The 141894-nt window shown below is 52.4% G+C and overlaps 1 protein-coding gene and 2 non-coding genes across 6 annotated transcripts; all 3 read left to right on the top strand.

Annotated features, from left to right (window-relative positions):
* The first annotated feature begins 913 nt into the window (after positions 1-913).
* TRNAH-GUG lies at positions 914-985 on the top strand. The gene has a single exon. It is a non-coding gene; the product is annotated as a tRNA-His (tRNA).
* Positions 986-24988: 24003 nt separating this feature from the next.
* On the top strand, positions 24989-25060 carry TRNAH-GUG. The gene has a single exon. It is a non-coding gene; the product is annotated as a tRNA-His (tRNA).
* Positions 25061-72904: 47844 nt separating this feature from the next.
* On the top strand, positions 72905-136053 carry SHF (Src homology 2 domain containing F). Of its 4 annotated transcripts, none has more exons than XR_006572625.1 (7): positions 72905-73291; positions 102890-103019; positions 111591-111809; positions 114803-114940; positions 124915-124988; positions 125712-125831; positions 134867-134988. XR_006572625.1 is itself a non-coding variant. In XM_044981160.1 (7 exons), the coding sequence occupies exons 1-7, from the start codon at positions 72968-72970 to the stop codon at positions 135051-135053; spliced, it is 1272 nt and encodes a 423-aa protein (XP_044837095.1). In that variant the 5' UTR covers positions 72911-72967; the 3' UTR covers positions 135054-136053. The 4 variants fall into 4 exon arrangements, 3 of the variants coding, with proteins under 3 accessions (XP_044837095.1, XP_044837096.1, XP_044837097.1); XM_044981160.1 differs by having other exon boundaries at positions 72911-73291; positions 124915-125068; positions 134867-136053; XM_044981161.1 differs by lacking the exon at positions 72905-73291 and adding an exon at positions 86692-86826 and having other exon boundaries at positions 124915-125068; positions 134867-136046.
* Positions 136054-141894: the final 5841 nt, after the last annotated feature.

Here is a 141894-nt window from a genome sequence, read left to right as displayed (position 1 = left end):
ACCAAAAAGTTTGCCCACCCCTGCACTAGACCCTACACTGCCCGAGAGCCAGGAGCAGACCCCAGCAATCTTCATGCCAAGGTTGTGAAACCGTCAGGGCTGCTCCTCGGGGGCGAGCATTGCCCTGCAGCTGCCTGTTGCAGAGCCCCAGCTGGCTGCGACCCCTGCGCGGGAAGGCGTCCCGCTCCCTCTGGGGCTGGGGCTGGGGCTGGACTAGCTGCTGCAGGGACGGTCTGTCCCGGGGAGGCCTGTGGGGAGAAGGGCAGCCGGGCACAGCTTTGCTTCACAGGGGCGGGCTCCGCTGTCTCGGCTCAGCGAGCGCCGGGCCCAGCAGCAGGCAGCCTAGGCCCCGGCTGGGTCTGCAGGAGGCGGCAGCACGCAGGGCAGACCTGGCTGGACGCGAGCGGGAACCTGCCCCAAGCCCAGCCGGGGGCTGGGGCGGGAATGGGGGTTTCTCCCCCGCGGGGGCCCCACTCGGCCTGGGGCGCTGCTCTCGGACACGCCGGCCGGGGCGCGCGGGGGGCGGATCCCGCCCCGCCCAGGGGCTCGGATCCCCGGCGCGCGGCCGAGGGGCTCCCTGGTCCCCGCGCGAGGGAGGCGGTGCCGGGCGGGACAGCGAAGGCCGCGGCCGAGAAAACCGGCCGCACCTGGGCGCGCGCGCCTGACTAGAGCGAACACGCGCCCACTGCTCACGCCTAACGACACTTCCGGCTCGCCCCTCCTCCCTTTCCCCAATCCGTTGGCTTGGCGCTCTGCGCCACCTAGAGCTCGTCCCCTTCCCATTGCGGGCCGCATGCGCAGTAGCTCTTCTAGAGACGAGTCTTAGACAAGGCAGTCACTCGAGTGGTGACGTCATCAAGCCCGCTCTGAAGAGGGCGGGCGCCAGGCGCCTGCCGCAGAGCCCCAGTAGCTCGCCGTGATCGTATAGTGGTTAGTACTCTGCGTTGTGGCCGCAGCAACCTCGGTTCGAATCCGAGTCACGGCATCGCTTCAATGGCGATAGCACGGCATGGGGGCTTTGCAAGCTTTTTACTGGGACACTGGAGCCCAGGCAGCACTCGCTTGTGTGCAGCAGCCTGGTACAAGGTTGAGGGGCACCCTGGCGCTGGGGAAGGAGGAACCCAGCCATGGCCAGCTGGTTGGGGGGCACCTGGTCACAGCCAGCACATTATGGGGGGCGGGGCGCTAAGGCACAGCCAGGCTGTTACCAGGGGAGGGGGAACCCAGGCACAGCCAGCCTTTTTCCTCAGGGGTCAGGTTTTATAGATGTGGTGGCTGCAGAGAGTGAAACCCAAAGACTAATTAGGAGGAGCTGGTCATGCTTTTAGGTGACTGGCTGGTATCCAGCCATCTCCTTAAAGGCTTTGGACCCACATTGCTTATCAAAAGAAATGTAACATAACTTTTATTAAAACACTTAAAAACAAAACCAAGAAAACATTTTGTGACCCCCAGACACCCCTGGGTGCCAATTGGCAGAGAGCACTGTGGATGCACAGGGATTAACAGTGATCCCCTGGATCAGATATCTGCATAACAGTTCACAGAAGGGGGACATGTGAGGTCACTACCGAGAGCCAGGCACCCACAGGTCATCATTCTGCGAAGTGTCTGTGCCAATAATATTTCAGGAGTTATGTGTATCCTCTTATTCTATTTAATGTTAATCATATTTCAGTGGGTTCGGCTCTGTCGGCTACAGTCTCAAGTTCAACTAGATTTAGAGTTCATAGGAACACATGAGAGCATAGGCAAGTAACACAATTACAAGAGCATCTATCTTTTAGTAATTTTATTAAAGTTACCAACAAAGCTATAAATGTCATAGCATATACAATTCCTATAGATATGTATAATGAACTTGTTATACCTACTCACATCCTCCTAGATAGTGTTAGAGTCTGTTGGCCCTCTCATGAATTGATCATCAATATGGGAGTGGTTCCTGCTGGAGTTTCCCATAGGAAGTTCAATTTTCCTGCTCTGGGCACCCCTTTTTATATTCAAGTATAAGAGGGGTAGCCATGTTAGTCTGTACCCACAAAAACAATGAGGAGTCCGGTGGCACCTTAAAGACTAACAGATTTATCTGGGCATAAGCTTTCGTGGGTAAAAAAACACTTCTTCAGATGCATGGACTGAAAATTACAGATATAAGCATAAATATACTTTACCCCCGAAAGCTTATGCCCAAATAAATCTGTTAGTCTTTAAGGTGCCATCAGACTCCTTTTTATACTGTGAGTCTGTCTATACTGTGAGGCTGGCTGTGCCTGGGTTCCCCCTTCCCAGTAACCTGTACATGAAAGTGTCAACCCTCTCTTTCCTATTGGTTTGTGTCCCCTGGAAACACAAGGGATCCCAAATTCTATAGGCTGGGTAGGTTTTGTCAACATTGACATACCACCTTTGTCTGCGGTTAAGGCATGTGTTAGAGACAATATTTGTTGTTACAGAATTTTATGATTTAACTTTAATCTTCCCAGCTATACTTTCGCAATATTACCGATTGGTATCTCTTTCCCATTATCTTTTGGGTTATCTCTGGGTCACTGACTTGCACCATCATTTCTTGTCTCCAAGGCCTAAAATAGCTTAGCTAGAGTCTTGCAGGCCTTGACCTACAGGTTTTTTCATTTCAGCTTGTCTACTACCTAGTTCCTCTATATATTGATCAATCTTATATTTTTATAATCCTACAAATCAACTCTAATTAACATACAGAAAATATATGTAATATAACATATTGATCATAACATCACATGATAAATGGATACTAAACTAAAATCATTGGCTACATATGTGTCTGTACTGGAAATGGTGTTCTTAAGGTCTGGGAGTTAACGCAGGTCACCAGGAGGTGACGTACCTCAGACATGTCCCTGTCAGGAGGTAACAGACCCTTATCTCTCTGGCTGGCCATGTGTGTATTGTCTGCCTCCCAATGGAAACCTGTTTGCATACTGAGTCAGATACCAGTCAAAAGATGGAGAAACCTACAAGAGAGAAAATCTACAGGAAAAAATCAGCAGGGGGGGATGTCCTGTTTATGAATAAAGACAAAGGATGGAACGCATGGGATCCTGCACTAAGGAGATAAGCTAACAGCATGTTTGTCTTATGAAAGGAAGGTCCCAGCCAGCCTGGCGGTTAAATGCTGCAAGAACTTTGGGGGAGCATTGCATAGCTTATTAATTAAGTCGAAGTTCTTCTGGAATGCATGTTATGATTCTATTTTATATGTAACCATTTCTTTCCAATGCTTCTACGTGCTATTACTTAAATCTTTGTTAAATAAACTTTTCCTTACTTTCACTATAAACCTATCCAAGTGCTATGTGAAGCAGGGCGGTGAGCTGAGGTGGAACTGGTAAGCTGGAGCAGTGACTCTGTGAATACTGTAAAAAGCAACAATGAGTCCTGTGGCACCTTAAAGACTAACAGATGTATTGGAGTGTTAGGTAAAAAAGCAAGTCCTTACTCACCTCTCCAGCACCCGAGTTCGTGCGGAGTTGGTATGGGGCTCACAAATCTGTCAGAGACCAGACAACACTTCGTTGATCAACGGGCTCACACTATCCTTAGCTTAAAAGCCTTCGGAGTAAGTGTGGCAAGTTTATTAGGGGTGAGCATCAATATTTATACACAGAAGTAAACAAAGTGATTAACAGATCATAATGGTCATGCATAATCAATCAAGATTCTACAGGATAAAACAGATTAAAATGTAAATTAGAAAAGACAAAGGGGGAGATGGCTACTTAAGGGGAGGGGGGTGTCATGAGTAGTTCGCAGGTCAGAGCTTTGATTAAAAGTTTCAGATAGAGACATCAAGTCTGGGTTAAGTTTAAACTCATAAAAAGTTCAGACTCAACATTCCTCCATTTGTAGCTTTGGGATAACTATTTACCAAAAGCTACACCCCATTTTAAGGAGCCAAGGGCCGCTTGGCAATTTCAGCCTGGGCCAACTCGAAGAGAGTAAGGCCTTTGGCTGAAGTAGGAAAAGAATAAACTGACCTACATGAGTTTATGAGGGAGGGGACACACTGAATACAGCAACACAGTATTATAAGGATTACTATGGCCCCAACAATACCCACCAAGAGTTTTTTAACCCACCCAAATCCAGGCAGCCAATTCCATAAGGCTCCCCACCAATCATAATGTGGCTGGCCAGAGGAGTAGTTCTTAGCCATTTCCCTTAGATGTTTGGTACGTTGAAAAGTGTCAGGGTAGGTGTCGTTTACAAAAACACAGCATTCTTCATTTATGAGGGCGCAAGTTCCTCCTTGGGCTGCTAACATTATGTCTAAAGCCATTCGGTTTTGCAAAGCTAACTGGTGCAGCTGGGACATTTCCCCGGCCTGATTCTCAAATAGAGTCGCAGTTTCATTGGTTAAAGATTCTAGTAGTCCCTGTAGACGGATGACACCACCCCTCAAGCTAATAAGACCAGCCCACCGCTGCCACGACAAACCATCACGGATATTAATATCTCTGAAGGTTTCACGGATGTTACGAACGTGGGGAAAATGGGGGGGGGTGAGGGAGATGCGAGAAGGCGGTGTGAGCCACGCTAAATAACATGACCCTGCCCAATCAGGGGAGAGAAAGTAATAAGCTTTGGGCCCGCACACCCAGTATGTTCCATACATTGCGTTTCGGGTATTCCATTTCTCAAAGTAGGAGGTAACCCACCACCCGTTGGACCACTGTTCCCCTGGTAACGCAGAGGGGTTGTTGTGCGAACCGCAGAGGCACAATTTGGTAGTGGTGTTTTCAAAGTGCAGTGTAGTACTGCTTGAGCAGTTGTAGAAGGCAATCGTATATCCCTTGACAATTAGTTGGACACCCTCGTGATCTGAGCAGGGCTTCTTAAAAGCTGACTCTGAAGGCTTGCCCACCCATGAAAAAGTTGTATCGGGGTGAGGGATCCACATATGGGATAAGTGGGATGCGCAAGGCTTGAAGCCAAGATTTTTACTAAAGGCGGTGCCATTAAAATACATGTTGCATTTACTTGTTCCCACAAAAGTTGACCCCTTTTCTTTAACAAAACACAGTGATCCTGTCTGATTGGTTACCCTGAGATATCTGTTAATTGGCACTCCTGTTTTGTCCCATGTAAGATTGTGTTGGACTGGATCTTTTACTCTAGCCGGTGGCATCCAAGTCATATTAGCAGTGGTCAGGGGAATGGGTGTGAAGGGGAGTCCCTGTTCTGCATTTACTGGAAATTGAGTACATACCCAGCAATTACTTCTATTTCCTAAAATACGAGTTTTAACCTCGTGGGAATATCTAATAAAAGCATTATCTTCATAAGCAGAAAATAAACTAAAAAGGCATGATAAAAAACATACAGTTGTCAGAATAAAAGGTCCTCTCATTTTTTTCGAGTCAGTTTAAGTCTGATGTCTGAAAGAGGTAAGCTGGTCCACTGGTCAGAGGCAGTGTCCTCAGTGGTGGCAAGAGCTGCTGGTCCGTCACTGTGGTCCACTACGGCTGGCTTGACGTGGGAGTGGTGGATCCAGGATTTGCGTCCTTCCAGGAACACTGCAGTCTGGGTTGTTAAAAGAACCTGGTGGGGTCCAGTAAACCTCGGCTGGAGGGTGTCGCCACGAACGAACTTTTTGGCCCAGACGAAGTCCCCTGGTTGGAACGGGTGGATCTGTTCTTCTAGTGGCACGGTCTGGGAAAACTGCGAGGCTTTCCAAAGGGTACGGAGGCGAGCCTGTAGGGAGAGAAACTGGCACGCGGTCATATGATCCCCTCCCAATAGTGAAACATCAGCACGTGGTAGCGCCCCGCCTTTGAAAGGGGGTGTCCATAGAGCAGTTCAAAGGGGGATAATCCCAATACACGGGTTGGGCGAGTACGAAGGTGAAACAGGACCAAGGGAAGTACCTGAGGCCACTTTAACCCTGTTTCCTGACAGTATTTAGCCAATGTAAGCTTAAGCTCCCTATTCATACGCTCAACTTTCCCGCTAGACTGGGGGTGGTAGGGGGTATGAAAGGAGTGTGAAATGCCCAGTCCTTGTTCTAAACGGCCAAGGACATTACCAGTAAAGTGGGGTCCGCGATCTGAGTCAAGCATGAGAGGGATGCCAAAACGGGGTACAATGTCTCTAAGGAGGATCTTCGCCACTGTGGCAGCAGTACAATTAGCAGTAGGAAAAGCTTCGACCCATGAAGTCAGAGGGCAAACCAAAACAAGGAGGTGCTTTTTCCCAAAAGCTTTTGGCATATCTGCAAAGTCAATTTGAAGATGTTGAAATGGAGCAGCAGGCGGAGGTCTTCCACCCTTAATTTTGTTAAGAGGCGGAGCAGGTCCATTACGCTGACATGTGCTGCATGCTTTCACTATTGACAGGCAGTAGGGTTGAATGCCTGGAGCATACCAAAAGCGAGCGATGGTGTCCACAAGGGCGTGCGTGCCGTAGTGACCCCCCTTATCATGGTGCCAGCGAACTGCCACGGGGTATGTGGAGCGAGGGAGGCAGGCTTGGCCATCCGGCATAAGCCAGGTCCCTTTGACCAGAGTGGCTCCGAGGCTCTCCCACGACTGTAGTTCAGCAGCAGGTACTGGTACAGGGTGCGGTGGAGTAAAGGAGGAGGTTACAATAGCCAACGTGGGCATGGCTAAGGGTAAGACGGCAGCCGCCTTGGCGGAGGCGTCAGCCAGGGCATTCCCATGGGTGACGGGGCTATCATCTTTAGTATGGGCCCGGCAGTGAACTACAGCCAGGACCGAGGGTTCTTGGAGGGCGTCCAAAAGCTTGTGGATGAGGGGGAGGTGCTGAATGGGTTTACCGGCAGCTGTCTGGAAACCTCGAAACTTCCAGAGGTGGATGTGACAATGCACAACTCCAAAAGCATACTTGCTATCAGTAAAAATGGTAACGGTCTTACCAGCGGCCAACTGGCAAGCTCGGGCCAGGGCATAGAGTTCGGCGGCTTGGGCTCCCCAGTTGCCTGGCAGTGAGGCGGCCTCTTGAATGTCCCATTCAGAGGTGACTGCATAACCGGTGAAACGCTTGCCATCAACATAGAAGGAGCTTCCGTCCGAGAAGAGGATGCAATCAGGGTTGTCCAGTGGCACGTCAAACAGGTTGTTCCTTATCTGTAAGATGCTATAAACTACTTCCACACAGTCGTGCTGATCCTGGAGGACTGGCAGGTCAGGAAGCAAGGTAGCTGGATTAAGGGGCCCACACCTTTCAAAAATTAGGTTAGTGTCTTCTAAGAGTTCGGCCTCTAGCTGTTGCTGACGATGGGCCGAAAAGACCTGGGTTGTGCCCCTACGCAGAAGGGCTGACAAGGCATGAGAGGTCCAAACCGTGGTAAAATGACCCAGGGTCAGGCACTTTGCCTTTGTGATCAGCAGGGCAGCTGCTGCCAGAGTCCGGGTGCAGGATGGGGTTCCCTGAGCGACAGGGTCGATCTGCTGGGAGTAAAAAGCAAGCGGGAAATGGTGGGGCCCGCTCAGTTGGGTAAGGACGCCACTAGCAATTCCGCCCCTCTCGTGGACAAAAAGGTGAAAGGGTTTGTTGTAATTGGGGGGGCGGAGAGACATGGAGGAGGCCACACTGTCCTTGAGTAACTGAAAGGCTTGGATCGTGTCTAGGGACCACTGCAAAGGGTCAGGAGCAAGGTTAGCAGTGAGTCGGTGGAGCGGTTTGCTCAACTCCCCGCAGGACGGCAACCAGGGGCGACAGAAGCCAATTAATCCTAAGAAACCTCAAAGTTGTTTCTTGGTGTTTGGCAGAGGGCAGTTTTGGATAGTCTTTATGCGGACTGGGTCCATTTGTCTCCCCTCTGGGGTTAACAGGAAGCCCAGATATCGGACCTTCTGTGAGACCCACTGAATCTTGTTAGGGTCTACCTTGTGGCCTCTGGTGTGTAGGTATAATAAAAGTGCCTTACCATCGATGCGGAGGGCGGCTTCTTCGCGGTTACCTAGTAGGATGTCATCTACGTATAGGACTAACGTGGATCCCTGCGGACTGGTGAAGCCTTCCAAGTCGTGGCGGAGGCATTGGCTGAAAATCGTGGGGCTGTCTCTGTAGCCTTGAGGAAGTCGTTGCCAGACATAACTTTGTCCCTCCCAGGTGAAACCAAAGAGATATTGAGAGTCTGGGTGCACAGGAATGCTGAAAAAGGCTGATTTTAAGTCAATAACAGTGAACCACTCAGCATCCCAGGGGATTTGGCTGATGATAGTAGCTGGATCAGGAACTACTGCATGAAGAGGGACCACATACTGATTAATAACCCGTAGATCCTGTACAAAGCGCCAACGAATAGGGTCTCCGTCCTTTTTAGGAGGCTTTTTGACAGGCAGTATAGGGGTGTTACAGGGAGTGCGCTGAGGGCGGACTAGCTTTTGTGCAATGAATCCCTCGATAATGGGGCGGATGCCCTCCCGGGCTTCCAGCGACAGGGGATATTGAGGGACTGACGGGGGGGCTAAGGAGGGCTTCACTTGAATCCTTACTGGCTCTGCCGAAAGGAGCAGGCCAACATCAGTGTCAGAAATTCCCCAGAGGGTTGAAGGCAAGTCAGTGAGGTCAGGGGAGAGAGAGGGGGGGGTTCCCAATTACCCTGAGTTGGGGCCGAATCTCCTAACACTGTCATCAATAATCCTACCCCTTCAGGAGTGCAGGTTAAAGTAGCCTCAAGCTTACAGAGTAAATCCCGGCCCATCAAAGGGATCGGACAAGCTGGGGAAAAAAGAAAACGGTGAGAAAAACATTTATCAGCATAAATAACATTTAGAGGCAAAGTGAGTCCCAGAGACTGTGGGTTGCCCTCCACCCCAGTTGCAGTTTTAACCTCAGAGGATAGCCAGGGAGAGGGGGCATGATTTAAAAGAGAGAAAGTAGCTCCAGTATCAATGAGGAAAGAGACAGGCAGTCCTTGGACTGAAAGGGTTAGACGAGGCTCTTTGCTGGGAGGGGAGAAAGTGAGGAAGGAGCCGGCTAAAGACATTAAGGAAATAAGACCATCATATTGTTTGCCTTCGCCCCCGGGGTACCGTCATTGAGAAGGCTGAGTTTGCTGCAGCTGCTGCTGTTGCCCGTAGTTGATCCAGGCCTGAGGAACGGGCTGGGCTGGTGGTGCAGGGGTGTATTCGTCCCTGGTGTAAGTATCTGCGGATGCGACCGGACCCTCTGGGCGTCCCCAGGGGCATTCACGTTTAAAGTGACCGGGCTGTCCGCACTGAAAACAATTCCCTGGTGGCTGGGGTTGCCAGGACCCTCTTCCCTGAGCACCCTGAAATCCCCTGCCACGGCTTCTGCCTCGAATACCACCGCGAAAAGCTAAAGCCATCAACTTATATTCTTCCTTTTTCTCTTTCTTTTTACTACTTTCCCTTTCTTTCTCCCATGCAAAATCAGCTACGTCCAACACTGAAGTGACTGACTCACCTCCCCAACCAGGGCGAAACTTTAAGAAATAATCCCTTACAGGGGGTACTGACTGATTCACAAAAAATGAAATAAGAGTAGGGTGGTCTGCTTCTCTCTCAGGATCCATCTGAGTGAACATTCGGGCCCCCTCCAATAGCCTCGACCAGAACTTTCTGGGTGGCTCATCAGATTCCTGCCGAATCTGCATGAACTTAGCCTGATTAGGCGAGCGGCGAGCCATTTCTTTGAGTCTCTCTAACAATCGCTCTCGATCTGTCCGCAGCTGAGTCAGCCTTTGCTGACTCCAGTCTAGGGGATTCCAGCCAGCGGCTTGATCCCGCCTATCCATCCAAGTGGTATTAACCGCATCGCTATCCCCCCATGTCCTTTCTGCCATCCACAATCTACTACGTTCCTCTCCGGTCAAAACTCTACTTAACAAATGATCTACATCCGTATAAGTAGGATTATGACTAGAAAACAATCTTTCTAAAAGTTCAGTGATCTTTCGGGGATTTTCCCCAAAGGACCCTGACAACCGTCCCCACTCTTTCAAGTCCCATTCTAGCCATCCTTTATATTCCACAATATTAGTATGTTGTAACTGGCCATTATTGTCCACAAAAGGTTGGTCGTGCACCTGTAAAGGCATTTCTCTACTCACAAAAAGTTTGGCAGAGGCAGCCTCTGGGCTATCCTCAGGGGAGGGGTATGCATCCTGCTGCATCTGCTTGATCTTTTGCCTAGTAATTACTCCTCCCGAGGTGTGCCCTTCCATTTCCTCCTTATCCCTCTGCAGAGATTCCGATCTGGAGTCCTGCAGATTCCCCTCTGCGCTCTGGAGAGAGTCCCCCTGCGGAGGAATAGGGGCAGGTGCAGTGGGGACCAACTGACGAGTCAAAACACGCCGTGGTTTATACTCTTCATCGAAATAACATGGAGGGGATTCACTCTCGGGAGAATACCTGACTGCCATAATTTTTAAAGATTTCCACAGCTCTGCTGCTGTGTCCCAACAAAACCAGTAACATAACTGTCCCGGATGGTCTTTTTCGATCTGGCTCCTTACTCCTCTAAAGGCAGCCTGTTCGAAAGAGCCATACGAAGGCCACCTCATCTCCGGGTCGGCCAATACCGCGGTATACCCAGTCCAAATCCTTACACACAGTGTGTACAACTTCCTCCTAGACATTCCTGTCTGTACTGGGAGTTTCCCTTCGTTCCATAACTTATTTACAATCCCCAGCGGACTCTCAAGAGGCACGCTAGTCCCTTGACCCATGGTGTCTGACAGGAGCCCTCCAACTGGCGTTTATCCTGCTGTCCAGTACACGACCCCTCAATATTGAATTGGCTGGGAGAAATCTCCCGTGGCGCCTGCCAATTCGTATATGAGTGGTCTGGCCACTGGACAGAGGCACCGCACCAGAAGGATATCCCGGACGAGCCCCCAAATTGTTAGGTAAAAAAGCAAGTCCTTACTCACCTCTCCAGCACCTGAGTTCGTGCGGAGTTGGTATGGGGCTCACAAATCTGTCAGAGACCAGACAACACTTCGTTGATCAACGGGCTCACACTATCCTTAGCTTAAAAGCCTTCGGAGTAAGTGTGGCAAGTTTATTAGGGGTGAGCATCAATATTTATACACAGAAGTAAACAAAGTGATTAACAGATCATAATGGTCATGCATAATCAATCAAGATTCTACAGGATAAAACAGGTTAAAATGTAAATTAGAAAAGACAAAGGGGGAGATGGCTACTTAAGGGGAGGGGGTGTCATGAGTAGTTCGCAGGTCAGAGCTTTGATTAAAAGTTTCAGATAGAGACATCAAGTCTGGGTTAAGTTTAAACTCATAAAAAGTTCAGACTCAACAGGAGCATAAGCTTTCGTGGGTGAATACCCACTTCGTCAGACGCATGTAATGGACATTTCCAGAGGCAAGTATAAATATGCAGGCAAGAATCAGTCTGGAGCTAATGAGGTTAGTTCAATCAGGGAGGGTGAGGCCCTCTTCTAGCAGTTGAGGTGTGAACACCAAGGGAGTATACTGTGAGTGTTCAGCGGACCAAAAGATGGACACTCCAGAGAGATGCTTGGGGGGGCTTGAGGATTGGGGTGTGCCTATTGCTAACTTCTAGAGAGAAAGAGCGAGGCCTAGAAGGGAGTGTTGCCCATGGCCAGAAGAGTTGGGGGGCTGACCGCCTGGCAGGCACTGGCAAGACTGCCTCATGCTAAAGCCAGGTGATAGCGAGGTGCCACATAATGGGGTACCCTAGGAAGTGTTACACATATCACCAAAGCTCTGCTACTATTAATTCAAACTAAGAATATTCATATCAAATCAAAGTCACACTATCATCATGTTAGTTAAATCATCAAATTAATATTACAAATAATTGATCCTTATCAATTATAAGAAAGAATCTAAGGTGGCTATCCACTTGGCTATAAATCCCAACTAAAGAATCTTACCAAAGTCAGGCAGATCTTTAGTGTGGTGCTGGTCAAATAGTTTAATACTGAAACCAAATTATCTAATGTCTAAACCACAACTTCAGAGCCAGTTACAGCTTCCTTTTTTAGATTTCAGTTCTAGCGTGGTGGTGTGAAGAGGTGTCACACCGGCCCTGAGAGAGTTGAATTTGGCCAGCTGGGACCAGTCAGTCAACTAAGCTGCAAACTGAGGAGACAGGTTGTGCAGAGCAGTAGTTCCCAACCAGGAGTCCGGGCCTGCTGGGGGGCTGCAAGTAGGTTTTGGGGGTCCACCAAGCAGGGCTGGCATTAGTCTTGCTAGGGCCCAGGGCAGAAAGACAAAGCTACAATGAATGGGGCTGAAGCCCAGGACCCCGAGCCCTGCCACCAGAGACTGAAGCAACTTAGCTTCACGAGGCCCCCTGTGGCATGGGGGCCCTGGGCAACTGCCCTGCTTGCTACTTCCTAGCGCCTGCCCTGGCTTTTATATGCAGAAGAACAGTTGTTGTGGCACAAGTGGGCTGTGGAGTTTCTATAGCATGTTGGAGGGCCTCAGAAAGAAAAAGGTTGAGATCCCCTGGCATAGAGGTTGCCAGTTAGGAGGCCTGTAGTTTCTCTCCCTGAGGTCAGGGAGAAGGAAGGGGGATAGGAACCCCTGAGAAAGGGTTTACCTAGTAAGCCTAAGAGAAGGGTCTGACTAGGAAGAATGGAGAATAAAAGCATGGAGAAGCACGGTAGGAAGTAGTCCACAGGGGCAAGAGCAGTAAGGTTGGTGTAGCTGCAGACCTTAGCTCAGGGATGGCCAAACTACGGCCCGTGGGCCGGAACCGGTCCATCAGGGCTTGGGATCCAGCCTGTGGGATTGCCACCCCCGTGGTGCTGCAGGCCCCATGCTGCTCCCGGAAGCGGCCTGCACTACATACCTGCAGCCCCTTGGGGAGCAGGGACAGAAGGCTCCCTCCGCGCGCTGCCCTCACCTGTGGGTACCTCCCCCAAAGCTCCCATTGCCTTGGCCCCGCTGCGTCCACCCCAGAGCCGCTCCAGGTAAGCGGCTCCGGGCCGGACCCACACCCCAACTCCTCCTGCACCCCGCGCCCCAACTCCCTGCCCTGAGCCCCCTCCTGCACTCTGCACCCCCTCCTGCACCCCAACATCCTTCCCTGAGCCCCCTCGTTCACCCCGCACCCCTCCTCTGCCCCAACTCTTTACCCTGAACCCCTTCCTGCACACCACACCCCCTCCCACACCCTGCATTCCCTCCGCATCCCAACCCCCTGCACCAGCCCTACATTCATGGCCCTGCATGCAATTTCCCCACCCAGATGTGGCTCTCGGACCCACGCCACCTTAGCTGCTTACTACAGGTATAGGCACTGACTCTATGGGTGCTCTGGGGCTGGAGCACCCACGGGGGAAAATTGGTGGGTGCTCTGCACCCACAGGCAGCCAAGCTTCCCGCCCACCACAGCTCACCTCCTCCCCTGAGCACGCCGAGTCCCCGCTTCTCCCTCTAGTTCCCAGCGCTTCCCACCGCGAAACAGCTGTTTCGCAGTGGCAAGTGCTGGGAGGGAGGGGAAACGCAGCGCGCTTGGGGAAGAGGTGGGGCCGGGGCGGGGTTTTGGGAAAAGAGTCCAATGGGGCAGGAAGGGGGCGGAGTTGTGGCAGGGACTTTGGGAAGGGGTTGGAATGAGGGCGGGGGTGTCGAGCACCCACATTGCTGGGAAAAGTTGGTGCCTATGACTACAGGGCCCTGGACTGGGACCCAGAGTAGATGACAGGCCTGGGTTTCCCAGCAGCCACTGCAGAGAGGTTTTGCTTTGGGGCAGTGAATAGGAAGAGAGCCTGAGTCTCTATGAGAATGACATAGGGTGGAGGGCATGAGACTACCTGATGCTACTTGAGGAGAGAGACTTCGAAAGACTCCCCAGGAAGGGGAATCACAGCATGACCTGGATGGAGGGCCGAGTCATGAAGCAGCCATACTGCGAAAGCAGGAGGAGAGCCAAGGGCGCCAATAAGGTAGGGTGCGGGGGCTGCTACCCCACCCTGAATTTCATAGAGGAGGTGTGCTCCCAGGTGGAGCTCTTAACTGCACAGGTGAGTTCTGCAGAGAGATGCTTCTCCCAGTTTCTGTCCCTGGGGCAGGGAGTCAGTGTTCTGTTTACAAACAGAGGCAGGGTGATTAAGATAAGAAAAGGCTGGTAATTAAATTAAGGGCCTGGAAGTCCTTAGATGAATCTGTAAAACAGGAATCCCTCTGCAGGGGGGCAGGGTTGAAAAGAGAATGCAGAAGAAATACAGCCAAGCCCTCTGGGCCAAGGTTACATTCAGAAAAGAGGAAGCTGTGAGGGGCATAAGTGAAAAGAAGGGGCTAAAACCCAGGGAAGAGCTAGCAGTGGTATAGAGAAGTGCCCACTCTACCTGGGGTACTTATGTGGCCCCATCCCTGTAGTATCTGAGCACCTCACTTCACAGCCCCTCAGTGAGATAGAGCAGTGCTGTTATCCCCATTGTACAGATGGGGCACTGAGGCACAGAGAGACTAACAACCAGATTTTCAAAGGTATTTGGGCACCTAGTAGGATTTTCAAAATAGCCTAGAAGGTTAGTTGCTTTGTAAACCCCACCAGATGCCTAGCTGCATCTTTGGGTGCCTAAAAACCTTTGAAACTCTGTCCCTAAGGCACTGACCTGAAATCATACAGGAATTCCAGGTGGGGTGGGGGACAGGAGGGGGAAAGAGAGTAGAACCCAGGTCTCTCAAGGCTAGATCCCTATCCACTGGACCAGCATTTCTCTCAGCTGCCTACTGTAAAAAAGAGGCCTCTGATGGATGGGAGCAAAACCAAGAAGGCCAGTTCTCTGAGACCCCAGCAATGGTCCCGGGTGATTGGGAAGGATGTCATGGCTGACAGTATGAAAAGCAGCACAGAGGTCAGGAAGGATGAAGAAAGAAAAAGAATGAGAGTCAGATGAGAGGAAAGCACTTAACCGCCGATGGGTGGCAGATTCTGCCCCAGGCTGACTTGTACAGCATGTCTGCTGTGCAATTCTAGATTTTAAATGAAAACCATTTTGTTTTGTCATTTTTTGTTCTGAGTTTGAGAAAAGAAAAGAACGAGAAAGTGTCGTATGAGTATCAGATGTGATTATATATCAAATTCTTAGGGTTTCAGCTGTATTCAGGCCAATTCCAGAACAAAGAACAGAAATTGCATCCACAGAGTCCATGAAGTTGACGATTATTGTCATGATTTGTATTATTCACTGGGCATGATCTGTGTGCTCAGCACTGTTCAGAATATGCCAGAAAATGGAGTCTCTGAGCCAATGCATATAAGATGTGTAACTCTGGCTCAGATGGGTCAGATATTGAAGTATGGAGTGTATAGTTATTGACCACAGTTGTTATCACATGTTCACTATGATGTTTATATCTCTGAGTGGAGGCATTGATGGCAATAGACGTTTTATTTGATTAAGGACTAAAAGATTTGACCCTCAAACTTTCTTTCAAGAGGAAGAGCTGTTCAGAGCACCTGTGCCTGTTTATTTTCCTTTCCTGCCTGCAATGGCCCTGATATACCTCAGAAGTCTCAATCTTTTCCCCAACTTTAAAACGTGGAATTTTCTTGGTGTTTGATTTAAAATATACTCCTGTGAAAACTGCAACTCAATCACTGTAGTGTTGTGTTTAAGACCCTTCTCAAAATTAACTAGCCTTTAAACAGAAGTGAAAGCAGTGTTGCCAACTCTTCTGATTTTGTCATGAGTCTCATAATTATTGTTTTCCTTAAAGCCCCAGCTCCTGAAGTCAAGTGATATGTGATGATTTCAGCCTTCATTCTTAAAGAAAAATGAAGTTTCTAGCTCTTGTGGCTGTGGAGAAAGCTTCAAAATGTCACCCCCGTGCATCTTAAAGGCTCAAAAAGCAAAATGTAAATTAAAAAACCCACCACATCTATTATTTTTACATAATATCATTATTTTAAAGCTAATCTCATGATTTTTGGTAAGCGTGATTCTTGATTTTTGAACATTTGGGGTCGGCAATTCTATGAAAGTGTCAGTTTCACTCCTGTTTAAAGTCATTTTCTAGTCTATTATTTGTAGTGAGGTAACACCCTTAGTGCTCCAGGTAGTGCAGTATAAACTCACGGAACCTTACCCTAATAGAATGTTTCCAAAAGTTAATGATCTATTCCAAGCTTGATGAACTGCAAAAAAGTGATAGAAAGTAATCTAGATTTTTCTACAATTGTTTCAATTGTTGTATTCAAGAGTTAGTAACAAATTAAGAATATACATTAAAATTTTAAACCTAACCAATGCCCCTTAAGTGACTTGACACAAGATGTCAGAACATGTTAGCATTAGAGCTGAGTAGGTCTAATATTTATTTAATTTTCTTTCTTTGTGTAGAAATTAGAAATTATTACCTGACAGGAGCACTGTATCTAAGTTATTATCTGCAAAAAAACAAGAGTTTTCAGGTGCTCAAGTAGCCTCTGGAATCGTGGTTAAATTTGCCCCTTGCACCCCAAAAAAACTGAAATGGCACCCCTGAGGAGAGCAGCAATGGTGGAAGAGAAGAAAGGAGATGCTGAACGCGGTGGAGCTAATCACCAGAAGGGGGACCCACCCAGCAGTGAGTTGAGCACCCTGTGACAGGTAGCTAACATTTTCCTCACCCCCTGACCCACACCTCCAATGGAGATATTATAATACAGACTTTAACAGAATGCTCTTGATAACCAGAAGTTTGACAACTCTTAAACACTGCAGATGACAATTTTGTGTCTCTCAGGACTTTTAACCCTAGGACACAGAACACATATTAAAGAGCAACTTTATTGGACAATATTTAGGGCTGTGGGGAACTTTTCTTTTTGGCACCTTCCCCATCTAAATGTTATGGGTGATCCCAGGCACATGGCATGCACACAGTCATTTTTACTTTCACTCCACAAAACTAAAGAATATGAAAAGGGTGGGTAGTCTTGCAGCTAATAAATATAGAAAAAGGAAAACTAAGGTACTTCAGATAACAGAGGGCTCATGAACTCTTCAGTTCTCATAGTCTCCTAGACTCTTGTAGAGTAGGGGGTGGAGCTGCAGGCAAGGAGCCAGATGTTGATATTCTGCTGGTGCAGCATTTCTCATTAGCAGGCCTCCTTCAGGTGCCAAGAGACTGATCAATGGCTGGAATGGCCTGGTTGTTGATGTCATGACTTTCTTTCCCCAAGGAAACCCTGGGGACTCTGGAACATCAGTCTGGCCTCGGATGGCTTGTTGATTCACTAGGCAAGGAGGCGTCTTGGCCTTCCTTTGTACTTGCAGTTTATGAATTTCACCAGCTTTGCCTTGTAGCACCTCCCTCTAAGGTTTTTGGAGAAATCAGATGCGAGGCCAACCTTGGAAATATGTGACTTGGTCCAATCATGTTCAGGTCATCTGTACTGATGGTCAACTTGGAAAAATCCCATTTAAATTAGCAATTTTCAAAAATATTTGGTGTTTTGCACACCACAGGTCTGTGACCCCAGGGGGGCACCACCTCAGACCCCCCAAAAAATCAAAAATCCATGACAGCACTTTTGAGGAAGGTGGCATGGTCTTATTGGGTCGTAAGGTGACAGTTTACTGAAAGCTCTGTATAAAAATCCTGTAAAAATAGCTAACTGGAAAAACCCTAGCAACAAAACCTGTCACTCAACATTCATTCATCCATCAGAAAAAAAATGACTTTAAAGTTTGATCAGTTTAATCATTTCCAGATTCTTTTCTGCTCATCTAAAAACAGACACATATTCTTTCAAGATCTGGGCTATTGATCAAACAATGTATATTTTGGAATCTGCATCTTGATAGAGAAAAGTTACTTTGAAGCTTATCAATATGAAACTCATTTAAAATATTCTATTTTAATTTGATATAATCTCTGTCTTCCCATAAAAGCTGTTCTCACAGAAGCACCAAAGCTGCTGGAGAAGGTGCAAGATCACTGCAGCCTCCTGCTGCAGCCCCCTAAGATGCCCAGCATTGGGGCTCAGGTGGCACATAGCCAATAGGTCAAGTTTCTGTAATTTACACACCTTGTCATTTGGTGCAAACACAGCAATGCTACATCCTGCAGTTCTATCCCCAGCTCTTATGTTCTTTCCTTTTATAAATTCAATATGAAACACGCTGAAGCTGATAAGGTTATAGGTTAAGCTCTCTTTTACAAGTTAGGAAATGCTAATTAGCACATGCAATCTTAACTCTGTCCCCCCATTACAAATTATAACAGTCTGGTTGTATGTTCTCACACTGGCTTTCATCTATAATATAACCTCACACATTTTTTTTCCTTCAGTCTTCAGAGCCTATGAAATACCACTTTCTTAAATTCATATCTGCACATCCCATGGAATACTGAAACATCCTCTATTCAATGGCAGTAGTCACTGAGCGTATGTGCACATTGCCAATAGCACACTGAGAGGGACACTAAGCTCTGATAGTTCAAGTTGCAGCTAAATTTCTATTTTAAAACTGAATTTTTTACCTTCTCTAAAATTCCATGCAAAGGCAGGTTGTGTGCAAATTGGAATGTCTGGAAAGGGGCCGGACAAGACTTTATAAGGACATTTTGAAGTCAGTTGAACAAAGGGTATCCCAAGATAAGGCACCTTCAAAATTAGCTGTTTTCAAAAGTCTAACCCATGACACAGACCTCTACACCTTGAGCTAATGGGGTACTTCCTTTAACTAGCAGAAGAGTCTCTTATGACTGTGATGCTGGCAAACCAGGTGTCATCTTATGCCAAGGTCCTATGCCTTACTTGAATACTGACAAACACATAGCAGGAATTAATTTTGTTCACCTGTGTGCTAGTATTGTTAAAATAGGTATTAGAATTATAAAATGTGCTTAGTGTTTAGACTTTATTGAATGCTTGCACATTGTCCCATGCATTAATCTCACTTATAATATCTGTATCCCATTGTCAGAGTCTGGGGTGCAATCCAGACCAGCGAGGGGTTGTGTCACCGCCTACCCTGGAACCTTGAGTGCTTCACAAATGCTTTGCTGTTGTAGCTCCCAACCTGGGGTGCTCACAAGCAGCCTCTGCTCACTCCCTGAGTATGAGCTAGACAGCCCTGGTTCAGCAGCTCTGACCCCAGCAGCCTATCTACAACCCCACTCTGGTTTTCACCAACCTGGGTTACTACTTGCAGGGCGACCCCAACACACTCTTAGTCCTGAATTTGCCCAAAACTGTGTTCTCTGCAGTGTCCAGCCAAATCCTGGGCAGTTCAGAGAAATTATATGGTTTGTGTGTTCCTTTATATATACACAAACACATTACAGATGATTAATGTAACTGGGGATAAGTACACCCTTCCTTTTAAACACAGCTCTGAGTTGGCTTATGGTAAAAATAAAATACATTTGTTACCATACACAGGATTAAGTGAGTTCAAATATAAGGAATGAAGAGAGAAAGTGTTACACGTAAATCAAAACAAAATACATTTCTATAGGTCTGAAACTTAATTTAGCAAGATACAGACTTTGCTCAAGATGGTTTCTTGCTCCAGTCATTCTTCCCAGCCATGACTGACTTTCCCTCAGTTAGGATCTTCCACAAAAGTACAAAGTGCTGGCTTCCTGTGTCGTCTTAGGTGAAAGATCTTTGCTTAAGCAAGTTTCTCATCTGCATTCTGTTCCAGAGACTTCAACTCCTCTTGGTTGAAGGACCCATCTTTCTCAGCTTGCAGGGGCTCTGTTCTCCTATCTATCTAGTGCTGGATGCCAAAGATGGCTTCAGTGCTTGCCTATATCTTCCAAAGTTCAATGAGCTTGTTTCAAGAAGCAGGATGAGCTCATGCTGCTCTTACCTTCCTGCAGGCCTCCCATCCCCCTGTATGATTTCTATGTGAATTGGGCTTCCATTGTTTCTGATTCCACCAGGCTTGATTTACATGGGAGACAGGTGGATGGTTGTGACATTCCCTCCTGTCTGGGCAGACTGTACAGCCTAATATTGGTGAGTATCCATGATTCCTTATATAGTGTTAACACAGACATTTCACAATGATATTAATTACCAGTGCATCATTAGCTTTCAGAAGACCTCACTCTGTACACTTTTATAAGACAGTAATATTGTACATAATCAGTTGTTTGAGTTGCTTATCACTTGAGGTTCATCCCTGCCCCCCACCCCATCTTTATAAACCAGTAAACTTTTGAAATGGATTCTTCTGAAAAGTAAAACCCAGACCAAAATTCTCCCTCCTGCTGGGTGTAGCTGCCATGCTGTCTTCTCCCTTGCTTGTTAGTGTGAGCTTTGCTTCCACCCCTTGTTTATGGATCTGTTTATTGCTTTTAGGTAAATTTGAGGGTAAACATACATTCCTTTGTTTAAGATAGACTTGTTTAACAACTCGCCTGAAATACCTGATTCACCCACACTTTAGTTATAATTCTAGCGTATAGTCAAAACTCTTAATACCTGTTGTGTACAACATCACACAAGAATATTAATGACCAGTGAGTTATTAATTTTCAAAGGATACATCATAAGGTATATTTTGTACAAAGATTATTACAATGGTATGTAGGGTGTGAATACAGGGGTGCTTAATGTCACAAACCTGTTATCAGGTAGGATTTGAGTGTTTGCATTGCAAACCTCTGTAACTGTAAATCACCAGACAGGAGAAAAGCATTAACTAGTGTGAAATAATAGTCTCCAACAGGAGGTGTTATCTCCTGCTCAGCAAAGAATCAAAGAGAAGATGTGCAAGTTCCCTCCATCAACTGAACTGAAAGGTCAGAGAAGGGGGGAAAGGGAATAAAAATCCTTGACAAGGAGAAACTTTATGCTGCTTGGACTCTCGAGGACAAAGTTTTCTAGGCATAAGCAAGAGATCCCCAGTATTTTAGCCTGGGTTAACCCTGTGAGACACATAAAGCTTGCTTATTATAGAAGTTTCTATTAACTTTTTAAACTTAAGATTGTAACTCATTTGTGTGTGTATGTTTACCTGTGTTAACTTTTAAATAACTCTGTTTCCTTTTCCTATATAATACATCTTTATATAGTTGATTATAGGATTGGCTACAAGCATTATCTTTGGTGTGAGATGTAAAGTGCAGTTGACCTGGGGTAAGTAACTGGTCCTTGGGACTGGGAGTCACCGGAATATTGTTGTGATTTATGGTGTAAAGGACCATCTATCACAAAGGCTAGCTTACCTGGGTGGCAAGATAGATTGGAGTACCCGAGGGAACTGTCTTTGACTCCCTGGTTAGGCTGTTATAGTGCTTGAGCTTCATAATTGTTTGGTAAAATACAAGAATAGAACTCACAACCAGTTTGGGGTTTTTGCACTGGTTCCTAACAGTCTGCCCTGCTTTTGAGTCACTGTAGAATAGCTTAACAGTGATATGTAGCCACACTGAAACAGTGGGTTACACTTTCTTTCTTGGCACTATAAAAACACCCATTAGCCAAGTGGAGAAAAGAAAGTCAATGGAACTACTCACATGCTTAAAGCTAAGTGAATGAATCTGGGTTTGTGTAATCAATGAGACTTGGCCTTAGGCTAGCGTGTAGAGAACAAGGCAAATAACTGCTAGAAGAGAAAGCGTGGTCTTATGGTAAGAAAGAACCAGCCAGGTGTCTATTGCAGGCTCTGCCAGAGCATCTATGTGATGCTAAGCAAGTCTCTTAAGCCAACATTTTCCCAGGTGACCACAAATTAAGTTTCTTGATGGCTAGGTGCCCAATTTGAGAAGCTCCCCCCTGGTTTTCAGTTTGGAGCACACTCAGCTCAAACTGAAAGCACTAGGAACTCTGGGTGCTCAGCAGGCATTGAGGAATTGAGCCTCAGCTCTTGAGGCATCCCACTTGAGCGGACACTGCAAATGTCAGTCTTAATCTCTCTGTGTCTCAGTTGCCCATCTGTAAAATGGGGGTAAGCATACATCTCGGGTGAGGTGAAGATAAATCTATTAATGTGTGTGCAGTTTGGACATTGTGAGGAGGAGTGCCAGCAAAAATCCATGAAGAAATAAAAATCTTCATATTCTTTGCAGGGTGGGCATTAAATAAGGCAGGGGCCACATGTTGAATGAGGGAGATAAAAATAAATATCGCACAGCTACCTTGTGCTCTGAGCCCAATCCAACCTGTGCAATGAATGAGGTGGAGGTCCTGTGGAAAAAAGTAGATATGATCACATAATTACAGATTGCATCATGTTGTTAGTGCTGTGGAGTGTTGCTGATGCAGCCGAGTTGTTAATGCTGCTAGTGCTGCTATTCTTGGAGCTCCAGCATTAGCTGCACTAGCAGAGAATGAATCATGTGTGTTCAGAAGGCCTCGATGTTATTCATAAACAAAGACCACAAGCTCAGTTTGGTGGCAAAGGTGCTTGGCCAAGTTTATTGTCAGCAATGCACGGTACTAGCGCCCTGTCCAAAGGGTCACAGTCACACTGACACATGTATGCAAGTGACAAGGTAAAGGCTCGGTCAGCATAACAGGATGCTGTCCCCTTGGCCAATACAAAGATGTCCCAATACTTCTCCTTTTATGCACTGATACAAACAAGTTACATATTACACTGCAGATATTGTTAGTTATCACTAAAGCTGCAAATCTGTCACAGAGGTCACAGATTCCGTGACTTTCTGGGACTGCCGCAGCTGCAGCTGCCTGTGCAGCTGATCCCAGGGCTGCCCAAGCAGCTGGCCCTGGAGCCAGCTGCACCGGCGGTTGCTGGGGCACCCCTGGGGCCAGCTGCACCAGCCGCTGCTAGGGTGGCCCAGGGGTCAGCCGCTTGGGCAGCTGCTGGAGCTGCCCTGGGGCCAGTCGTACTGGCCACTGCTGGAATGGCCCCAGGCAACTGGCCCAGGGGCTGCTTGAGCAGCAGCTGGTACTGCTGGCCCTGAGGCTGCCAGAGCAGCAGCGGTCCCTGGGACCGCCCCAGAGGCTGTCGGAGCAGCAGTCCACAGGGGCCTTGGAGAAGCAGGCAGTGGGGGGTAGTCAGACCCCGCTGCCAGAGCACGGGCCAGTGGTTGGCCTGCAGGCCCCCCCCAGAGCAGCAGCACCCCAGGAGCTGTGAAGTTTTAGTCAGGGTATTTATAGTGAAAGCCATGGACAGGTCATGGGCGTGAATTTTTGTTTATTGCCCATGACCTGTCCATGACTTTTACTAAAAATACCTGTGACTAAATCTTAGCCTTAGTTATCACCTTTATATCTCGTACCTGCTACTTTGAACAAAACATCCTCATCCATTATCCTGTCATCCCTTCCTTCTGAGGGGTCGGTGTGTTCCTGTACAATCTTCTGGGAATTTGCTTATGTAGGTACTTGGGAATGCTGGGTGCTCCTGTACCATCTTCTCCAGTCAGGAATGTGCTTACTTGGTTAGCCAGTACCTCGTGTTACTGCTCTGCCAAGCTTGACTCTGGTTCATACTCAGTTACGGCTAGGGCTCCAGCAAGGCCTACATATCATACTGTTTAAAATAAGCATGCAGCAGTTCCCTTAATTTTGGTATTTAATAATGTTCTTCTAATATAGTTTTTACATAGAATTTCCTTGGTTTTGTTTTTAAGAAAAACGAATAAACAGAAAAATTCTATTGTGTGCAACTATTTGTTAGGCAGTAGTAGAATGCTGGGAATCTGGGATCCCAGACTCAATTCCTGGCTCTAGGAAGGGAATGGTCTCAGGAGTGGTTGGGACATGAAACTTATGCTCCTGGGTGGTACGCTGTGCATTTACATAGGGCACTTTCCCCTGTGGGCTTGTAGTGCTCTATGCAGGAAGGAAGGTGGGCAGGAGTAGCCCAGTTTCACAGTCTAGCCAAGCACATGGATGTGGCATACATTCATTCAAAAAGGCAGTGTGGCTAAACAGACAAGACTTGGTTTCAATTTTCAGCTCTACCAGGAGTGATCTCATGCAACCTGTTTGATTCTCAGTTACCTCATCTGCGGTGGGGATGGGGTGAGGGGATGATCCATGTCCCCTTGGAGCTTAGGTGGAGGACGCCTGGTAAGGGCTTAAAGAGCACAAAGATGAAGGGATTCTGCAGAGACAGAAATGGGCTTTTTGTTCTTCCTGGTGATAGAGAACAGCAGGGAAGGGTTGGAGGTGAGTGCATGTGTCTGCAGATGTGAGTGTGTGCAAGTATATGTGATGTATGAGTGTGTGTGGATGTCATTGTGCCTATGTGTGAGTGTGTGGGGTGCATGTGTGTAAGCACTGTGTGTATGAATGTGAGTGTGCCCATGCGAGTGCATGGTGTGTGAGTGTGCCCACGTGAGAGGGCATGGTATGTGGATGTGAGTGTGCCCATGTGTGATGCCAGGGGAGGATGAGTGAGCCCACGTGTGAGTGCACAAACTAGTGTAGGGAGGTCTGTGAGTGCACCTGTATGTGTGTGTGGATATGAATGTGTGCAGATGTGAGTGCATGGTGTGTGGGGATGTGACTGCAGTGTGTGTGATTGTGAGTGTCTGTGTGTGACTGTGCCCGGGAGTGAGCGTGCAGTGTGTGTGTGTGTGTAGGGGAGGTGCAGATGTGACTATGCAGTGTGTGCCTGCGCGGGGCGGTGTGTCACTGTGCCGTATGCGGCTGTTCCGAGAGCAGCAGTGCGGGTCCTGTGCAGGCTGCAGCCAGCGCTGGGTCGGGTCGGGTCCATTCCCCGGGCGGCGGAGCAGCAGGTGGGACCCGCGAACACACGCACCCGCCCAGCCGCTAACGGGGGACGCGCGCGCGCGCGCGCCCACAACTCTCAGCAGCAAAACCGCCCGAGTACCCCAGGCGCGCGCCGACGGAGGGTTTCGTCTCTGCTGCTCCGCCCACCCCGATTTCGTACATGCGCAGTCACTACAGGGACCTCCGCGCAGGATCAGAGCACGACCCTGCCTCCTTGGAAGCCGCATGCGCAATAGCTACTCCAGAGATGGGTCTTAGAACAGGCAGGGGGCGGAGCTAATGGCCCATCCTCTCCGTGGTGACGTCATCAGCACCGCTCTGAAGAAGGCGGGCGCCAGGCGTTTGCCGTACAGCCCCAGTAGCTCGCCGTGATCGTATAGTGGTTAGTACTCTGCGTTGTGGCCGCAGCAACCTCGGTTCGAATCCGAGTCACGGCATCGCTTCAAGAGCGATAGCACGGCATGGGGGCTCTGTGAGCTTTTTACTGGGACGCTGGAGCCCAGGCAGCATCCACTTCTTATGGGCGGCAGCCTGGCACAGTCAGCCTGTTTCAGCGTTTGGAGGATACAGGGCACGGCCAGCCTGTTACAAGGTTGGGGACAGTGTTACTGACCCAGCAGTTACCAAGCCAGAGAAGAGGGTGGTGCTGGCCAGTCCACACCGTTCCCTGCCCGCCCCTTGCCATGAATGTGGTCCCTGTCCAGCTGTCCAGTTTCCTGGGCTCAGGACCATCCCAAATGTTCTGGGTTTTGTACCTCAGAGGAGGGCACCACTCCACTCCCGGCCCTCTCCTCCCCTTGAGGAGGACTGAGTGAGGACCTGGTGCTCTGCTAAACCAAGGCCTGAGCGAGGGCTATACTGTTCTGTACAGAGACCTGGCCGTGGCACATCTGGGCTGCCATGCAGCTGGGAAAGGGAGCCCCTCCCAGACACCTGGGGAGAGGACTGCAGGAAGTGTTCCTAGCTGCCGCTACTATATGCCAGTTCTTGTGGCACCGACTGAGCAGCGTCTGGCGCTGCACTGAGCTGTCCTGCAGGCTCCACATCCCACTCCTTTCTGTCCATGATGGTGCTGAGGTCACCAGGCACTGCCCAACTCCCTGCCGGTTTCTCCACTGATCCAACACTGTTCTGCTAGGAAGATATTTCAGCTTCATATGTGGGGCGAGCCCAGGGCTGGGATAGTGGAGGAGCTGCAGGTTGGGACTGAGGGACAGCAGCAGAGCTGAGCTGGCAAGGGAGCCCATGGCTGGAGACTGCAGGTTGGGATTGAGGAGCACTGGCAGAGCTGTGTGTGGGAAACCCAAGACAAGTGCAAATGCTGCCTGGCAGGTGGGTGCCTGTGCCCATGGTGCCTTGGTGCAGATGTGTAATGCCTGCACTGGGGGGGAGGATGCATGTGCTACCCGAGTTTGGCATCCAGGAAACCTGTGATGCCAGGTTTCAGCCATGCATGTTACCTGGGTTCCTGGACTTGTTTATGTTTTGAGTGGCCCCTGGCCCCGTGCACAGTGGACTCTGTCCCTGTGCTGCTGCCAATTGGTTTCAGCAGGGGGAGTTCCTGTGTAGGGAGCTTGGTGGAGGGGTGTTCTGAATCAGAGCAATAAGGAGAGGCAGAGGCAACCTAGAGGCCAAATTATGTTTGATCTCAATCAGTTGGGGTAAAATAGAAATCAATGGGGTGGGGAATAATCACACATAATCAGGATTGGTTGTTTTAGCAGGAACTGCTAATTAGGGTCACACTGTAAACTACTGTCAACTATTACTGCTGTGTACTGTATATGAAATAATATCTTAATTAAAACTCACTTTGTAGGTAACAATTGACATTTATAAAATGACAGGCTTTGACATTAGATAATACAATGCACTGGAATGGAGATACTTTGCCTTTTCAGTTTCTCAGTTTTCAGCCTCTGTACGCCCAGAGTTTGGAGGAAAAGTTAGTTTGGTTAATCGAGCGAGCCTCTTGTGCAATCTTTGTTGGCTGTTTTGAGTTCCAGCTTAAACAAAGACATGGATTCCTTGATGTGATGTATTGGTTTCTTGATTGAACAATTAGCCCCAGCTCTTTTCTGATTTACAAGCCATTTGCTGTCTGACAATTTCTCTAGTCCTGCACTTCACCTTGTGTACCTTAAGATGCTGCCAGATGGTTTGTGTTAGAGGCCTTACTATTTCTTATTTCACTACAGCTCACTTCCTCCTTATTTCCTAAATCTGTTTCTCTTTAATTAGAGCGTATTTCCTTCACATTTCATTCTTGCATTACTCTTCTTGCAGTTTTCTAATGATGTTTTTCTACTAATTTATTCGCTTACTTGGAGACTCTTTATTTATTTGTCCTCTAGTTTAACTGTACTGTTCTTCCTTTAACTTCCCCTCTTTTCTCCTTATGCTGCTCTCTTTCCTCTTTCCAGGCACTGACCCTTTTGCATAGGTGCTGGAACTGGGGGTGCTGCCATACCCTCTGGCTTGAACTGGTTTCCATTATATACAGGGTTTACAATTTGGTTCAATGGCTCTCAGCGGCCCCCCTGCCACAAATTGTTCCAGCACCCCTGCCCTTTTGTGGCTATTCCTACTATCTGTTTTTCCTGGCCCTCCTGAACTGGACTTTCTCCCTTTCAGCTCTGTGCCTGGTGACCTTCCGACACTGGTAGAGGTGGCAATGTCATCTACATTCTTCCTCTCTCTGGCCTGGTCTGCTCAGGACATCTCTCAGGATCAGGATGATGAAGCTCCGGGGTCCCAGGAGATGGCGGGCCTGGCAGTCATGATGGTGAAGTTCATTCCAGTAGCCAATTTTTTCTCCCAAAGTCTCTTTCTTTAAGGACCCCAAAGAGGGTGATGCGCAGAATAGCCCATCCCTTATTATTGTGTCCACCAATTAGGCCTAGTTTCTACCACACTAATTTTGTTTAACTGGTTTCTGATTCCACACTTTTCTTGTCCACCAGGCATGACCTTAACACAGTCCTTGAGTTATACCAGGAGGCCTTTTTGCTTGGATTAAATCAGTCTGTCTGTCTCCCTTTCGTACCTTTCCCCACTAACATTTGCTGTTTTTGGTTGTTGTGACATCTTATGAACTTACACTCACTTTTGACAATTGAACCCACAATTAGTGCACTGTTGTGATAACTGGGCCTATAAATTTGCCCTATCTGCACCAACTGCTGGGCATCCAGCCAACATAAAAACTGAGCCAGCATGCATCCCCTTCCCCTCTTCTCCCTGTGATCACTCTGGTTAATCCGGACATGTCTAGCCCCAGGGAGGATCAGGGTGCCAGCGTGGGGCCTGGGACGAACCCATAGCGAGACACTCCCTGTCCATCTCTTCTCTCTATGTTATACCTAGCCTTCTGAGTACAGGACTCCTCCACCCCGTCTCTCTCATGCCCATGGCCTGCTCACATCCACTTCCCCTCACCGGTTCCCCCAGCTCCCTTCTTCGGGTACAGATGCTACTGTCCCTACTCCACACAGACAAGCTGAGAAATGCCACGGAATGGCGGGCCAGACTGCACTTCGCTCGGCCAGCGCATTGCCGGGCACAGGTGTGGGGCACTTACATCTAGTTAGGATGGGCTTCTCGACATCACATCAGAGCAGGTGCATCCCTAGTGGGTATTGCCAGCCTAATGCATCCAGCACATGCAGTGCTCTGCTCAGTGGTGGGCCAGTTGCTTTGACTGCCTTATAACTTCTCATCCTGTCACTGATTTCACTATGACTGGAAATCAGTCACCCAGGAACCTTTCCTCTCTTCCCCTTCACCCCACCCTGGCCTGTCTGGGGCAGTTGTGAGATGGCTTGTGTGGGGAGTCCCCTGGATTAGCTTATGAGCAGCTGTGCAAACAAAACTCCTTCTGGCTGGAGCATCCTCCTGGTTCATCTCAGGTCAGAAGATCCAGGTGGGATTCAGTTATTTCAGGTGGGATTTGCAGAAGGTCTCATTGCTGGCCTGACTCTACAACAGAGACAGAGTTAGCCAATGCCAAGTGCTTTGAATTTGTCCCTTGTTTAGTTGTGAGATTGAGCAAAATGATAGAGCCAGTAGTGTGGCTCGGGCCATAGGAGGGTGAGATGGGGTGTAGGGTGATCAGATGTCCCAATTTTATAGGGACAGTCCTGATAATCAGGGCTTTTTCTTATATAGGTGCCTATTACCGCCCACCCCTGTTCCAATTTTTCACACTTGCTATCTGGTCACCCTACAGGGGTGGCACTCAGAGACATGGCCCTTTACTGGAGCTTAGTGGGGTGTTTTGGTTGGCCCTCTTCCAGTGCCAAAAGGAAGGGGAAGGGTTGATGAGAAATCAGGACCCTGAGACTAACAGTCTCCACTGCTCTAGGTCAGCCTGATTGACAAGGCAGGTAGGCCAATGAGGGAGTCAGCAGGCCAGGGGGTCCTGTCCTCTGTGTGAGCTGGAGCTGCCTGGCCAGAGGGGCTGAGCTAAGGAGAGAGCAGGAGCCTGAGGGGCCAGAGGAGCAGCCCAGGTTGCTGGGGGCAGAGCAGCAGCAGTGCCGAGGCAGAGTGGGGCTGGAGCTGGAGCTGGGTGCAGTGAGCAGCTGAGGAGAGCGAGGGGGACCCTGGGCAGAGGGCCCAGTGCAGGGAGACACCCCCAGCCAAGAGGCCCTGCAGGCCAGACTTGGGGGGGGGGGTTGGTAACCCCGATGGGGGTTGGCAGGTGACACTGGGGGGGAGGGTCCTGCCACCTGGAGCCTGAAGGCGTGTGGCCATGGCCATAGCAACTGTCCGACCCGCAGCATCCCTGGAGCACAGCCAGGGCCTGGGCAGGGGCCTGGGACGTGTGAGGAACAGGCTGTGAGCTGCCCTGACAGTCCAGCCACCAGGGCCGGATTAAGTCTGGGGCCCCTGTAGACAAGTCTTTTTCCTGGGAGGGAGATTGGCGCAGGAGGGGCAGGGGGTTGGGTTGCGGGACGGGGGCAAGGTGCAGGCTTTGGCCAGGAGGCGCTTACCACAGGTGGCTCCCAGCCGGCAGCACAGCAGGCCTCAGGCAGGCTGCCTGCATGCTGTGGCCCCAGCTTCCACTCCCGGAAGTGGCCAGCTGCTAGCACATCTCTGCGGCCCCTGGAGGGAGGGGGACAGTGTGTCTCCGTGCGCTGGCTGTGCCTGCAAGCACTGCCCCCGCAGCTCCCATTGGCCGGTTCCGGGAGTGGCGTGGGGCCACAGCATGCAGGCAGCCTGCCTGAGCGCCCCGCCGTGCTAGCAGCCTGGAGTTGGAGATTGCTGCCTGTGATTTATTTTTGTGGGGGCCCCCTTGAGCCGGGGCCCTGGGCTGCAGCCCCTAAAGCCCTTGCCTTAATCCGGCCCTGCTAGCCACAGCTGGTTGTAATGTCCCCATGCCGCAGAGTGGGGTGACAGATTTTCCTTTCACCTTTCCCATTGTTTCCTTTTTTTTTTTTAAATTGATTGCTCTTTAATACATTGTATTTGCTTTGAACTCTAGGCAACGATCAGTGGGTCAGGGAAGTGTCCAGTGCGGAGAGAGCACCCCGGAGTGGGGACACCCAAGCCCCTGCCTTAAGTGACCATGACAAGGTGGGGGGTTGAGCCCCCCAGGAATCCTGGGCCCAGCCTTGTTGGGGTTACAAGGACTCTGCCAGACAGGAGAGTGGAAGGGGAGCCCTCGAGGTCAGGCAGGCCTCTGGGTAAAGGGAGTGGGAGCGAGGACTCAGATCCTTTCGATAGCCCATTTCACTGGGGTAGTGTATAAGCCAGGAAAGTTCCCCACAATAGCAGGACTATTCCCCCACTTACACCAGCTCTGCCAGACTCCCTGTGTGACTGGGAGCAAATCCATCTCTGGGCTTCACTCCCCATCTGTGAAACAGGGAGAATAATTTGTCCTTTCTCCGACCTGTGTACTGGCTCAGTTATTGAGACTGGAAGCTTACATGGGCAGAGCCTATGTCTGTGCAGGGCCTGGCATGGTGCGGCCTATGTGGGTGCCACAGTAATGCAAATCCTAGTACCGATGTAAGCAGGTCCCATAGCTCTGGCTTTCCTATAGAGGCCCTGACACTAGCCTGAGAGCCCACAACTGCCTGGCTCAAAGATGTGAAGCTCCTGCCTTTCTAGTGCAGAAGCCCCTTTGATAAAGTTCTTCAACTAACACAGGAGCAGCGGCTTGTCAGCGGTCCTGTGAAATGTTCAGTTGCTGGGCATCTGCAGTGAACTCTGGGCTGCTCCGGGCCAGGAGAGAGGAGCAGAATGGGTGGGGAGTTGGTCTGCATCCCTGCTCCCATCGCCAAACCCTTCTGACTTCAAATGGCCGTCCTAGAGCCCCCACCCCAGTGACACAGACCTTCCTGGCTTCATCCTGCGCCCTGGAGTACAGGCAACAGCATCCCTGCTCCCAGGCCCTCCCCAGCAGCTGTCACCCTTTCAGAGCCAGAGTGCACAGACCAGTCACTTCCCAGCAGCTGCTTCAGTTTGAGCCTCAGCCCATTCTCTACTCACGTTTGTAACCCTTTCATAACCAGAACACATGCATTAATTGTGCCTCTCCTGCAGGTGTGTGTGACCGTCTCAGTGCCAGCATCATTCCAGGCTGAATTCCCAGCACAACACCCCCAAGCTACCCTAACAAGGTATGCACCTGCACCATGCAGACATCACACCCACAGGCAGCCATATCCTGTATCCCACCCCCTGAGCTGACGCTATTCACTAAGAGCCCTAAGGTGTGGCTCAGATTGTTCCTTCCAATGGGCTTTGCTCTGCACCTATCAGCACGGTCATTCACCTCCCACGGTGCTGCTCATTCACCTCGCTTGGGCTGGTCCCTCTGGAGTTCCTCAGTTTTCCCCAGTCATGGGCACAGCAGGGCTAGACAGCACCATCAGGAGCAGGGATGAGGGCTTCTCCACCCCGCCTGTCTGAGCACTGCCCTGTGCCCAGGCTAAAGGGGTTAGCCTAGGCAAGGCTGTTGTTTCCTCCAAACGGATTTGTGCTGGATTTTGGGGTACCAGAGCCTCTCAGATACCATTTTAACGATTTGTTTGGGGCACCAGGACTAGCATTGGCTTCCCTGTAATTGGTGACATTGGCTAATGACCTGTGATTTCAGAGGTGCCGCTGCCCAGTGTCACACTCACTGCCGGGGATTGCCACAATAGTCATCTCAGCAAGCAGAAGCTCCGACCTCAAGGGCACTGAATATGTTGGCAGCAGCTTAGCCAATGGCAACTGGAAGCCAGGGCAGAGGGGGTGGCCCGGCTGGTTAATGGGGGATCCAGCCTGCTGCTTCCCCAGCTCCGGCAATATCAGAGCTGTGTAGGGGACAGGAGACAGTATCCCAGTGTTGCCATAACAGTAGAAGCCAGCATGTGACACCAGGAGGCACTGGCCATACCTGTGGGGCATGACCAATGGCTGCAGTCACTCTCTTTGGCCTGCTGGGCTGCTCCATGTCTGTGTCATTTCCCTGATTCCATCTGTCCATCCTACCCCATGCAGGAGGCCTGGCAGAGTGATAACAGATGGCCAGTGGATGCCTATCAGATACACACCCTGGGGCCTGGGGGAGCTAGGAGCTCCTGGGGCTGGGTATTGAGCGAACTGATCCTGAGCCCGTTTGCTGTTGAGTGTGTTCACAGCCAGGCTCCCGCTCCCTTGGCAGCAGGCAGGGGCTCCCACGGGGATGCTCTCTGCCCCCGCTGCCCCCTGATGTGCCAGCTGTGCTGAGGAACCGCCTTGCTGCCCTATCTCCTGCTGCAGCTGAGACTGGAACCACCTCCTGTGCTATGTGCCTGGCCTTATCTCCAGGGGCCAATTGTTTCCCCACCCCTGACCAGCACATGGGGGTGTTCCTCGGCATGCATATCTCCCAGTGCAAAGTGGGGCTTGGCTGCCCCATAGCACTGACCCACAACACACATGGAGGAGAGGAGCAGACTGGCTTGTGGCATTACTGACATGAACTGGGACTGTATAGATCATTGTTGCAACCAAGGTCCTGTAGTGGCACCAAATCTTGTATAAAGTGGGTCAAATAAGGTGTCTAAGACAAGCTTATGGTTTGCTGGTTATGATTATGCTAGCTGTATGCCTGTATCATTTTTATATTTAAAGTTGTAAGTATTGGCTCTATACTGTCTGTATTTCAAACGTATGCTGTGCTTCTGAGTGACATCCCAGACAAGTTGGTGTCAGCTCTGCCTAGCCTGCTTGATGGCCCATTAAGGACCATCAGCTATACAATGGACCCATTGAGAGAAGGCAGACACACCTGGTGATTCAGCAAGGTATGCAAGGACCTGCCTGTGGACAGAACTCTAAGGTTTTTCTATGCCATGTGCTGGAAAGCCGTCCTTGGGACAAAGAAATCAAAGACCACATGGCAAGAGACTATAAAAGGCTGATGCCTCATCTCCATCTGGTATTCAATCCTGGTTCTTACCTTGGGGCCTTTGCTACAAACGGAAGCTCTACACAAAGGACTGATGACCCATCAGTTGGGGGAGGGATAGCTTGGTGGTTTGAGCATTGGCTTGCTAAACCCAGGGTTATGAGTTTAATCCTTGAGGGGGGCCATTTAGGGTTCTAGGGCAAAAACCTGTCTGGGGTTTGGTCCTGCTTTGAGCAGGGAATTGGACTAGATGACCTCCTGAGGTCCCTTCCAACCCTGACATTCTATGATCCCAGCTGTGAATGTAGTCCAGAGAGTTGATTGTACTATCGCTGCTACAAGCCTGAACCAAGAACTTTGCCATTATTGTATGTAATTGATTCCATTTAACCAATTCTAGCTCTCATCTCTACCTTTTTTCTTTTATGAATAATTCTTTAGATTTTAGATTCTAAAGGATTGGCAACAGCATGATTTGTGGGTAAGATCTGATTTGTATATTGACCTGGGTCTGGGGCTTGGTCCTTTAAAATTGAGAGAAACTTTTTTCTTTTACTGGGGCATTGGTTTTCATAACCATTTGTCCCCCTAACGAGTGGCACTGGTGGTGATACTGGGAAACTGGAGTGTCTAAGGGAATTGCTTGTGACGTGTGATTAGCCAGTGGGGTAAAACCAAAGTTCTCTCTGTCTGGCTGGTTTGGTTTGCTTAGAGGTGGAAAAACCCCAGCCTTGGGCTGTAACTGCCCTGTTTAAGCAATTTGTCCTGCATTGGCACTCTCAGTTGGGTCCTGCCAGAACCGCATCGTTACATGTAGATCTCCCCCTGTGCAAAGTAGGGCTTGGCTGCCCCCATAGCACTGACCTGCAACACACATGCAGGAGAGGAGCAGACTGGCTGGCCTGGGGGCACAGCTCAGTCCCCTCTGGCCCCACGGGCGGGACCCACACCCAAGCTGTTAGATCTCTTGTGCAGCCCACTGGGCTTTAAAGGCTGCTGTGGCTAGGTGTGTGCCCATTAGATCACAGGGCCCTGGTGGCCCAGGTTGCCCATGGTGAACAGAGCACATCTGCCTACACCGTACTGTCAGGTGGAGGCTCTCAGGGCTGGGAAAGGGTCCTGGGTCCCAGCTCCTGCACAAACACCAGCCCTCCAATGGAAGTCAGGCCTTCCGTGGCCAATTGCTTGCAGCTCTCTGGTCCCCATAATAGAATGAATGTTCTGGCGGGAACGCCAGGGTGTTATGCAGACAAAACTACACAGGATCTTTTTAGGGGGCAAGACAAAGACGCCACATTTATTATGATAACAATTTGATTTATGACCAATAACTAATATCTTAATCCTTATACACACACGTTATATCTAATACCTATATATACACACACACATTCACACACACACACACATCCATCAGATGTTCTGCAGCTGCTTGATAGTTACCAGTCCTGAATGTAGCTTGAGTTCATGGCTTGGGTTCATAGCTTGGGTTCATAGCTCGTGGCAGCTAACTGGCCAGGAAAGCTGGGCACAAGGATGAGCTGGGTCTCTGTTGGGCATGCACCGATGCCCTTCCATGTTGGCAGAATGTTACCCTCCAAAGTCTCCCATCTCACCCATCCTTTTTGTAGGCTTTAGTTTGAAATCCAGAGTCTATAGGTCTTGCTGTGTTTTGTAGACGTGACTTTCAGCCTGGGACCTGGCTTTGAGCTTCCTTCTATTGTACCTTTTCTTTTTAGGGTGGACTCTTCTTACTTTGTTAGGGCTCTTGTCTGCATCTTCAGCCATTGGTGTTTGAACTCTATTTCATCAGGACAGGCTGGTGGTGGAGGCTGATTCCATCATTCATATATACCTCATTCACACACCTAAACTAAACTAATAAGATCACAGCAGGGGTTGCAAAAATGAAAGTTGGAGCCAGCTTTTACAAAATGGAGTGAGCATTTTAAAATGGGGTTTGAATTACAATATGGCAAACAGTGAACAGAAGTTACAATATAGGCAAGTGTAGTGGATGGCAAACAGTGAACAGAAGTTACAATGTAGGCAAGTGTAATGAATGGTGAACAGAAGTTACAATACTGAAACAGTGCAAGTCTCAGTGATTTAAGCAGGAATTGGATTGACAGTGAAACTTACAAGGATATCTGGCTAAACACCTATGGTCTTAACAAGCATCTTAATTGTCAATTAGCCAGTTATTGGGGTAACCGGTTTTATGAATGAATGTTGTTTCATTCATAAAACTTTACTTAGGTAGCTACATTAATAAAGTGAACAATTAAAAACAATGTAATTCATCAGTTCTACAAGGGGGTGGAGCCTTTCCCTTCCCCTGGCCAATCAGAGAGTACATGGAGTGGGGGAGAGCTCTGTACCACTCATTACAATGCCCTGCAGCTGGGCTGGCTCATGGGTGCCCTGTGGCGAAGGCAGGCTCAGGGGGGAGGCACTGTGGTGGCAGGAGGCTCCGTGTGGGGGAGCCTGCAGCAGGCTCAGGGTGTGTATGTGTCCTGCAACAGGCTGTGATGGGTATACAAACCTCACACTGGGCCCAGAATGGTTAAAAGGCATTACTGGGTCCTGGTTGCTCTGTCCCTGCAGGCCTGCCAGGTGGGCAGAGCTGTCTCTGGAACATCTTCTGGAAGCCGAAGAAAGATCTTAGTTACTGGAACAGAGGCCAGTGAGATACACACTGCAGCGATAAGGAGAAATTAGGCAAACAGTGGAAATGAAAGAGCAGGTGGAAGGCAGACATGGAGATAAGTGCTGGCCACGCCGCTGACAGAGATGTGCTGCTACTTGGACATGAGGCCCAGGCAGCTGGAGAAATCACACGGCCACCATGGTGCTGTCACATTATAAGAGCTCTGGGGCTGGGATACAGCCGGGCTTAGTAACAGATGGGCTGAGATGTGTCAGGAGCAGAGCCAGGTGGCGGGGAAATTAATTGCCAAGGCTCCTATTGAATCTCATGGCAAGGAGCTACAGAGTGGCAGGACAAGCTCTCTCTGGATCTATACACCAAGGAGTTAACCTGCAGTGAGCTCTTGGAACTGCCAGTAACAGCCAATAGCTTGCATGGCCCAGAGGCCATGGTGCATTCCCACCCCTCCTGGGCTCCAGCTGCCCGTCCAACCTCTCTCCCCCCCCCTTCACTCTCTCTCATAGTGTCTCACCCAGCCACATGCTGCCCTTAGCACATACCCACATTACACTGGCTCTGCAGTGGGAGTGCGGGAAACTTGGCTGGGGAGGTTTCCTGCCCCCTGGAGAAGTGCTAGAGGATTTGGGGGTGCATGTGCTTTGAGGATACAGCCCAAGGAAGGATGGCTCTAAGAGGGCATTTTCGTGCTTTGCAGGGTTTGTGCTCACTGGACCGGAACGGTTGGGGCGGTTGTGATCATTGGGCCTGCCCGGTTAGCCGTATTGTGAGCTGAACTGTGAAAAGTGAGTGTGAGTTCATACACTGTGTAGCACGGCGGAGTGCTCACCGGCACGGCACCTCCTGCGGGTTGGTCTGGGAATTAGCTCTTCCAGCACTGGAGTGCCTCCTGCTGGCCAGTGTCTCCCTTGCTGCCGCCTGCTTTTCCCTTTTCTAGTACCACCCTTTAGTTCAGGCCCCACATCCCTCCTGGCCCATGGTACCCCTTATCTGGGGTACTGCCCTGCAGCTGTTCCCTCACACTAAGGGATCCTCCTTGGGGAACCCCAAAGCCCATCTTGCCTCAGTGAGGGACTGCCAGTCTTCATCTAGCCCTTTTTCTCAGGGGCAAACTGTAGTCTGAAATGGCCGCTCATCATTGGCAAGGGGGTTTGAACCTGCTGCCTTTTCCTGGCCTGGCTGCACTGCTGCAGCCTTCGTACCACCACAGGCCTTTTTAGGGCAGCCTCAGCCTGGGGACTCGTCTGGCCAAAGTTCCCCAGCACTGCGCTGTTTGAGGTACCCTTCTCTAGCCAGCAGCCAGGTCCTTCCCACTCCACCACTGGAGTGAGACTCCCCTTGCCTAGCTCCCAGCCCTTTTATCAGGACCAGCTGGACCCTAATTGGGTGTGGCTTCACCTGCGGCTGCCTACCCAATCAGCCTCCCTCGGCGGCTTTCAGCCCCAGTCCTCTCCAGGGGCCGGCTATTACCCCTTTCTGAGCCGGAGCGAGGTGAGCGCCCCGCCACACACTGTCACAGTGACCTAGAACAGCAAAGGCTGATGGGAAAGGTATGATAGGCCAACTTAGTCCAAAAAGGCCACCTGCTTTAGCTCAAGGACTGTATTAAGATCACGCCTGATAAACAAGAGATGGGTGGGTCTGAAATCAATGGACAAGAATTGGTGTGTTGGAAACTAGGCCTAACTGGTGGACAAAATAATGAGGGGATGGGCTGGTCCAACCATCACACCCTTTGGAGGTCATTTTATTTTTTAAAGAGAGATTTTTGGGGGAAATGTGGATGGAAGTGGCAAGTGAATTCTGGCTGGTTAAAAGATGAAAGAAGGAGAGGAATGAGCTTCACCTTCATGGGTGCCACCCCCACCATCTTCTGAAGCCACAGGATCCACGGTAACACAATTGGGCCTTCATCATCCAGAACATGGGAGATGTCTTCATCAGACTGGGCCAAAGAGCAGGACCCAGATGATGTCACCACCTGCTCCGTCTCTGGCTAAATCCTGAACATCACTTGGGATGTGAGACTGTCACCTCCACCCACACTCGATGTGTTCTTTTCCTTCCCCACCTTATTTTCTTTCCTATCCTTCTCCTTTTGCTTTGTGTCGAATAAGGGCCTGGCCTAGCAGGCCAACATTTGCAACTGCTGTAAACCTGGGGCTAGAAAGAGGCAATGCCCTAAACAGCCTGATGCTGGTACAAGTGTGGCAGGTCTCAGAGTGGCTGATCAGACCATGTGTTGGGCTTGTGTTTCTCCAGCAATTGAGGTTGCAAGTAAAAATCAACACCAGAGCCAGAAGCTGCATTTTCCATCTTTGCTGTTCTCTTCTTTCCTCTTTTGTGTGCATTTGTCTTTGTCTTTCTATAAGGAGGTGGGAGCAGATTTTAATAGCAGCAGCAACAATGAAAGCCCTACCCCATCTCAACTAAATTCTCTTTCCCCAAATGGGACAGTTATTTCCATCTTCTAGGTGCTCACTGGATCAAAAAGACTTTCAGATGGGGGCTTCTTTAAAATCCCTCCCCAGTGATGTTTCACAGTGTGCTTGCCATTGGACTAAGCAGGCTGGGGTCTCTGTATAAGCTCCGAACTTGATGTAACACTCTTTAATGCTAGACAGTCACAGGCTTGTGTAACATCTTTGCCTCTTTGGGCCCATATATTCCATCTAAATTAATACAACAGGGGATGACAGTGAAAAGAAACTGAAGCAGTGTCTGACCCCAGGCAGTTCTGAGACAGCTAGCGAATCCCTCTCTCAGCCTGGGGAATCCCCAAGAGCTAGAGCCGGCACTGAGCTCCATGCCCACAGGCAAGGCACACTGCAGGCAAATGCAACAATTCCTGCCCTCCCCCTCTAGCCAGCTGTGCCCCTGGCACCTGAGCCTGGCTGAAAAGTCAGGCACCACCTTTGCTCTCTCGAGCCCAACATCCACCCCCTTCATTGCCTCCCCTGCCCCTGGGCAGGGGGCTTGTACGCTGACAGCTAAGGCAGGTGGGATGCAATGTTCAAACCTCTGCATGGTGCCGTTGAAGCTAATGAATGTACCTAGCTCTGCCTCACTTGCTGTCTCTAACACAGAGCCCTGTGCGGAGCAACTTGCAGCCATCCAGCAATGGGGAGCCCCCTGCTCTTTTCCCCTGGCTTTGTCACTTTACTCCAAGACCTGGAAGTTTTGTAGTTTGCATGTGGCAAGATTTAAAAGGCATCCTAGTGAGGGAACAACAGCAGAGCGTGTGGCGTCCCTGAAACGCAGCCACTCTGCTGCGGGAACATCAATCTTTGGGGTGGCGTGGCGACAAGCCCCATTAACCACAGCACGACTCCCACTACCGCTCTCCTGCTCCTGCACCTGATCTCGCAGCTTGGGCAGCCATTCATTTCTCTCCCCTGGGGGAAGCAGACAGAGCCCAGAGGTCTCTATTAGGGTGACAGCCATGACTGATGCCTCTGCTAGGTCTAGAGAGAACATACCAGGCACATATGCCTGCACAGCCTGTTCCATCAGCCTAGAAGGGAGAGCAGCAGGCATGGCCACAGCTCAGGCCCGTTCACCCCGGAACATGGCTCCCCCACTCACACCTGAGGGGTCATCTCCCACCCCTCCATGTCTTAAAGGTCCTAGAAATCCACTGCTGACTTAGACAGCAGCACCTCTGTGGCCTCCTCCTTCTGCCTCAGAGCTGAGAGCCTGAGGGTACATCTATCCTGGGAGCTGGGGGTGTCATTCCCAGCTGAAGGAGACATACTCATTGCAGCTCTCATGGAGCCAGTGCACAAAAAATAGCGTGTAGCTGTGGTGGCACAGGCGGTAGGAAGGGCTAGCAGCCGAGTAGCTACCAACCATCTCAGACAGGTACAGACTCACTGCTAGCACCATTGTGGGCACACTCTGTTTTTAACCTGCTAGCTCAATAAGAGCCAGCACGGTTATGTCTGTTGGGAGCTGGAAATTATACTTCCAGCTCAAAGAGTAGCTGTACCTGACAGACTGTGCTGGGACCTCCAGGGAAGCCAGCAATTGGAACTCAAGTTGGTTTCAAGTGAGACACTAAAGAAACAGGGAATCTGGAACCTGGTACTTTTCTAAAAACCAGTGTGTGTTGGAGCAGCCTGGCACCCTGCTAACAACTCCCTTCCCACTTGGACTGGGGCTGTTTGGTTCCCTTTTGGTGTCTCTTGTGGTTTGTACAGAAAGGGAGACTTAGGTCAACGCCCAGCAATCATTCATGGTTTCAGAGAATTTAAGGCCAGAAGGGACCATTAGATTTTCTAGTCTCACCTCCTGTATGTCACAGGCCAGAGAACCTCTCCCAGTCACCATTTACTGAGCCCAGTCACTTGGGTTTGACTAAAGCGTCTCTGAGAAAGGCATCCAGTCTGGATCTGGAGACCTCAAAAGATGGAGATCACCGCCCTTGGGAGTTTGTTCCAGCCCCATCCTCACTGGTATAAATCTGTGCCTTATCTCCAATTGGAATTTGTCTGGCCCCAGTTTCCAGTCACTGGTCTTTGTTCTGCCTTTCTCCACTAAGTGAAATAGCCCTTTCTGACCCATTATTTTCTCCCTGTAACGGTACGCTGTAATCAAGTCACCTCTCAGTCTCTTTGATAAGCTGAACAGATTGAGGGCTTTAAGTCTCTCACTGTACGACATTTTATCCAGCCCTTGAATAATTTTGGGCTCTTTTCTGCACCTTCTCCACTATTGGGTGTCATACCTCAGTGTAGACCATGCCCTTGGGTGAGCAGCCAGCCTGCCAGTACCCTCTCAGCAAGGTCCCTCTCACAGCCTTTGTTTAGCTACCCTGCCGGCTCCTTGCTCTGACGCCCATCAGAGGCAGCACTAATGAGATCGGACATCCCTTTACAGCTGCAACCAGCCGTCCCAGGAGAGAAGGTAGGTGCCCCAGGCCTCAGACAGCAACAGCCAGGAGACATGGCCAGCAGGGGTGCTGTGACCCAGGGGCAGCCAGGGGCCTGTGTGCTCACGCTCATCAGAGGAGTGAGATGGTGGCAGGACTCCATGCCCTCTGCACTGGTTTCACTGTTTGTGCAGTTTATGTGTCTCCCTGGCCCAAGCTGGGGCCAGGCCCTGCTGCCACACCTGCCCCTGTGCCAGTGCAGTGCTGGTGGCTCTGTGTGCTGGGCCCGTCTCATTCCTGGCACTGCTGGGCTGAGCTAAAAGGCAGTTTCCAGCACTCAATAGAAAGTGGCATGCTGCCTGCTTGTCAGCTTTGTGTTCTTGCACCCATGTTATTACCAGGAAGACATTCCCTGGCCCAAGGGAAGGGAGGAACCTGATGCTGATGCATCTACTTATTAAAGGCCTAACCTCCATTGCAGCAATGCTGAGGCTGCATAGTCCCAGCACAACAGTAGCGATCCAAAACCTGATCAGAATGGCCTTCAGTATGGGGACAGGGCTGTGAAACACGAACCCAAATCAGGCTGCAAAGCGTGGTAGATTGTCAGCAGGGCGACAAGCTGGCTACTTTCAACCACAGTCTGTCCCTGGGCTCTTCTGCACAGGCATGCAGTCCCAGGAGGCACAGTGGAGAAATGTCGTGGAGCTCGGATTAGGATATCTCTGCTTCATACATGTTTGGGCACTGAATACAGATTACATTCCTGCAAACCTTCTTCCCCTTCCAACAGCGCAGATTCAAATCCTCTGAAATTCTTCCAGGGCTCATAAGCTAAATGTCCCTCTGGCAAAACTGACATTGCTGGTGTGATGGAGAAACAGGCCTTTCCCTGTTATCGGTGTCAGCCCTGCACAGATTACTAGTCGTATCAGGAGGCTTGGAAGGATTCTGTTTTTTCAGGCAATGTCAGTAAACACCGATTTCACCAAACACACACAAACCGATGACAAAATATTTCCATCGATAATCATTGAAATTCATAGCTTGGCAAAGGAAAAATGCTGCTTGAGAACCTTTTGGAGTTTGATTTAAGAATATTTACAGTGTCTATTTGGACATGTGATGTCGGCAATTTGTGTTTTAAAGGTTAGAAAGCTTGAACTTTTCAAATTGTAACATCTATCTTTACATAAATATTGTTTAACTCCCCATAATTCCCAATAACTATGAAAATGTTAATAGATAAAAATAGAAAACATGCTTAAAAGTAACCATCGATATTACACATCACATTTATAAAAACATAAACATCATATTCTGTCACACCTACATAGCTGTCATCTCTGCTTTGCGGGCATGCAGACCAGCCATTTTCCAGCACAGCATCGCTAGGTGGGTGGAAATGAAGTTCTCTACAATTCTACACACCTCATCAAGTGCTAATGAAATGATGGATCAGACCCTGCGGTCGCTCCGAAGCTCAGGGTCATGGGCACAGCGGCTGATTCTGTAGTGCTGAGAGGAGAATACGGTGGAAAGTGTTATTCCAAGGGGATGGGATGTATCTGGCTCGGAACAGGCCGATGTCTTTGGTGATTTGTCATGTCTACAGTCTGGCGATTAGCATCGTTTTGCTTAAACGGGTGATGAGCTCTGTTGACAGGAAGGGAGGAAGACTGTAAAAAATGTCCACAAGAATTTGCCTGAATTTTTAAATAAATGTGCTTCAAGTATGACTGCCTCTTATTTGGGTTCCCTTTCCTGAGAACAGTGGAATCGGCCGGGCCCAAACACCTGTGGAAAGCACATTTCCAAGCTGCGTATGCAAGTATTCTTGGAATGGGTGGTGAAACACTTGCTTATATTCATGTGGAAGTGCTTGCTTGCTTGCTCGCCCAGGCCATGTCTATGCGATAGCCACGGCACTGCAGCTGTGCCATATCTACACCAGGGGTTAATTCGACAAAACTACAGCGCTCACAGCCCTGAGCGATGTAGCTAGGTCAATCTAATTTTTACATGTAGATCAGGCCCAAGTCAAGGGAGAAGGACACACTGTATAGCATATCACAGAGAATCAATTACAGGTAATCCATATAGCTCAAAAAGTTTGAATTTAGAACTCACCACAATTATCCCACAGTTAAAAGAATCAGTAACTAACTAACCAGTTGTGATCAGTTTGTGGAGATTGTGTGTGCAGAGAAACAGACTGAATTCAAGCAATAATAAGTCACTGACTGTGCACCATTCCCCTAGCTCTCATCAACACTGATTTTAAGAGGGCTGGTGTCGTGAGTTGGGCTAGCCAGGATCTGGCAATTGGATTGTGATGAAACACTTTGCTTTTATATAGCTTCCTTCAGACAAAGGGTCACCAACTGTTTGTCAAGCAGAGTCAGATTCCAAGGCCAGAAGGGACCATGATGGTCATCCAGCCTTACCTTCTGCATCACATGGGCCTGAGAATCTCACCCAGTAAGTCCTGCATCGAACCCATAACTCCTGGTTGAATGAGAGCATGCTCTTTTCTCCTCCAGTCTTGAGCTAAAGACAGAGACTCCCCGACACTCCTAGGTAAATCATTCCAATGGTTAATTACTCTCATTGTTAAACACGTGCACCTAATTTCCAAGCTCCATTTGTCTCACTTTAGCTACTGGCCTTTGGGTCTTGTTATGCCTTAATCTGTTAAGTTAAAAGACTACTGTCAGGATTCCTATCCTTGTGTAGTTACTTACAGAGGGAGATCAAGTCACTTCCTAACCCTCTCTTAGGTAAGTGAAATAGATTGAGCTTCTTTGGTCTTTCCCTGGCAGGCTGTTTTTCCAGCCCACCACTCAGTCTTGTGGCTGTTTGCTGCAGTCTTTCCAATTTTCCCAGCCTCCTTTTTGTGGTGTGGGCACACCAGAACAGGACACAGTATTGCAGCAACGGTCTCCCCAGTGCTGCATATGAAGGTAACATCACCTCCCCTGCTCACACAGCCAGGTTGGGCTGGACCTGTCTAGGTGCTGCTGATGGATTTCACCTCTTTCTGCTCAGGAATAACCCAGGACACCTTAGGACCTTCTCAGCTTGACTCATTATTCAAAGTTATTTTACCCATTAGTTTGTGGAGAATTCTTGCTTTGCTGATTTCATCTGACCCATGCCTGTTCCATGAGCTGCAGACTCCTCCCAGACCGGAGAAGTAGGGGTTCCATAGGAGATTAGATCATATTGGAGAAGCAATGCTGTATGTCACAATCTCAAGGGAGGGCTGTGGGTCAGGGCTGAGCAGTCAGATCAGGAGGTCATGGCTGAGCTGCAGCCCTGGGGGAGGGGCTAAGGGCTCCCCAATTCTCACTGCACATGCTCCATGCAGCCTTCCATTACCACAGCTTTCCAGGTGCTCACCATCCTGCTCCCCACACACACACACCTGACACTGCTGTCCCAGTGCTCTTCATCAGCTGCTCCCCATGCTTCTAACCCTGCCCCTCACTCCCCTAGACACCTCACCCCACAGATATCCTCTGCTGCTCCCAAGAGCACTCCCTGTTCTGACCAGCTCTGCTCCCCCACAACCCTCTCAGCACCACATCCCAACGGTGCAGCCTCACCTGTTCCTCACACCTCGTACCCACCCGACCTGCCACTTACATGCTCAGGATAAACCACTGCCTGTACACATTCTGAGCTGGCCCACTGCATGCCATAATACACCCCCAACCCCATCCCACATGCTCACCCATGGACCTTCCCCACGCTCCCTGAAACCGCTCCTCACAGCACTGGCCCCCATGTGACACTGGGGCTCACCCTAATCCTTGCCCTACATGAGTGACTTTAGGGCTCTGTCTAGTGCTCACTATAAAAGCTCCCCTGTGGCAGAGGAACCAGCACTCTGCTCACCGCAGCTCCAGTGAGTGCCTGGGAGCAGGGGCCCTCCCTTGGCCCTCCCACTTTTTACCGGCCCTACTGGTGAGCAATGGGGGAAGGGAGCGGAGAGGAGAGAGCAGGGGCAAGGTCTTGGGGGAAGAGGTGGAGCAAAGGTGGGGCCTTGGGGGAAGGGGCAGCATGGGGGGCAGGGCCTCAGTTCAGGTGCCAGTGGCCCCCCCACTTTTAGGAAGCTTCTGCCACCCCTGCCTGGGAATACACCTGAGGGTGACAGTTGTGCTTAATTGACAGGGCGGGGATGGGGTGGAGAGAGCTGCGAGGCTCAGTAAGCCGCCCGGCCAGAAAGTAGAAAAGGTGCGGTGGGAGAGAGGCAGAATCTCAGAGCTAGTCCCAGGAGACCGCTCCTTCCTCCTGTCCTTGGTCTAAGGGGACAGGAATTATGTGCTATCGTAGATAAAGCGCTGCATGCAGCTGCAAAGGCGGCAGGGAACAGTAAGTAAACCACAGTAGAGAGTCTCTGGGTGGTCTGTGCGTGCACAGAAGACGAAGGAGTGGAGGTAGGATGGGACTGCCTACAATGGCATGTGGCCCATCTGCAGCGGATGGTAGAAAATATCCCCAATGGCCGGTGATGGGACACTCGATGGGGAGGGCTCAGAGTTATTACACAGAATTATTTCCTAGGTGTCTGGCTGGTGGGTCTTGCCCACATGCTCAGGGTCTAACTGATCGGCATATTTGGGGTCGGGAAGGAATTTCCCCCTCGGTCAGACTGGTGGGGACCATCATGTTTTTAGCCTTTCTTTGAAGTGTGGGACACGGGTCACTTGCAGGTTTTCACTAGTTTAAATGGTGGAGTCTCTGTGACTTGAAGTCTTTAAACCATGATGTCACTAGGCCGACTAGGTCCAGAGACCCCTGCTGGAAGCCTCACTGCCCTGCCACACTCCGCCCCAGCAGGGAGCAGCCAACAGGGGCCCACCTGGCTAGTATGAGAAGACTGCAGAGCTGGTGAGGTCAGTTCCTTGCTGGACCTGGAGGAGAGTGGATAGTGTGCTTGGCTGGCTGAGGGAGCTACAGGACCTTGGACAGAGCAGTGCTGGTAGAGGCCCAGGGGAATGGGAAGGCGTTCCGGGCTGGCTGTTGGGATTGCACCAGGACAAGGCCCTAAGGCAGTGGTCAGCAGCCTTTCAAAGAAGAAGAGCCATGTTTTTGTTTTTGTCTTTGACCAAAATATTTTGAGAGCTGCATCACATGCAAAGCTACTTGTACACTTACACAAAGATAGCAGGTATAGAGCAAGTGACAAACAAATTCTGATTTAAAAAAACAAAATAGATGATGGAATAAACTGGCCTCTGGGAGAGAGTTTGGTACAGGAGGGGGCTCTGGGCTGGTGCAGAGGATTGCAGTGCAGGAGAGGCTAAGGGTCATGGGCTCTGGGAGGGAGATTGGTGCAGAAGGGGGCTCTGGGCTTGGGCAGGGGATTGGGGTGCAGGAGAGGATGCAAGGTGTAGGCTCTGGCTGGGAGGCGGCTCCTGGCCAGCAGTGCAGCAGGGCTCAGGCAGGCTGACTGCCTGCTGTGGCCCTATGCTGCTCCCAGAAGCGGCTGGCTGCTAGCACGTCTCGGCCTGCCCCTGGGGGAGAAGGGGGGCAGCGGGTCTCCATGCACTGCCTGTGCCCGCAAGCACTGCCCCTGCAGCTCGCATTGGCCAGGAACCAGCCAATGGGAACTGTGAGGATGGTGCTGGGGGCAGAGGCGGTGTGCAGAGCTGCCTCCCCACTGCCAGAGGTGCGCAGAGACATGCCAGCAGCTGGCCACTTCGGGGAGCAGTGTGGGGCCACGGCATGCAGGCAGAGCCTGCAAAGAGCCGCAAGGGGGCAGCCAGTGAGCCACATGCTGCTCTGGAGCCGCATGTTGCTGATGAAGGCGGGACGCGAGCTGATTTTCAGTGGCACTCACACTGCCCGGGTCCTGGCCACCAGTCCGGGGGGCTCTGCATTTTAATTTCATTTTAATTGAAGCTTCTTAAAACATTTTTAAAACCTTATTTACTTTACATACAACAATAGTTTAGTTATATATTATAGACATAGAAAGAGACCTTCTAAAAACATTTAAATGTATCACCGGCACGTGAAATCTTAAATTAGAGGGAATAAATGAAGACTCGGCACAGCACTTCTGAAAGGTTGCTGACCTCTGTCCTAGAGTATTCCCCACATGTTCAACCCACACCAACAAGGACAGCTGTGAAAGGAGATGCAGCTCCAGGTTTCTGCCTTTGTAGGAGCTTTTATCCTGGATCCCCAGAGCACTCCACAGCAATTAGCTGGGAAGTCTCGGCACATTACATCAATGCCTGGATAAGCTCTGCTTCCTTCCAGCCTGACGTGAGCCAGTGAATCTCGGTGGCAATGATTATGGAGCTCAGAATACTGTAAAGCTCACAATTTCCTAACTACTCTCCTGTACGGATCAGAGTGAGGGCTTTGTAACTGTCAGAACACAGGAGTAACCTTCAAAACACAGGAGTGAAGAGACCCTTCCAAATCCCACAGTTCTCCTCAGAAGAGAGAGATTAGCTGCAGGCATATTTGTTTGCAGGTGCCTTGAGAGAGAAATTAATGGGAAGCAGAGAGCTGAACACCTCCAATCAATGCCTGCAGTTTAGGGGATCAATGTGTCACCTCTCCGTGGATCTAGTATGATTAATGAAGCTCTCTGTTTATTACTAATTAATCCAAATTATAACCATCATCTTGAACCTCAAGGAATGGCATTAAGCTTCCTTCATTGGTTTGCAGAGAGCAGTTATCCCTGCATGCATGAGCTAGGTTTAGCAGCAATTATAGCAAAGCCTGCATGCTTTGTTCCCAGAGGAAATCTGGCTAATGGGACTCTGTCAGCCACATTCCCACCACGTGGTTGTCCTCCTGCCTGGCCACAGGTTGTACACAGCTCAAACTCCTCCTTCCCCTGCTTCCACCATTGCTGGGCTAGGTTTGTGTCTGCAAAATCCAGGGCTCTGGCCAACAGGGCTTTACACCAAGTTCCCTGGCTCATGTTGTCTGCTGCCGCACTGCTGAGAACTCACTGCTGAGACGCTGCCACCATATTTTGTTAACAAAGAGTGAAGCCGAATGCAGGTTGTCATGTGGGCTGGTAACAGAGCTTCCACCCCAGAGAAAGATTCATGAAGGTGTGTTCTCTTCGGCCCGGTCTACACTGTGGGGGAGGGGGTGTCGATCTAAGATACGCCACTTCAGCTACGGGAATAGCGTAGCTGAAGTCAACGTATCTTATTTTGACTTACCTCCCATCCTCACAGCGCGGGATCGACGGCCGCGGCTCCCCCGTCGACTCCGCTACCACTGCTCGCCCTGGTGGAGTTCCAGAGTCGACGGGAGCATGTTTGGGAATCGATATATCGCGTCTAGATGAGACGCGATATATCAATCCCCGATAGATTGATCGCTATGTGGACCTACCCTTTAAGATCTCTTTAACACACTGCCGGCTCTAGCTATGAGCAGCTCAGATAAGGAATGCTACACAGGGCTCCACCTAGTGGCGAATGGCATTATACAGTTTAGCGTTCCATTACATCTTCCCCTTTAAGTTTTACATTCCTACTGTAGGCGGCGGGTATAATAGGCCAGAGGAGGCTAAGCCTCCCTTGCGACCGGCTGCTTGGGCCATGGTGGCTCTGCTTGCACTCTGCCTCTTCCTGTCTCTGCTCCGACCCTTCCCCAAGGACCCGCCGCTGCCTGGCTGAGTCCCTCCTCTCCTCCACTCCACCCTACCCCCCACCTTTGGAGGTCCCCGCTGCTCACTGCATCCCTCCTCTCCTCCATCCCACCTCCCCCACGAGGCCCTGCTGCTCACTGCATCCCTGCTCTCCTCCATCCTCTTCCCCCATGAGGCCCTGCTGCTTGCCGCATCCCACCTGCTGCCCATGATGCCTACAATTTAAATTTTTTTTCAAAATGTACACTCATGCTATCTTTGAAGTTCAGTATGTATCAGTCTATTAAGTGTCTCTGAATCATACTGGTTTTCTAATTACACAACCAGAACATGTAACAACTTTGTCATCTGGCCGACCATTAGGTGCAATGACGGGCTGTGGTCATGTTGGAATCTTTGGGTCTTCTTCTTCTGCATCCGTCATCTGTAGAGTTTGCTCTGATGGTTCTTTCTGAGGAATAAACTGTAGATGTGGACAGTTTCTGTTGAAGTCTCCACTCTTAGTCTCAATCACATACGATCTGGGTGATGAATTATTTTTCTTTGTGACAACAGCTGGTGTTCTCCCTCCTTTTCTCTGTCCAATTTGACACAAACACAGTCACCAGGTTCTAGACCCAGCAGCTCTCTAACTGAGTGATGTCTATTGTAAAAGTGTTCATAAGTTCTTTTTGTCTATTTGGCTACACTCTTCATATCTGGCCACTTTGGAGAGAGGTTCTTGTCCCAAATCGGAACAGTAGTTCTAAATTGTCTTCCCATCAGGAATTGTGCTGGACTATACTCAGTAGCTGTTATCAGTGTTGATCTGAAGCTCAGAAGAGCAAGGAATGGATCTTCCTGTCGTAGGATTTTCTTGGTTGTCTGTACACCTCTCTCAGCCCCTCCATTTGCTTGTGGGTAATGTGGGCTGCTAGTAATATGATCAAAATCATATTTCATTTGGAATGACTTAAATTTCACTGCAGAGAATTGTGGTCCATTGTCTGTCACTGGTGGTTCAGGAATACTGAAGTGAGCAGAAGTGCATTTCAGTTTCTCTATAACACTGTGATATGATGTGATTTCTATACATCTGGAAAAATAGACCAATATGTTCAGGTAATGATGTCCTCTGAATTTACTTACTTCTGCAGCTGGTCTCTTCCAACATCTGTCTGGTAGAGGTGTTATTGTTAAAGGTTCTTTGTATTATGATGATTTGTTACTTCTGCAATGCTCACCTGCAGATTCTTTATATGCTTGCTGATGCCCGGCCACCACACTGACAGGTTGGCCTGTTCACAGCAGTTAGTTAGTCCTTGATGTCCGTCATGGATAAAGTGTAGGATTTCTCATTTCATTTGAAATTTATGAGGCACTTACCTTTAATCATGAGTCTATTTGACTTGCTTAATTGTCCATGTACTGCAATTGTCACTTCCTGAGTGCCCTTTAGATACTTGGGCCAGATGGCTCTAATGTAACTTAGAACTTCTTGAAGTTGTGTGTCAAGGTTGTTTGTTGTAGCTGGTATAGTGTCTTGTGACACTGGTCTGGATGCATCTACAGCATCCATATGTCTTCATGCCATCTTCGAGCTCATGAGTGGTTGAGTACAATGTTGGGCTCTGTCACAATGTCTGCTATTGCCATATTTTCCCCAGGAACATAACTAGCAATTGGGTTAAATGACATTAACCTATTGATAGACATGGGCATCTTAGGACTTGGATCAAGCACTGCTTTCCATTGATGAAGATAATAAGCAGTTTATGGCCTGTTGTCAGTGTAAAGGAATCCAATTCACAGAGATATCTGTAAAATGGAATGTATGCCCATACGCTTGCTAGGCACACCTTTTCAATCTGTGCATGTTGTATTTCTGTTTCTGAGAGTGTGCGGGAGCAAAATGCAACTAACTTCCACTCAGATCCATGTTGTTGCAACAATACACCACCTAGGCCATAGCTGCTTGCATCTGCACCAACAATTGTGGGTTAGTTCACATCATTGTACTTGAGAACTGGAGCTGTTGAAATCATTTCTTTTACCTTTATTGTCTGTCCTAAAAGTTCCATTTGGTATAGGTGGAAAACATACTTTTCCTTGTTTAGCTTCAGTACAAACTGACTGATTAAGCTTAGAACTTTGAGGGTTTTGTTCTGTCCCCTGGAACAGCCCAGATATAAGAACGGTCACACTGGGTCAGACCAGTGATCCATCTAGCCCAGAATCCTGTCTTCTGACAGCGACCAGTGCTTGACGCTTCAGAGGGAATTAACAGAACAGGGCAATTTTGAGAAATCCATCCATGTTGTCCAGCCCCAGCTTCTGGTAGTGAGAAGTTTTAGGGGCACCTGGAGCAGGGTTGTGGCCCTGATCACCTTGCCTATTAGCCATTGCTGGACCTATCCTCCATGAACTGCTCTAATTCTTTGTTGAACCCAATGTCAGGGATCCACAGGATCTGTGCTATTCCCCAGTTTTTAAACCGTCTTTGAGAGGAACCCCTTTAGTGTGCCAAGGAGTATTACACTTCCTTCAGGGTAGGCCACACCTCTTGCTGGCTCCTAGACTTTGCTATAGGGCTCCAGCATCCCTGCTTCATGCCATGAACTCTGTTCAGCAAGTCCAGCTGAGACAGACTCCTGGTAGAGTCTTGTACACTCTTCAGGGACTAATCAGGGCACAGACACCAACTTTTTTCAGCACTGGTGAGTGCTCACCTCCCCCCTCCCCCGGCCCCACCCCGACTCCACCACTGCCCCAAAGTCCCCACCCCAACTCCACCCCTCCCTGCTCCTATTGGATCCCTCCCCAAATCCCTGCCCCGGCCCCGCCTCCTCCCCCAAGCATGCCACGTTTCCCCTCCTCCCCACTCCCTCCCAGGCTTGCTGTGCAAATCAGCTGTTTCGTTGCACCAAGTGCTGGGAGGGAGTGGGGAGAAGCAGAATGCGCAGCGCGCTCAGGGGAAGAGGCAGAGGTGGAGCGGAGGCAGAGGTGAGCTGGGGCGGGGAGCTGCCAGTGGGTACAGAGCACCCACCAATTTTTCCCCATGGGTGCTCCAGCCCCAGAGCACCCATGGAGTCGGTGCCAATGAATCAGGGCTTAATTTGTGCCAGGGCTTAGCCCCGGCACCTCTAGGCTTGGCAGTTCCTAGCCCTGGGACCTCTGGGCTTGCCACATCAGTTACGAAAGTAAAAAAACTTGCTTGAGCCCCGGCACCTCTTTCATTACAAATTAAGCACTGGGACTAATGCACCCAGCCATTATTTTCAGTGATACTCAAACACCGTTTTCAAAACAGAGTAGGATTTATTAGTCCACTAGAACATGGCACTGGATGTCCTTAGGTTAGCATAGAGAAATGAAGATTAAAGCATAGGCCGTTCTGGTCAAACCAGAGCAATTCACCAGCAGCTGTAGTGAACTCCATTTTCAAGTTCTGTGTCTCCCTCTGACTTCCTTAGGCCTGGTCTATACTGGGGGTGGGATCAATCTAAGTCATGCAACTTCAGCTACATGAATAATGTTGTGTATTTGGTTGTCATGGGTTTTGTTACTATGGCAACTGAGTTAGACTATTAAGGGATAGCTCAGCCGGTTTGAACCGGCTGAGTGAGCTCTCTCTTTCTGTAAATAAAATGGAGGTTTTGGTTAGCTGTCTGCTCTCTGGCCTCAAGTGATTGCTTCCTACACCGGATGCCCCTAGGACATAACAAATAACGTAGCTGAAATCGACGTACTTAGACCTACTCACCGCGGTGTCTTCACTGCAGTGAGTTGACTGCTGACGCTCCCCCGTCGACTCCTCCTGCGCCTCTCTTGGCGGTGGAGTACAGGAGTTGACAGGAGAGCGCTCAGGGATTGATTTATCATGTCTAGACTAGACACAATAAATCGACCCCTGCTGGATCGATCGCTGCCCGCCGATCCATCGGGTAGTGTAGACATACCCTTAGTCAGTTCAAAAGAAAGCTACCTATTTCTTCCAGAGCCCACGTTTTCACTGCTGGACACATCTGTCCTTTGCTCTCCAGGCAGGGCCACGCTGAGTTCACAACCCACCTTAGCCAGAGCATCCTGCTGTTGTGTGTTGATATATGATTCACTGGAGGTTGTATTGTCTGTCTGGACCACTTGTTGATCTTGGTTGGTTTCAGCCAGTTCTTTAATGACTCTATTAATTCCACCCAGACAGGGAGGCATCTTACACACACCCATGCCTTAGACTTTCACTACACTACCAAGTTTTATTGACTACACTTATATTGACACCCAAAAGTTAACTTAATAAAAATCAGAAAAGCTTGTTTACACTATCCCCTTCTGGCTTGTACTTACCAGGCGGTTCCCTACCAGGTCTTCGGCAGCACTTCGGCGGCGGGGGAGTGTCTTCGCTCGCTCCGGGTGAAGGACCCGCTGCCAAAATGCCGCCGAAAACCCGGAGCGAGTGAAGACCCGCCCACCGCCGAAGTGTCGCCAAGGACCCGGTAGGGAACTGGTTATTAGGATTTTGGGAGCTCATCACTGGGTACTTCTCCGTGGTGTTGCAGGCACTTGTGGATCACTGTGGGCGTTTCATAGACATCAACACCGGGTGGTCTGGAAAAGTGCATGACGCACAAATCTTCAGGAATGCCGGCCTGTATAGAAAGCTACAAGCACGGACTTTCTTTCCAGACTACAAGATTACAGTGGGGGAGGGGCGGGGGTGGAAATGCCCATAGTGATCCTGGGAGACACGGCTTACCCCTTACAGCCCTGGCTCATGAACCCTTACACAGGACACCTGGACAGCAGCAAGGAGCATTTCAACAACAGGCTGAGTAGGTGCCGGATGACAGTTGAATGTGCCTTTGGCAGATTAAAGGCACGCTGGTGTTACCTTTATGCAGGTTAGACCTTAACAAGGAGAATATTCCTGTGGTCATAGCTGCATGCTGCACTTTGCATAATGTCTGTGAATCTAAGGGTGAAATGTTTGCTCAGGGATGGAGCACTGAGGCAGAGCACTTGGCTGCTGAGTTTGAGCAGCCAGATAACAGGGCTGTCAGAGGAGCCCAGAGGGCAGCAATTGAAATCAGGGAGGCTTTGAGGAAGCACTTTGACAATGAGCAGCAGTAACATATATCTTTCTTAGAGTAGCTTCCATGGTGCATTCCATGTTTTTTTCCTAGGAGGCTATGTTGCCATTTGGGGCCGCATATCCCAGTAAGAAAATGATTAAAATGCCTGTACATGTACTGGTAGTGATTGCAAAGGGAATTTGTAGCAAATAAAATAAAGATGATTTACCATTATCAAATTTTGCCTTTATTGATTAAAAAAAAGCACAGTGACACTCACCAAATCTCAGATGCTTGCTGGGAAAGGAGGGGCTGGGAAAGGGCAGACCCTCACAACTATGTGTAGGTCCAGCTGTCATTGTGAAAGTTGTGCGAGGGGGTGGAGTGAAGGGGAAACTGAGGAGTCCCAGAAAGTGGAAAGGAATGTGCGGGTGGAGTGTGGGGAGGCTGGTAAAGAATTGTACATGTGCTGCAGTGGAGGTCGAGCCCAGACCTGCTCACTCTACAGCATTATTAAAGACTTAAGCATTTCTATTTTCTCCTCCATTACTTTTATCATCCGCTCAGTTGCGTCCCTAGCAAATGCTTGATTGTCTCTTCTACCCTGCCTTTTGACTTCCCAGCACTCCTTTCGTTCCATTTTCTCTGTAGTGGAGCACTGCAGTACCTCCCAGAACATGTCTTTTTTGCTGTGTCTTGGTCTCTTTCTTATCTGACAGAGATGGTCGGCAGAGATGAATGGGGTGTTCCTGAAGGCCACATCTCGTGAAGCACAGGGGACAATACACAGAAGGAGGATTATTAAATTCAAGCACAACATTGAAACATTTCACTTATATGCACCTTTTGCAACATACCAATCACGTTCTCACTGACCCTTGCCAGGTACACATCTCTGCAAGCATCCAAAACATGGTGAGTGTTGGCCAGGGAAGGGGGGAAAGGGGGCTGCACCTGGACAGAAGAACATACAGTCTTTGCAGGGGGTGCGGTGCAGCTTTACAGGGAAATAATTCTAAAATTATCCCACACTTTTCCACAGGCAGGGATCATTCTAGCAGACATCTCACTGCTGAGGGTAAACAGGGAAACCAGGGTACATCTACTGCATGTTTGCAGCTTCCATCCTGCTCTATATGCAGCTCACCTATATGCCGCTTTGGTCCCAGCACAAGTGATTGCTGAACGACACAGGACAGTGTCCTACAATGAGAGAAAGAACAAAGCTGCACTGCCACGCAACCTGCGGCAGAGGATTACCGAGTACCTCCAGGAAACTTTCCTGGAGAGCTCTCTGGAGGATTCCCATGAGATCTTGGCGTGCATCAACACCCTCTTCCGTCGCACTGCTTAGCTACACAGGGAAATGTTCAGCTCCCAGAAACACAGCCAGCCTCCCACATTTCTATGCCCTGAACCCACCTCCGCACTGCACCAGCCACAGCCACTTACCAGGCGTCTCATCTCCTGCGTCTTGCTTGCCGGAGAGCAACTACTGAGACTGGCTAGGCACTTCTGGAGTGGAGAACAGTTCCTGGCTGCCTGCCCCACCAGGCGACCCTGCCGGGAGCTCCACATCCTAATCTAGCTCCACCGCTTCATCAATAACTTCATCCTCCAGGTTAGGTCCTCTTTCCGATGCCTCCATTCCCTCCGAAGTATCCATGGGGCTCTTGGTGGTGGAGGTGGGGTCACCAATAAGGATACCGTCCAGCTCCTTATAGAAACGGCAGGTCTTAGGTGCAGCACTGAAGCGACGGTTTGCTTCCCTCACCTCAGCTCCTTTATCTTCACTCTGCACTGCAGCATGTCCTGATCATAGCTCTTTTCGCACAAGCCTCGAAATATGTGCCCATGGATATCCTAATTCCTATGGGTCAAACACAGCTGGGACTGCACCGACTCCTCTCCCCAATCACTGATCAGATCCAACAGCTCCACAGTGGTCCAGGCGGGAGAGCGTTTGGTGCCATGGTCACCTGGGAAGATGCGATGAGACCTCTCCACGCCGAGCCAGCAAGCAGGAAATGGAATTTAAAATTCCCAGGGCTTGCCAGAGGGAGGGCGGATTGTTGTTTACCTGGCTGCAGGGCAGCAGAGTTCAAACTGCTGACCAAAGCATTGTGGGACACTTTCTGGAGGCCAAATAAAGCGATTGAAGCTGGCATGGTGACTACACTGGCTCTTTGTCAATAATAAAGGAAAGGGAAAAGAAAAAAGTCTCTCAAAGGGGTGGAAGTATTTTGTCACCGAAACGGCATTTTTCCCAGCAGAAGTCGCATTGCAGTGTGTATGCACTCACTGTTTTGTTATCAAAAGTCAGTTTTGGGCAAAAAAAAACTTGGTAATGTGGACAAAACCTTAGTCTTTCCTGAGAGCAAATGTAATCCTTTTTCCCACACTGGATAGCAATGCAAAGTAATGGGGAGAAACTGAGGCACACATAGGATTCATAAAAATATTACAAAAAATTCCCACTTTGCCACACCCAGTTATACTATACAGAAGTATCAGGTATATTTAGGCTACAGAGGTGAACTAGCATATTAACTAATGTCTTAACACAGGGCCTACATGGCCAAACAATAAAGCTAATTTAGCTCCCAGAAAGTGATGTAGGAGGTGTGACGTAAACAGGCTCTCACATTTGTGAGCCAGCCTATCACTCCCATTTCAAAGTCTTTGATTAAGGGAAGTCAAAAGGACTCAGTCCCTGATTTGAAAGCCCTGCAAAAGGAAAATAAAAATATTGTAAAAACAATTAGGCGGTTAAAACTCTCGGTGTAGATGTTCCTTTTGAAAAACACTAGGGAACCGATTAAACCTTCCAAATTGATTTTGTAGGACCACTATCTCTTACACAAAAGGTATGTGAGAGTGGATCTCTTTTTCAAAGTGAGGAAAAGCTTTTCCCTTAAAGGTTAACCCAACTTCTGCCACTGCTAAGGCTCTGATGTTTTCTCTCTGAGGTTTCTCATCAAAAATGACATCAAAGGAAAAAAACACCTCACTTCATTGGTTAGAATATCATTTAACAAAAGTTCCACTTCTCTTATCACCGACAGTTTTCAGAGATAGTTGAAAGAACAAATCCAATTATCAAATTGAAAGCTGATAAATGGCCATGGCAATTTGGGGTGTTGGAATTCCTATCATTTGAATGGCTTTTAGAGTAACTCCTGCTGCCTCACTTGACCAATCACCTTTTTGAAGTGACGACTGTCCGAAACCGATTGCGGTTCGATCAGCTTTGGTATTGGGAGAGGAAAAACCAGGCTGGACCAGAATTAAGTTTAAAGCCAAGTGGCTGCGTTTATTGGGGGGATAGTTACAATGTTGGCCGAGGAGGGGGGCAATTCTTAGCTGGGATGTTATTAAACAATACAAACACACCCAAAAATCATTAACAATACAAATCTATACTGCTCACTGCTTCACACTGAATAGGCAGACACACCAATTACACAAGATGGAAATCGGGTTCGTCAGAGCGGTGCCCGGTGCAACACAGAAAAGAGACCCACAGGCCACTGCCTCAACCGCCCTTGCTTTCACACTAAGGGATTTACCCAGAGTGTGGTGCGGCTGCGATTGTGCAGGTTCCACTCACACAGACCGCGGGGACAGAAACCCCTTGGTCAGCTAATCCTCAGGTGGAGACAGCACCTAGCACCAAACACTCCAGACAAAGACAGAGCAGTAACTCACACAACTTAAAACGGTCTACAATTAACTATCTACTAAAACTCAGAACAACTATACAAACTAAACAACTGTGCAATTATGAGCTCAATAATTCAACTCTCATATACTGTATACACACTTGGTACCGAGTTAAAAGGGGTAAGCAAACTGTCAGAAATTAGAAAGCAAATACCGCACTCCAGGCGCAGCTGACCAGGAGAGCAGACACCAGAAGCATGACGAGCTGATGGAAATAGATCCAAAACGATAAATCCAAGCGATAAATCCAAAACGACACGACACGAGCTAGCTATAACGGGAGGAGACCCTGGCTGAAAGGTTGATCAGGCCCTTCAGCTGACACGCGGACACTCCACAAAAATTTTGGGGGGAAACCTAGTTTTATTCGAAGGGTCTCACTCACTCGTGTCAGCATCTGATTGGTCCCTGGCTCCTACACCCTTCAGGCTCTGAACTGTTGCCCCCCACGCCAACAGGATTTGCACACGACACACTGGCATCTCTGCACAAGGCACTAGCCTGACCCCTAGATGACCAGGCAGAAAGAGCGGGAAAATGCACACAGCACTATAATGTTGCACACCGCACCTCAGGGTTGCACACGACACCACGGTGTTGCTGGGCAGAATTAGGTCTCTGCCCTCTCCTGTGGAACAAGAACCTGGTCCAAGATGGAGGCTGCCTTGTCCTTTTAGCAGAACAAGATGGCCGTGGACCGACAATTGGCCATACAGAGCCATAACTATGTATAGGGTTGCGACAACGACCAAAAGAAAAATGGAATTATGGCAAACCAGTTACTTCCAAATTAGGAAAATGGATACATACTTGCATCCTCTCACAAGCGGGCGTACAAAGTGCATTGGTATGTAGCTGTTTAAAATTGTTAAAAGCCAAGCGAGGTGAACTCCTACTTTGATAAAAACCAGTGAGGAGTTGGAGATCTGGTCATGCTTTTATCACATTAGTGCCAAAGCATGGCTATGTAACCAGTGGAGAGGGCTTTACCACATCATTGATAAACTCAGTTCCTCTGCGTATACATTCAGAAGAACAGGTGGGAAAAGAGAGATGGATAAAATCTACCATGCTAATTAACTAAAGCTGTACACCTCTACCTCCATCTCTACCTCTATCCTGATATAACTGGACCTGATAGAACACGAATTCAGATATAAGGCGGTAAAGCAGCGCTCCGGGGGGTGGGACTGCGCGCTCCGGCGGATCAAAGCAAGTTCGATATAACGCGGTTTCACCTATAACGCAGTAAGATTTTTTGGCTCCCGAGGACAGCGTTATATCGGGGTAGAGGTGTACCAGGAAAAAGACAGGGTCTTTGCAGGTCTCTAACAACAATCCAAGGTACTCCGAGGAGGCCAAAATCAGAACTGGCTCACAGCAAAAGGTGCCTCGTGACATTGTTCCTCCTCTGCAGAAGCCTGGATGTCCTGAGAGATGTGTCCATGCTGATGACAGGTTCTGCTTGATAACGATCCAGAGCAGTGTGGACCAATGCATGTTCATTTTCATCATCTGAGTCAGATGCTACCAGCAGAAGGTTGATTTTCTTTTTTGGTGGTTCGGCTTCTATAGTTTCCACATCAGAGTGTTGCTCTTTTAAGACTTCTGAAAGCATGCTCCACACCTTGTCCCCCCTCAGATTTTGGAAGGCACTTCAGATTCTTAAATCTTGGGTCGAGTGCTGTAGCTATCTTTAGAAATCTTGTTTTGTCAAATCTGTGGTGAAGGTGATCTTAAAATGAACAACATGTGCTGGGTCATCATCCAAGACTGCTATAATATGAAATATATGGCAGAATGCGGGTAAAATGGAGCAGGAATCATACAATTCTCCCCCAAGAAGTTCAATCACAAATTTAATTAATGCATTTTCTTTTAATGAGCGTCATCAGCATGGAAGCACGTCCTCTGGAATAGTGGCTGAAGCATGAAGGGGCGTATGAATGTTTAGCATATCTGTCATGTAAATACATGCAATGCCGACTACTAAATTGCCACGCGAAAGCCTATTCTCACTTTCAAGTGACATTGTAAGTAAGTAGTGGGTAGCATTATCTCCTGTAAATGTAAACAAACTTATTTGTCTTAGTGATTGGCTGAACAAGAAGTAGGACTGAGTGGAGTTGTAGGCTGTAAAGTTTTACATTGTTTTGTTTTTGAGTGCAGTTATGTAACCAAAAAAATCTATATTTGCACTTTCATGATAAAGAGATTGCACTACAGTACTTGTATGAGGTGAACTGAAAAAATACTATTTCTTTTGTTTATCATTTTTACAGTGCAAATATTTGTAATAAAAATAATATAAAGTGTGCACTATACACTTTGTATTCTGTGTTGTAACTGAAATCAATATATTTGAAAATGTAGAAAAACATCCAAAATATTTAATAAATTTCAATTGTTATTCCATTCTATTGTTTAACAGTGCAATTAATTGCGATTAATTTTTTTAATCATGATTAATTTTTTTGAGTTAATCTCATGAGTTAACTGTGATTAATCAACAGCACTAAAAACAACCCAAAGTAATTTTATACACACACACTCTCTCTCTCTCTCTCTCTCATCAGGTATATCCCTATGCTTCTATTTGTCCATCACAAAACAACCAGCCCTTAATATAGTCATGTGTGATTGGGTTTTTTATAGCTAATCAGCCCATCAAGGGGGACAACTTATAGCCAAGGATAAAAGAGATCAGGTATATTTAGGAGATAGAGGTGAAATATAAGTATTAATTCATGTTGTAACACAGGGCCTAGAGGTCTTAGTGCTGTAAGATATTTAGTTTAGCCAAATTAGGCTTTAGGATTTAGGCTAAATTAGCTATATTATAGATATAAATTAAGTTAATATCTGCTAAGCATGTCTGTTTGTGACAGGTTGATAGTTTGAAAACAGCTGCTGAGTTTGGATAATAATGTCTACTAGAGATCAGTAGACACCAGAAGGTGTCCTTTGCAGATGGGGTGAAAAGTTGGAGACTTCCTTGAGGTAACTGCCTATTATTATGATGATTAGGGGAGGTAAATGTTACTGAGTATAAGGGGAATTAATGAGTTAGCCTATGAAAAACAGAGGGGTGTGGAAATTCAAATAAGGAAAAGGCATCAGCATAACACATTATCAAATCTGTATCCCAGCCTGCCTGCCTTGGGAGGGATGATGCCAGGGTGACAACCAGTGATGGTGAGAATGATGACTAAGACTTCCAGTTTTTCTGCAAGGCGTGGTGTGAGCAATGCAAATACTGTGCATTTTGTATTAGTCTCACTCTCCTTTGCCAGCTTGCAGTGTGTGGTTGACTAATGAAAGTAATGATTATAGAAAGAGCACTATGTAGTCTCTGTCGCGCATCCTGGTGTCCCCCTTCTAGTGACTGTCTTCCCTGAGTGCTCCTTGATCACTTCCATTGTCCAATAGCCCCACTGGCTCTTTGGCAGGCTTCCTGCTTCTGATGTACTTCATTTTTTAAATTTTTTTATTTTATTTTATTATCATTTATTTTTTGCTGTTAGTTTGTGCCTAATAGAGTCTAATAGCTCTTCACATTCTTTCTTAGCCAGCCTTATTAAACCTTGACACTTGACTCGCCAGAGTTTATGCTCCTTTCTATTTTCCTCGGTAGGTTTGGACTTCCAATTTTTAAAGGATGCCTTTTTGCCTCTAGTCTCCTCTTTTACTCTGCTCTTTGGCCATGGTGGCATTTTTTTGGTCCTCTTACTGATTTTTTTTTCCCCATTTGGGTTATACATTTAGTTTGAGCCTCTATTATGGTGTTTTTACATAGTCTCCGGGCCACCAGCAGGCATTCCACCTTTGTGACTGTTCCTTTAAATTTCCATTTAACTAAGCTTCCTCATATTTGTGCAGCTCCCCTTTTTGAAGTGAAATGCTACAGTGATGGGCTTCTTTGGCCTTTTCCATCTATAAGGATATTACATTTAATTACATTATGGTTGAAATTCCTGAGTGGTTCAGCTATATGCAGCTCTTGGACCAGAACCCATGCCCCACTTAGGAATATATCTGTCCTGTACACAGGCCTCATGCTGCCCTCTGCCCCAGGGATGTCGTGCTTGCAGAACTGCAGATAGAACACACATAACACAGGCATAAATTGCAAATACCAGTAACTTGTGTTCTAAGTCTGGGGATGGCACCTGGCTGGGGATGGCACAGAGCCAGTCCTTCCCCATCTTTCAGATAACAGGGGCCTAGGGATGCCAACTTTCTACTCACACAAAACTTAACACCCTTGCCTTGCCCCTGCCCCACCCCATGTCTGAGGCCCTGCCCCCCATTCACTTCATCCCCCCTCCCTCTGTTGCTCGTTCTCCCCACCCTCACTCACATGCTCATTTTCACTGGGCTGGCTCAGGGGTTTGGGGGGTGGGAAGGGTGAGGGCTCTTGCTGGGGGTGCAGGCTCTAGGGTGGGGCCAGGGAGGAGGGGTTTGGGGTGCAGGAGGGAGCTCCAGGCTGGGAGGTGGAGCTGAGGGGTTCGGAGTATGGGAGGGAGCTCCGGGCTGAGGCAAGAGGTTGGGGTGTGGGCTCTGGTCTGGGGGTGTGAGTTCTGGGGTGGGGCCAGAAATGAGGGGTTTGGGGTGCAGGAGGGGGCTCTGGGCTGGGGGTTGGGGTGCAGGGGGTGAGGGCTCCAGATGGGGGTGCGGGCTCTGGTGTGGAGCCAGGGATGAGGGATTTGGGGTGCAGGAGGGGGCTCTGGGCTGGGGCAGGGGGTTCGGGTGCAGGGGGGTGTGAGGGCTCCAGCTGGGGGTGCAGACTTTGGGGTGTAAGAGGGTGCTCTGGGCTGGGACTGAGGGGTTCGTAGGGCGGGAGGGGGATCAGGGCTGGGGCAAGTGGTTGGGGCATGGAAGTGAGTGCAGGGTCCAGGCGGCGCTTACCTCAAGTGGGTCCCGGAAGCAGCAGCATGTCCCCTCTCCAGCTCCTACGTGGAAGTGCGGCCAGGCAGCTCTGTGCACTGCTCCATCCACAGGTGCTGCCCCTGCAGCTCCCATTGGCTGTGGTTCCCGGCCAAAGGGAGCTGCGGAGCCGGCACTTGGGGCTGGGGCAGCGTGCGGAGCCCCCTGGCTGCCCCTACGTGTAGGAGTCAGAGGGGGGACATAGTGCTGCTTCTGGAAGCTGCGAGGGGCCACAGCAGGCAGAGAGCCTGCCTTAGCCCTGCTTCACCGCCGACTGGACTTTTAATGGCCCTGTCAGCACTGCTGACCGGAGCCACCAGAGTCCCTTTTCGACCAGATGATCCGATTGAAAACCGGACACCTGGCAACCCTACAGGTGCCTGAGACTGGGGCTGAAGCCCCAGAATTGAGCATCCTGTGACAGGGAAAGGCCAGGCCTGGAGCTCCCAGGATGGGGCAGTCAGTGACCAAAAAGCTGAGCCTGGAGATTCAAAAGCTGGGATGGGGCAGTCAGTGACAGGGAAAGGCCGGGCCTAGAGATCCAGGATGGGGGCAATCAGTGACAGGGAAAGGCCGGGCCTAGAGATCCAGGATGGGGGCAGTCAGTGACAGGGAAAGGCCGGGCCTAGAGATCCAGGATGGGGCAATCAGTGACAGGGAAAGGCCGGGCCTAGAGATCCAGGATGGGGCAGTCAGTGACAGGGAAAGGCCGAGCCTAGAGATCCAGGATGGGGCAATCAGTGACAGGGAAAGGCTGGGCCTAGAGATCCAGGATGGGGCAGTCAGTGACAGGGAAAGGCCAGGCCTAGAGATCCAGTATGGGGCAGTCAGCTGTAGCAACCCTGACCCTGGCACTAGCACCTGCTGCAGCTGTGATGCAACAGCACAGAATGCTCTCCTGGGGAGAGAGACGGCCAAGGAGAAGGCAGCTCGAGCTGGGGGCACTTGGAATCCACTTGAAGGGGCAGCTGGAAAAAGCTGTTTGAGAAGGAGAAGAATCGAGATGCTGAGCTAGCAGGGGAACGGGAGCCTGGGTAGGAGGTGAGGTGGTAAAATAAAAGAAGAGGAAAATAAAAGTAGGGGACTGGGAAGTGAGAAGGAGGAAAGAAGGAAAATAGGAAAAATTTCAGGTCAGGACAAGCAGGTCACCGCACCCCTCAGGGAGCTCACGGCCAGAGCAACCACAGAAGCCTTCTGGCATTACATTGTCCAGTCCTACGGCTGCCCCTTCGAGTCACAGATGTTCAAAGAATTGTGCTGTCTGCACAGCAGGCCCAAGCTATGGACAACAACGTACCACCCACACGGCAATGAACAAGCCAGCCAGACACTGTTAGTGGGGCCGACAACCCTGTCCGAGATGCAGCAGAGTTACAAGCCTTCCTACCTGCTGGAGCTGACCTACATGTACAGTGCTCACCGCCACTAAATACAGCCGCTACTTCCTGAGATTCAGCAAGCAAGGCTGGCTGCTGATAGACATCACCTTGGGCATCTAACTGGGGACTGCAGGGAACCAGAGTCCAGGAGCCCCAGAATGGGTCCATGAACATCACCAATGCCTTTGTGAGCCAGACCAGATCTTAGCCACTAATGTGGGCCAAGCCTGAGACAGACAGAAACAGAGCTATGGCAGACACACTGGAGCCAGGCCATAGACACTGGGGGATCGGGCCCTATTCAAGCAGCAGAGGTGCTCCAAACTGGGTGTAGCCTGAGGCCCCAAACCACACATAGTCTGTGGGATCTCCTACCCCAAATGGCTGGTATGCAGGATCCGAGCAGAGGCTGCAGCTAAGCCAGAGATGGGTAGGGGAAGGAGATCGTGGTCACAATCACCAGGAGGCAGGGCCAGGAGTCGCTGGGCTCCCACTAGTGGGGTGGATTACCCTGGAGGGATCCCACCAGAAGCACCATACCCTGATTCTGGCCCTAGGGTGGGAGAAGAGCAGAGTAGGCAGGAGGCAGCCAAGCCTGACCATGGGGCAGAGGTAGAAGAGAGCAATGAGGCAAGAGCACCCCAATGTTCTCAAAGGCCAAATGGGGGGACCCCCCCCCACACCTGACAGCAGTGCTGAGGGTGGCCAAGCCATGGGGCGTGCCCAGTCCCTGAGGACAGTGGTGTCAGCTGTGAGCTTCCCCTTCCCCTTCCCCCTTTTCTGTCCCCACAGCAGGCTATGGCACACTTGGCCCTATGGGGGGTGCTGTCTGAGTCAGGAGGTTGGTCTGGCACCCCTGGCCTGGCCCACTGTGCCAGTTTGGTCCAACGCTCCCATGTCCCTTCTGTCCCTCTGCAGCCAGAGGGAATCCATCCCCTTCCAAAGGAGATGGCTAGATCGCACCTGCTCAAGCTGCCACCTGGGGTGCACCACTGGTTTGGTCACTGTGGAGAATGGGGACATGTGCATTTTCCTCCAGCAAGACTGGGGCCTTCCCTGACCTGTCCAACTCCCACATGTCCAGAGCCCTGGCAGGCTGGTCACTCCAGTACAGCATCGAGGCCCCCTGGTGCCCTCTACATGTTCTTGTGTGTCCTTATTTATAACCCTCATTCATCAGGCCCACGTCAAGGCACCCATTAGCTCTTGGAAAGATACAGGTGTGTGTGTGTGTGAGTGAGAGAGAGAGGGATTGGATGGATGGCTAGTGAAGCAGGCAGTAGCCTAGTGGTTCTGTGGGTGGGTGTGATGGGGTAGACTAGGTCCAGAGACCCCCTGCTGGAGCAGGGGGCCTGCATTACCCTGCCCCAGAATAGAGCAAAGGGGAGGTCCTCCAGGCAGCCTAGAGTGGCTGCAGGGGAAGCAGCTAATCAGAAAGGCTGCAGGGAGCAGCCAATCAGGGGCCCAGGAGGGCCCTATAAAAAGAAACTGCAGGGCCAACATAAGCTCAGTTCCTTGTGGGAGCTAGAGTAGTGCAGGTGGTGCTCCTTGCTGGCCAAAGGGAACTGCAGTGCAACGGACAGCTCAGTGTTAGTAGGGACTAGGGGAGTGAAGAGGGAGTGCCTGGCTGGCTGCTGGGCCTGAGCTTAGAAGAGCCCAGAGTTAAGGGTAAGGCGTCAGTGAAGTCTGGGCCTATGGGGAAGCTACCCAGGGAACTGAAGGCAGTTTTGCTAAGGGGACATGGTGGTGCACAGCTGCTATTATTAGGGTCCCTGGGCTGGGACCCAGAGGAGTGGGCAGGCCTAGATTTCTCCCCCTCCCCCCCAGGCCATTGAGGAAGGGCCTACAACTGGACAATGGTAACACCACCCCCAGGAACTGAACTGTCAGGAGGCTGAGCTGGGGCCAGAACTGACTAAGAGGATGAAACCATTGCCTCCTGGGATGAAGCCCTGGGGATATGGCCTGAGACCAGGGCCAGAACTGGTTTAAAGACTACAGATACATGTGATGAGACAGGATGCTCGTGGGAGGTGTGTGCCATGCTGTTAGAGGGACAGTGTGTGTGTGCAGTGGGTCTGTCTCAGTGGGTGGGAGGGGAAGCAAGCAGCAGAATTCTGAATGAGAAGATGCGCAGAGCCCAGGGAAAGCCGATATGGCCCTGGTGGACAGTGTGCCCATGCAGAATTCCTCAGCCATGTGCATAAAGTCACAGATTCTAAGGCCAGGAGGAACTATTGTGATCATCTAGTTTAAACCTCCTGTATAACACAGACCAGAGACCTGCCCCCAAATAATTCCTAGAGCAGATCTCTGACAAAAACATTCAGTCTTGATTGAAAAATTGTCAGTGATAGAGACACCACCGCTACTCTCAGTAAGTTGCTCCAATTGTTAATGACTCTCACTGTTAAAAAATGTACACCTTAGTTCTAGTCTGAATTTGTCTAGCTTTAACTTCCACCCATTGGATGGAGTTAGACCTTTGTCTGCTAGATTGAAAAGCCCATTATTAAATATTTGTTCCCTGTGTGGGTACTTAGACTGTGATCAAGATACCCCTTAACCTTCTCTGTGTTAAGCAAAACAGACTGAGCTCCTTGAATCTACCACTACAAGGCAAGTTTTCAAATCCTTTAATCATTCCCATGGCTCTGCACTGAACCCCCTCCATTTTGTTAACATACTTCTTGAATTGTGGGCACTAGACCTGGACACACTATTCCAACAGCTGTTGGACCAGAATAAATATGGAAGTAAAATAACATCTTTACTCCTGCTCAAGATTCCCCTGTTTATGCATCCCAGATCACATTAACTCTTCTGACAACAGCATCACGGTGGAAGCTCATGTTCAGCTGATTATCCACCACACTCCCTTAATCTTTTTCAGAGTCACTGCTTCCCAGAATAGAGTCTCCATACTGTAAGTATGGCCTACATTGTTCCCATATGTATACATTTACTTATGGCTGTGTTAAAATGTATATTGTTTGCTTGTGTCCAATCTACCAAGTGATCCAGATCCTGTCCTCTTCTCTAGTTACCACTGCCGCAATTTTTGTGTCATCTACGAACTTTATCGGTGATGATTTTATGTTTTCTTCCAAGTCATTGATAAAGAAACAGACCCATTAGATGACAATTCCCCATTACATGTTGAGAGCTATCAGTTAGCCAGTTTTTAACCCATTCAATGTGTGCTGTTAATTTTATATTCTAGTTTTTTAAAACAAAATATCAAGTGTGCCCTACCTTTTGCTGTGATTGCTCTGGGGAGGTCCAGCTAGCGCACACTGCAGCGGGTTTGCCCCGTGTGAGCCGGACTGTGTCCTCGGCCATGTGCTGACCAATGCCTGTCTCTCAAGGGATGGGGATGATGTGAGAATGGGAAGATGAGGGGGAGGTGCAGTAACAGGAAGGTAGGTGTGCTCCCTCACCCACATACATGCCTCCTGGGGCCCTGCAAAACCTTGCTCCCACCTTCCTCCCACCGAAGCTCCAGAGACCTTTGTAGTCTTACCTCTGCTGAGCCCGGGGGAACAGAGCTCCCCAGCTGCCTGTAGCATGGTTTTCTCTCTGTTTGCACCCCCGCTGCTGGCATTGGAACGGGTGTGTTCTCTCAGCATCTAGAATCATAGATTCATCGAAATGGAGGGCTGGAACAGACCTTGAGAGGTCATCAAGTCTGCCCCCACTGCCTTCTCCTGGCTCATGGCCACACACCAGGTCCCATGCTGGAGCAGGCTGTGCCCACGTGGAGCCAGCAGAGCCAGTGAGCCAGGGCCTCTCTCTGCTCAGGGGGTGGAGGTGCTAGCTTTGTCAATGCATAAGCACAGTCCCTGACCATAACCATGCAGGGCTGAGTGGTGAGTGGCAGTTCCCAGGGGAAAGTCTCTGCACTGAGCTGCCCTCTGCCTGGGCTAGGGCTGGTGCAGACATGGGCGGCAGGTTTGTAGAAATTTTGGTGGTGCCCAGACCTGCCCCTGCCCAAACTCTGCCCCCCAAAAACTCTGCCCCGCACCTGCCCAAGGCTCTGGGAGGGAGTTTGGGTGGGGGAGGAGGTCTGGGGTGGAGGAGGGGTGCAGACGCTGGGAGGAAGTTTGGGGATGGGAGGGGGTACAGGCTCTGGGAGGGAGTTTGGGGAAGGGAGGGGGTGCAGGGTGGGGCTGGGGGTGAGAGGTTTGGAGTGTGAGAGGGGGCTCAGGGCTATGGCAGAGGGTTGGGGTGTGGGGTGAGGGCTGTGGGGTGAGGGCTGGGGATGAGGAGTTCATGATGCAAGAGGGGGCTCAAGGTTGGGGCAGATGGTTAGGGTGCAAGGGGATGAGGGCTGGGGATGAGAGGTTTGGAGTGTGGGAGGGGGCTCAGGGCTATGGCAGAGGGTTGGGGTGAGGGCTGTGGGGTGGGACTGAAGATGAGGGGTTCATGATGCAGAAGGGGGCTCAGGGTTGGGGCAGATGGTTAAGGTGCAGGGGGATGAGGGCTCTGGCTAGGGCTGGGGTTGAGGAGTTTGGGGTGTTGGAGGGGGCTCAGGGGTAAGGCAGAGGATTGGAGTGCAGGGATGTGTGAGGGCTCTGGCTGGGGCCGGAGATGATGGGTTTGGGGTGTGGGAGGGGCTCAGGGCTAGGGCAGAGGGTTGGGGTGTGAGGGGATGAGGGCTCTGGCTGGGTCTGGAGATGAGGGGTTTGTGGTGTTGGAGGGGATCAGGGCTAGGGTAGATGGTTCAGGGTGCAGTGTGGGGTGAAAGCTCTGGCTGGGGGTGTTGGCTCTGGGGTGGGGCAGGGCTGGGGATGAGTTTGGGGTGTAGGCAGGCTGCTCTGGGACAGGGGCCAGAGAGGAGGACTCCCCCTAGCCCTGCCAGCAGCAGCGAGCTCTGGGGGAGGGGACCCTCTTTCCTGCCCCCCCAGCAGCACACTCACCCCCACCACTGTCACTGCATGTGCTCCTAGGGCCCCTTTCAGGTCCAGGAATCTCCCTCACCTCTCCCATGGTGGGTGCCAGGGGGTGCAGTGTGCGTATCCTCCCCTCCTGTTGCCCCTGACTGTAGCCTCACTGGGGGTGGGGGATGGGGTTGCCTCCTTGCCCAGCATGGGGCAGGAGCAGTGATTGTGGGTGGGGGAGGGAGCGCTGTGCTGGTGGAGGGTCCCACCGGAAAAGGGAAGGGTCTGAGGGGGAAGGGCAGGCTCAGAGTCAGTCTGCCCTGGCAGTTGAGATGGGGTCACTAGGAAAGGCTGGACAAATCCCTGGCTGGGATGATTTAGTTGGGAATTGGTCCTGCTTTGAGCAGGGGGTGGGACTAGATGACCTCCTGAGGTCCCTTCCAACCCTGAGATTCTATGATTCTATGACCCATGCGGCAGCAGTTGCTGCAGGGAGGCAAGCTGCACGGAAGAGGCAGGGACACTCTGCTCCCTCCGGGGCCCAGGGATGTGCACAGGGCCAACAAGGGGAAGCCAGGGGACACTTGGGGGAGGCACGGGGGGGGCAGCAGGTGGGACCACCCAGCCCCAAACATTGGTGGAGCTGGGCCCCTGGGCTCTGAATATTGCTGGTGCCCGGCCACCACGTGGGTATATAACTTGCTGCCCATGGGTGCAGATAAGGATGCCTGGACCTGGCAGAGGATGGAAGTAGGTTCTGCAGTCAGTGCAGCCTGGCCCCTCCCTCTTGACTGGGGCATTAGTGCTCCTCAGTTGGGCAGGGAGCACAGGCAGCCTCCTCCTAGCCCTTGATTACCCGGCCCATGCCCCTCCGCCTCGCCCCACAGGCCCTGCCTGACTTCCTTTTGCTCCGAGCCTGGTGTGGAGACTCTCTCTCTCCAGCCAAGTCTGTTAGTGGGAGCTACTACAGTGTAACCCAGACGCCTGAGAGCTGAGCCCCCTTCAGGGGAATGAACCACTGCCTGCAGCACCTCCCCCTTCTGGTGAAATTGTACTGCCCTGGCATTGGCAATTGTGTCCCTGAGTATCCTAGCCAGGTGGGGAGGGCATCGGAATCCAGGCTATCCTGTTATCAACCCCACACTGACCCCAGCTCCCCTAGTCTCATTGAGCAGTGACGCCTACTGCTTGGTGCCAACAGTCACCCTCCCCAGCAAAAGGTGACCACTGTGGGGCTCCTTGGACTCCTCACAGGGGCTCAGATACACAGTCACCCCTCCCCATAGGCTCACCTGGCTGCACCCCCACTCCTCTCGGTTCAGATACACAGCTGGGAAAGAGGGAGGGAAGAGCAAAGCAGAGAGGGAATTTGGGAGTAGGGTGATTGAGGTGGGGTGGGTTGTGCCATATCAATTCCCCTGGCTCCTGGGACCATCTCAGCCAGAGCTGCATGCATCCCCTCCACCGCTAAGTTCCCCCCAGGGGATCAGAAACTGAGTCTAGCTAGAAACATGACCCATCCCTGTATCAGCGCTGATCGCTCCCTGGGGCCCACAGCCCCCAACCAGGATGCAGGCAAGCAACACCGAACGGTGCTTGCCAGGCCAGGCTGGCACCTCAGCCATCCACGCAGGAGTCAGTTGGGACAAATCCAAAGCAGTGACTGGCACCAGGTCACTACCCAGAGCTGTCATGCAGAGACCTTGCTCCAGTGATGGGTGGAACTGAGGCTGGCACTCACCAGATACAGACTCAGGGGCCATCGCCCAGAGGTGGGAGTGGGAGACACAAAGTGCAGTGTGGGCCCAGGGGAGCCATTGTGCAGGCAGGGCCACTGAGACAGAGTCAGCATCCCAACACAAGGCACTGCAAGATGTCAGTAAAGAGTGAGCAGGAAAAGCTACACCCAGCCTTGGATTGTGGCATTGCACTAGGGGGTCACCTGCTGCCAGGTGAAGGACAGGGGCCAGTGACACCTGGACAGCAGATCAGCCTCTAAGGGCAGCAAATGACCAAATGGGGGTAGCGGGCTGACAGAGGGTCGCTTGCTTTGGCAGCACTTGTCTAGCTTGCTTTGCAGCCAATAAAGTCTCTCTGGGCTGAGTGAAATTGGCCACAAGGTGGCAGTGTGACAGTGCCACCTGCACATGGGGTTTCCTTGCACCTTTCGGGTCTGTCTCAGGGTGGGCTAGTTACTCTTGAAATGCTGCAGTGCTTCAGTGTAGACAGGATCTAGGCTGACAGGAGGGGTTCTCCCATTGGCATAGGTAAGGCACTTCACTGATGGAAGAACTCTTCTGTTGACTGGCGCTGTCTACAAAAGGGTTTAGGTCAGTTTAATTAACTCAGGACTGTGGATTTATCACACCCGGAGTGACATAGTTAAGCCGATTTAATTTTCTAGCGCAGACCAGGCCAGTATGGTTACACTTCGAGGTGGAGATGTAATTTCCACCTCAAGTAGATATACCCACTAGCTTTGATCGAGCTGGCATGCTAAAAATAGAAATGTAGCTGCTGTGTCACAGCTGGTGGGAGGGGCTAGCCACCCCCAGTATGATCCCAACTCGAGCTGGGAGCCCCTCTCCTGAGAATCAGGGGGCTCTGGCTGTGCAAACTATCCAGGAATAGCTCTACTGAATCCAGCTCCCGCACTGGGACAGTGACCAGGGAAGGGGACTTATTAAACTCAAAGGATGAGTTCCAGTTTCCCTGGTGGGTCTGTAATAGCAGCTCCTCACTCCTGAGCCAATTGTCTTAATCTCTGCACTGTATGTATTGCCTGCCTGCTACTCCAGCCCTGGGGTCCCATCCATCCAGCTCTGCCAGAGCTCCTCAATCCAGACCCACATCCCCTCTGCTATTCCAGCCCTGGGCTCCCCCTCAGCTATGCCAATGCCCCTCAAACCTCCCCCCCCCCACCCCCCTGCAACTCTAAAATGCTGCTGATGCCCCATATTTCTAATCTTAAATTCTGCAACATCTGCTGTTTCAGTTCTGGGTCTCCCTCGTGGGAAGACGCCATGTGCCACTGGTGGCAAACAATGGTATTCTTGTGCTGTGCACAGACACCAGAAGGATGCCATCAAACTGATCTTCAATTGTGTCCCAAGAAGCACTTTATGGCAGCTCTCCGGAGAGGCACACCCAAGGGAGTTCTGCTGCAAGCCAGTGCCTCTGCAGAGCCCCACCGCAAGACTGTGTGCCTTGGCATGTGGCCACAGAACCCATTTCAAAGCAGTTAGCTATTGTGTGTGTGCGTGTGTTTGCATGCTCCAGGATTCCTGCATTCTAGAACTGAAGAGGAGACAGGGCCCCTGTACTCTGTGGCCAATGTGACTTTTGCGGTGGGACCCCTGGATTCTATATTCTGTGGTTCCCCCCTGTGCGGCAAACGACATGCAGATTTGGGCAAGTCCACAGCTACAAGTTGTGGTCGAACTAAATATGCAGGTGACTGATGCAGTCAGTGAGACCTCCTTGGTGTAATCTGATATTCAGGCCAATTATTTTGATGCTGCTCCCACATTTTCAATGTGTTGCAGATTTGTGCATTGAGGTGCAGCGTGGTACAGGGGGCAGCCCTGGGGAGGCTGTTTGGGGTTGTGGGAGAAGTGTGTTCTGCTGTAGTGTTCTGCAGGGAACTGCTAGTTAACTTTGCTGACATCTCCGTCGTTAGGTTTCAGAATGAACGCCCATCAAGGTGACTAGGGCAGTGCTTGCTAGGCCGTTGGCAGACTCAGGTAGGCATCACTGGAGCAGTTACAGAAGCCCTTCCAAGTGCAAACTGAGCATATGATTCAGAGACCTGCATTCTTGGTCCCTCACTCACCAGCATGTTGGGTAAGTCAGGTGTTTTCCCAAGGATTAGGGAACAGCATCATGTCTTGTCTGAGTCACCAGCCCTGCCAGCTCCCCAAGGCAAAAGCACGTGGAGTAACAGTGTCCACCTCGGGGGCAGGGGACAGAGGAGTGGCCCAGCCAGAACCAGGACCCTTAGATTGCAGCTCCAGTGCCAGCTGCCCTGCATGGGGCACACAGTGGGAGAGGTGCTGCGGCAGAGATAGCATTGCACCCCACCCCCTAGCACTGTCCTTGGCCTGTGTGGGCCTGGGTAGCCAGTGGCCCTTGTGCCGGGGCTGGACCAATCAGTGTTTAGATGGGGGTGCATTGGGTTGAGGGGAGATGTGGAGGGGGTGCCAGAGTGCCCAGTGTATATGGATTCAGGCAGGGGGCAAGCAGAGCAGTATTTGGGTTCAGAGCATGTAGGGGGGCACAAGGAGCTGGGTGTTGGAGGATGCAAGGAAGGGGCACAGTAGGGTACATAGGGACGGGAGGGTTATAGGTCAGAGGCGGTAGTGTGAGAGATGAGAGTTGTATAGATAGGGTGTGATGTGGGGAGGGGGGCAGGAGAGTGCATTGGGGTGTACGGCATGCAGGGACCAGTGGCGCACAGGTGAACCTGGGGGTACAGTTTGGCATGCAGGGAAGTACCGGGGGGTGTTAAGGGTGCAGCACAGGAGCGTGCAGGAGGCACTGGGGGGCGCAGGAGCCGGGGGCGCCCGGGGACGCAGGAAGGACTGTGCGGGATACCGGGGCGCAGCGCAGGTCGGTGCAGCAGGCGCCACGGCTCCGGCAGGTGGCACTGGCCGCCTCCCCTTGGCCGCCTCCCCCGCTCTTCCCCCCTCCCCGGCCGGCGCCGGGCTCCGGGCTCCGCCGCCTCGGCGCTCTCAGTCCGCCCGTCCCGATGCTGCTGAGCGGAGCCGCTGCCGGCTCGGAGCGCGCCGGGCCCGGGCCCGGGGGGGGCCCGCAGTGCGTGGGCAGCATGGCCCGCTGGCTCCGGGAGCACCTGGGCTTCCGCAGCGCCAAGCCCGCGCCGCCTGCGCCGCCCAAGCCCGACTACCGGGCGGGCCTGCCCCAGCCGCCCCCGCCACCGGGGGGCGCCCCCGCCGCTCCGCTCTGCCCGGCCGCGGCCCAGCCCGACATCCTGGCCGCCTACAAGCTGCAGCGGGACCGGGACTTCGAGGACCCCTACACGGGGGCTGGCCCGGGGGGGCTCGCGCCCGACGCCCGCTACGGCTCGCCCAAGCACCGGCTCATCAAGGTGGACGCGGCGGAGAAGGCGCCCGAGGAGCCCGCCCCGGAGCAGGTGAGAGCCCCGCGTCCTGCCCGGGATCGCCCCGTCCCCGGCTGGCTCGCGGCTGAGTGCGGGAGCGGGGCTCGCCGGCCCGGAGCCCCCGGCCAGGGCGCGGCGCCCGTGGCTTCCCGCAGCCAGCCCGCGGTGCCCGGGGAGCGAGCCCCTCGCGGCGCCCTGCGGCCGGGACCCGGGCCGAGCGAGCGAGCGCCCCGCGTGACCCCGCTGCAGTGCGCGGCCGGGGGCAGCTGCGGGAAGGAGGCCGAGTTGGGGGCGCGGGCTAGGCCACATGTTGCTCTGCGCGTTTGTTTACTGCGCTCCTGCTCCGCCACGGCCGGGCGGCGGGGACCCTCCACTAACTTGGCCGCCTCCCGTCAGAGACCGCAAGAGCGGCAGGATTGCTTAACCCTTTGCTCGCCAGGCAGAGCAGCTCTGAAGCAAAGACCTAGGAGCTCCACCGACCTGCCAGGGGCGCTGGAGCAGTTTGTCTAGTGGGGGTGCTGAGAGCCATTGAACCAAACTGTAAACCCTGTATATGCTGGAAACCACTTCAAGCCATGGGGTGCGGCTGCACCCCCAGTTCCAGCACCCATGTACCCACGCTGGAGCCAGGCTCCGCTAGGGACACAGGTCTATTCTGGCAGGGGCAGAGTGGGATAGGTGCCACACATGGGTAAGACATTAATGGCTACTTGATACCGCAGCCCGGAGCTTATCTTGCACAGAGGGGTTTTGCCAGATAGGGGCTCAGAGTGAGTCACTGCTTGATGACATGTGGGCTTGGCGGTTGGAAGTGATGCACAGGTCTGCCCGGGAAGATGGGTCTGAGAAGGGATTGCAACAGCCCCTCCTTATCGGCTTAACTCCAGAGTCACTGACCAGTCACACCTCTTCATTTTCTTTGGGGCCAGGCCTGTTTTTGCCTGGCCCGCTGTGAGAGGGACTTAGAGCTGCCAGAGCCCCCTGTGCCTGCTGTATGCTGCTGAGCGCAGCCTGGCGTACAGGAAGGTGGTTGAGGGGGTATGGCTTTGTCTCTTTCAGCTGCTGAGCTGAGGGCTGTTGCCCTGGCAGAGAGGCTTCTCCTGGCCAAGTGGGGTTCCTTTTGGCAATCTGAGAGCTGCCTTTCCACAGAGGGACGCTGCCTCCCATTGTTTGAGATCTCATTAAGAGCTGTACTTGTGCCGAAATAGCTCAGAGCATTATGTGTGAGCTAGTGCTGTAAGTGTCACGCCTTCCATCCATTGTCCTGACAGCAAGAACATGCCACTCAAATGTCAACGGCAGCTCCCTGTGTGAGGCAGAGGCGGTTCTGGCAGGCTCACCTTAAACAGGTAGATTCCCCAGAAGGGCAAGTGTGCTGGATGAAATACAAGTGCCTTGGGCCCATGGCCCCCGGGCTTAGTGCAGTGGCAGACGAAGCCCTGATTTTGCATGTGCTGGTCCCCGTTTCCATCCCCACTGTATTCTTGTTTGTTCCCAGCAGTGCACTCAGTGCAAAGACGGGTACTGTCCCTGCCCGAGTGCTGGTTTACACCCTACAGCAGGCTCAGTGCTGCACGGTTAGCTCTGTCAGCATTATCCCTTGCAGCGAGCCAAGCAGCCTGTCACACTTTGGTTTTCCTTTAATCTATGCTCAGTAACATAAGAGCTCCCCCATTTCGTCTGTGTCATGCCCCATCTGCCGGTGCGGTGAGGCTGTGTTTGATCCTGACCAGGCAGGTGCGTTAGTGCTCTGTCCAGGCAGGGCGTCAAGGGTGTGAAGCGATGGACAGCTTTATTCTCTACATTGTTGGGGAGTTTGTCCTGTGTTGAACTTCATGGCATTTGTGCCAGTTCCTCAGGGATTGGAATTAGGCAGGACAGCGCCACTATCCTGCCCTCTTCGCTCTGCCTCCTTCTACATACGCTCCCTAGCAGTGTGTTGCCACTGCCTGGAGGGCAGCCTCCTCTATCTCTGATCTTGCAGGGACTGCCCGGGCACAGGGAGATGAGGCTTCCATCATTTTGTCCCTGCTCTGCACCATGGGGCTCAGCAGGAGCAACGGAATGACTCCTGGGGTAACATGGGAGGGAGCAGAGAGGCTGGGTTGGGGAGAAATAATCCCAGCCTGGGGAAGAGAGAAGCTCAAACCCCTGAGAGAGGGCAGGAGGAGACTTGCTGAGACTGGCCACAGTCATGCCAGTATTTAAGAAGGGTAAATGGGACAGGAAGCTGGGACAGCCTGCCACCAGTCTTGGGCTACACTGTGGAACCACTGATTACTTGATCTCCGCCAGTAAACGGAACTAAAGACAATCAGCACAGCTTCACGGGAGACAGCTTTTGTCAAATGAACTTGATATCTCCCTTTGACAGGATGACAAGTATGGTTGATAGAGGTAACTGTGTTGATGTAATAACGTGCTTGGGTTTAGCACCGCATGCCATTTGGATTAAACAAGCACTCTACAAAATCCAGAGGGTGTATTTTAAATGGACTAAAACTGGCTAATTGATAGAGCTCGCTAATTGGTTGTTAATGAACAATCAGCAATGAGTGGGATGTTTCTTGTAGGGCACTGCAAGGGTCTGTTCTTGGCCCAGGGCTGTTCAATTTCTTTACCAATTATCATTGCTGAGGAAGTTTGCAGAGACAAAGATTGGTTGGGTGGTAAATGACAAAGGGGACCAGTCCCTATGACAGAGATGCCTGGATCGCTTAGTAAAGCAGGGTGCAGTCAAACAGCATGCATTATAATGCAGCCAAATGCAAGATCGTGCTTCTAGGACGAAGGAGTGCAGGCCATACCAACAGGATAGGGGACTGTATCCTGGAAAGCAGGGACTCTGGAAAGGACTTAGGGATCATTGTAGATAGTCAACTGAACATGAGCTCCCCATGTGAATCTGTGGGGAGAGGGGTGGATTTTTTTAACAGAATACTAAGAAGAGATGGCCTCTGTATATGGCACTAGTGAGACCATTACTAGATCCTGGTTCTGGGGGCTACACTTCACAAAGAAAGTTGAAAAATTGGAGAGCGTTCAGCAAAGGATATCTGCTTTATAATGCGAGACTAAAGCACAGTCTGTCTTTTCAAAGAGAAGGATAAGAGACGATTAACTCATGGTGCGGGGAGGAGACTTTCGCTAGCAGAGGGCTCTTTAATCTAGCAGCCAGAGGCAGAGAGAGGCTGGGAGTTGAAGCTAGACCAGGGGTAGGCAACCTATGGCACGCGTGCCGATGGCGGCACTCAAGCTGATTTTCAGTGGCACTCACACTGCCGGGTCCTGGCCACTGGTCCAGGGGGCTCTGCATTTTAATTTAATTTTAAATGAAGCTTCTTAAACATTTTAAAAACCTTATTTACTTTACATACAACAATAGTTTAGTTATATATTATAGACTTTTAGAAAGAGACCTTCTAAAAACGTTAAAATGTATTACCGGCACGCGAAACCTTAAATCAGAGTGAATAAATGAAAACTCGGCACACCACTTCTGAAAGGTTGCCGACCCCTGAGCTAGACAATGTCAAACTGAAAATACAGTGCATATTTTTAGTGGTGAGTGTAATTAACCATGGGAGTAGGGTTGTGGTGGATTCTTGATCGCTTGGAGTCTTTACAGCAGGTTTGAGTGTCTCTCACTAAAGATCCACTGTTGCTCACCCACCAGCTGTTGAGCTTGATACAGAGTTCACTGGGTGAGGTTGTCTGGCCTCTCGATGCAGGAAGTCAGAGTGAATGATCAGAGGTGTTTTAGGCTGCCGCTGTACTGGAAGGCCAGCGCATGCAGGACTGTATCACAGTGTTGCTCGGACTGCAGATATCACAGGTTGTGCTCCCAAATCTGAGCTTTCTTTTTAATAGACTAACCCTTTTTAGTCCTGGTTGTGAAGATAATGTTGACAAGGTGCCCTGAGTACTACGTGTTCAGTAACATCTGCCTGACTTTGCAGAGAGCCTGACACAGTCTCTCTGAGACGGGGGAGCCGCCTCATGCCTCTTGATAGTTTAAGTCTCTAACCTAAAGATGACAAATTAATTGTCACCATTGTTAACTATTTCAGTGCTGGTCATTGTAGCAGAAACATTCAGCTAAACTTCCTCCCTGGTTACCCCATAACAATTGCTGCAGTGTAGTTAGGCTGTGCAGTGTGTGTGTGTGTGTGTGTGTTTGTTTGTTTGGAGGGTGGGGAGCCGCAGGGTAAGAAGCATTCGATGTAATATCCAAATAACACGAGGGGGTACTCTACTGATTGCATTATTCACCTTCCTATTTAATTAAAACCTGACATTTTGATTTAAATGAACCTGCCACAGGCTCCCAGGCCTGGTGCCCCAGAATGCCGCGGAGTCTTGCTGCAGAATGTAGGATTCCCCTGCTTGTGGGAGTGAGGGGGGGGGTCCCTGGCGATATTCTAGGACGAGGTCCATTTGTCTGCGTTTCCTGGGTAGATAAACCCAGAAACCAGCTTGAAGATTGGAGTGGAAAAGTCTCTTGCATGCATGAATGAAAATGAAAACCCGTCCTTCCCAGGCTGGTTCGTTTATTAAGCAGGAGCAGTGGCGGCACCGCAGGAAAGGAGGCAGCAGTGTTTCTGCTGAAAGCCCAATTTTCTCCCCACTCCAATCCGACGTTGCATGTCAGCTTCAGTTAGCAAGTTGGTATGGCAGCCCAATGGCTGGGACAGAGAGTTGTGTGAATTGGGATTGTTTGGTCAAGGGGGTCCTGAAATGCAGCATAGCCCCCTTCCCTCCCCCCAGATCTGTTTTCTAAATTACAACTGCCTGTGCTGTTTTCTTGGGGCCATGTAGGGCGGCAGAAGGCAGTGCCCATGGAAGGCGCTGCCTTTGCTGAGATCCAGTGCCAGACACCAAGAACCAGCTCCAAGACCTAAACAGTGAAAAGCTGTTGACTCTGCAGGGCCAGCTGGGGTTTGTAGCCACAAAGAGCTCTGTGAGTGCCAGCAAGACCAGTCTTTCTCTACCAAACACCCAGGAAGGTGCTCCAGCCTGGGACCCCGGAGAACGTCAGGTCATGTCTCCGACCTCTTTCCCCTCTTCTGTACAATCACAAGCTCTTATTAACCAGAGCCTCCCATCGCTCTCGTGTGCGACCCCTGGCATACAGCTAGTGCTGGCACTATGGGACTCTCATGGGTCATTGCATATCGTGTCAGAAGCCGCAGATGAACATTTCTAAATAGAAGTCCTGTTTGAGATGTGTTCTTGGTGTGACTCCTGGGCCAGAGTCGGTCACAGGAGCCAGAAGGGGTTAGGAATGCAGGAAAACAGTATCCGGATTTTAGATTCTGGGAAGCTGTAGAGTTACGGTGATGCGCCCCCACAGCATCAGTGCTGCCCCATCCATTCTGATGGATCGCAGCACCCCCACCGGCTCTTTCATTGCTGTACCCTGTCTGCAGATGAGGACTGGGAGTTAGGACCTGTACTTAGGGCTGAGGAGAAATGGGAGATTCCTTCATGTCTTTGGGAGGAGTGGTCCTGCCCGAATCCTACTCTCTGGAGCACAGTGTTACCAGTCACAGGAATCCCCCATAGGGTCACTCCAGACCCTCTCACTGGGCTTGGTCACTTGGGTACCTGTCCAGCACGGCAGCTTCTCACCAAGGCAAGACCACGGAACATGCTTTGGTGCGGGCCGATCCCCTGCACAACTGAGCCCACTGCCCAGGGCTCTGACCCCGACTCTCTCCTCTGCAGGGAGAGGCTATAAAGCTGGATGAGACACCAGGCAGATCACCAGGAGTAAGGGAAATGGGAAACCAGCAGGGAATGTGGCCTTGGCATGGAGCCTGTGGCCAGGTGCCTCATCTCGGCTTCTCCCTGGACTGCCCTCTGTTCAGCAGGCAGGCTCAGGTCAGTGTGACTGTAATCCTGGGTGGGGGCAGGGTCTGTCTTGGAATTGATGCAGTGAAGGCTCTGGACTTTCTGTTTCTGGAAGGTATTTATCTGTCCCACGTTCTCAAAGTGTCTGAACTGCTCACAGTCTTTATGAATTCTCCCTTGCATAGCCCCATCCTGCTTCCCAAGGCTGGAGTCCCAATTTCAGAGATGGGAACTGAGTCCCAGAGAGACTAAGTGACTTGCTCAAGATCATACAGGATGTATGTGGCAGAGCTGTGAACTGAACTCAAGACTCCTGTGTCCCAGGGCAGTGCATTAATCACTGGGCCATCCTCCTTGTCTGCCGATGGAAGTGTTTCTTGGTGCCCTGGACAGTCTGTGCTATGTCCTGATCCAGGACTTTGGTTCAGAGGTGAGGGAGAAGGAGCAGGAGCAGGCTGAGAAGAGCTGCTCTGGCAGATGGAGTCTGATCAGCTGGCCTGTGAGCGCAGATGAGGGCTCAGCAGAGGTGGGGTGAAGCCAGCACAGTGCTAATGGCAATGCATGGCATTCGCTTGGTGAGCTGCTGCAGGGGTTGCTTGGAGCTCACTCAGGGCTTGTTTAACATCTTCGTTAAGGATCCGACAGTGAGCTGCTTGCTAATGAAATTCACAGGCCTGCTGAGCAGGGAGGACGGGAAGGGACCCGAGGAGGAAGATGTGCTGCGTGTGGGGAGCGATAATCACAAGCAGCAGGCGAGAGTGGGGCTGCGAGGCCTGGCTGAGCATGGCCAATGCAGCCGCTTGCAGTGCTGGGGCTGCAGGAAGAGGCTCAAGTGGTCTGGGAGCTGCTTCTCAGGCAGGCTGGTGAGAGCACTTTGGCAGCACTGGCTCTGCTGTGACTGCATAGGGTGCACTGTGCCACCCCAGGGGCCGTGAGCAGGAAGTGCTGGGCGGGGAGGGACAGAACATCTCAGGAGTGCAATGTGTCACTAGCGATGGCATGTGTGTGCATCAGCAACAGCTATGCCCATCAGCCCTTGGGGTTAGGCAGTGCTTAATTTGTAATGAAAGAGGTGCCGGGGCTCAAGCAGTTTTTTACATTGATAACTGATGCAGCAATTGTCAAGTCCAGAGGTGCTGGGGCTCAGCCCTGGCACAAATTAAGCACTGGAAAAGTTACTGCTTGGGATGTGTGTGGGGCTGGGGGGTTATTTCTGCAGGACAGGGCTGGCACCCCCAGTGCTGGAGGTGGCAGACATTCGGCTGGAAGGTGTGTAGTTGGCAGTGATTATGGAGATGCTACTTGGGCCTTCAGGAGGTCTAGGGGTAGAGGGCACCAGCCTGGCAGCCTCTCTGTGCCCAGCATGTGCTTTTCTGGGGAATGCGATAGCTCGCCCACTCTGCCTGGTAAGCTGGGTGCAGTTTCCTGTCCCCAGGCGAGCCGCCTCGCCTCCCTGCATAATGCAGAATTACCGGTAGGACTCTGTGCTTGTGTGGGACGCAGCCTGTCCTCCGAGCTGCAGGGCGGGCTTTGCAGGCTGCTTCCTGCTCTGCAGCTCGAAACAGGACCTCACCCTCCCTCAGCTCTGCATGGCCTGCCAGAGACACCTTCCCATGCGGTGGGGAGGGGGAGCAGGGGGCCTGGCTCGGCCCTGCTCCAGTAACAGGGGTGGAGATTTCTCTCAGAAACACCCTCGCTCACTGCCTTTGGGATGTTGGCTTCACGTGGCCTTTGGGATGCTGGCTTCCTTGGGTGCTTGCTGGGCTGCTGACAGCAGCTGCCCTGGTAGGCTGTGAATAGCAGCTTGGCTCCTTAGTGCTGCCCACAGGGAATGACTCTGCCTGGTGCTGGGGGAGGGCACTTTTCGCAAGGAGATGTCTGTGGTGGTGCTGGGCATGTCAGGAGGCTCCTGGGTGTCCTCTGGCCCCATGGCGTGATGCTGCCAGTGGGGGGCACACAAGAGAAAGGTTCTGGGAGCGGTGTGGCAGGTTGCTGTCTGCAGGGGCAGGTTTTTCCTGCTTGTCTCTAGCCCTGCCCCTCTGAGGATCTCAGAGTGCATTGCGAGCGTTCCTGCATTCTCTTCGTGCTGTGGAGCCAGTGTCAAGGGCCCCTTTGTACAGATGAGGAAACTGAGGCACAAAGGAGTGAAGTGCTGCACCCAGGGTCACATGGTGAGTCACTGGCACAAGTGGGGATAGCACCAGGAGTCCTGACTCCTTCTCCTAGCATTGGGCTATTCTGTTTCCCTTTATGGCTTATGGTCTGGTGGCTCTGTGGGAGAAGCTATGTCTCGAAACCGCTCCCCCACCACCCCGAGCACTGGGGATGCCTGCCCTAGGGGAGTGGGGCCCTCCCAGTCTTGTCTCCACTAGACCTATTTCTGAGGGGTCTCCCCTGGGGGCAGCTCCCTGGAGGTGGCGAAGGTGGGAACGTTCTTGAAGACAAGGGGCTGACGTCTCTCACACTGCATAGGACCCGCCCAGGGAAGACCCGGACCCAGTCATAGGGACCTGCCAGGCTGTTACTCCCATTCCACCCTTACCTTCTTCTCTGGGCAGCTTCATTTTAACCGATAGGCTCATGTGACTTCATCGGCCAATAGCTGAGCCCTACCCATGACCCAAGCTCTGTTGGCTCACGGTGATGGTACCGGGGCAATGCTCCCCTGCACCCTTCTGCTCTAGAAGCCGTGTTGCGTGGAAAAGCCGGCCTCCGGCCTCCTTCACAGCTGAGCTTTACCTGCCCCCAAAGTGAAAAGCTGCAGTTCCTATGGCTCCCCAGCCCTGAGCGTGTGTTCACTACGTGATCGTACCGCACACGCAGGAACACTAGCTGCTCCAGGGGGACCGCTGCTAGAGACATGGCCTTCAGAGCAGACAGCAGCTTGGGCTTGCATTTCCCCAGCTCTGAAAAGCTCAGCGGCTTCTCTTCTGACTTGCCCCTGCGGTTCCCCTTTGGGCTAAGGCTGACAGTAATAAATGTCAGCCCCAAAAGGGAAGTGGCGGAGACGGTTCTGAAGAGCCAAGGACGCTCTTGCCCGTTCCCCAGGGATCTAAAGCTCTGGGAGTTGCTTGGTGGTTAGTGCTGTGTGCTAATCCTCTAACATTACAAGTCTGACTGCCCACCCTCCTGGCCAGCGTCCTTAAAACAAAATCCTGATTTCCATGCGAAGGGTGGCTGTATCCAGGGCTACCTGGACTGGGCGCCAAGTGGGTGACTATCAGGGAACTGGCACGGACCTTTGGAAGTAGCAGTAGTTCCGCAGACAGCCAGTAGTTAGGACATTTGTAGTTCAGATTCTACAGGCACCCTTACCTCTGACCTCTGCTGCTAGGACACAAAGCCCCCTACTCAAGACCAGGGGCGACAGGTTTGTATAATTTTTGGTGGTGCCCAGAACAGGTCCAAGTCCAGCCGCCCCCCCACCCCACCTGCCTAAGGGTCTGGGAGGGAGGTTGGGTGCTGGGTGTGGGCTCTGTCTGGGGCAGGGGGTGGGTGCGGGCTCTGGGCTGGGGCAGAGGTGCAGGAGGGGATGCAGGGGGCGGGCTCTGGGAGGGAGGTTGGGTGCAGGGGGGGGGTCTGGGCTGGGGCAGGGGGTGGGGTGCCCCAAATATTGGTGGAGCCAGGCCCTGAATATTCCTGGAGCAAGGGCACCATGGCCCCTGCTCAAGACAGCTGCAGCCCGTGCGCCCTTGCATGCTGTGCAGCCACTGTATGCTGCTGCTCTTCCAGCCCACCCCTCCGTATCCCCTCTGCAGGCCAGACTTTCACACAGGTCACTTGTTCACAATTAATGAGATTCTTTTATTTGAGTGTTTGCATAAGTTTGTATGTCGGGGTGTGTGCACAACCTTGGTGTGTGTGTGTTGGGGTAAGTGCACTGTGATGTGTGTACAAGTATGGTGTGTGTTGAATGTGGTGTGTGTGTATATATATATGTGTGCGCACATTAGGGTGCTACACAATATAGCACCCTAATGCTATATTGTGTTTGGGTTGGATTGTGCCTGTAACCCCCGGTGAACGCGTGGTCCATGTCTTGCTCAGTGCTGATCTGCACAGGATGTGAGTTATTAAAGCCCCAGCTAAGGAGACCGGTTCTCTATCTCAAGTTGTAGCAGCTCTGGAGGTTCCTAGTTCAGTTCCCAGGAACTGATGAAAATAGTGCACAAACCAGCCTATTTGTGTGCGTTGGGGTGATGGGATGTGTGTGTTGTCACGTGCACAGACCTGGTATGTGTGTGGTAGTGTGAGCCTGTGCATTTGTGTCAGGGTGTGTGTGTGTGCGTGCAAAATACACATTTAATGTTCTGTCTCGTCTTTCTGTCTGGTTTGGTTTGTTCTTGCACACAGTGAACGTAAGTAGCCGAGCAAGATGAGGCTGCCCGTTGTGCTAACAGAGCTGAGCGTGCACATGTTTATACACCATAACACAGACTGAGTGTTGTTTCAAAAGTGCCCGAATGACATAAGAGCCCAGCTACAGATCCTGAGAGACCAGCGGGCTTGTCTGCATGTGGGGCTGTCCTGGAAGAGCCAGTGTGTTTTAAGCACACCCCCAACCTTAATCTCAATGAACGTTCCAGTGTCGACAAGCTTGAGACCCAAGGGAGTTCTGTGGAGTGCAGGCATCACCTTCTTGGTCCTGTCTACATCAGGGAGGGGCAAATCCTGTGCGCCGCCCAGAGTCTGGTGCTCTCCCCGCTTGGTGTGAGGTAATCACTTCTCCCTTGTGCGGTTTTGAGCAGCTCCCACGTCCCCGCTGCTGGATGACTGTCCTGGCACGGCTGCAGACAGAGCTGTCCCAGGGCCAGCCCTGTCTCTTAGCCCAAGAGCACCGTGGCCGGGCCAGTTCTGAGCACGCTCCCCGAATAGTGGCAGGGCTGGGCTCAGAGAGGAACATGGGACTGTTCTAACCATGTGTTGTGTTGGGGAAGGGCTGGGCTTTTGCAAGCTCCTGCAGAGCCTCCGCAGCATGCTCCGAATCATGGGAGCTTCTCGGGCCGAGACAGCGTCCCAGCACCAACAGGAGCTGAGCAGCATGCCACGTACCAGTAACAGGAGGCAATTGAGTGCGGCTGCCACTTGGGAGCTGAGCTATCTGGACCTCTGCCCTCCTGTGCAGCTGGTCAGTGGAGTGACAGCCCCACTCCGATTCTTCATGTCTGCATGATGTCTTACATGCCAGCAGTGCTGCATGCAGGAAAGAACACCCTGCAGGGCACAAAGCCCTAGGGAAAATGCCAGTTTTGCAGTAGTCCAGGTAACCTTCCTTTGACCCCCTTGTGTGTCAGAGTTGTGATATGCTCTGTAACTGGCGGGACCCTTGCCTCATCTGGCACACAGGATGGGTGGGGCTCAGGGAATGGGGCTGAAGCTCAGGATTTCTTTGGATCCTTGACATGTGACGCGAGGCCCCTGCTTTGTGTACTGCACCCCCCTGCGAACCCTGCATAGAATGGGGGATTGTCATCCATTGTCTCCTGGCCTTCTCTGGGTTGCTGATCATCTGTGAAGGATCAGAGCAGCTCAGCTGTTAATGGATGTAACTTCTCAACACCCGTGTGTGTGTGCGCACACGTGTGCACGCTCACGGAGGGGGGTGGGTTTAGGTTCGGGTTCCACCAGACGGTACACTTGCAGATGGAGATTCAGGTGCATGTTTTCACTACATTTGGGGCCCTCAGTGACTGAGTATCCAACAGGTGGCATTGAGGGCCTGGTGTGTCAGAGCAGTGAGCAGTTCTACACCCTATACAGACAGAGGCTAATTAACCCTCCCGTCCCCAGAGGCAGATGAGGAAGGGCCATCTTCATTTGACAGAGGGGGTGCAGACATATAGGCAAAGTCAAGTGCATGAGGCCACGGAATAGGCCAGTGAGAGGCAGGATTCGAACTTGGGGCCTCCTGATTCCAAGCTCTGTGCTCGTTCCTGCAAACCCTCCAGGTGTCTTGAGCTGGATGCCCATAAATGAGGCACACACAACCAGAGACACCAGAACAGGGGGACCAGGGAGCCTTCCCCCCCCCGCTTTTACCGGCCATAAGAGCGAGCGATGCAGGGGAGGGGGCAGAGAGGAGTGAGTGGGGGGGCAGGGTCTTGGGGGGAAGAGGTAGCATGGGCGCAGGGCCTCTGGGGAGGGGGTGATGCTAGGGTGGGGGCTTAGGGAGAAGGGGCAGCACACGGGCAGGGCCTTGGCAGTGCAAGGGCAGCGCGTCAGGGGAAGGGGTGGTGTGGCGGGCGGGGCCACAGTTCGGGTGCCAGTGGCCCCCCACTTTTAGGGACCTTCTGCCGCTCCTGCACACAACTAGTGATCACCCGTGAAAAGTTTGGTGCAAGTGACTTGCCCAGTGTCACACAGGAGCTCTGTGACAGTCAGGGATGGGATCCGTTCTCATTAGCATTCATCTGCCACAGCCATGGGGCCATCCTTTCTCATCTTTAATCCTGCACTTTGTTCACTACATGCCTTCCAACTTCTGCAACAGACGTGGCAGGGGTCCTACAGGACACAGCCTCCTTCATGACACAGCCTTGATTCATCCCCACAGCAGCTCCAGCCTGCGTAGTGAATGAGGCAGGGGGCCTCTGCAAAGAATAGTCTGTGATCGTGTAATTACAGGCTGTCATAATGCATGCAAGCAAGGCTTTTGAATTAAAGTTCAATGGCCAACCTACATTCTGGCATTTCCTAACTGCGAATGCTCAGCTTTGCAATTTAAATAACTTTTTAACATAGATTTTGTGTGTAATTTCCTAGTTTAAAAAAAAATCTCCCCAAAACCAAACCACTTTCTGTTGCAGCTGTAATTCGTGCTCCCATCAGTAAGGCTGGTCCTTCTGGACCTTCAGCATAGACTTCTTACCACTGGAGATACAGCACTGACTCCAGTAGCTGGCTGCAGGAGTAGACTGTTATCCTCTGTGGATCAGCCACTTTGAGAAGATGCACAACACATTGACTGGATTACATCTGCACAAGTAGCCCTCTTTTACAGGCAGCATAGCCCCACACTTAGATTTGGCAGATGCTGTCTGAGACACAGGGTGGCTAAGCCGTAGAAAGTGGGGCTGCTGTGTTAGACTCCTGGACTCTGTTCCTAGCTTGGTAATTGCTCAGTGGGGTATGAACTCTTTGCTCAATTATTAGGGTTGTGAAGCGCTCTGGAGGTGCTCTGTGCAGCTCAGTGACAGTGTGTGCGCACAGGTGTGCATGTATGTGTGTGCGGGGTTAATGGAGCCCAGGGGTTTTGGCAGCAAGCCAAGTCCAAGCTATAGTGAGCACAGTGCGGATGAGAAATGGTTATTTTCAGCAGCTGGTAACTCAGCCCAAGCTGCTTGGATTTAGGTGGACTCAGCAAATGGCACCTCCCTACCCCAGGGCTATCCCTCTGCTGAATTTCACAGCCCTGGTGCAAGCCATGGAGGCATCAGAGGTCTTCCAAAATACTGGAGTGTTTACAGTGAAAGTGTTAGACGGCCACTCCCCTGGTCACACTTAACCTCCTCAGTGACCTCATGCGCTGTCGTGTCTATGATATCGACCGACTGCCCCACAGTCCGTGCGGTGGCGGCGTAATTCTTTCTCCTGCTGCTGAGGGCACTGCTACAGCTTTATGTTGGAGCAACAGTATGCAGAAGATGGGATCCGGATCGCCTTTGGGTATCAGTTGGGGATGAAGTGGAAGGGCTGGAGTGAAGCCCATGAAGGAGGTGAGGAAGCCACGGTCTTTCCCCTTATATTTGTGTCTCCCTGCTGTTGAGGTTCTGGGGGAATGGGGCATATCATGTCACAGTGGCCGTGTCTGAAGATTCTGGAAGTGAACCGCTGGCTGGGTGAGTGGTGCAGGGTGGAGAACTTTGGTTCTATGGGAATTGCTCCACCTTCTAGGGGAAGGGGGCTGTATAGGCTGGATGGCCTCCACCTCGGTAGAAAGGGGACCAATCTCGGGGACAGGCTGGCTAGAGTAGTCAGGTGTGGGTTAAACTAATAGCAAAAGGGGAGGGTAAGAGAGGGAAGAAATAGGCACTCAGCACAAAATCAAGTTGAGAACAAAATTAATTAAGGAACCAAAGGAAACGAAGGGAGGAAATTCTTGAATTATGTGTACACCAATGCCAGGAGCCTGGGTAACAAACAAGAGCAATTGGAATTGCTCATTTATGAGCATAAATTCAATCGAGCTGGTATTGCTGAAACCTGGCAGGGTGATTCGCACAATTGGAATGGTAAAATCAATGGTTATAACCTATTTATGAAGGATCAAGCGGGCAAAAGGGGAGGGGGAGTGGCTCTCTGTGTCAAAAATGGCATCACCGTTTCCAAGTCAGTGATAACTGGAAAGAAAACTATCTTGAATATGTATGGATCAATGCCCTGACAGATAAAGCACAAGATGGGGTCCCGGAAGAAAGCTGATGATGTGCCAGGGGTTTAAAAGGGTGACCCAGGTAACTGTTGGCCTGTCAACCTGATGCTGATCCTGGGCAAGATAATGATGCGGTAGGGACTCGATTAATGATGAAATAAAGGAGGGTGATGTAATTAATGCAAATCAACATGGGTTTATGGAAAATAAATCCTGTCAAACTAACTCAGTATCTTTTTTTAAATGAAATTTGGTTGATAAAGATAACAGTGTTGACAAAATAGATTTAGACTTCTGTGAGGTGTTTGACTTGGTCCCACATGACATTCTAATTAAAAAAGCTAGAATGATATAAAATTAACATGGCACACATTAAATGGATTAAAAACTGGCTAACGGATAGGGTTCAAAATGTAACTGGAAATGGGGAATTGTCATCAAGTCTGTGTGTTTCTGGTGGGGGTCCCACAGGGATTGGTTCTTGGTCCTGTGCTATTTAACATTTTTATCGGTGACCTGGAAGAAAACACTGGTAAAATTTGCAGATGACACAAAAACTGGGGGAGTGGTAAATAATGAAGAAGACAGGTCTCTGATTCAGAGCGATCTGGATTGCTTGGTAAACTGGGCACAGGCAACCAATGTGTATTTTAATACAGCTAAGTGTAAATGGATACATCTAGCAACAAAGAATGTTGGTCATACTTACAGGATGGAGGCTCTGTCCTGTTTCAGTGACTCTGGAACAGACTTGGGGGGCATGGTGGAGAATCAGCTGAACATGAGCTCCCAGTGTGACCCTGCGACCAAAAGAACTAATGCATCCTGGGATGTATAAACAGGGGAATCTTGAAGTGGAGCAGTGCAGTTATTTTACCTCTGTATTTGGCACTGGTGGGACTGCTGCCAGAATGCTGAGTCCAGTTTTGGTGCCCACAGTTCAAGAATTATGTTGATAAATTGGAGGGGGTTCAGAGAAGAGCCGTGATTATGATTAGGGTATTAGAAAATCTGCCTTCTAGTGATAGACTCTAGGAGCTCAATCTGTTTAGTTTAACAAAGAGAAGGTTAAGAGGTGACTTGATCACAGTCTATAAGTACCTCCACTGGGAACAAATATTTACGAGTCGGCCCTTCAGTCTAGCAGGGAAAGGTCTAATACCATCCAATGGCTGGAAGTTAAAACTAGACTAATTTGGACTGGAAATTCAGTGTAAATTTTTAACAGGGAGGGTAATTCTGGCCTTTGAATCTCTGTACCTCAGAGTCTCTGCTGTGGTTTGCATTTGCCAGTGACACTCGATGCTCATGATGGGTTTGAGGCTGGCGGGCCTGTTCAGAGCAGCTGTCCAGGACATCCCTAAGGAGATGTGGGTTCTGAACCTTACTGCTTTTAGGTGGGCTGGAGCCTGCCTGCCTAGACACTGCATCCCCTCCCCCACCCTGCTCACAGCTAAGCCCCTGACCTGCCTTCCTGGCTTTCACGCAGCCCAGCTCATCGTGACAATTTATTACTAACATGAAAGGAAAGGCTTTGAACTTTCAAGAAAACAGATGTGGCTCCTCTCCCTGCTAGGAAGCTGCCTTATTGGCTGTAACTTTACTGCCACCATAAAGAGCTCTGAGATGCCGCTGTGGCCTGGATGAGCCAGACAGCCTGAGCATCTCCCACAAAGCAAATGCAATGTCTCTGCTCTCAGAGCCCCAAGGGTGCTGGGAAACCCCAGGCCTGTGCTTCCTCCCGAAGGCTGATCAAGGAAGATTCACTCTCTAGGAGCACAGGCAGAGTGAGGGTTGTGTGTAAACGCTTGCTTCTGGGCATGTCTGTGTTTGTCCATGCCCACCTGTGTGGTGTGCGCATGTCTGACTGTTTGTTCATGTCCACGCGTGTACCTGCCTCTGAGAGCGTGTGCACATTGCAGTCGGGGTGTGTGATTACAGCACGGTTAGACATCTCGTGTGTGTGTGTGTGTGTGTGTAACAGAGGGAGGGGGATTGTATCTGGGTCTCTGTGTATTTGCACATCTGATGTGAATGGGATGCATGTTTATAAGACATAACTCCCCACCCCTGTTACTCAGCCCCGTTTCTAGGGCTACAGGAATTGCCAGACTGGATCTGACCCGAGGTCCATCTAGCTCAGTGGCCTGCGCCAGCAGCTGCAGACGGAGTGCACCAGATGTGGGGTAACCTGCCCCCATGCTTGTCTCACTGACCCCTAATGGTGAGAGGGTGGATCAGCCCCTGCGTGTTCTTTAAGGATCCGTGTTCACACATCCTGTGTGGCTGGCGGGTCTCCCCACCTCATTATGCTAGTGACTTGGGCTTTGGCCTCCAGGAGTCAAGGTCTGACCAGCACTGGACTTTGTCCTGCTGACTGCGAAAGGACCAGCACCATCTCAGGCCACCTCTTGTCTGTGGAACAGATGCGGCAGGGACGTGCAGGCTCCTCTGTCTGGGCACAGTTCCCACAGCCCTGGGTTCTAGGCACTGCTGAAAACCCAGGGTGCTTCTTGTGCAGTGGCTGGAAGCTGCTTGACTCTAGCAATTTCTAGCTTGGCTGGGGAATGCGCCCTATGGCCCATTCCTGCCCTGCCCCCATAAGCTGACTGTGGGCCCTACTCCAGCTCTGATCGTGGTGAGTCTGTGGCTATGGTCCCAGGGCCCAGCAGCTGTGGTAAACCCGGTCTCTTCTTAGTGGCAAGCTGAGCCATGGGTTTCCTCCCCATGTTGCTTTGAGCTGCGTGCTGCTCAGCTCTGTGGGCTGTGCTCAGCTCTGTGCTGGTTAGCCAGCTGGGAGCCCTGCGTTTAGGAAATGGCTGTAAATAGAGCGTGGCTGGGCAGGCGCTGTGCTAGGAAGTGCTGTACGCTGCTTGTTCCTAGGATGGCTTTGAGCTGCCAGAGAACAATGATAGCAAATTTCCTGCCTCCTGATGCAAGCCAGAGGCTGGCTGTTCTTGGAGAGCTAGCTCAGCTTGCTGGCAGAGGGCCAGACTGGATTGATTTAAATCATCGTTTCCATTTGTGCGTCAGTTACTTGTATAAAGTTATTTTCTAAAGAACAGTGCATGCTCATAGGTTGCTTTAACTATCAAAACGTGTTGACTTACAGCGAAATAGAGCCTTTACGCTAGATTTGGTACAGCTTTTTACTCCCTAGGAGAGTACTCTATAACTAGATACATTTATTTAAACAATTATATAGCTTCATATTTTCATTCTCATTAACTTTTTTAGTTAGTTTTTAGTATGTTGGGAAATGGTATATTGCTTATTTACTAGATAATGAACTTTTTGCTCATGTTATCACATCTAGCTGCATTAGTGTGGTAACTGGAATTTAATTAAACACACAACACAGCATATAAAATGTATTTTGAAGTAAAACAACCTTCAGAGTTTTGGATACATTGACTTCTCTTATCAAAACATGTTTCGCATTTACAACTAAATGATTTATGAAACAGAGGGGTTAACTGTAGTCAGTGAATTAAACTGATTAATTGAGGTCAGCCTGGGAAAACATTCAAATATGCCAGAGTGAAAGTGACTGGAGCTTAAATTTCCTAGTCTCACCAAAATCTCTTGAAAATTAGACAGGCTGCGAAGTTGTGTAGGCTGACCTATGCGCCCTATTTATGAAGCTTGACCTCAAAAGTGAGGTGTTTCCTCTGATTCTTTCTTTATATAGAAAAGCAGCTCAGTGTTTTCATAGAGGCTCATGGATTCAGTTTTTTTTTTTAATTACACGTTTTAAGAGGTTATAAGAAGTTCAGGCCGAATCATATTTTGTATTAAATTCTGATTTCATTTTAAACAGGTTTATTTTTAAAAAGAAAAAATTATTAGCATTTAAATGAGAAAATAAAAAAATCTGATTTACATTTTTTTTTCTTTTTTAAAATCATTGATTTTTATTCCTCCTGCAGAGGGCCCTGTGTGCTCAGGGCCAGGAGGTGCAGGCCGCTGGAGATTTACCCTTCCCCTCTCCTCCCAGCAAAGTTGCTCTGGGCCCCAGAACTGACTGACTGGCCTTGGTAGCTGTGTCTGCTTGTCTCTGTCACTGGGGGAGCGGGTGATGAGCCAGGCACAAAGGAGGCTGGGAAGTGCTGGTGTCTGAGCATGGGGTGGCTCCCAAGACAGCTGCCCCCCGGCAGGTGGAGCCCCTTCCACTCAGGCTTGTGGCAGGTTTGCTCTGAGGACTGCTGGGTGGCTCCACCGGGTCAGTCCAGCTCTCTCCGTGGGGGAGAGGCTGTGTAAGGCTCCGTGGTAGGTTCCACCTCTACCGCTTTGTTTCCAGTCAGGCTCTTGGAGTGCTGCAGGGCTTGGGGGTCAGTCACTTCCACCTCCTGGCACCCGGGTGGCCTGTGCCAGGCAGGGTGTTTGCCTTAAGGCAGGGGGGCAGCTTTGAGATCAGCCTCAGCTCCTTGGGCACTCAGCCTGCCCCTCCCTCCTGGCCGGGCCCTGCCTGCCCGGCCTTGCTTCAGGCTTCCCGGTGGAGCAGCTGCTGTGGTGCCCCCACCCCAGGGACCCTTGCTGCATCTGGGGTTCACAGCCTGGCTTGTGCAGGCACTGCCCAGGGCAAATGGAGCCACGTGGGCGTAGGCAGGAGGCGCCCAGCAGTGGCGGGTGTGAGGATTGCTCTGCCTTTGGCTCACCCCTCCGCTAGCGTTGAAAGCTACAGGCACCTGCAACCCCCTTTACTCTCATGCTGTCTCTGCTGTTGCTCCCAAGTGCTGTGGCCCTGATGCTGACACGAAGCATCCCTCCACTGGATGCCTGCTCATGCCCCACTCCCTGGCTTTGCTCGTGTAAGGGACTGGGGCGTAGGCAGTCTGGCCTAGTAGGCACAGCTGGGCTGGTGTCCACAAGGCGAAAGCGGTCGTGAGGTGACAGTCAGCAAGCAGGTAATTGTTAGAGCTGGGATCAATAGGCAAGAGTCAGGGTCACAGTCAGGCCAGAGTTGGAGCTGGAGATCTGAAAGCAAGGTGAGGTCTGGCGTTGCTGCAGACTAGAAGTCTGCATGGATGCCCAGATAACTTCCTGCCTCCCTGTCCTGCCAGTGTTAAATAGTGAGCACAGGCCAATCGGAACACCACTGGGTGCTGCTTTCCCTCTGGATTCTTTGGACAGTACTTTCTTCAGCGCCTAATATCACAGCATTCCTTGGATGTGGCTCTTCATTGCTTCCTGGTGGTGATGTGGGAACATCAGCTATGCCAGGTTCCGGATTCCCAGGTTCTAGTCCCATGGATCCTTGCTTTAGTCATCCCTTTCAGGGGTGCCTTTCCTCCGGGTTGGCCCCAGGCCTGGTTTGGCCAGATGGTCTTGATAAAACCCTTTTACCAGTTCCAGGGCATGAACATGGGCAGCAGGTTCCCAGGAACACACTTCGCTTTTCATCCCTCCCAAGGGATGAGGTAATAGTCTCCTTCTCTGCAGTTTAGAGCCTAGCATAGCATGGACTATTTTCCTCATGCCCTTGGACATAGTATGGGGGGTGGGGGTCGCTGTTGGAACCAGCTGGGAAAGGAATCCTCTGTGTAAGGCTTCAGAAGGGATACATGGAAAGTAGGATGTATCTTAAGGAACTGAAGGAGCTGCAGTTTGAAGGTGATGGTGTTGATTTGATAACAGATCCAGAATGGTGTGAGGAACAGGTGGTCTATTTTGCACAATGGCCTGTTTGTAGGCTGGTGTTTGCCTGCAAACAGCCCACTGTCGGAGCCTTCCCGGCATTGACGGTTCACCTACTGCTTGTAGTCCTTTTTCGCATCTTCAAGGTGGTCCTTAAGTGCCTGAATATGATGAGTGCATTGGATCCAGTTGGTGGCTGCTACGTTGGGGGAGGCTTCTGGCAAGGCTGGGTGGAAGCCACGGTGGAATCCATAATTTGCAAAATAAAATAAAAAGAAGACGACGACTATTCTGCCCCTTGGAGGCCTTGTCGGCATTATTATATGAGAACTCGGCACAAAGCAGGAGGGAGAACCAGTTATCTTGATGGCAGTTGATAAAGCACCTTAGGTATTGCTCTAGTGCGGGTTTCTCCCTCTCTGTCTGTCCATCTGTTTGAGGTGGTATGCAGAGGATTTTCATGCCCAAAAGCTTGAGACAAACTGTGGATCTCAGTCTCAGTTGTCATGGCAAAGAAGTGAATATAGCCAAACCACTAGGTAATAGTGACCATAATGTAATTAAATTTAACATCTTTGGGTGTGGGGAGGGGATACCAAAGAACTCCACCACAGTAGCGTTTAAAAGGCTAGTTAAATGGAAATTAAAAGGAACAGTCACAAGAGTGAAATGCTGCAAGGTGCATGGAAACATTTTAAAAACACCATAATAGAGGCTCAAATTAAATGTTTACCTCAAATAAAAGAAAAAACAGTAAGAGGACCCAAAAAATGCCACCATGGCTAAATAAAAGAGTGAAAGAGATCGTTAGAGGCAAAAAATCATGCTTTACAAATTGGAATGTGACATTTCTTATGAAAATATGCTTATGATATGAATGACATACATAAGTGAGATATACTTAATGCAAGATGGCTCATGTAAGATATCATTGGAAAGGTTATGATTTACTGAATGTGATTATCCAATTTGTATGCCTGTATCATTTCTGTATCTGAAGTTAGGAATATTAACTATGTATCTGCAAAAACAATGAGGAGTCCTTGTGGCACCTTAGAGACTAACAAATTTATTTGGGCATAAACTTTCGTGGGCTAGAACCCACTTCATCAGATGCATGGAGTGGAAAATACAGGAGCAGGTATAAATACATGAACGGATGGGAGTTGCCTTACCAGGTGTGAGGTCAGTCTAACAAGACAATTCAATTAACAGCAGGATACCAAGGGAGGAAAAATAACTTTTGTAGTGGTAATGAGAGTGGCCCATTTCAAACAGTTGACAAGAAAGTGTGAGTAACAGTAGGGGAAAATTAGGGTTGGTTTTGTAATGACCCAACCACTCCCAGTCTTTATTCAGGCCTAATGTGATGATGTTCAGTTTGCAAATTAATTCCGGTTCTGCAGTTTCACATTGGAGTCTGTTTTTGACATTTTTTTGTTGAAGAATTGCCACTTTTAGGTCTGCTATTTAGCGCCCAGGGATATTGAAGTGTTCTCCTACTGGTTTTTGAATAATTCCTTTTGTCAGATTTGTGTCCATTTATTCTTTTGCATAGAGACTGTCCACTATGGCCAATATACATGGCAGAGGGGCATTGCTGGCACATGATGGCATATGTCACATTGGTAAATGTGCAGGTGAATGAGTCCCTGATGGTGTGGCTGATGTGGTTAGGTCCTATGATGGTGTCCCTTGAATAGATATGTGGACAGAGTTGGCATCCAGGTTTGTTGCAGGGTTTGCTTCCTGTGTTGGTGTTTTTGTTGTGTGGTGTCAGAGTTCCCTCTCCACTCTGAACTCTGGGGTACAGAGGTGGGGACCCGCATGAAAGACCCCCTAAGCTTATAAGTACCAGCTTAGGTTAAAAACTTCCCCGAGGCACAAATCCTTTCCTTGTCCTTGGACAGTATTGCTGCCACCACCAAGTGATTTAGACAAAGATTCAGGAAAAGGACCACTCGGAGTCCCTTTTCCCCAAAATATCCCCCCATGTCCCTTCACCCTTTTCCCTGGGGAGGCTTGAGACTAATATACCAATTGCCTTTAATATAAGTACAGACCGGACCCCCTTTATCTTTAGGACACTAAAATCAATCAGGTTATTAAAAGAAAGAACTTTTTTATAAAGAAAAAAGTAAAAGAATCACACCTGCAAAATCAGGATAGAAGATAACTTTACAGGGTAATAAAAGATTTAAAACACAGAGGACTCTCCTCTGGACTCAACTTTACAGTTACAAAAAACAGGAATAAAACTACCTCTTAGCATAGGGAAAATTCACAAACTAAAACAAAAGATAATCTAACGCATTTCCTTGCTATTACTTACAGTTTCTGTAATTTTAGATGTATCATTTCAGGATATTTTTAGGAGCTGGTTTACCTGCTTGGTCTCTCTCTTTGTCCCAAGAGGGAACAAACAAAGAGAGCACAAACAAAACCTCCCCCCCCCAGATTTGAAAGTATCTTATTTCCCCATTGGTCCTTCTGGTCAGGTGCCAACTAGGTTAATTGACCTGATTAACCCCTTACAGATAAGGTGATTCTGTACCTCTGGCCAGGAGGGATTTTATGTTACTGCATACATAAAGGTTGTTACCTTTCCCTTTATATTTATGATATGTGGTGTGTAGTTGCTGGTGAGTATTTGCTTTAGGTTGGGGGGCTGTCTGTAGGCGAGGACTGGCCTGTCTCCCCAGGTCTGCGAAAGTGAGGGATCGTCCTTCAGGATAGGTTGTAGATCCTTGATGATGCACTGCAGAGGTTTTAGTTGGGGGCTGTAGGTGACAGCTAGTGGTGTTCTGTTACTTTCTTTGTTGGGCCTGTCTTGTAGTAGGTGACTTCTGGGTACCCTTCTGGCTCTGTCAATCTGTTTCTTCACTTCACCAGGTGGGTATTGTAGTTTTAAGAACTCTTGATAGAGATTCTGTAGGTGTTTGTCTCTGTCTGAGAGATCGGATCAAATGTGGTTGCATCTTATAGCTTGGCTGTAGACAATGCTTCGGTTAATGTGGTCTAGATGAAAGCTGAAGGCATGTAGGTAAGTATAGTGATCAGTAGGTTTCCGGTATAGGGTGGTGTTTTGCCCCTACTCTACTTGTGCTACATTGATGACATCTTCATTATCTGGACCAATGGGAAGGAGTTCCCTTGAGGAATTCCACCAGGATTTCAAGAATTTCCACCCCATCATCAACCTCAGCTTGGACCAGTCCACACAAGAAGTCCACTTCCTAGACACTACAGAGATAATAAGCAATGGTCACATAAACACCACCCTGTACCGGAAACCTACTGACTGCTATACTTACCTACATGCCTCCAGCTTTCGTCCAGACTGCATCACACGATCCATTGTCTACAGCAGTGGTCCCCAATGCGGTGCCCGCGGGCGCCATGGCGCCTGCCGTGGCATTTATGTGCGCCCGCCTGGTGCCCAGCAGGGGAGAGAAGCCGCGGCCCGGCGCCTGCCGGGGACAGAGAACTCCTGGGCCCGCAGGCTGCGGATGCCAGTGTTCTCTGGCCCCGGCAGGCACGGGGCTGCGGCTTCTCTCCGGCTTCTCCAGGGCTGCAGGCTGTGGGCGCAGTTCTCTGTCCCTGTAGGGGCGGGACCGCAGCTTCTCTCCGGCTTCAAAGCAGGCTGTGGGCGCCGGTGTTGTTGGTCCCCGGCAGGCGCGGGGCCATGGCTTAAGCTGGAGAGAAACTGCGGCCCCATGCCTGCCAGGGACAGAGAACTCTGGGGCTGCAGGAGGCGCGGGGCCCGCCTAGTGCCCAGCATTGGAGAGAAGCCAGGCCCTGGCGCCTGCTGGGGACAGAGAACACTGGCACCTGCAGCCCCGGAGAAGCCGGGGAGAAGCCGTGGCCCCGCGCCTGCCAGGGACAGAGAACACTGACGCCCGCAGCCCTGGAGTTCTCTGTCCCCGGCAGGCACGGGGCCGTGGCTTCTCTCTGGCTTCTCCGGAACTGCAGGCTGCGGGCTCCAGTGTTCTCTGTCCCCGGCAGGTGCCGGCCCACGGCTTCTCTCCAGTTTCGAAGCCAGAGAGAAGCTGCGCCGCGCCCCCCCCCACCCACCGGGGACAGAGAACTCTGGGGCTGCAGGCTTAATTCTATGGTAAAGTAAGAATAATAAATATATTTGGACCAGCAGTTCAACAATCCCCCAATCAGGGCCCAGCTGGCCCTTATAAGAGGGCAGTGGGCCAGGAGCACAGACACTCTCTCTCTAGATGTGGAAAGGGATGGGCCTGGCTGCTAGGAGCTAAGCAGGGTACCGAGGCTGGAGCAGGCCTGGGGGAAGGCCAGAGGGGCTGGGATGCTCCGGCCTAGAAACCCCCCCGGCTGCAGATCTTGTTAAAGGCCAAGGAAAGGGTACTGGGGTTGCAGAGGGCAGCCCAAGAGTAGGCAGAGGCAGCAGGTCCAAACCCCCCTTGCCGGTGATGAGTGGCATTTACACTGCAGTCTGTCCCAGGGAATGGGGGCTAGGTGATGACTGGCAGTGGCCATAGACTGAGGTGAGGTGGGGATAGAGGGTGAGGGTTCCCTGGGGAGGGGAGACCCAGATCTGTGAGGGTACTGCCAGGGGGCAGCACCCCAGCCTGAAAGGGGCACTGGGGTCCAGGAGGGACTCGGGCCCAGCAGCAAGCGGGACACCAGCCTGCAAACACTAATTCCCTGGACGACCAGCAGGAGGCGCCGCAGGGGTGAGTCCTGCCCTGTGACACAGCCCCAGGCTGAGGTGTCCTTAGAGGAGGTTTTGGAACAAATTGATAGATTAAACAGTGATAAGTCACCAGGACCAGATGGTATTCACCCAAGAGTTCTGAAGTGAAATCGCCGCCTCCGTCCACCACCGAACAATGGGGGCTGTTCCTGCCAATCTTTGCTTCTCTGGATAGGGACAGAGCGAGTCACAGATGCTCTAGATCCAGAGCCTGTTGCTGCTGCAGCTCCATCCGACCACTTGTGGCCATGCAGCTGAGCCGCAAGCTTCCATTTTGATGTACATGTGGCTGATTATTCAGAGGTGTTGTGTGCTGCTAAAGAGCGGCTGTGCTCCTCCCCAGGCATGGCTGCATTGCAGCAATGATGGCTGTGAGTAGAATGATTCCTGACTGTTCTCTGTAAAGGGCTTTAGGATCGTCTGGCAGGGAAAACACTAGAGAAATGTAAGATATTGTTTATAATAATAATAATCAGTCTTCTTTTTGTTGTGTTTTGCCACATCACTGACAGAACACGTGTGCATGTACACATTCCTGCACTGCCAGAAAATGCATTTCCTGCACTAATGCGAATGTCCCGTGCGCTCTGCGACCGGTGAATCCCATGGTGAGCTGGGGGCCCTTCGTGGGTAGGGTAGGAGCTCCAGGGCTTAGAATGGACAGCATGGGAGGTATTCCCATCTGCAGGGCCCTGGTCACTTTCCTGCTGTGTTCCTAGGCTCTGGCTATTGTTACTCGGTTTGCAGGACAGGAAAGAGGAAAAGGGCTTGTTTTAAACAGATTATAATGAATGCACGTGACTCTGTGACTAGCCCAGGCCTGTGTCACACAGCAAGTGACCATGGGATGGCGCTGCGGCACCCAGGGGCCTCATCCACATGCATCCTCTGAATGCAGCATTGGTCCCTAGGGAGAGAACTATCTGAAGTGGAAATGCTTGAACAAATATGAAGTGGAAATATATTTGCACAGGGGGCAGGGGTGACTGCTTAGTGCTGATGCCGCAGGAGATCCAGTGAGCACTGCAGGTCTGGGATGACAGCGCAGAGCCGATACCACAGGAGATCCAGTGAGTGCTGCGGGGCTGGGGTGACTGTGCAGTGGTGATACCGTAGGAGATCCAGTGAGTGCTGTGGGGCTGGGGTGACTGTGCAGTGGTGATACCGTAGGAGGCCAGTGCATGCTGCACCTGGAGATGAAGATGAGAAGTGGAAATGAAGTGCATCATGTTCGGAGGGCCAGTGGAGGTGGCAAGGCAGGTCAGATACTACCCTGCACTCTGCACAGCTCGCAGGGGACAATGGAGGAGTCTGGGAAGATGGCGGCACAGTCCCCAAGGTGGGAGACAATGGGATTCGATCATCCTAAGAGGGAGGACGAGTCATATTCATGGTGTGGGAAGATGAGGCAGGTTTGAGACAGAGCGGGGTTTCAGACTGATGTTGGGGCCATCTGGGCTCAGGAGTGTGTGGCCTTTTGGCCCTGGGACTGGTCACTTTTTGTTAAGCTCTTCAGAGGCATCCGGTCATGGGACAAAAGGGAGGGGGCAGGGTTCTGACAGTGCTGAGTGTGGGCTTCTGACTGAAGGAAGGCTCTGCAGGAAACCGGACTTCAAGCACAGAGCCCTGGCCTGTGCTCAGCCCACATCTGAGGATCCCATGTTAGACCCCTCCAGAGGGGCATGGCCTTGCCTGAGCCATCGTGAATCCTGGTCCTATGGGCAGATCCAGGGTGTCTCCCAAAGCAGCCATGTGCCTCCTGGAGCAAGCCAGTGCAGCATCGTGCGTGGACTGGTGTGACCCCTGTAGTCAGCCTCTGCCTGGGACGATGGGAGATCCCATCAGGTGTCTGAGGAGGGGAGATTGCACGCCATGTCTGGGGGCACTGGCTGGGAGCCAGGGCAGATGCGGACTGAAGAACCAGTGTTGGAATAGACCCATCAGCTCCCACCTCACGCACCATCCCTGGGTCCTGGGCAGGCCGTGGGCCTTACAGTGTGTCACTGCAGGTCTCCTGTGCTGGGGACATGGTTGGGGGCTTCCACCCTTTCCTGGGTGGTGGTGGCAATTCCACAGCCCAGCCCAGTTCATTGTCAGGGCTTGGCTTCAGTCTGGCTAGGCTAGAGTTTGGTGGAGGGGTGTAGCTGAGTTGCCTAACACCATTATCAGTGCCAGTCTGGATGTGCCACAGATATCGGATTCTGCTCTAGACTCAGCTGTACCCGCTGCGGCTATAGCCCAAGGGGGTCTGGCTGCTGCTCAGGCCCCATGTGCAGGTGCTGAGCCTGGTGCAGGGGCTAAGGGGATGAATGCGCCTTCCCATCCAGGGCTGCTCCAACTCGCTTCTTGACTGTGCCTGCCCCTGTGGTCTTTGGGCACAGGGCCTGGGCCTGGGCCCTGCCCTCCACCCCATAGGCCCCCCCAGTTCTGTCTCTTGGCACAGGCCTCTGTGGCGTGGGAGTTCCCAGTGGGCCTGTTGCTCCGTGCAGCAGTTTGCAGACAGACCTTAGCAGGTGGGGATCCTGTCTTGTGTGTGCTGGGTTCTGCCAGCCTGTGAGAAGGAGAGGGGGGCCTGGAGCAGAATGGCATGTCTGCAGCCCCTCGTTCAGCCTGGGATTCCCCTGCCCCAACCCAGGCTTCGTGTGCCGAGGCAGGGATTCCTCTGTCTGTGCTGTGCAGCAGCCCTCCCTTCAGGTGTAGTGTTCAGTGGAGCTCTGCAAGAGCCTCACCCTTAGGAGAGCGGAGGGGACGGCCAGGGCTTTCAGCCCCTGCCAGGAATAATGCTGGGGCTCAGGCTCCTGTCCCCTTCCTCACACTAAGATAGCGTCTTCCCCGCCTCTGCGTCTAGGAGCGAGGCTTGTGGCCCCCACACGCTGAGCTCTGCCTGGGCTTGGCAGCTGTTGGTTTTGTTGAGCAGGTGACAAGTGGCAGCTGCCTGAGGGGCTAGTGCAGTGGGGCCTGCTCCAAGTAGCAGGCGATGCCTGAGCTGGCCAGAGCCCAGGGCAGAATCCGGCCCCACAGCACACTGGCTTGTCTGAGTTTAAGGATCCCAAGCCATGGGGCTTCCATTTCTTGCCTAGTGCAGTTTGTCTGCAGCCTCCTAGCACAGAGCACCCCTTCCTAATTAGCCTACAGGTTCCCAGCTTCAAATCCATCCCATTAGTCCCAGTTAACCCCCTTGTAATTCCCCTATCTCTTACCTGTTCTTGCCCTTCAGGTGCTGCTAGGAGTGCCCTTTGGCAAGGCTCTGTCTGGCTGGTTCTTTGGCTCTGTCCCTGTAATTTGGTTCCTGGGTGTCCTGCCATCTCTTCTGTTGCAGATAAAACTCTCGGACTGTCTTTCCGAATACCCTCCCCTTGTGGGCTCTCTGGTCTGTGTTATCCAGAACGCCGGGGCTGGGAGCTCCCACATCTCCCACCTTCTTGCTGCCCAGGGACACAAATAAAAACACATTCACTGACTCTGCTGCCTTTGTCATGAGGCCAATTCATACCTACTTGTCCCAAAGTGGTGCAGATGCTGGGATATTCAGAGCTGGTCTGGAGGGAGCCCTAGAAAATACCCAGCGAGAGCATTGTTGACCTGCCACCTCTCCTAACTGGTGTTTGCAGTACTTTTGATGTGGGGCTGCCTGCCCCCCAGTGTGTGCAGGAGGACTGTGCGTTGTGTCTGTTGTGGGGCAGCAGCAAGGTGTGCGTGCACATGTATCTTTCCAGACTTGCACATGATAACTTGCCCAGCTCCTGGTGCTGCAGCCCCCCATGGTAGGTCAGTCAGTAACCCAGCCTTGCACACCCCCAGGCAGGTAAGCGCTGTAGTGAGTGTGCTCGGGAAAGCCCAGTGCTGGTACTGTGTGATTGACAGTTGTGTTATCAGTGAGCATCTGATTAATAAAAGTGTTTTCATCTGTTTGGTCTCCAAGCCCGATTGCTGGAGGACAAAGGCTGGGTGGTTCCCACGGCTGGGGCCCCTGGCTGGCATCTGGAAATGCAGTCTGGCTGCAAGGTGTCCTGATCTGCCCTGCCGCTTGGTTCATGGAGCCAGCCTGGCTCCTGGCCAGATCAGTGGGTGATAGGCGTATTCTGCCCACGATTGTGCCTGTGCTCTCGGTGGTTCCTGATCCATTACCTGTTAGCTCCCTGGTGCGCTGAGCACTTTGCTGGCCGTTCTCCAGGCCATGCAGACCTGCTCAGGCCCCCTACTCCCTTTCATTCACCAGCTCACTCCATGCTGGACAGAGGTTTAGTCTGCTCCAAGCCGGGCTTAGGGACATCCTGGGCATGTGGCCAGTGACTTCCCTGGGGCCAGGATCGTGACTAGTGGTGTGAGCCAGGGCCTCTCTCCAGCAGAGCTCCCCACATCACTAGCACTGGGGCAGCAGAGCCAGTGGGAGTGACCCAAGCCCTTGGGTAGAAGTTCCTTGGATTTGCAGGGATAGAGAGAGACAAACACATTAATGTGCAGGGGACAGGATGTTCCAAGGCTTTTCCGCTGCCCCCATCCCCCCATGGGCACTGAGATACTGTAGGGATTGGGGAGCTCTGCTGGACACTGATCATTTAGAGGCTAGACCCTGTCCCTGTCCCTTCCCCTCCCCAGGGACCCTCCCCGGTGGCTAGCTGCCTGATCCCGTGTACCGTCAGCAGGGCTGGTATGAACCACTGCTGGCGGCATCTCTCATTCTACACTGCACTCACTGCCCCACCCTGCTTGGTTCCCATAGCGGGTGGGAGACCCTGTGGGCCTGAGAGGCAGGGGCAGGTTGCGACCTTCAACAGAGAAATGCCAGGCAGCTGCAATGGAGCAGGAGAGGGCAGCTTCCCAGCTGCCAGGAACTGACTTGGACATTTCAGCAGCCCGCTGGCCAATGGCCCATGAGCATATTTATTGGGGCCCGCTGCTCTCTCTGTGACCTGTGCGGGCGTAAAGAGTTTACCCAGCCTGAGGAGTTTACTCACTCCTTGGGGAGTGTCCATGCTAGGCAGAGGGGGGCAGGCTGTTGCGGGGTCCAGGTCTCTAACCCTTCTCGTCTTCTCCCTGCTGGCAGGTGATTGTCCTCGAGGACTATGCGGATCCCTTCGATGCCAAGCAAGCAGCCAGTGGCCAGCCGGGGCAGGAGAAGGTGGCAGAAAACGATGGGTACATGGAGCCCTACGAGGCCCAGAAGATGATGGCTGGTAAGGGCAGTGTTTTGTACCACGGGAGCAGTGCTGCTGAGCTTCGCCGGCTCCAGGCTGTCCCTGCTGACCTCTCTTCATGCAGCCTGGGACAAGGGCCTGTGCTGGGCTGCAGGGGAGAAGGGACCTTGGCATTGCATAGACTTTGGCCCTCGCTGCAGGGGGAGCTGCCCTGGTCTGGCGCACGGCTTTCCTACCACGGCTATAGCTAGCCCGATGGGCAGAGCCCGTGCTGCCAGGCATGCCCTGCTCAGCCACTCCGCATGGGGACTGCTGTGTCCATGCAGTGCGGTGCTGGTTTGGTACGGGCACAGGGCACTCAGGTGGGGGGCGCAAAGGGCTGCTTCCAGGCTCTGTGTGTTCTGGGTGGTTTTCACACGTTGGGGGGTGCCTGCCGGCGCTGTGTGAGACTCTGAGACAAACTCCCATTGTTCCTCCTGTTGCATCCCATCACTCATCTGGTTCCCAGGAGCTCAGGCCATGTTCAAACAGCTGAAAGCAGCACACAGGAGTCTCTGCTGGGCGCTGGGATACTGACCCCTGCCAATCCTGCAGCTGGGTGCCGTTGGGTGGGATTGCCGATCACCATGATGGTGCCACCCCGGCAGCCACCCCCAGGGGAGACACATGCACCTAGGCAGATGCTCCTTGATGTATTCCTAGACCAGCTGCAGTTGGTGGAGCAATGTTTCTTGGCCTGGGCGACAAGCAAGTATGGGCATGGCAGGCTCATGGGGCAGAGCAGGTATGAGCAGCAGGGGCGGGTTGGGGGGGGCTCATGGGGCAGAGCCTGGATGAGCAACAGGGGCGGGTTGGGGGGGCTCATGGGGCAGAGCCGGGATGAGAAGCAGGGGCGGGTGGGGGGGCTCAGGGAGCAGAGCGGGGATGAGCAGCAGGGGCGGGTGGGGGGGCTCATGGGGCAGAGCCGGGATGAGCAGCAGGGGCGGGTGGGGGGGGCTCATGGGGCAGAGCCGGGATGAGAAGCAGGGGCGGGTGGGGGGGCTCATGGGGCAGAGCCGGGATGAGCAGCAGGGGCGGGTGGGGGTGGTCATTGGGCAGAGCTGGGATGCGCAGCAGGGGCGGGGTGGGGGGGCTCATGGGGCAGAGCCTGGATGAGCAACAGGGGCGGGTGGGGGGGCTCATGGGGCAGAGCCGGGATGAGCAGCAGGGGCGGGGGGGGGGGGCTCATGGGGCAGAGCCGGGAGGAGCAGCAGGGGCGGGTGGGGGGGGTTCATGGGGCAGAGCCGGGATGAGCAGCAGGGGCGGGTGGGGGGGCTCATGGGGCAGAGCCGGGATGAGCAGCAGGGGCGGGTGGGGGGGGCTCATGGGGCAGAGCCGGGATGAGCAGCAGGGGCGGGTGGGGGGGGCTCATGGGGCAGAGCCGGGATGAGCAGCAGGGGCGGGTGGGGGGGGCTCATGGGGCAGAGCCGGGATGAGCAGCAGGGGCGGGTGGGGGGGCTCATGGGGCAGAGCCGGGATGAGCAGCAGGGGCGGGTTGGGGGGGCTCATGGGGCAGAGCCGGGATGAGCAGCAGGGGCGGGTTGGGGGGGCTCATGGGGCAGAGCCGGGATGAGCAACAGGGGCGGGTGGGGGGGGCTCATGGGGCAGAGCCGGGATGAGCAGCAGGGGCGGGTGGGGGGGCTCATGGGGCAGAGCCGGGATGAGCAGCAGGGGCTGCAGAAGGCCACTGCCCTGTACGGCTGTGCTGTGCTGCCCACCCCCGCCCCAGAGCTGCAGCTCCAGGTATCAACACAAGGGTCCTCCTCTGAGGGGATGTGCATGGCTGTTACCATGGCGAAGCCCCAGCTCCCAATTGTTCCCGGTCAGTAGCCAACTGCTTTGATGTTGGTAAAACAGGTATCGGGGCTGCTGGCAGGGAGAGTGGGCTGCTGCCCAAGCAATGCACAGGAGGGTGGCAGCTGCGAGCTCTTGGGGTTCCCAACATGTGTAGGGGAGTGACACAGACCTGCCCGGGTGGGTATATTACCCCTGGATCTAGCCATGTTTTCAGTGTGTCACTGAAGGGGCTGGGTGGGGTCTCTGCCGAAAGCTGCAACAATTTTAGAGCTACGTAAGGTAGAATATCTTCCCCGTCGACCCCGGCTCGAAGGACAACAGTCTGTCACTGTGTAAGAGGAGACAAAGAGCACAAGGCGTTATCCACTGAGGTGACTCTGCCAGCAAGAGCCATCTCAGGAGCGCTGCCTCCCAGCCTCCTCGCAGACAAGAGCTGTTCAGAACCTGTTGGGGTGAGAAATCCCGGAGCAGACAGGAAAGGAACTTGTTAATAAGAGGAGGTGCTAGTTTGCGTCATATGTTTTTCTTTTACTTGGAACCTGATTTGTCCAGATCTTTTCCTCACCTTTATTTTGAATCTGCACTTCGAGCTCTCTTAAACAAACGTCACCAGAGAGATGTCTGAGTGCCTCGTGCTGAGGAGATGTTGAACTGAGCTGAAGCTGGTGAAGTGGGGTGCGCCGCTTCTGCAGAGGCAGCGGGTCGGTGTACCTTGCGGGCGCCCAGAAGAAGGGGGACTGGCCATGCGAGTGTAACAGAGCGGGGGTATACATTGCAGAGAGAAAGAGGGGCTTGGAGTGAAGTGCCTGTGTTGCCTGCAGCCAATGGCTGGGGAGAGTTTCCTTGGAGGGGGGAGGGCACAGACAGTTCCTTCCTGCTGTGAACAGATGGTAGCAGTTCACCTCAGATCTGAGGTAACCCTGACAAGTGTCACACGGGGCCATTGCTGGGACCCAGATGCCTGTTATTTGCTCCCCCTCCAAGCTTTGGAGTTCATCTACAGAAAGGGATGTTGGTCCATGTCCTGCCAGGCAAGGCTGGTCGCCTGGGCAGGGTCATTAACATGCATTTGGCCCCTGATGCCAGGATCTCAGAAACTCACCCACTTCATGCCATGTAAAAGGGCAATGGACATTCCCATGGACGTTAATGATGTTGTGGTTCCAGCTGTGGTCGCTTCCCAGGTTAGGGCCTCTTATGTGGCCAGGAGAAGGCGCCGTGAAGGGACCTGTAGAGCTGCAGAATTGCTGGTGAGGGAGAGGTGTTGGAAAGCCTGAAAGGAAGGTGGAGGTGTCTCGTAACAGCTGGAGACCTCTGAGAGCTCTGCCTTGTGTGACTGGCGCTGGGTGTGTCCCACCCAATGCTGCCCCACTGGCAGTGGCAGCATCCCCTTCGGACTGGCGAGGGACAGGTGCTCAGTAGAGACTGAAGGATGAGGTGCAGCAGGAGGAATGATGGTAGTTTGACCCTGAGTTCCACAGACACAGGCCGCTGCTGGCTGGGGTTGGAGGTGGATGGACCCTCCTGCTCCTTCTGAACAGCCAGAAGACGGGCCGCCAGACCCCCGGGAACTAGGGTCAGGGAAGCTTATAGTTTGAAAGCAGGGTTCAGGAGAGGCCAGTGAGTGTGTGACCCCTTATGGACAGTAGCATGCTGGGCCTGCATGCCAGAGTGTATTCCAGCCCTCCTCGCTGCACTGCAGTCAGGTGGCTTCCTAGCCCCGCGCAGCTTGGGAACATTTGAACTGCTCCTGGGAGGGGAAATTGTTTTGTGCTAGCACCGGCGAGATGCAGAGGGGGTGCAAGGATGGGACCTGGATGGGGAATTCTCTTCTTGGCAAGCGCTCCGGCATATGTTCCTCCAGGGAAGCGCCATCTGTTCACGTTCTCTGTTTCCAAAGCATTGGCCCTAGTTTTTCAGTAAATGGGACCGCTTGCCAATACAGGCAGCGACTAGGGTTTCTCGAGTGGTCTCGTTTGTGCAGATTGCCCTTGAGGTTCAGGCGGAGCGGGCACCTCTCGAGTGGGATCCATGTGGCCGCAGGCTGGAAGAGCAGCGTAGTCAACTATTTCACTGGGTCAGATCCAAACAAGGCCCGATGCTGTGTAGAGAACCTCCTGCGCCATTGGCATGACCAATGCTCTGGCAAAAAGGAGGAAGAGAATTTGCTCTCTCCTGCCTTCCCAGCCAGCTCTGTTCAGCCAATGGCTGGGAGCGTGCAGCCTTCAGAACAGCAACATGCCACAACGTGGGGGTGTTTGGGTTGTAATTGTCCTTGCGGCGTTGGATGGGGGACACTGTCTGCCCCGTGTGGTTGTGGGAGTGACTGGTACCCGCTGTGCTTTTTAGCACCTGGCTTGTTTTGGGGGCTGGGGCCAGATCAGAGAGCCCCGTGTCCTCCAGCAAACGGGTTTGTCTGGGTCACGTCCAGTGTCCTTTCTGGCACATCTCTGTTCGCCCCTGCCCTCCACCTTGGTCCCCCGTCCATCTGTTGCTCGTGCCTGTCTGGCCCCATGATCCCTTTCCTCTGGTCTTCTGCCCTCTTTGCCATTTGCTGGGATTGTTCACTGCTTTGCTGCCTTCCCTGCTCCGGGAACTGGCCAGTGGGAGTGCAGAGCCAGTGCTCAGGGCGGGGACAGCCTTGCGGCTCCCCCACCTATGAGCCGGACCTGCTGGCCGCTTCCGGGTTGCAGCGCGGAGACAAAGCCAGAGGAAGGAACTAGCCTGCCTTAGCGCCACAGCACCACCAACCGGACTCTTAACAGCCCAGGTGGAGGTGCTGACCAGCGCCGCCAGGGTCCCTTTTCAACCGGGTGTTCCAGTCAAAAACCAGACACCCGGTCACCCTACACACACCCCAATGTCACAGTCAGCAATGACTCTCAGCCAGTGTTGTAAAACAGAAGGTTTATTAGTCAACGGGACACAGCGTAGAACAGATCTTGTTAGCACAAAAATCAGAAACATTCAGTAAAGTCCATCTTGTGGGGGGGGCAGCAGGGGCGGCTCTAGACATTTCGCCGCCCCAAGCACGGTGGCATGCTGCGGGGGAGGGCTCTGCCGGTCGCCAGGAGGGTGGCAGGCGCCTCCGGTGGACCTCCCGCAGGCGTGCCTGCGGAGGGTCCACTGGTTCCGCGGTCCACTGGTCCTGCGGCTTTGGTGGACCTCCCGCAGGCACGCCTGTGGGAGGTCCACCGGAGCCGCAGGACCAGCGGACCCTCCACAGGCACGCCTGCGGGAGGTCCACCAGAGCCACCTGCCGCCCTCCCGGCGACCGGCAGAGCGCCCCCCGCGGCATGCCACCCCAAGCACGCGCTTGGCGTGCTGGGGCCTGGAGTCGCCCCTGGGGGGCAGAGCCCTGGGCTCCCCTCCCCCCCAAGTCCCAAACCAGGAGACTGATCAGTTTCCACCAGTCCAGCCTCAGTCATGCCCAGCTGCCCTGCCCCCATCCTTTGTCTCTTTCCAGGGCAACCAGGTCACCTGGTCTTTTTGTTCTCCAACACCTTTGGCTGGCTTCTTGCAGAGGAGGGGGCCCAGCCATCAGTTGCCAGGATACATAGTGTTGGCCATTCTCTGTGCCCAGGCAGCCAGTCAGCAATCACACCTGCCCTCTTGGGGTCTCTGCAACGATCACACACCCTTATCCCATAACAGATACTTGAGTAATACATAGGGGAAACTGAGGCACACATAGTATTCAGAGAAAACAGTAAGAACATTCCCACTTCGTCACAGGGCCCCCCATGGACTGATACACTGCACTGCTATGTACCAGGATTGTGCTGCAATGAGGGAGACCCCCATTCCATGGGCAGCCCTGGTTGTTATGCTTATAAGAAGCACACAAATCTTTTTAAAAAGGAGATAAGGCAATACGCCGTGACTGGCGTCTTATTTTCTCACTCCCTTCTTCTTGCGATTAGGCTCATCAGCTCAGCTGGCCTCTCTTATTAACTCACACCCTTGCATACCTCACTCGTACAAAGAACAACTATACATCCGTCCACTAAGCAATTAGAGGAAACAGCACAGAGACTGTTGAATAATTTGCTAACAAGCAGCCCTGTAACAGAGCATCATGATTTTGAAACATATCCATCTCATTTACTACTTTAATTCATAAGACAAATTACTACTAACTTAATAAATCAGGGCAACTTTGTCAGCTATTTTTATTGGGGATGCTTTGGCTAACATGGTCAGTCAGTGCTGCCTGGTGACATGGGCAAACTCGACTGTTGCCTTTGCCTGTAGTGCTCGGGTGGCGAACGGTGGGAGGGAGCTGCATTCAGGGCGCTGGCTGGCTGGTGATGGAGACAGCTGCTCTGTATTCATTTGGTCCCTCTCACCTGTATGCACAGGCCTTTTCTCGCCTGCTGCCCCTACCCAGCCTGTTTCCTACAGCCCAGACACACTGCTGGTCCCACTGGAGTGAACTCACTCTGGCAACTGCAAGTGCACTAGGGACATAGGCCCCTCTCCTCCTCCCTGGCAGAGCTCTGCCTCTTGGCGCTGTGCTGAGCAGCCTGGGCTCGGGGCCCAATTGGCACTGTTTGCCCCTGGGTCACTGTGCCCCAGATGCCCTGGGGCATCTACACGGGGACCTTTGCTCTGGAGTCTGGGCCCTTGCAGCATTGATGACAGGTTTAGAATTGCCTCCCTGTTTTAACCTGCAGACGCTCCTGGGCCTGGCACAGGGTAAGGGAAAGCAGAGGTGCACTTTGCTTGCCACGGCTATGCCTGCCTGCCCTGTGGCTGCCCATGCTCCATAGTGGGTGAACGTGCCACCTCTGACCTCAGAGAGCGCACTAGAGCCAAGGGGCAAGGGCCACAAGTGTATTTCAGACCCCTGGTAGCCAGCATTTGCCCTGCACCATGGGGAGATGCTGAAGCTTGAGTTATGCCCCTGGCCCTGTTCACAGCACCACAGACGGGCAGCACGGTCTGACACAAATGTGTCATTCTGCACAGAGTGACACCAGGGCTATCCCATGCTTCCGCCTGCAGAGCCAGGTGTCGATTCACTGACACTGGTGAGGGCTGGGCATCCCCAGGGGACTGCTCGCTGGGTAATATAACATGGGTTTATGGGAAATAGATCCCTGTCACACTAACTTGATATCTTCTTTTGATAAGATCATTGGTTTGGTTGATGAAGGTGCCAGTGTTGACGTGAACATGCTTAGACTGCCGTAAGGCGTTTGACTTGACACCACACGACCTTTGGATTAGAAAGCTATAAAATAACATGGCACACATTGAATTAATTAAAAGCTGGCCAACTGATAGGTCTGAAAATGTAACTGTAATCGGGGAATCGTCATCAGTTGGGTGTGTTTCTAGTAGGGGATTGGTCCTTGACCTTACACTATTTATCATCGTTATCAATAACCTGGAAGAAAACATAAAATCATCATGGGTCAAGTTTGCAGATGACACACACGTTAGGGGAGTGCTAAATAATAGAGGACCAGGTAACTGATACAGAGCAATCTGGGTTGCTTGGTAAATTGGGCGCTAGCAAACAATATGCTTTTGATATGGCTAAATGTAAATGGATATATCTGGAAGCAAAGAATGTGTGTTGTATTTTTGTGATGGGGGCTCTATATTGAGAAGCAGTGACTCTGAAAAAGATCTGGAGGGTGTGGTGGATAATCAGCTGAACATGAGCTCCCAGTGTGATGCTGTGGCCAAAAGGACTAATGTCATCCTTGAATGCAGAAATGGAAATCTCAGGTAGGAGCAGAGGTTATTTTGCCTCTGTGTTTGGCACTGGTGTGACCACTGCTGGGATCCTGTGTCCAGTTCTTGTGCCCACAATTCAAGGAGGATGTTGATAAGTTGTAGAGGGGTTAGAGAAGAGCCGGGAGAATGATTACAGGATTAGAAACCTGCCTTGTTGTGATAGATGGAAGGAGCTCAATCTGATTAGTTTAGCCAAGGGATGGTTAAGGGGTGACTCGATCACAGTCTATAAGTACCTACATGGGGAACAAATATTTAATAGTGGGCTCTTCAATCTAGCAGAGAAAGGTCTAACACCATCCAGTGGCTGGAAGTTGAAGCTAGACAAATTCAGATTGAAAATAAGGTGTAAATTTTTATCAGTGAGAGTCATTAACCATTGGAACAACTTACCGAGGGTCGTGGTAGATTCTCCATCATTGTCAATTTTTCAATCAAGATTGGATGTTCTTCTACAAGATCTGCCCTAGGAACTATGATGGGGCAGATCTCTGGCCTGTGCTATACAGGAGGTCAGACTAGATGATCACAATGGTCCCTTCTGGCCTTAGAATCTATGGGGGGAAAACCTCTGAATCTTCTTCCAGGGCCAGTCGTTCCTCTCTACGGTTCTGGAAGGTGTGTGCAGGGTTCTTTGCCTTGCAGGCTGGGGATTATGGGAAGCGGGGTTGGAGCATGGGAACCTTAGGATCAGGGGCTGGGATGCGGGTCACAGGGACGTTCAGGGCACCTGTGCAGGTCACAGGTAACTCCCTTATGTGCTGGCAGATTCTGAGACTCAGTCTTGTTTAGCGAAACGTCTCCAACGCCCCAGAGTACCTCTCATGCCGTCTGGGTCTCTGTCTCCAGCCCCAGCCCTGGCAGTGCAGGTGTCAGCCCTGGCCCAGCGTGGAGGGGGCTTGGCAAGCTGTGACTGCAGCCGGTGGTGGAGCCCTATGCCATGCGGGGCGGGGCGCTCAGCCTTTCAGTGACATAGGCAGGGCTTGGAAAGGAGCTCATGGTGTTCTCCCTTCTCCCTCCTGCCAGAGATCCGCCTGAAGGGCTCCCTCGAGGCCCCTGGCCAGCCGCTGCCCCTGTACGACACACCCTATGAGCCAGTGCCCAATGGGCTACCCCCAGAGAGCGAGCGCCCATCCTGTGCCCGGCCCCGGGAGTCGCGGCTGCCCCAGGACGATGAGCGCCCACCCGAGGAGTACGACCAGCCCTGGGAGTGGAAGAAGGAGCGCATCTCCAAGGCCTTTGCAGGTGAGGGGGGCAGGGCCCTGGCATGGGACTTAGCTGCCCTGGGTGGGAGAGGGGCAGCCTTGCTGGGTCAGGCGGAAGGGCCTCACCCTGCCAGAACCCCACTGGCCCATCCCTAGGGGCTCCCCGTGCCCCCCCCCATCTGTGTGGCATGGGGCAGTTCCAGCCTGCCCTGCCTTGCTCCTGGGCTCACATGCACACTCATTGCCTTCTGCTGCCTGACTCAGTGTCCAGGCTTCCTGGTAGGCTCTGAGCCCTCCAGCGGTGGGGCATGGGCACCCATGCCACTCGCATGGGAATCCTGGACTTGGGACCGGGCAAGGAAACTTTTTGGCAGTCTCCGCGGTGAAGCTGCCCGTCTGCTCTGGGCCCCCCTGGGAACCAACTCCTGCATGTTCCGTCTGGCTGCTCGTGGCCCCCTGTGGTGCTGGGGGCGGGTGGCAGATCCCTAGGGCCCTGCTGGCTGCCATGTTATTGTTCCCTTCTTCCCTGCATAGTGCTTGCTACTGCCCCAAGGGCAGGACATCCACAGCTCCCCGTCCTGGGCTTCCCTGCCCTGGGCTGTCTCTGGGCCTTCGGTTTGGGAGTCCCAACCCCCCCCCCCCCCCCCCACACACACACACAGTTATCTCCCTGCTGGGGATTGATTGCGTTTGGGCTGGCTAATGGGGAAATCCATGCAGCGCATTAGCGCCCAGCTCCCCCAGCAGTGCTCGCTAATTGCCCGGCTCTTATCTTAGCTGCAGTTTAATTGCAATAGCTCAGCTGTGCCAGGGCATGTGAGTGAGTGATGGGGACCAAGGCTGCCTGGGCACCTCTCTCTGGCACGGGGTGCCAGTAGCATTGGGCATGAGCCAGGGTTGGGGCTCAGCACCAGCCACACTGATTCCTGCACTCGGCTTCGCTGGAAACTCCCCAGCTTCCCTGGGTTTGCATCCCCTTCTCTCTCTGGGTCCTCACAGCCCGTCTCCCTGGTGGACACTCACTCTTTGTCCAGGCCTTGGTGAGGAAGTGGGGCGACACCCTCCCCTTGGCACTGGGCCTGCACCCGTCTCACTCCCCACAGCATGGGCAGAGCAGGTGCTTCGCTGCATGCCCTACTGAGGATATAACCTAGTGCCTGTCCTGCCCAATCAAACACCCCAAATCAGGCACTTCCTGTCTGGCTTTGCAAGCACCTCTCCCTGTGCACTGCGTTGGGGTGGGGGACATGGCACCTCTCCCTCCCTACCAGCCGGCCATGGCAGTGGAGCTGGGTGGGGCCTCCATGCCCCCTGTGTCTCATGCCACTTGCAGCCAAGGGGCTGGACGACTGCCCTCCACCGCTCCCTGCTGTCCTATCGGCCCAGGGCAGGAGGGAGCTGTGCCCCACTTGCCTGTACATCCATGCCCCAGGGTTCTGGAGCAGTGCCCCCCAAGGAAAGCCCCCTGCAGAGATGTCAGTAAAAGAGTTGGGGCAGTTTCCCCTATGCCCAGGCTGTGCAAGGGCTGGCATCCTGGGCATGGGCTGGCTTGCTGCTGTCCCTGATTATCTGGAGGAGCGATGTGGGGCTGGCATGGCACATTGTAACAGCAGCCTGGGGTGGCAGGAGAGGATTGGTCCCGTGCTATGCAGGAGCTGCTGTGGCACATCCCCCAGGGCTCTGCTCGCTCTGCTGAGCTCGGTGTGTGTGATAATGCTTGCTCTGTGCTCACTCCCTTAGCACCAGGCTCTGCACCCACAAGGAGCTGAGGGCTCGGCACTAACCCTGAGCCATCCCATGGGCATGGCCATGTTTCCTGGGCCACTGCACTTTCCCTGGAGAGAGGGCACCATTCGGGGCTAGGGTGCAGCCAATCCTGCTGCCCACTCTGCTGACCCACAGCAGCCATGCCCCAGCCATGAGCACCACAGCAAAATCCCCCTTGGCCATCTGGGAGCACTGGGGTAGGAAGAACCTGGGAAGAGGGGAGGCCAGCCGGGAGATTGAGAGGGGGGGGCATGGCATGCTCTGAGAGAGGATTCAAGAGGTGCTGAGATGGAATTGGGTGGGACAGGCCAAGGGGAGGGAGCCCAGGGAGTCAGATGCCCCACCACCACCTCCCCAGCATGGAGCTAGGGGCCAGTGGCCAGCCTGGGCTGCAGGCAGGAGGGGCAGACAGGAGTGCTCCAGGGGCTGGCTGCATTGGGAGCTGCTGAGCTGTGGAGGGGGCAGGGCCCTAGCAGGGGGAGCACGGTAGGAATGTGGATGGGCGCCAGCCAGGTGGGAGGAGGGGTGGGCTTGTCTGTGCTGAGCTCCAGGAGAGGCCACAAGGCTGCCATGGAGGATGAGGTGATTGGGAAGGGTGGGTGCAGCGCAGGGGGTGCTGGGTCTGTCCAGAATGGGATTTAGGGTTTGGGTGTCCCCTGCTCTCTGGCGAGAGCCCGGGTGGATGGGGGGGCTCAGCTGGGGACACTGAGTGTGGGTGGCCAGACGCTCCCGCCCAGGGGCCACAGTGCTGCGAGAGCCGGAGGTGTGGTGTGCTGGGACACCGACGCTCTGTCCCTGGCTCTTCCCCTGCCCTGGTCCGTAATGGGGCAGCTGCTGCCAGGCTGTGGGTGCAGCAGGGCAGTTTGCTGAGGACTCTCAGGTGTGTGTAGCGCTTCGCTAGCAACTGCACAGGCCCCGGCCCCTTGGCGCGGCAGGAAGATCCAGGTATCTCCCGTGATTCCCCTTGTGCCTCCACCCTGCCCCATCTGGGCACTGCCCTGCACACTGGCGTCTAGGGCAAGCCCTGGTTTGCAGCCTTGACCAGCCTGGGAGTGCCAGCCTGCAGAGAGGAGCTGGAAGCCAAGTGTGGGGCAGGGCACGTGGGGACTCAGAATGGCCATGTGGCTGTGTCCCCCAACCCTCCGCTCTCCCCACACCACCTCCTGCCCACCTCCTCCGAACCCTGGGTGCCAGGACAGCTCCAGCCAGCTCATGCTCGCGCTCTCTCTCTCTTTTTCTCTCTCTCTCTCTGCTGCCTCTGTCCAGTTGAGATCAAAGTGATCAAAGACTTGCCGTGGCCTCCCCCCGTGGGACAGCTCGACAGCGGCGCAAGCCCCCCCGCCAGCGAGGCCCACGCCCCTGCGCACCCCCGCCAGCCCCAGCACAGCCATGAAGACTCCAACGGTGGGTCGCCCTCAACGGTGCCCAAGGCCACGCGCTCCCACAACGGGGGGTGGCTGGGAAGCTCCAGCCGGTGCAGCGCATGGGCCCTGCCCCAGATGGGCAGCTGCGTGGGTCCCCCCCACCACCACCACCACACACACCCATTCGCAGGACATCCTTAATGGTGCCAGCAAGAGATGGATATGGAGACTGAGTTACTGCTCGGCAGCGACCACACGCTGCGGGGGGAGGGGGGCAGTGCCTGGCACGGGCACACACTGCAGCACAGAGAGTAGCCCCATGCAGCCTGGCACAGACCACAACCCCCAGGAAGCCAGATGCACGATGCCCATAATGCTGGGAGCACAGTGCAGTCCCGGACCTGAGTGGCATCGGGGTGAACATGAGACCCAGAAAGGAGATGGTATGTGGGTGGGGAGACACAGCGCCCGGGGGAGGGGCAGGGTCATTGTGACAGCTGGGTGTGTACATGCTGGGGGAGGGCCCCTGGCACTGGGGCCCGTGTTCAGGGCGCACAGGCCTGACTAGGTAATTCTGATGCCCCCAGACAATGAGGGGCAACCCCGTTGTGCCTGGCGCTGCTGAGCCTGTGCCAGGAAGGAGGGAGAGACCAAAGTAAGGTCTGGTACAGAAAGGTGCCAGAGCCATCCTCCCCAGGTGGGGTGCCCTGCTGCAATGGAAGGATCAGGGCTGGGGCTGAGCCTCACAGTCCCACTACCTGGGACTCTGCAAGCCGGGCAGCGCCCAACACTGGCTGTAGTGCTCATAACCCAGCATGCTGGGAGCACCTGCTGCTGCAGCAAGGCGTGCTCCAAACCCCCCTGGATGTGCCCAGTGCCCTGGGCCCAGGCCTGTTCTCAGCAGGGCCCCAGTGCTCTGGTCTGAGACAGGCAGCCTGCATTGACACTGATCAAACCAAGCTGTTTCCTTGGCCTGCTGGGGCCCTGTCCGAATCCCCCAGAATGCACTGTTCTGGGAACTATGGGGTAGGTACCCAGAGGGCATGGCAGTGGAGATGGATTAGAGCAGCTTGAGCGTGACTGCAGGGCCCTGCCATGAATTAGTCGGGCTGGTGCAAAGTGAACCCTGGTCACGCTGGGCAGTGTTTGTCCAATGCCCGAGCAGAAAGACAAGAAGTGGGGGTTAGTTCCTGCAGGGGTGTGTGGGGAATCTGCCGTGCTGTGCTGGAGGACGGCACTGATGGAGCAGGCTTCCGAAACCCCGCTCCGAGTGGTGGTGGAGGAGGCTGATCCTGTGAGCAGTCCCACTCGCTGTGGCTCTGCGCCACTGGTGGGGCTTCCAAGACCAGTGTGTCAGGAGAGTACAAAGGGGAATCTTGTCGTGGCTGGGCGAGCAATAGGGCACCTGTGCAACACTGATGTGCTGCTGGGTAACAATAATGAACCCTCAGGAGGAGAGGCAAGTGAGAATCATCCTGTGAGGAAATAATGTCCACCAAGAGGCCAATCTCTGGGGTGGCTGTAAGCTCATTCCTGTCTCTCACAGATGCCCAGCGGGGCTGTCAGAAATGTAGGCAAAAAGCTGGCTCTGGGCTGCATGGGGCCGTGGGTGCAGAACAGCTGCTGTTCCCCCCACAAGTGGCAGGGTGCTGGCAGGGAAAAGTTATCATTCTGATTTGTGTTGCCCTAGTGCCTGTGAGTGCCAGTCACGGGCCAAGACCCCACTGTGCTATGTGCTGTAACCCAGTCTCATGCTTCTGGGTTTCAGCCAGGGGTCAGGAAGGAATATTTTTCCCGCATGCACAATTGGTCCATGTATTCTGAATTTTATTTCACTTTCCTCTGAAGCACCAGAGATTGGCCACGGCTGGAGCTGGGGCACAGGATGGGGTGGACCAGCATTCTGAGGTGGCACAGAAAATCCTCTTTCTTAGATGCATGGGCAGCAGGTCTTGCTCACATGCTCAAGGTGATCAGATTAGGGGTCAGGAAGGAATTTTCCCCCAAGTCAGATTGGCAGAGACTTTGGAGGGGTTTTTTCCTCCTCTGCAGCATAGGGCGTAGCATCATCTGAGCATATCCCACCTAACCAATTCCCTACCATTGCAGGGGCCTCAGACACTGTTTCGCCTCAGGACTCCTGTTCTCTGCCTGTGGCTCACAACCATTTAATCTCCTGAGAACTGAAATGTTTTGATCTAACTATAGTTCTTGGGCTCAGTGCAGGGGTAACTTGCTGTGTGTTATACAGCAGGTGAGACTCGACGATCTAATGGTCCCCACTAGCCTGAGAAGCTGTGAAAATAGGAAAAAATGGTCCCTACCCCGCACAGTTACAGACTAAGACAGGAGATGACAGATTTCTGGATTCATAGCGTTTAAGGCCAGAAGGGACCATTCGATAGCTAGACTGACCTGCTATGTAACACCAGCCATTACATTTCCCCCTGTATTGAACCCCATAACTTGTGCTGGGCTAAACCATGTCCCAGAGGCCCCAGACCAGATCTGGAGACCTCAGGAGACAGATGCCAACATTCCTGTGCTAGTTTGTTCCAGTGGCTAATCACCCTCCCTGTTAGCAATCTGTGCCTGATTTCTGATTTGAATTGGTCTGGTAGCTTCCAGCCATTGGTTCTCGTTCTGCCTTTGCTAGATTCTAGAGCCCTTTAGTATCCAGTCTTTTTTCCCCAGGAAGGTACTTAGACACCGTAATCAAGTCACCTCTCAATCTTCTTTTTGATAAGAAGATTGGGATCTTTAAGTCTCTCCTTGAACAGCATTTTCTCCATCCTTCATTACTTTTGTGGTTCTTTTCTGTACTCTCTCCAGTTTTTCAAACTCCTTTTTCAAATGTGGGCACCAGAACTGTATGCTGTATTCCAGTGTCTGTCTCACTAATGCTGCGTACAGAGGTAAAAATCACAGCTCTACTCCTGCTCAGTGCTCCCCTGTTTATACATCCCAGGATCTCATTAGCCCTTTTTGCCACAGCATCACACTTGGAGCTCACGTTCTGGATCCTTTCCAGAATCACTGCTTTCTAGGATATTGTCCCCCATTCTTTGATATATAACTTTCATTTGGCAGTATTAACCATTCCGTAGAAACCTGGCTCATCCTGCTTGCCACTTTTGAATACTGGCACAACATTAGCACTCTTCTAGTTTTCTGGAATTTCCCCAGTGTTCCAAAATTTATTAAAAATGAACATCAGCTGGCCAGAGATCCCTTCAGTCAGCTCTTTTGGAACTCTGGGGTTCAAGTGATCCAGACGTGCTAATTTAATAATGTTTATCCCTAGTAGAATCGTAGAACTGGAAGGGACCTCAAGAGGTCTTCTAATCCAGTCCCCTGCACTCAAGGCAGGACTACGTAGATATTATATAGCATCCTCCTTGGTTACTAATGGACTAGAAAGTATTTGGTCATTCTGCTTCTTTCCAAATAGAGAGAGCAGCAATATTTCTTGAATGCTTCTGCCTCTTCTGTCTCATGATAAAGAATGTTCCCATGTCCAGCTAACAATGGGCCCGTACCAGTGCTAGGATTTCATTGTTGCTAGTATAGTTTAAAAACTTATTGTCCTTACCCCTGCCAGCCATGGATTTTTCCCTAATGCCCTTAGCTTCAGTTATTAATTTTCTGCTGTTGCTGAATTCTAATTGATATGGGTTTCATTTCCCCCTTTTTCCCACTTATATCTTACTTTGAATACCAACAGATCAATGAGGGAGCACAAGGAAACAGTGTATTAGTCAGCATGATGGGTATTGAGCTCGGCACACCATGGCCTGACTGTTGTCTAGTTTTTTGTAGGCATCATGACAAAGGAGAGTTTTCAGGAGGGGGTGTTTATGGGGAGCTACTCTGTGACAGCCAGACTAGTGGGAGGGTGTGTCACTCCTGCCCTGCACCCTGGGGTGCCTTGAAATGCCTTGCTGAAGTGGCTTCCACCTGGGCCACTCACAAACAGCCTTTCAGCGTGCAAGTCACGCCCTGAGTGTCTATGTGTAATTGCTGGACGATACACATATTTCAAATCTGTTTAAGGGAATAATATACCAGTTTATTATTTTAAATAGAGTTACCCAGACACTTCAGTTTAAACACACTGGATTAGATAAAACAGTAAAACAAGTTTGTTAACTACAAAGAGAGAGATTTTAAGTGAGGACAAGTCAGAAATGGTTACAAGAAAAATAAAGATAAAATGCTTCCTAGGCCCTAACTTAACAAACTATATTAAATTCAAGCAAAATCTCTCACCACATGCTTCCATCAAGGTTACTGACCAAACTCTTTAGGTCAGGAACCACCAACCTCCAAGTCCAACGGCTGTTTCCTTTTGTCTTCTCAGGTGCAGAGAATGCAATGGGCAGGGAGCAGGAGGGTCTCTTGGGGTGCTTGCCCCCATCTTTTTATAGATTCAGTCCCTCTCTTGAAAAACATTTCCAGCGGGGCACTAGGAGACAGAGTCGGTGTGGAAGGATGTTCCCTGCTGTTTCTTTTTCACCTGTTTTGAGCTTCCTTTGTTTTCCCTTCCTGCTTGGTGAGGCTGTTTAAATGCAAATTAAGGCAAACACACACTCCTTGGGCCAAGACAGGCCTGGTGCTGCGTGAGTTTTGAACATCACACATGGGAATCTTAGAACGTCACATACAATGTTGCCACACACATTTTATTGAGGTGACGCTGACCAGGAAATGCTGAGTTTTCAAATGCTACCGTGTGCAAAGATCATTATATTGGTGTGAACACATGGGTGTAATTCCATCACAAACTCCAAAGAAAAAGGGGCGCCAAGCAGCTTGTGTGAAAATGTAACAAGTGGTGCGATGGAGCCTGGCATCATCTTGCTAGAGAGTGAGAGCTACAGGTGGGTGGGTTAGGTCGTGCAGGGCGTTGAAAGTGAAGACCGGTAGCTTATTTTTCATGCAGTAGAGCCGGGGCAGCCCGTGGAGGGATGTAAAGACAGGGATGACACGGTCAAAGTGACGGGCTGGGAAATGATCTTTGGGGGGGCATTGGGAAACGCTATGGGAGGGGCAAAGTTGCATGTGGCAAGGCTAGAGGGAAAAATGATCTTGCTGGGAGCAGGTCACGGGACCTCCCTCCTCCCAAGAATATCATAACCCAAGGCCCATAAGCTACTGGGACACTCTCAGCAGCTCTGGCTGCCAGTGAGGAGCAGGCAGCAGGGGCTCCTGGAAGTGCCTGGAGCTGAGATCCTGGCTCCAGGCACCCAGCTGGCAGGTCAGGGATAACCCTAATGCACCCCTCCTACCCCCACAGCGCAGCAGCACCTCCACCCCTCACTGCCATTGCAGTGCAGAGGGGGACTCAGAGCATGTCCCACCCACTTGGACGTACCCATCCCACCGCACATGGCTCTGCCCTGCCCTCCCCTCCCTCCTACTCATCCTCTGGCTTGGAGCAATGGGCGCTCCCCAGAGTGTCGTGGGGCACAGGCTTCCAGATGGGCATAGGACACAAAGCCCATGAGTTTTGGTAGGGTCTCCTGGGGGACCTGTTGTATTGATTTAAATCAGTGGTTCTCAACCTATTTACCATTGTGGGCCACATACGCAGCTCTCTGTGTGTTAAGTGGGCCGCAGCGCCACACTATATATATATCCGCACTACCTGTATGGCCCCGAGGATGTCACATAGGCCCCAGCTGTGTGCTGATTGGGTCGCAAGCAGCCCGTGGGTTGGGAACCACTGATTTAGCTGGAATATATGAGGCAAAGGTATTAACCTAGCCACTGCCCAGCATTAAACAGCATCAAAGGAGGTTCAGGGTGTGGGGATAAAGAGACCTCAGCCTACTTCGTACCACGGCAAAAGCACCATTAAAAATCCTTTTTATCCTTTTATTAAAGAGACAAAAAAGAAGGAAAAACAGTTAAAGCTTTTGAAATGTAAAGATAATATCTTTGATTGGACCAACTTCTGAAGAAGAGCTCTGTGTACCCCGGAAGCTTGTCTCTTTCACCAACAGAAGTTGATCCAGTAAAAGGTATTACCTCCCCCGCCTTGTCTCTCTCAATATTAAATCAGGCTTTCATTTTAGCATCCCTTATTCCCTTTCACTGGAGAGAGTTTTTAGCAAGAAACCTCCGTGTCTGGCAGTCTCTTAGATGGTATCAAAGCTGGTAATAACTGTCCTTTTGGGGACGGAGAAGAAGTTAGTTGAGCTGGTCTGGAGCTGTCATTGCTGCTGTGGTTAAAGTCTGATCCTGCTTCCTAGAAGACAGAACAAGAGAAACACACACAAAGCGGGAGAGAAAAGAACAGCAAAGAGAGAAAATGCAGCTTCGGTCTGTGGTTGTGATTTTCACTTGCAGCTTCACTGCTGCAAAAACACAGGGCCCAGTGAGCGCTGCTGGAGGGGGCTGTGGGGGGCATGAGCTGTGTGGGTGGGGTGTACGTGGCTGGAGAGGGCTGTGGGGGGAGCGAGGCCAGAGGGGGAGGGGCAGGTTGAGCTGTGACGTTGAGCGTGGCTGGAGGGAGGTGTGGGGAGTGAGCGCGGCTCGAGGGGGCTGTGTGGGTTGAGTGTGGCCAGAGGGGGCTGTAGAGAGGATAAGCCATAGGCGGCGAGTGCAGCTAGAGGGGGCTGTGGAATTGAACTATGTTGGGGGAGCTGTCAAGGCTGATTCCCCACTCTGGCCCTTCGAGTGCAGAAGGTGGGGGCCTGCAAGGATTCTAAAAATTAATACTGGCCACTCCAGGCTTGTATTAAACTCCCAAGGTCACAACTTCTCTGATCTTGGATGGGTAGATGCTGCCACCACCCAAGTGCAAAACCCCTTTGAGAGCGCAGGAAGGCGCACTGGGGAATTCCTTCCTGTGGGTGCCCTGAAGAGCTGAGAAAGAAAACAAAGGAAATCAGCTGTTGCCACCAGCTAATTAAACAACATGTGCACAAACCTCTTAGGTACATTTTATTAAAAACAAAAAAGAAAGAAAATACATTTGGAATTTAGGCTTTTTGCTAGATTTAAAAAAAAACAATTACAAGGATTAAGCATCAAGATAGCTCTCTTGAGGTGCAGCTTAAAGGTTACAAACAAAACAAAAGCTCCAAGCCATAAAGAAATAAAATAGATAAACCTAATTGTGTCTTCCTAGATATTTTCTGATCTACTTACATAGCTGGGGTTTCAAATGAGTCGTTTCTAGTTATGATCTGGTGATTTTCATACCTGGCCCACATGTTTTTACAGCATAGCTCTAGCCCTGTCTCTGCTCTGTCCCTTCTCTCCGGAGAACAGTGACAGACAAAGGGAAAGTTTTTTCCCAATTTTAAAAAGTTCTTGCCTTTCCATTGGCTCTTTTGGTCAGGTGCCCACTCCCTTCCTTTTACCTATGGACTTTGTAAACCCTTTACAGGTAAAGCAAGTAGAGAACAGCTACTAACAGGGATTTTATAGCTAGCTGGCTGGCTGGGTGTCCATAAATGGAAGCTCTCCCCCACCCCCTTCATTTATCACAGGAGCTGAGGGCAATTGGAGGGAGCATGACCCGAGGAGGGTGAGCAGGGGGCTCAGTGCATCCCAGGCAGGGAGCTAGTGACCATTTCAGGCTGGCGGGGCCTGGTGGCTCTGGCAGCTGCGGATCCCTGCAGTGTTGTGCCAGTGCCACGGCCTGCTCTGTGCTGTGTGTGCTGCGCCAGCCCTGGCCACAGGTCTGTTCTGCATGCTGGCTCTGTGAGAGCCCGGCAGGGGACACTCAGGAGTGTGAGGGCGAATTAGCTTCTGGCGCAGTGGCTGCGCATTAACCCTCTGTGGATGCTGTAGCAAACTATGGCTGCCGACTGCTGACAGAAAGTGTTTCCCCCTGCCCCCCCTCCGGGGTTACTGTGACCTGACTGCACAGCACCAGGCAATGTCGCTCAACTTGCCTGAGTGTCCCATATAGACAAGCCCCATAGCTAGGGTGACCAGACGTCCCGATAAAATCGGGACTGTCCCGATATTTAGGTCTTTGGTCGGGACACAATTTGTCCCGATATTTTGTTCCACCGGCAGCACTCGCCTTTTTTATTTATTTATTTATTTATTTATTTATGCTGGTCCACTGGCAGCACTCGGCCTTTTTTTTTCCTCTTGCTGCTCCCGCAGCAGCACTCACCTTTTTTTTTTCCCCCCTCCGCCGGCGGACCCCCATGTGTCCCAATATTTTCTCCCTCTCATCTGGTCACCCTACCCATAGCTGGCCTCCCTGTAGGGCGATGTGTGGATCAGACGGCTGTGGGGCTGGGCAGGTGTCACCGGGGGGCTGTGTGGAGCTCAGCTGGGCAGGTGTCACCGGGGGGGGAGGGGGCTGTGTGGAGCTCAGCTGGGCAGGTGTCACCGGGGGGGGGCTGTGTGGAGCTCAGCTGGGCAGGTGTCACCGGGGGGGGGGGGGCTGTGTGGTGTTCAGCTGGGCAGGGGTCACCGGGGGGGGGGGGGGCTGTGTGGAGCTCAGCTGGGCAGGTGTCACCGTGGGGGGGCTGTGTGGAGCTCAGCTGGGCAGGTGTCACCGGGGGGGGGGGGGCTGTGTGGAGCTCAGCTGGGCAGGTGTCACCGGAGCTGTGTGGAGCTCAGCTGGGCAGGTGTCACCGGGGGGGGGGCTGTGTGGAGCTCAGCTGGGCAGGTGTCACCGGAGCTGTGTGGAGCTCAGCTGGGCAGGTGTCACCGGGGAGGGGGGGGCTGTGTGGAGCTCAGCTGGCTGTGGGGTAGGGTGACCAGATGTCCCATTTTTAAAGGGACAGTCCCGTTTTTTGGGACTTTTTCTTATATAGGTGCCAATTACCCCCCACTCCTTGTCCAGTTTTATCACAGTCGCTATCTGGTAACCCTACTGTGGGGCTGTGTGAAGATCAGCCAGGATGCGCTGTTCTGGGTGTGGCTGTGTTGAGGGGCCGGGAGGGCAGGGCGCTGCTTGTGCGTAGCACCTGGGGCTGTGGGCAGCACTGGGTAGGGAGATTCCCGTGCTGGGACTCTGGCCCAGATCCTGGTTCCTGCTGTCCGTGCCCAGGGCCATGGAGCCTGCGCTCTGAGGGGAACTGAGCGGGGTGAGTTGCACATTGCCCGGGTTTCCCTGTTGCCACTTGGGTGGGCCTTGCAGTGGGTAGGAAACGTCCCTGAAGAGAGCACTGGAGAGTTTTAATGATTGTATTGGGACTATTTCCTGTGTCCTTCCACCAGTCACCTCAGTGAGGCCTTGTGGGACCTTGGGAAATATGGCCTCTGTACCTCAGTCCACCTGTCACACTCCCTCCCATGCTCCCTCTCCTCAGCCAGCCACACTCTTTCCTGCTTCGGAGCCCTGGTCTGAGCTCACCACCCAGCCCAGACAGTGCCAGCACTAATCTCCCTGCCCAATAGCCTGCGTTCCCCTGCATCCCAAGCCGCACCAGCCCTCTCCTTGCTGGAGCCAGACTGCGTGGAGTCAATGCCCCTCAGACAGGAGCCTCTCAGCAGCGATATTCCTTGGCGCACCGCACTGTGCCATGCTGACCACATGCTGACACGGTGCTACTCAGGCTGCAGACGTTCACTCCCTCGCTCCAGTGCAAACTGCAATGTGGGTGCAGGCGCTGCTGCAGACAGCAGTGTGAAACTAGAGCAAGGGCACGCCTGGCACGGGGGACAGCTGCACTGCACCCTCTCGGTGGTGCATTGTGCAGGGCCTGCGTCTCCCCTGTGCCTGCAGGGAGGCTGATAATGGCAGCATGTGCCTCCTCCCCAGCCAGAACCCTCTGCAGCACATCTCCATGGGGACTGGCATACATGCGCCCCAGGGCCTGTATGGGGGTTCGTGCCCCCAGGCTCGGTGCAGCACTTGGTGTGCAGGGGATGCCCAGCAATGCTGTCCCCACTGGGGCCTGTGAGCCAGGACTGGCAGGCTGGCTCAGTGCCCCAGAACGGCCCTGTGGGGAAGCTGGGCGGGGCAGCAGGACACGGGAGGAGAGCAGCACCCAGGGCGTGCCAGCTGCCCCTTAACACTACGTCTGTCTCTCCCAGGCCATTGTGAGGGGCCAGGGCACGGCCACTCGTCGCCCAGCAGGGAGGAGAAGGCCCGAACTGCGAACAGACACGTGAGTGGGAACCCCAAGACAGAGCCCAGCCCGGCCCTCGGGGAGAGGATCAACCCCACCCTGCCTCTGGAGAGCCAGTGGTGAGTCCTGTACCGGGCAGGGATGCCACCAGCACCCCAACCGGCCTGCTGCTCCTGAGGGCCTGGCCTCTGGGCATTGGCCTGGCTGTGAATCTGTCATGCTGGCCCCTAACTCCCCAGGCCAAGGGACCATGACTGAGCACTAGGGAACCCTAACAGTGGCCTTTCTGCCATGCTCCCTAATCTTCCCTGCCCCCCATGTCCCGCCACCCTGCCCTATTTCTACCTGACTCCCTGCCATGCTTCCTCCCTGCCTCCCACCACCCTGCCCTCCTTCCTTCCTGCTCCGTGTCCCCCTGCCCTGCCCTGCCCTGCTCCCCCTGCCTCCCTAGAGAGTCGCGCTGCCAGCCACCCATCCATCCTTCCTGGAGCTTGGTGGCACTCTCCCCCAGCCTTTCCCAGTCTGCTGCCCCCGAGCTCTCCTCCCCCTTGTGCAGCTCACTACATAGGGCCTGGGCATCAGCATGCTTAAGAACCCACCGGGGCACTCACTGATCTTGCTGCTGCAAGATCCATGCAGAGAATCCCAGTGTTCTGCAGCAAATTGCTCCTGCTGCTTGCTGTGGCTTTGGCTTGCCTGTCATCAGCGCATCACTCCGTGCCTGGGCAGTGCCCCTGAGCCAGCCTCTCTCCCCCCTGACAGCTGGTACCATGGGGCGATCAGCCGGACGGATGCTGAGACCCTGCTGAGGCTGTGCAAGGAGGCCAGTTATCTGGTGCGCAACAGCGAGACCAGCAAGAACGACTTCTCTCTCTCCCTCAAGTGAGTGTGCTTGGCCAGGCCATCGGGCAGGGCCTTCCCCCACTGGAAGTGCTGGGGCAGGGCACGGGGCGGGAGAGGGGGCTGCAGGATCAGTGGCAGGCCAGGCTGCTGCTGTGTGTACCAGGCTGCATCCGTCCCCTGTGTGGGGAGGCAGCAGGCACAGGGCTGCGGGAGGGGAGAGGAAGCCAGGCTGTTGTTTCCCTTTCCTGTGATGTTGTCCTTGCCCTTTGCTGGCAGCTGTCCCCAGGGCGGCGCTGTCTCAGAGTGGCTGGGTGTGTGGAGGCACATGAGAGCAGTGCTATCTGCACATGGCTCAGTGAGCTCCCGGGAGAGTTGCTGCTTCATGCCTGCAGGATGGGCCTTTCTGCACGGATACCACCAGCGGCACCTAGTGTTTCAGGCAAGCCAGCAGTAAACCTGCCCTCTAGGGGTCACTGCAATGATCACACACTCATCTCACCACCTAAACACCTGAGTAACACATAGGGGAAACTGAGGCACACACACAGTATTCAGAGAAGACATTAAGAACATTCCTACTTTGTTACACACATGCACACACCCCAGGACACTGCATCCTAGGTTGGGAGCGCTGCTGTTCTGGGGAGTGAAGGAAGCCCCAGAACAGATGGCAGTATGGGTGTAAAGAGTAGGGAGGGAGCAGAGAACAACACGCTCAGTAAAGCAGGAGGTCCGAATGAATGAGCATGTATTGTTGTTATTGACATGTACTTCCACATGGAGACACACATGCGCACACACGCATAGACGCATGGATGTGCACACACAGACAGCTTTTTTAATCATCCCTGGCATCCCTCCCCCCCTTCCTCAGGCCTTTCCGTTATAACACCCACCCCTTTAGCCGTCCTCTGGGGCAGTGAGCTCAACCCTGTGCTGGGTGGAGAGGGAGCCATGCCAGGTGGCTTTTAGAAAAACATCCAGACTTGACTGAAAAGTTGTCAGTGATGGAGAATCCACCACACCCCTTGGTAAGTTGTTCCGATGGTTAATTATTCTCTCTGTTAAAAATTTACCCCTTATTTCCACTCTAACAGGGGTCTGGGCAGCGCCTCCTACAAGATAGCCCAGGGCCAAAACAGCTCCCTGGATCTGCCCGCACAGCCACTGTCTTAGGGGGCTGAGTTCCCTTGTGACTGGGCCTGTCACTTGCAGCACGCACGCCGTGAATGGGGTGGAAAAAGTGCATGAGGAAGTGTTATTTACCCCTTCACATAACACACAAACCAGGGGTCACCCAATGAAATTAATAGGTGGCAGGGTTAAAACAAAAAAAGGAAATACTTCTTCACACAATGCACAGTCACCCTGTGGACCTCATTACTAGGGGATGTTGTGAAAGCCAAAACTATTACTGGGTTCAAAAAAGAACTCAGTAAGTTCATAGAGGCTAGGTCCATCAATGGCTATTAGCCTAGATGATCAGGGATACAAAACCATGCGCTGGGTGACTGCCGGATGCTGGGAATGGGCGACAGGGGATGGGTCACTTGATGGTTACCTGTTCTGTTCATTCCCTCTGGGGCACCTGGCATTGGCCACTGTCAGAAGACAGGGCACTGAGCTGGATGGACCATTGGTCTGACCCAGTATGGCCGTTCTTATGACAGGTGGCTGTGGTATTTTAACAGCACATCTTGAAAGTGCTCAGTTCCCTCCCTGGCATGCAGCCCAGGGCAGAGTGGCCAGCACATGGTCAGTTGCACTCCTTGGCCTCACAGGAGACTGCGGGGGGTGGTTCCAGAAGTGACTCACTGCCGTCAGTGTTTGGGCTCACTATTTCCACCCCAGCATCCCTGCCTGTGGGCTGGCTTTGCTGCTTGGATCGGGGTCTCTGGTGCCACCAGCCATGATGGTGTCAGGGCAGAGTGATCTGAAGCACACAGTGCTGGCTCCGTGGGGGAGGGCTCCCTGCCCAGCCTCGCTCCCCATCTCTACAGCAGGTGCTTTCACAACCCCATGGCACCATGCAAAGTAACTCTGGCTCCACAACCTGCCTCCCCTGACCCCTTGGCTGCTGTGCCTCATGGCAGGAAAAGCAGCGGGACTGAGAGTTCTGCCGGGTGGATGGCAGAGAGAGCAGAGCGGCGCTGGAACGCTCTACCAAAGAGCAAACAAACAAGAGACATTGGAATTGCTCATTTATGAGCATAACTTTGATTTTAGTTGGTATTACTAAGACCTGGGGGGATGAGTCACACAACTGGAATGTTAAAAATCAACAGTTATAACCTATACAAGATGGCTCAAGTGGGCAAAAGGGGAGGGGGGGAGCACTCTGTCAAAAATGGTATTATCTGTTTCCGAGTCAGTGAAAGCAGCTGTAAAAAATAAAAATATTTTCACAGCTGCTTATATAAAAAAAACGGAAGAAAGATAGTAATGAATATAAATCAGAAGTTAGGAATTATAGAAAATTGATAAGGGAAGCCAAGAGACACAAGGCAAAATCTATTGCCAGAAGAGTTAAGGACAATAAGAAAGAGGTTGTTTTAAAACAGTATTCGGAACAAAAAGAATCCTGACAATGGTCCATTACTAAATGGAAATGGTAGAATTATCAATAATAATGCAGGAAAGGCTGAGGTATTCAATAAATATTTCTGTTCTATATCTGGGGAAAAAACATGATATAGTCTCATCATGTAGTGATGAGAACACTCTTTCCATTCCACTAGTATCTCTGGAGGATGTTAAACAGCAGCTACTAAAGTAAGACATTTTTAAATCAGCAGGTCCAGATACCTTGTATCCAAGAGTTTGAAAAGAGCTGATTTGGGAGGTTGCTGGACCTTTAATGTTGATTTGCAATAAGTCTTGGAGCATAGGGCAGTAAGCTCATGTTGTGTCAGTTACTAAAAAGGGTAAACAGGATGACCCAGGTAATTACAGGTCTGTGAGTCTGAATTGATCCTGGACAAGATAATGATGCAACTGATACGAGACTCGATTAATAGTGAACTAAAGAAGGGTAATGTAATTAATGCAAATCATTATGGGTTTATGGGAAATAGATCCTGTCAAATTAATGATGGCTTTTTTTGATGAGATTACAGGTTTGGTTGATAAAGATATTAATGTTGACATAATATATTTAGACTTCTGTGTGACATATGACTTGTTGCCACATAACATTTTGATTTAAAAACTAGAACGATATAAAATTAACATGGCATACATTCAATGGATTAAAAACTGGCTAACTGATAGGTCTCAAAATGTAACTCTAAATGGGGAATTATCGAGCAGATGTGTTTCCAGTGGGGTCCCACAGGGATCTGTTCTTGACCCTATGCTGTTCAACATCGTTACCAATGACCTGGAAGAGCACACTGATAAAGTTTGCAGATGGGACAAAAATTGGGGAGTGGTAAATAATGAAGAGGACAGATCACTGATACAGACTGATCTACATTGCTTGTTAAACTGGGCACCAGCAAATGATGTGTTTTAATACAGCTAAATGTAAATGGATACATCTAGGAACAAAGAATGCAGGCCATACTTACTGGGTGGAGGAATCTATTCTCAGAAGCAGTGACTCTGAAAAAGATCTGGAGCGTGTGGTGGATAATCAGCAGGACATGAGTTCCCGGTACAATGTTGTGGCCAAAAGATCTGATGCGATCCTGGGATGTGCAAACCTAGGAATCTTGAGTAAGAGTTGAGAAGCTATTTTACCTGTGTATTTGGCACTGGTGTGACCACTGCTGGCATCCTGCGTGCATTCTGAGGCCCACAATTCAAGAAGGATGTTGATAAATTGGAGAGGGGTTCAGAGAAGAAACATGAGAATAATTAAAGGATTAGAAAACCTGCCTTCTAGTGATAGATGCAAGGATCTCAATCTGTTTAGTTGAACAAAGAGAAGGTTAAGGGGTGACTTGATTACAGTTTATAAGTACCTACGTGGGCAACAAATATTTAATAATGGGTAGTTGGATCTAGCAGAGAGAGAAAAGTCTAACACCATCCAATGGCTGGAAGTTGGTTAGACAAATTCAGACTGGAAATAAGGTGTAAACTTTTAACAGCGAGAGTCATTAACCACTGGAACAACTTACTGAGGGTTGTGGTGGATTCTCCATCACTGGCAATTTTTCAATCAAGACTGGCTGTTCTCAAAGCTCTGCTCTAGGAAATATTTTGGGGCTGGTCTCTGGCCTGTGTTGTACAGGAGGTCAGACTAGATGATCACTATGGTTCCTTTTGGCCTCATAATCTATGACTGCATGAGCCCTGCAGGGTAGGTGGGGCCGGTGTGGTGATTGGAGCGTGACAGAGCTAGGGGGCGTCGTGTGTGAGGCGAGGGGCTTGACATGCAATGTCCATCTCCCTGCATTGGGCCCCATGCATTGCGCCATTGCAGTACGCTGCAGGGCTAGTGATGCCAGCTCCTGCGAGATTGCCTGCTTCTGATACAGCCTCAGTGCCCCAAGTCAGGGGAATCTCCCAGCCTGCTGAATGGAGGGACACGGGGCCTGAGTGTGAGCAAATGGCACTGAGCACAGGCAGCCACGAAAGACCTGCCAGTGGTGGCCTCCTGAGCCTGAAGCCAATCAAATGGTGCAGGGGGCTACCTCTGGTCTTTGCATGGGGCAGCGCATCTCCCCAGGTCCTGCGAGGGGGGAGTGAAGCTAGTTAGCGTGAGGAAGGCTGCAGCCCTGCCCAGCCCCATCCAATGCTGTGGGATGGTGCCATCATGCAGGCCGGGGTGCAGAATAAAGCCACTCTGCCAAGCTGCGTTCTGTTCTGGCTGTTGCGGGGCCAGGCAGGGGAAGGAGCCCCCCAGGGGAGTTGAACTCCAGGTCACTTCCTCCCTGCTCAGCTGCTTGGAGTATCAGAGCTGGCCACAGTGTGCCCACGTGCCAGGAGGACTCTGGTGTCTTTCTGATCTGCTTGCATTAGTGAGTCAGTGTGACTGGCAGCAGCAGGGCCGTGGCATGCCAGGTGGCAGTGAGCAGCTCTGTGTTGCTAACACTTGTCCCAGAGCTGTTCTTTGGAGGGGGAGCAGGGCTCCAGCCATCTCACTGCCCTGTGCGTGCTGCCAGCGGCTCCTGTTGTGAACCCAGCAGGGCTGAGCCCAGGGCTTTTATCATAGAATATCAGGGTTGGAAGGGACCTCAGGAGATCATCTAGTCCAACCCCCTGCTCAAAGCAGGACAAATCCCTAGACAGTTTTGGGGTTTTTTTTACCCCAGTTCCCCAAACGACCCCCTCAAGGGCTGAACTCACAACTCTGGATTTAGCAGGCCAATGCTCAAACCACTGAGCTATCCCTCCCCCATCACTGGTGGGGTGGGAAGGGAAAACGGCCTGGTAATGTGCCACCGATCCCTTGGGCTTCCCTGGAGCATTGCTGCTACTTCAGCTTCTCCTCGCACTAGGCCTGTCTGGACAGCTTGGGGCTGGGTGCTGTGGGGTCTGGACGGTGACCAAGCGTGGGACATTACCCTAGAGAGGGGCCCAGATCTGCTCCAAGAATGGATTCGGGGCAGGCCCTGTGGCCTGTACTGGGCAGGGTTCAGATAAGATGGTCACAGTGGAGCTTGCTGGCCTTGGAATTGCTGAATCTATCGCTAGGCAGGCCCCATCTAGCTCCTCCCAGCAGGCCTCCTTTGGGATCTCTGCAGCGGGATCTCTGCCTGAACGCCCATGTGGTCTGGTCAACACAGGCACATCACTGCGGGGCTGGGTGCCTCTTCCTGTACCTCAGTGCCCTGAGCATCAGAAGCGGTCCCCAGCATGTGCCCTGGATGTGTTACCCTTCAACGTCTGGCTGTGGCTCCCTACCTGGCCAGTGAAATCCCATTCCTCCTGCCTGGAGTGTCTACGGCTGGATAGAGACCCCAGTGCTCAGCCCTGGGCAGGATCGAGGTCATGGACTCTGGCCGCCTGCTTTCCAGGCTGCACCACTCCTCTCCTCTGGCCTGACTCTTGCCTGGAGCCCTGGGGCATTCAGTGCTTAGATTTCCTTCTCCCCTCTGGCTCTGGGGTCAGTGGCAGGTGGGCTGAGCGGGCCCCTACCTGAGCAGTGAGTCTCTGCAGAGCCTGGTGAGAGGCAGTGGGAGAGACGGGAAGTTGCTCTTATGACTAATTGAATGCCATGGACTCTAGCCCTGACCCCTGAGGTGTTCCTCCATGTGCCCCCACGCAGGGGCTCACCAGGAGTGCTCCCCCTGCTCAGCAGCTAGGGCCGTAGCCCTGGTCTTTGCTCCCTTTGTCAGTTCCCATGGAGGTATCCGGCAGTCATTGTGTGGGATGGCTGCCTGCAGGGCTAATCCATTGCCTTCCGTTCCCCAATCTCCTCCATCAGGAATTAAGCAGGCAGTTTGTATGAGCCATTTGGAATAACCCGTGTGGTTAGCAGGAGCCCATGTTCACACACACACACACACAGGTACCCCGTGCCAGAGTTAGGCATTGGTGTCGCTGCCTGCCCATGTCCTGGGGACCCTCTGCTCCACATCTGCCAGCAGGGATCCAGGCGTGGGCAGAGGGTGGTTGGAGTTATGTCTTTGCTGAGCCAGGCATTCTGGGCTGGATGCAGGGCTCGCTGGGGACAGTCTCTGGTTGGTCACAATGGTCACTTCTGGCCTTAACATCTAGGAATTGGCGAATCGGCTCCAGCTGTCGTAGGTGTTAGTAGGAGCGTCTCCCATACACCCAGGCTGGAGCTGGGCTCCTTAGATGGGAGTCGTTTCACCCCTACAAGTGGGTTTTGTTGTCTGCCTCTGAGAGCCTCCGAGGGAAGAGGAAGGTCAGCTCTGGAGGGAGGGTGGGTGGCTGAGAACCTGCCCTTTGGCACCATGTGACCTGGCACAAGTCACTCTGCTGCTCCGGGGTCAGTTTCCCGGGCGGGGGCGGGGGGCGGGGGATCCTGGCTGTGAGGAGGTGTTAGGGCAGGGATTGCTGCTGCCGGCTCCTACAGGGAGCACCAGCGATTCTGCAGTTACGGCTGTGCTTTGGGCTCCGTCACGGGTAAAGTTCACATACTCGCCTTTCAGGCTGACATTGTCCAGGCTTGGCTCCAAGCAGCATTGGTTGGAAGCTGCAGCTCTTCTGAGTTGCAGGAGAGGGGCAAAATACCCCTTTGCAAACGGAGCATCCCCTGCACAGTCCCTGAGAGGAGCTGACGGGTGGGGGCTGGGACTTAGCACCTTCCACCACACTGCTGGGCTGCTGCTGGGTATGCTTGGTGTCTTCACATGGGGCTCCTGCTGCACTCCCGCTGCCCCGCTGCAGCACCAACGGTTGGAGGAGGCTCTGCTCTGCCCCGCAGTGTGGGTGAGTCCCCAGCTGGCAGGCTCTGCTTCCCCACCTCCCTTCTCACAACACCTGCCCACAAAGGACTGCGGCAGTCCCCAGCTGGCACACAGTCCCGAGGGGCCATGCCTAGCTGGCACAGCTCAGAGCAGCCCCCAGGCTGACTGGAGCTGGGCAGAGAGCAGCCAGCATCAGCTGGAGGCACAGCGGTTGTGGACAGGCAATCAGTGCCTGGAGTGCTGTAATGATCCACAAGTGGGCAGAGGAGGGGCTGGGCATTACTGCTTCCTGCAGGACTGGTGTACCCCAGCTGGTGCAGTGCATGGAACGGATCTGGGTTTCACCTCAGGCCTCTCCTGCCTCCCCTCCCTGGGAGCCGCCCGCCTCAGCTCAGTCACTGCAGCAGCACAGCCCCCACCCCGGAATGGCTCAGCTCCTGAGCTCGCAAATGGATTTGAAACCCATTCCACTAATGCAGCCATCAATCCATCGCAGGCACGGCCTCCGGTTGAGTCGCAGCTGCTGCGTGCCGGCGGCATGGGGGAGGGGACTGGCTGCAGCGCAGAGCTGGAGATGGCTCAGCCTAGCTGCTGAGGCTGCTCGTAAGCTATCAATATTTTGCGGTAATGTGCATTCCAGACGCTGCAGACAGGCTGTGGTGCTCCTCGGAGACACAAATTAATAGCAACAGGGCCATTAGCCCGTCACTTGGAATCAGCGGCTGTGGCATTATCTTCCCACGCGGCTCAGCCAGCGCTGGGCCCTCGCTGCTCCTGAGGGAGGCTAATGGGATTTTGCACAGGCCTAGGCAAGAAGTGGAGACGTGATGGGACCTGCTTTCTGGGTCAGGCTGAGACCCAAAGAGAAGAAGCCCCTGCCCAGGAATGGGCAGGGTGGTCCTGGCATGCGGGTCTCAGGCTGGCAGTGACAGACTGCGCACTCCCCACTTCTACCGGAGGGGTCGTGGGCAGCAGGTGATGGAGCTCCCTGAATGCTAAGAGAGCGTGTGCCCGTCAGCGTGCTGTCCTGCAGCAAGTCCCCGCTGGGCCACACCACTGCCCGTGGGCCTGCAGAGCCCTTCTCACAGCAGGGAGTGGTGCCTGGCCAGTGCCCAGGGCCTGGCCTCAGTGGGGCCTCTGGGAGCTACTGTAATCCAATCACCGACAGGGGGAGGGAGCAGAGGGTTGTGGGAAGGTGCCAGGAAGGCTTAGATCCCCCCCCCCCACCCAGAATCCAGACAAGGGAATTGGCTGCTTTCCAAAGTGCTGCTAGCCTTGTGTTCCTGGCGAAGCCCTGCTCCCCAGCACGTGCTGAGGCTGCCTGAACCCAAAAGTCCTGTTTGGTGTCACTGGCATACTAAGGCACCCTCTGCTCGGACGGCTGCTCGGCAGGCCTGGCACGAATGAGGAGTGACCCTTACTTGGACCCAGGACCCTGCTGCAGGGGGCCAGCAGGCAGGAGCTCCCGCTAACTGGGATGTTTGTTTTCTGCGTTAATTTAGTGCTGCATGGGGGCTGCAGGTGTAGCAGCCAGCCAGGGCTGATGCAGCCTGGTGGGTGGAGCTCGGCAGCCCCCTGATGCTGAGTGCCTCGGCACCCCCTTGCACTACGGTCCCATGCTGGAGGGCGGGGCCAGCTGGCAGGTGGCACTAGTGAGCTGTGCGGTGGGCATGCTGTGCTGGTGCTGGGCAGAGCAGGGGGGTGGCACTTCACCGCTCTAATCCTGGCTTTGTCTCTTTCTCCCCACAGGAGCAGCCAGGGTTTCATGCACATGAAACTCTCCCGCACCCAGGAGAACAAATACGTGCTGGGCCAGAACAGCCCCCTGTTTGACAGTGTGCCCAAGATCATCCACCACTACACCAGCCACAAGCTGCCCATCAAGGGGGCTGAGCACATGTCCCTGCTCTACCCAGTGGCTATCCGAACCCTATAGCCTGCTGTGCAGCAGGGAGGTGCCCAGGGAGCACCCAGCTTGGGCCTGGCATGCGCGCAGCTCCCCCAGGCAGAGCCAAGGAAGGGCTCCGGACAGCTGGCCAAAGTACAGACTCACTGGTACAGCTGGCTCTGGGCCCGGCGCTGGGAGTGGCCGGACCACAAGCTGCACTCTGGCTTCTTGCCAACACAGTAGGGCGCTTCCCAAACCCTAGGGGATGCACCCCTTCTCTGGGACCAGCTTGTGTACATACCCCGTGGAAAGGGCCAGGTCCGACTACAACTGTGTCCACCGCCCCCTCGCCGGTCTCCTGCCTGCAGGCCTGGCCCAGGTGGCTCCCACGGTTCCCGTTGCCAAGGCTGGGAAAAGAACGGGGGCCTGGGCTTTGGTGGAGTCCCAGGGATCAAGGGGGGAATTGGGAGATAATTTATTGCTAAGGCAGGTAAGTGGCCCCTTTCCGGAGGTGCTGAGGCCCCTGGCAGCGCTGGCCTGCCTACGGGGAGTGTGAAGGAGCTGAGGGGATGCGCCCGTGGTGTATGCATTGACCTCCCTCAGATATCACAGAGAATTCCTAACGCTTTTTTCCACAGCAGGAATAAGAGCAGGAGTGGGGGGTGTTGGTCCTGCTCCTGACCCGTCCCCACCCCATTGCATTAGAGGGGGCAGTGAGAGCTGGATCGAGCCCACTGGGCTGCCCCGGTGAGACTGTTTCACCATGGAAGAGGTTGTTGGAGGAGGACCGCTCCGTGGGACAGGACAGGCGGCCAACTGGCGCAGCTCACTGCAGAGCTGGGTCCATGGGCCCGGGACAATCCGCCACCCTCCTTGGCTAAATGTACACACTGAGTGTGCTGTACCAGCACCCAATAAAGTCATGCAAAGCTGCCAGCCACCCTCCCTGTGAGACGCAGCGCTCGCGTCCACCTGTGCAGCTACAGCACATGGGGTCTCCAATGATGGGGCTTCCTGGGGAGCTGGGCTGGGAGGGGACACCTGTGAGAAGGTTACTGCCCCACCCTTGAGGGACACATCCCGCCCCTCCCCCCTGACATTGCGTGGCAGTCTGTTCCCCCAGTTCGGGGCTGGGGGGGGGGGTTGGGTAGCGTCACCTGCCCAAGTGGGAGGCTCCCGGCCCTTCCCTTTTGAGGGTGGCAAGGCCTGGGTCACAAGGCCAGTGCTCAGGCCTGTCTCACCATCAGTGCACACTTGGCCCTGTAGCGTCGAGGGTCCTTCCCCCCAGGACCGAGGGCCATGCTCCTCCAGCTGTGGGGCTGGAGAGAAACCAAAGGGCTGCTGGCCAAGAGCCCCAACTCTGGACAGGAGATGACCTGGACACCTTGCAGCCTGTCCTCAGTGGGGCTTGAGCAGGAGCAAACTCCAAGCTTGGGATGAGCCAGGCTCCAGCCAGGTCCATGCTGAGGAGCAACCCCCAAGCATGGGGCAGACCAAAAGGTATGTGCATCTGGTGCAGGATTTGCCCTGGTGTGTGCCCAGCCTGGCCTGGGGAGACAGGACCAAAGCTGCTATGGAAGCACCTGGCCACATCAGCCTGACCTCTGCAATCGCAGTCTCTGGCGGGTTCTTGGGGCTGGAGGTTGGGAGGCTGAGCCCACCTTTGCAGTGACTGACACCTCCTTGCATCTGCTGGCCCAAGGGTCCCACTCCCCATCCCTTGCAGCACTGTGCCCCCTAGAACCCCCTCAAGATGGGCTTCCCACCCCACAGCCAGCCAGGGTCAAGATGGCATAGATGGGGGTGCACTGGGAGGCTAGGGACAGATGGGGGTGAACTCCACTGCAGTCTCTGGGTCTGGGTGATGCAAGGGGGTTTCTGGCCTGTCTCATGGACAGGGCAATCCAGGGCTGGCAGCTCCCAGTGCTGCGCACGTCAGGGGTCTTCTGGCTGTTGTACTGATTGATGCCAGTCTCACCACTGCAAGCTCAACACTGCATGCAAAGTCACGGACAGTGCAGGGATCTGGGGGGCTGTCTGGTACTGACCTCTCCCCTGCCGGAGCCCTGTGCTGGGGCAGGGGTCCTCTGCCCACCCCCATCCTGCAGCCATCCCCCACAGGGCAATGAGTTAGCCCCCACAGTGCTCTCCAGGCTCTTCCTCTCCACCCTGCTCAGCTAGTGGCTCCCTGCATAGGAAGCTGGTGAATGGCAATGAAACTGTTTGGCTGATGGGCCATGCTCCGATACACAGTCAAGATGGGCAGCTTGCTCATCACGGGTACAGCAAGCAGCAAAGCTCATGATTGTTTCTGAACACAAGCATTCATCTAGCTGCTGTGCAAGGACCAGGCAGAGGACCAGGGGCACACCCACCTCCATTACCATGAGCCCACAGGGACAGCTGGTCCCTCGTCGCCTGGCCTCCCCCAGGGCCTGTGTCCTGCACTTACTGTCCAGGAGCAATTAAAGTTTGTGGGACTGAACATGCACAACTGCCTGCGGAAGCAGCTGGCTCCAAACATTGCAGCCCATGTTACCTGGAATAAAAGCCAGCTGAGAGATCCCCAAACATGGTCAATGGGGAATCGCCAGCTGGGGTGTTTCTGGTGGGGGCCCCCTGGGATGTGTTCTCAGTCCAGTGCTATTTAATATCTTCAGCGATGATCTGAAAGGAAACACCAACTTGTTGCTGGCAAAGGTGCAGCTGATGCCAAGGTTAGTTGGTAAATAAAAGCAAGAACTGGCCAGTTCTACTGAGCCCAGCAAGCTGGACACAAATGTGTCTCAAGAGAGCCAAATGCAAGGTCATCCATCTAGGAACGCCTGCCGTCCCTGCAGAATGGGGGCCTGTAGCCCAGGCACTGGGGACAATGGAAAAGAGCCATTGCTGCAAACAGCTGAACGTGAGCTCCCGCCGCACGTGATAGCTGGCTGCACTAACATGGGAATGCTGAACAAGAGCAGGGAGCTGGTGTGGCCTCCAACCAAGAGGTCAGGGAGACCTGTGCTGGGGAGGGCTGCTTGGCAAATAAGACTGCTGCTTCACAGAAATCATGGAGGTTTTGGTCTGCATCAGAATTTGTCACAGCAAACTACCCCAGCATGGCCAATAGCCCTGTGAACTCCCCTGAATCAGGCAGAGTAGGGATTTAAACCGCATCTTCCATACCCCATGCACCAGCAGGCTATAGAGCCAAACCTTTCTTGTTGAAGCTGTTCCCTGTGTAAATCACTCTATAGTCATTGGCCACAAGCAAAGACAGCAAATGATTCTGCAGCCCAGTACTTGCCTGGGACATGGGAGCCCCAGGTTGAAGGCCTCACTCCAAATCAGGCAGAGCTGTTGGCTCGTCTGGGGTGCATCTCTACGCTTTTGCCCACAGATTCCATCCCGGCCCTAAGAAAGTTTGGTTGAAACAGAAAATTGGCTTTGACGAATCACCATTTCCCAACAAGAGAACGTTTTGATGCCAACCTCCATGCAGCACTTCAAAGAGCACAGGGACAAATTGCTGAGGGAACCATGGGACTGAGAGGTGGTGGGAGACCAGATTGGACAGTGAGGGACTAATGAGCTGGTTAGCTCAGCAGAGACATATACCCACAGGGGGAGCTTGCTAGCAGCTGAGGGCTCTTTAACCTTGCGGCCAGAGGCAGAGTGAGGGCCAGCGGCTGGGAGGTGAAGCTGGATGGACTTGAATGGGAAACAAGGCCCAACTGTGGAACAGGGAGGGGAATTTAGCACTGGAGCAGCTCCCCTAGAGACACGGAGTCTCCATCACGTGGGGTCACTCAGTGAAGACTGGATCTCTTTTTAGCACTTGAGGGGGATGTAGGAATCCCTGGGGAGATCTCTGGCTTGTGCTGGCCACAGCCTAGTTGGTCACCCTGGGCTTTCTGGCCTTGGTATCTAGGAAAGAAAATGGCAGAGAATCCCAGGCAATGTTTGCAAGCCCCCACCTGCGACCATGCGTTGTGGGGCTGCGTGGGCATTAGAGAATACAGGCAGCATAGCAACAGCCACATGAGGAAGCAGCCAACCTCATCCGGGCTCAGAAATCTGGTAGGGACACAGGGCGGGGCAGCTGCAGGTGTTCTGCCTGGGAACGGGCTGTAGTGTGTGAGCAGGGCAAGTGTCCATGTCAAGCACACTGCGTGGCGGAGTTCTGCTCCACATCCCGTGCGCAGAGTCTGCTCCGGTGACGGGTGCCATGTGGGAAGACAAACAGAAATACAAGTGGCAGTCGCAGCCCCCACTGACTTGCACAGCTCCAGTCTGGGTGCCCAGCACATGGGGCAGGAGGCAGGACACTGGGACAGAAATGCAAACTCCTAAGCCAGTCAGTACCTGACCCCCAACCTGGGCCAGTTAGTCCCTGTTTCCCTCCCACATACCCACCAACCTGAGCCAGTTAGTCCCTGATTCCCCCCCACACACACACACACACCAACCTGGACCAGTTAGTCCCTGATTTCCCCCCACCCCCTGCCAACATAGGCTAGTCAGTCCCTGATTCTTCCCCCAATCAGGGTCAGTCAGTTACTGACACTCCCTCCACCATCTGGGCAAGTCAGTCACTGACTTGCTGACTCCCCCCACCCCACTCCTGCCACACACGCACACAGCTGGGCCAGGCAGCTGCAGGACCCCCCGGCAAATTTTGCTGAGCTGCCTGGGGTTAGACACCCATGGCTGGCCCAGGCTAAGAAGCTGTTTGATTGCCATGGAGATGTTCCCACTTGGGCTGCAGGCTGAGCTCTGGGACCCTCCCACCTCGCAGGATCCTAGAGCCTGGGCCTGAATGTCTACACTGCAATGAACCAGACCCTTAGCCTGAGCCCGAGTCAGCTGGCACGGGCCAGCCACGAGTTTTGAACTGCAGTGTAGACATGCCTGGGTGTGCAGGGCCATGGGCCAGGCCACAGAACACCTCCAGCTGTGGAGACTGGTGGTTCCCTTTGCTCTCTGCTGGGAGTCTGGCAGAGTAGGTGCAGGGGACCCCAACAGATGGCGCTGTTGGGACAAATATTGCTCCTGACACCAGCACCTGGATTTACCAGCTGATACTGGGTGAGCTATGCTACTGTCCTGGCCTTCCCTGGGGGCCGGCTGGTGCCAGGTGCCCCAGCAGCATAAGGGTCACCAGCCAGGCCATTCAAGAGAGGCTGAGCCATCAGAGCCAGCCCCAGAGCGTAGAGTTTTGGCCAAACCAGTCCCTGGAGCTGTGTGGCAGGTGCTGGTCTCAGGTGCTGTCTGGAGGCTGGACACTGTGCTCACAAAACACCCAGCTGGAGACGCTGCCAGCTCAAAGGGCCGCCTGCCCATTCTCCCACATTGTCCTTTGTTAACGTAGCGTTTGCCCTCAGCACACGCTTCTAGTCTTCTTGTAAAATGAAATTGGCACAACCTCAGCGCTCCTCAGCAACCCTACAATAACAAACCAGCGTGCATATCCCAGGGCTCCTCAGCAACCCTACAATAACAAACCTGTATGTGCAGCTTAAAGATCATCAGCAAACTTACAATAACAAACCATGTGTGGGATAAAGAGTGAAAAATCAGATGGCGCGTAAAGGGCAGCAGATTCCAGCTGCCAGAGTGCACTGTCCCTGCCATGGCTGTGGCTGTGGCGGGGCATGGGTTGGTGTATGCACCCAAACTGCAGAGAGAGGCTCAGGGAATGTGCCAGCAGGGGCCACGCTACAGCTGGGCAACACTTTTTCAGAAAAAATAATTAGTCACTGAAAGATGCAGCTGTGGCTGACCTCAAACTGTTGTCAAATTTGCTGCCTAGTTTGGGCCTCAAGGACATGGTCTGTCAGGTAGTGGCCTCCTTGGGAGCCGTTAGCCCCATGGTTAGAGCACTTACCTCACGTGTGGAGCCACAGGTTTTATCCTCCCCAGTGTAGACTAGCAGATTTGAACCTGGGTCTCCTACCGCCCACCTCCTCACTGAACACACTGACCTCTGAGCATGAGACTTGGTGGCTTGCGGCCAGCGCTTGCACTGCTGATCCAGAGGGCAGGATCTTGGCTTTGGGTGGGCAGGGAGGCACAAGGAGGAGTGGGTCATGAGCCATCCATGAATCTCTGGGTGTCCCCTGTGGCTTCAGCCCTGAGTATTGCATTGGGTACTGGTGCACTCATGGGATGGGATCTGGCTTTGGGCGTGACATAAGGGGGCCACTCCATGATCTCCACAAAATCAAGGCAGCAGCTAGCGGGTGGGTTTGCTGTGATTGCAGGGAAAAGCCTGACCCCACTGCCTCTGGGATGAGTCAGCCTCCCTGCCCCAAGCCCCACACCCTCCCAGGAACAGAAGCTGCTCTGATGGCAGCGAGCCGAGGAGCCCAACACAAAACCAGTGTGTGGATGAATCACTCTGCGCAGTCCAGCTGCCGTGCATGGACATGAAGGGGGTCATAGGCTTGGCACAGTGTGTGTGTGTGTGTGTGTGTGTGTGTGTGTGTGTGTGTGTGTGTGTGTGTGTGTGTGTGTGTGTGTGTGTGTGTGTGTGAGGGCTCTGGGTGCTGGGTAGAGATTTGGGGGACACTAAACTGGCCAGAGCTGCAGACACTGAGCAAGGGGCAGGGAAGAAGGAATCCTGGAGGGTCCTAGGGGGAACTGTAAACTCATTCATCAGGTGGTGATGGGTCTTTGCAGTGCAAGGTGGTCAGCCTAGGGCTCCACCCTGGGTGCCTGCAGGCTGATGTAACAGCCTCCCACTTCCTTGAGGGAGCACGGACAGATAGACGCTTTGGGGCAAAAATCCCTTGGGGTTCCAGGGAAATGACTTCTGCCCACTCAGCCAGGCGCAGTCTGAGCCACAGGAGCTGCCATAGCTTCATAGAGGTCAGGTGCAGCAGGGTTTGTGCTATGGCCTGCC

Source organism: Mauremys mutica, chromosome 11 (assembly GCF_020497125.1).
Source record: "Mauremys mutica isolate MM-2020 ecotype Southern chromosome 11, ASM2049712v1, whole genome shotgun sequence".
Classification (NCBI taxonomy): domain Eukaryota; kingdom Metazoa; phylum Chordata; order Testudines; family Geoemydidae; genus Mauremys; species Mauremys mutica.
This window is presented reverse-complemented; position numbering and strand designations above follow the sequence as displayed.

Excerpts from the sequence above, each read along its gene's own strand:
- SHF (XM_044981160.1), top strand. The coding sequence starts at position 72,968 with ATGGCCCGCTGGCTCCGGGAGCACCTGGGCTTCCGCAGCGCCAAGCCC. Across the intron at positions 103,020-111,590 it reads GGCCCAGAAGATGATGGCTG|AGATCCGCCTGAAGGGCTCC; the intron begins GTAAGGGCAGTG and ends CCCTCCTGCCAG. Across the intron at positions 114,941-124,914 it reads CAGCCATGAAGACTCCAACG|GCCATTGTGAGGGGCCAGGG; the intron begins GTGGGTCGCCCT and ends TGTCTCTCCCAG.